This window comes from Panthera tigris, chromosome A1 (assembly GCF_018350195.1).
Source record: "Panthera tigris isolate Pti1 chromosome A1, P.tigris_Pti1_mat1.1, whole genome shotgun sequence".
In the NCBI taxonomy this organism is placed as follows: domain Eukaryota; kingdom Metazoa; phylum Chordata; class Mammalia; order Carnivora; family Felidae; genus Panthera; species Panthera tigris.
The window spans coordinates 120,602,150-120,746,328 of record NC_056660.1 but is presented as its reverse complement, the minus strand read 5'-3'; the positions used below and the strand labels follow the sequence as shown (position 1 = coordinate 120,746,328).

General features: G+C 40.3%; 2 protein-coding genes and 1 long non-coding RNA gene across 7 annotated transcripts in view; all 3 read left to right on the top strand.

Moving 5' to 3' along the window:
• Positions 1–10,043, top strand: part of GRXCR2 (glutaredoxin and cysteine rich domain containing 2) — a 12,826-nt gene extending 2,783 nt beyond the window's left edge. The window contains exons 2-3 of the mRNA XM_007079969.2: positions 4,074–4,301; positions 9,615–10,043. Of these exons, the coding sequence (XP_007080031.2) occupies positions 4,074–4,301; positions 9,615–9,797 (411 nt within the window). The 3' untranslated portion in view covers positions 9,798–10,043. The remainder of the gene's footprint in view (positions 1–4,073; positions 4,302–9,614) is intronic.
• Positions 10,044–35,253: 25,210 nt separating this feature from the next.
• PRELID2 (PRELI domain containing 2) lies at positions 35,254–100,904 on the top strand. Of its 5 annotated transcripts, XM_042986400.1 has the most exons (10): positions 35,344–35,409; positions 40,260–40,329; positions 41,673–41,764; positions 41,998–42,067; positions 48,947–49,004; positions 51,320–51,393; positions 54,026–54,186; positions 69,464–69,569; positions 95,078–95,147; positions 98,948–100,904. In XM_042986400.1, exons 5-9 carry the CDS (start codon positions 48,959–48,961, stop codon positions 95,135–95,137), a joined length of 447 nt encoding a protein of 148 aa, XP_042842334.1. In that variant the 5' UTR covers positions 35,344–35,409; positions 40,260–40,329; positions 41,673–41,764; positions 41,998–42,067; positions 48,947–48,958; the 3' UTR covers positions 95,138–95,147; positions 98,948–100,904. The 5 variants fall into 5 exon arrangements, with proteins under 5 accessions (XP_042842324.1, XP_042842338.1, XP_042842347.1 ...); XM_042986404.1 differs by lacking the exon at positions 40,260–40,329 and having other exon boundaries at positions 35,325–35,409; XM_042986413.1 differs by lacking the exon at positions 41,998–42,067 and having other exon boundaries at positions 35,343–35,409.
• Positions 100,905–128,651: 27,747 nt separating this feature from the next.
• The window catches only part of LOC122238637, a 69,173-nt gene continuing 53,645 nt past the window's right edge, over positions 128,652–144,179 (top strand). The window contains exon 1 of the long non-coding RNA XR_006217655.1: positions 128,652–129,065. This is a non-coding gene — a long non-coding RNA (uncharacterized LOC122238637). The remainder of the gene's footprint in view (positions 129,066–144,179) is intronic.

Here is a 144,179-nt window from a genome sequence, read left to right as displayed (position 1 = left end):
GAATAGACAAATAAAATGTGATATATACACACAGGCGAATATTATTCAGCCTTAAAAAGGAGGGCCGTTCTGACACATGCTACAACATGGATGAAACTTCAAGACCTTGTGCTAAGGGAAAGAAACTAGTCATAAAAAGATAATTATATGATTCCACCTGTATGAGGTGCCTAGGGCAATCAGATTTATAGAGACAGAAAGTAGAGCAGTGGTTGCCAGAGGCTGGGGGAGGGGCGAGGTGAGCGTTTAATGGGCATAGAGTTTCAGTTTGGGAAGATGAAAAAGCTCTGGAGATGGTTGGTGGTAGTGGTTACACAACAGTGTGAATGTACCAATGCCACTGACCTGTCTGTCCACTTAGAAATGGTTCAAGTGGTAAATCTTATGTAATATATTTTACCACAGTAAAAATAATAATTAAGAAACAGGGGCTCTGATGTCTGTTAGACCTGGGCTTTTTGTCCACTCTGCCTACTTACTGTGGGAGCTTAAGCAAACCACTTAGTCTTGCCAAGCTTTAATGTTATCGTCTATGAGATGAGAGTAATAAAAATACCTATTTATGGGGCACCTGGGTGGCTCAGTCAGCTAAGCATCCAACTCTTGGTTATGGCTCAGGTCATAATCTCATGGTTCGTGAGTTCAAGCTCCGCACTGGGCTCGGTGCTAACAGTGCAGAACCTGCTTGGGATTCTCTCTGTCTCTGTCTCTGTCTCTGTCTCTCTGTCTCTGCCCATCGCTCGCTTGCATGCACATACTCTCTTTCAAAATAAATAAATAAACTTTAAAAAAAGTATCTACTTATGAAGATTGTTGTGGTGATTAAAAAAAGTTTGTATGTAAGAAATACTTAGCATTATGCCTGAAACATTGGATGTGCTTAGCTAATGTTCCCTACCATTGTGATAATGACCAGGTTCCTATCAAAGAAATACTGAGTCTTTGTAAAAAGTTTTATGGGATAGAGAAAGAGAAAGTGGTTATAAACAACTAAATATTTTAAAGAATTGAAACCAACTGAAGTTTTATAAGGTTCCTTTAAAAAAAAAATGGAAGGGAAAGGAAGGGAAATGGCATTTACTAAACATATACTCTGTATATATTATGTAATTTCATCTTCACAGTAATTCATTGAGAAAGATTCTTACAAATTGGAGAAACAGTGCACAGGAGTTTAGTAACTTGCAAATCTTGCACAGAAGAATTCGCCTCAGGCCTGCCTGCCTCCAAAGCCCACTGCATTTCTAGGACCCAGGAAGGTGTTCCCGCATTTAAACGCAGAGCCACAGAAAGGTTTCGTGGTGTCTGAAGAGCAGTCTGCAGGCACATTGCCACTGTCAAGGGCATTTATGAAGCTCAGTCCCGTAAGTTGCCGTTCTGGGCACTATGGAAGGAAACAAAAAAATTCCTGGCTTCCTCATGGCCCTCTGTAATGGAAGAGTGGGTGTTTTCTCACGGGCAATTGGGCGTAACCAGATAACGTGAACTTTAGTTACACCCGGAGCGTTTCCTTAGACACAAGGAAGAACTTGGCTGTCAGGGTGACTGAAACTTAAATACACCTTAAAGGTGATTTGGGACCCTCCTTCTTTGGAGTACATTAAAAATAAATTTACAATCTTTGGTGTCTCACATATTGACCAGGTTAGAGGCAGGAGGTTGGACCCTATGACCACAGACTTTTTTTTCAACATGCTATGAGTTTCACCCCAAGAAAACCATTTCTATGTGTGAAAAAAAGTTCCCTAGTAATTGAACCTCTTTGGCTATTAGTGGAAGTGGAAATGGAACCTTCCAGAAGTGCCACCATCTTTATCTTCTGATGTTCAGAAACTGATAGTCCAGAGTGTGAAACAGGAGCCCAGTGAGCATCAAACAATAGGAAATGGAAGCTGCCACACGATCCCTTGAAGAGAAGGAGAGAAAACAGGCCCAAGTAGGAAGCTTGTGGCTTCATAAATAATGATTGAAAACTCTGCGGGTGTTTCAAGGAAGGGGGCCTGAGTACTGAAGTCCTGTTTAAGCCAGGTTGTGACTGAATGCGTTAGGGTTGTAAAGAGGAGACTGCTTAATTGTGGCATCTAAGTAGATTTGGTTTCTCCCGTTGTATAAGGGCGGGGCAGAGGATTTCACGTTGGGGTATTTAGCTGTGTAGCATGATTGTGTGTGGACTGCCAATGGACAGTTTTTCATACTAGCAATGTTAGGGGTGCCTGGGTGGCTCAGGGTGGTTCGTTGAGCGTCTGACTTTGGCTCAGGTCATGATCTCACAGTCCGTGGGTTCGAGCCCCGCGTCGGGCTCTGTGTTGACAGCTCAGAGCCTGGAGCTTGCTTCAGGTTCTGTGTCTCCCTCTCTCTCTGCTCCTCCCCGCTCATGCTCTATCTCTCTCTCAAAAATAAACGTTAAAAAAAAAATAGTAGCAATGTTAACAATGCCCACCAGTATATAGTATTTTTAGCTTTTGGAAACCCTGTCTTATATACTCTTCATTGCACCCCTACCCCTAGAAATTGATATAATTAGCCTCAGGGATGGGAGTCCAAATCTTTAACCACAGGGACATTGCCCAATCAGCACAGAAGCCAGCAGAATATTGGGGCAGGGTCCTGAAACGTGGACTTCTGAGCAACAACCACTACATTACTGGGTTTAGGGGATGTGAGAGGTTCCCTGAAGAGAGCTGTGGGTAACAGGAGGGCGCTCAGGAGTCTCAGGACAGCACCTGCTTACCACCCAGTATCAAAGTATTCTTCTGTTTTGATAATAACTTTGTCTGTGGTGAAGCCCATCAGTGAACCCCATCAGTTAGATGTCACCCCATTTGCGGAGGAGCAAACTGCTGTTCTGAGAGGTCACGTGATTCTCTTAAATCTCACAGTTGGTGAACAGCGGAATTGAGATCTGGTGTTGTTTCCCTCCAAGCTATCCTAGCTCTGGGAGGCAATATGTGTTCTTAGTTAATAATCCCTAAACATTTACTTCCCATGCTTCCTTACTGCATTGTTGTAGTAGTGTCTCAATTATTCCTCAGCAAATTGTCAAGTAAGACATGATAAATCTATACAAAAGAACGTGAGCTATTGATAATGATGCCACAAGGTCCCTGGGTGGCTCAGTTGGTTAGGCATCTGACTCTTGATCTCAGCACAGGTCTTGATCTCAGGGTTATGAGTTCAAGCCCTGCATTGAGCTCTGCGCTGGGCCTGAAGCCTACTTAAAAAAAAAAAATGCTATAGAAGTATATTTTTTGACATTAAAAGATTTTTGTATCGTACAATTAATAAAAACATTACATATATGTAAGATGATTGCACATATATAAGATCATTATATATTATGTATTTACATAAGATCATCATATACATAACAATCTTACAGGTTTTTTGGGGAGAAGATGCTTGTGAATAGTGCAGGGTAGGTGTTGAGAATATGGACTTTCGAGTTAAACACACTGGGGTTCGAATCCCAGCCACAGACCCTGACTAACTGTAACCTTGGGAGGCTCTTTACCTCACTGTGATTCAGTCTCCTCATCGGTAAGATGTAGAAATCATAGCATCCGCCTCAAGGGATGCTTGAGGGGAAAGTGAGGTAATGCTTGTAAACGCTTATCGTGGTGCCCGACACAAAATAAATGCTATCCACTATAATCAAATAATGATAATCAGTAAATTTTATCTATTATTATTTATGCATAACAATTTTGGAGAGCTGTTTATTTTTTTAAGCCCTCTTTTGTATTTATTAAACTCTTTCTGTGTGCATCCCTGCATCAGCTACTGCTGTATGTAGTGGGAATAGAAGTTCTGGCTCCCACCCTGCAGTCCCGGTTTTACAGTTAGTTCAGCTTTGCTTGGTTACCATCAACAGGGGGAAGGAATCTGGGTTTTAAGGATTTTAGAGAGAGTGAACAAACCAGGGAGTGAATCGTAGCTTTGGAGTCTGTTGGAATCATAAATGCTAGATGGTTACAAGGTCCTTCTCTCCTGTTGCCTGGGATGTTGAACAGTTTCTGCAGCCCTGTATATGGTGATCGGTGTTAAATCTCCATGCTTATTCTCCATTTCTCAAGTCCCCATCTATTATAGATTTTGGAAAGATAATCATCTACACGAACAACCTGAAAATCATCCGAACCCCAATGGACAAGAGAGACTTCATGAGGAAAATGCTCCAGAAGGAAGAGGAGGCCGAGGAGGAGTCTCTGATGAGCAAAGAAGAAATCTGTGGAGACAGCGGCCTGAATGATGGGCATTTGCCAGACACGGAAAGCACATTCCCCCATAACCAGTACCCACAGGTGTGTCAGAATGGTTCGCTGTCCTACTTGGAGCTGGCCCTACAGCAGTGGTCTCCACATGGTTTTGATCTTTGCACTACTTCAGAAAAAACTTGAATGTAAATACTTAAGATGTCTAACTGTTAAAGATGTTCAAGAATTTTAACTTTATTATTATATTTTAATGGTAAGTGATTAGCAAAACAGTTATGTATATATTTCAAATATGCACAGTTTTTTTTTTTTTGATGACTTCTTTTGAGATCCAATTAGGTATTAATTGTTTTCACTCTGCAATGTGGCAAAGAACAGCTTGTTCCAGAGATGGAAAAAATCAGCTCTGTTCTTTTTCTTAATGGGTTTGCTTGTGTTTGTCTTACTGGTTTATCCTCAATCCAGTTTCCTTGAAGAGATCTTATGAAGACATGTGTCCAGTTTTGTAGAGATTAGTTTAGTTGAAATTAAGCCATATTGTCTCTAAGTCTTCTAGACCAGGGACAAGAGAACTTCAGTATGTTGCAAAATGCTCAAAGCGAATGAGTGAGCTGGGACACCATTGTCACTTTGCACGCAGTGAGGTCACTTTACGTCATGTTTACTCTAGGGTCCCCTGGGTACCATGTTTGGTCACTGCCTGACCTAGTGAAGGTGCCAGTGTCAACTAGTTTATTAAAAATTAGTATAACGGTTTATTTTGAAGATATTATTGATGCTTAATTTCTTGCCTTTTTAAGATAAAAAGTAAATATAAACAGTTAGGATTTTTTTTTCTTCCCACACGCCTCAGAGGTGTGCCCTCTTCACCTTGGAAACTGTTGCTTAGACATGCTCAGATGAGGGGGTAGAGTGATGATATTCATTAGTTCACAGTGTGGGGTTGGGAGTGGGAAAAGCAAGTTTGATGGTTTTAAGCTAAGGGAGTAAAAGCTTGGATAGCAGCAGAAATGAATTTTCTCTCTCTTCAGATTCCATCTCTTGGGAGCTGAAGCTTTCTGTGGGACTTAATCTCACCTCCCATGAGTTGGTGTGACGCAGTGAGCCGGCGGCTTCCTCGTACTTGAGTGATATCCCCACCTTGGCAAGGTTTAGAGGATGGGAATGAGAAAGTCATGACCAGACTCTAGCAAAAGACTCTTACTAAAGTTCTGCTCACAATGACTCATGTCTCTTTCCCACCTGATCTCACACTAGATAAGATATATTTGAAATGAAATATGATCATGTCACCCCTTCATCACTCTCTTTCCCCACCCCAAACTTTAAGTGACATCTCATCCTTTGGAATGAAACCAAACCTTCTGACTTGTTGTAGAAAACGTTGTATAGCCTGGACCCTCCCGGCCTGTTTATTCTCCTCTTACACATCTCTCCTCATTCTCTCTGTCCCAGACACACTGCCCATCCAGCTACCATTCATATGTTCTTTGCCCTTTCCTAGCAGAGGCAACTTCCCTCTGCTTAGAATGTTCTCCAGATTCCCCACCCCCTTCCCCTTAGCATCTGAAAGTGGAGACATCACTTCCTCAGAGGATAGACCCCTCAGAGTACCTCGCACCCCTCCTCGGTTGCAGTCTTCAATTTCTCTGTGTAGTTATTTGGTTAACGTTTGCTATCACACACTAGAGTTTTGTCTTGCATGAGGGCTGGGGCCATGTTTATGTTGGGTTTGGTATAGTAGTTCCAGTGGCACAAAAATAAGAATGAAAATAGAGGTTGGCACAGAGTAGGCGCACAGTGCATATTAGTTAAATATTTGTGGAAAGAATATTGGAATTTGGGACCAGAGTGTCAGCTGGTAAGGAAGTATTGTCCTTCTGCCTTCTCTTGCCTTTTAGCACTATTCAGAACCCAGCTTAGCAGCAGGCAGACTACTAAACATTGTGATCCGAAGCATTACCTCCCCACTTTAAAATTCATTAATTCTATTCTTTTTCAAGCCGTTTTGTAATTTGTAGGAGCATATATTTTCAGAAAGGAGCCAGAAATGATAAAATGCAGGTCACGCCGCTGGCCTGAAAAAAAAAAAAAAAAAAAGCAACAACAGCCCTGACATGACAATTATCTGTAAATTCAATTTGGAGAGATCCATGTTTTCTGGCTGTAATACCACAAACTAGGACAGAGGCGTGCAGCAGAGAGTTGCCGTGAAAGGTTATTCTTCACTTGCCTGTCTTTTAAACTCTGTTTTAAATTGCTATTTGTTTGCCAAATCCCTCATGCAATAAATGCCCAGCCAGGTTTTATTTTAAAAAAGAGGGTCAGAGAACATCAAGGTGCCCCTTCTGACCAGGAGACCCTTTGTTGTGTTATATGGAGCAGGGAAGCAGTGGGAACCTTGATGAAAGAGCAAGGCAAGGGTAACGGCCAGGCCATGCTGACCATCTGTATTCACCGTAAAAGAAAAGGAGAGCAATAATTGAATTGAGCCACAGTGAAATATGGAAGGGGAAAAATCTGGCCGTATGTTCGGTGGATTTGAGACCATAACTCATCTGGACTTCTTTATGCCTTATGCGCTCTTGCCTTTGAAATAGGCAACAACAATGACAACAACTGTCATTTATTGAGGGCCTGTGATAGCCAACCACCATGCCCACTGCTTTCTATGCATTAGTCTACTTCATTCTCACAAGGACTCTGTGAGGTAGTGATTGTTAGCAGTCCCACTCTTTAGCTGGGGAAACTAAGGCACAGAGAAGTTAAGTAACTTGCCAGAGGTTATCAGAGCCAGTGGTCAAACCCTGGACCACCTGACTACCAGTCCTATCATCTTAACCACTCTGCTGAGCAGTCTTCAGATTGGTGCTCCTTAGCATCATCAGGGCTACCACAAGCCTTTGAGTCTGCAGTGTGAAAGCTGAGGCCCCTTTCCTTGGCCATGGAGCTAGTAAGAGGTGGTTTGGATAGGTCTGTCGGTTCCAGGACCTAAACTGTGCAGTACAACTATGTTCTAAGCCATCTTACTGATTATTTTCTGAGAGGAGATTAAAAATGCTGAGAATGGAAGACAGAAGCTTATATCCCTCTTGCCTTGAATAGAGGTTCAGTAGCCCTTGATTTAATCATTAAATGATTAAATGACATGCTGAGAGCAAGTGGTTGGAAAGAGGGTGGTAACCCAGGGTAAGAATGGAAATTCCAGGGAGCCTTCTAATAGCACCTCATACAACCACGTGACATTAGATAAAATTTGATCGATGATTTTTTTTTGTTCTCCGCAACAGGTGCACCAGGTCATTTCATGAATCTTTTCATAGCTGAACCTGACATTGTATGCAAATTAATTTTTGGATGACATGTATAGCATTTTGGTAGGAATTTACTATACTTCCTTTGGCAGCACTGACAACATTAAAATCTCACTGGGATCAAGTCCAAAACAAAAACATGTGGATTTAGCAGAAAAACGGACTGTGACCATTTCCTTAATGAATATTTTGGCAAAAACACTTATTTTGAATACTCTGAATACTTTAAGGGTAGAAAACAGGTTTCTCCATTGTTGATGTATTCAAATATGGCCACAATCAATAAAATATTAACCGAAGGGTACGTTTAGGCTTTTGTCGGTTGGATGATCACTTCCATTCCCTAAATCTAGAATGAATAAAATGTGGTATCTTCTTAGGCACTTTGTAGCACAATGGAACTATTTTCAGAACTCATGCCGCCCTTTTCAAGATTATTTTTATTCTTAAATTATAAAAGAAAGCTGTGTTAGCTGGGTTGAGCCACCCAGTGGATTCCGCCATCTTGTTAGGTCCTAGGATTTAAGAATCAGAAGGGTTCTCCAGACATCATCGTTTTGTTTGTTCATCTGGCAAACATGTGAATGGCACGTGTTGTGCCAGGCACTGCACTAGAAGTCTTGGAGGTGATGGTGACAGGGACTAGCACAGAGAGCTTCATGTCTGGTCAGCAGGAACTTTCAGTAGAAGATGAGGCCTGCCATGCTTGGGGCAGGACAGGTGGGACAGGACTCCTGGCCCAGAGGTGTGGGGAGGCAAGGCTTCCTGGATAAGTGCTGCTAAGCCAACATCTGAAAACAAATAATTGTTGTCTGGTTTGGGGAGAGCCACCCACAAGACTAGAGGCAGGGCTCCACCCTAAATTCATGCCAGAGTTGGTGTGTATCTGGACTAGCATTGCGGTTGTGGGTGGTGAAAACTGGATGGATCTGAGAGATGATTTGCAAGTGAAATAGACAGGACTTGGTGCTGGATCCACCTGGTATTGATTTGGTACCGCCCCTTATTTCTTGGGAGGTTCATGGTCTATGCACAGTCCGCACAGGAATGCAAAGGTTGCTAGTTTCCTTGAGGTGTCTTAGGGAGGGAACATGACGTAGACAAGGGGCATATTCTGCAGGACGGGAGTCGAGCACTAGTAAGTCAAGACTCACTAGCAGGGCTTAGAAGTGAATTAACTTTTGTGGAAAACCTATAATATGCCAGGTGAAAATTGTGGTTTTTTTCACACTCTCATTTAATATTCCAGCTGCTCCGAGAGGTCAGCATTACTACTCCCATTTCGCAGGGAAAGAAAAACAAAGATGTAGAGAGGTCAAGGGAACTTTCCAAGGTGCATGATTGCTCTCTCAGGCCTTATCACAGGTATCAAAGAAAATAAAGTACTGCAGGAATTCAGAGCTCAGCTTCGAAGGATTGTAACATCGATTCATTCATCCACTCAGGCTCTCGGCCAGTCACACAAAAACAGTATCTCTTGAACGCCTGCTGCTGGACAGGTTCAGCGAGGGGCTGTGTATGGAGTCAGTAAGAGCATGAACTCTGGTGCTCAGTCATCTGGAATTAAAACCTGCCTCCTCTCCTCCAAGGCTGTGTGACCACTGGCAAATAACCGAACTTCTCAGCATCTCAATTTTCACATCTGCAGCAAGGATGATAATATTTGCACCACCTCACTGGGGTGTTGTACGGATTAACGTAAAGAAAGCTCTTAGAACAGCACCTCGCACCACCTAGGCACACTGCAGCTGTTCACTATTAGTATTTGGCAATGTGGATAAGTAGGTCCTTGTCCTGACGGAGCACACAGAAATGACACGTCAGATGGTGACAAGGGCAGTGAAGGACGTAAAGCTGCAAAGTGCAAGGCATCGTAGCAGGGGATGGTGTCTCAGAGATTCCATCAGGGAGATCCTCTCTGATAAAATTGCAGTGAGAATTGTGTGCCTCTGGTCAGTTCCCTCTTTGGCATTTGTGGGAAGCATTTTCTGCTCTCGTTCTGCCTCTGCCTTTCTGGCAGCCCAGTGCTATTTCAACGTGTATTTGAACAGTGGTCTCTAACTGAATGCTGCCCTGTCTCTTGCAGGAAGGGGAGCTTCCCGAGGACAACTGTTTTCACTGCCGAGGGTCGGGCAGTGCCACCTGCTCTCTGTGCCACGGCAGCAAGTTCTCCATGCTGGCCAACAGATTTAAGGAGTCCTATCGGGCCCTGCGGTGCCCTGCCTGCAATGAGAACGGCCTGCAGCCTTGCCAGATTTGCAATCAATAGCCTGTGGCTTTGTATGTCCGCTGTTATCGCATCCTTCCTGAAGTTACTGCTTATAAACCCCCTCCTTCTCTTCCCTCTCCCAGCAAGGAAGCCACAGTGGCTACCACCACTTCCACCACTGGCAAAACTCAATTACTTGATGACATTTCGTGAGGCTGGTAACATCTCCATGTGGTTCTAAGTGGCAGAGGCATTTTCGAATTAGAGTCGGCTTTGAAACGGGTTCTAAAATTATCCTTCCAGGAACGTGTGCGTGTATCTTACTTGGCTTAGCTCGGTTTTTTCCTTACACTAGTGAGCAAATAAATGCACATTACAGGCAGCAGGTTGAAGTCATTTTCTGGTTGGGAATTATTTTGCACAATTATGCCATGAGAAAGGGATAAAAAAGTAAGAGTAAAAAAGGCAGGTTTCTGATTAACTGAATTTCTGTTGCATATAATGCATTTCAAATCATCATTGGTCAGATTTAATTTTTAATTAAGCAGAAGAGGAGAGGGATGCCCGATGCAGAATGTACCAGCAGGCCACTGAAAACAAAGCAACATGTATGTGCTTCGTGCTGAAGATGGGCAAGCTGAGAAGGCCTTTCCTTCAAAGTCCTGAGTCTCTCCTGTGTGATGTGCTTGGGTGATATTCACGCAGGCAGTGAGCAGTGCTGCTTCTTAAGACCAGATGAGATAAGACACTCCTACATATGCCTCTAAACTGCTGAGGCTATAAGCCAAGTCAGAACTACTTAGGATAAATTTGGTGCTTAAGTACGTGTGTGTGACATGACTTCTTCCAACCCCTGAATTATCAGCAAATAAATACATGTATTTTAAGTCTAGGATATAGCCACAACCTCTTCAAAAAAGACTGGATATTTTTATAGTTATCTATTAGAAACCTCTAAAAAAAAAAACCAAGGATGATTTTTAAGAATTCTCATTCTACCGTCGGTGAATACACATACTAAAGGTAATTCTTTCCTCTTAAAGTTGGTTACAAAATTAGAAAGATGCTTTTGTTAATGTACTTTTGTGGCTCTAACCCCCACACCCTTCACCACTTGAGAATAACCCTGTAAAATCTGTTGTTTTGAGACACATGGCTTTTCTATGATGATTTTGATTTTCATTACCTGATTTTTTTTTTCAACATTTGTTTGTTATTCTCTAATATTCAGCTATTAAAATAATTCAATGAACGCTTTTCAGGAGACATAAATACTTCTAATAGAAAGATTAAAATATTTTTTGAAGCCATGATAAATTTTGCCTGTCCTCTCTTCCCCGGAATGATAGAACTATTCCTAAGAGACTTTCTTTGCCTCTGCACTAAACTGCTTCCTGAGTTGGTTTATGGTTTCTCACAGCTTTTGACTCTTCTATTTTTCCAGACTACTAGAGGAAGGAATGATAACAAGAGGCCTTTAAGTGCGTTCTTCTCTTTTTTGACAGGAACATTTGACAACGGCTGTTTTGAGCCCTGCGTGCCTGATGTACATTGTTGCCCAGATGGGCACCATCGCTTCGGTAGGGCACAGCGCTTACACTTTCAGTGGAGGAGGCAGATCTATCAACAGATAATCACAGCGTAGCATGACAAGTTCTGGGGTAGGGGAATTGCTAGGAGGATTTGAAGCACATGGAAGGTACATCTGATGTAGCCTGAGTGGGGTTAGAGAGGCTTCCCAGGGGAGGAGGTATAGCAATGGTGGTTTCTTTTCCTTCCTTCATGCTTTTTAGAGCCTTTAATCCTTTTCAGCCCATAATAAACGCATCCACTAATGATTACGTTTGTTTATTCAGTGAACAAGAATTTATCGTGCACTGGGAATATATCATTAAACAAAACAGACAAAATCCTAGCCCCCATGGAGCTTACATTTTGGTGGGGAGGTATTGAGACCTAAAAACATATAAATTTGACATAAAATATCTATATTTAAAGACAACTAAAAATTATGCAACAGAATAAAAAAATACAATTACGTATGCACGTATATAATGTATAAGGTGTTAGAAAAGGATAAATGCTTTGATGAAAAATAAAACAATATGGGGTGTCAAGAGTTAGGAGGGTTTGCAATTTTAAATTAGTTTTCAGGGAAGCATCACTGAGAAAGTTTCTTTTAAATAAAGGCCTCAGGGCATGAGGTGAACGTGTCTGGGGGTAAGGTTATTCCAGGCAGAGGAAACAGCAAGTGCGAGGCTTGTAGGCAGGAGAGCAGCAAAGAAACCAGTGTGGCTGCAGTGCAGTGAGCAAGATGACAAGTGTCAGGGAATGAGGTCAGAAAGGAAGGCGCATGTGTGTTGGCCTGAGGGGGCACCTTCCCTCAAAGCTCTTGTAAAAACCTGGGTTTCAGGGAGTGAACTGGCGCTCTGCATGGGGCATGTTTTCTGTCAACCTCACCAACTCTCCTTCCACATGCTCCTCTCACTGCTGGGGCAGGACAGCCACAACCTACACTTCCCAGAAATCTTGCCTGCTGGCTCCCTGTTAAGTCCTGCCAACGGGTGGAAGACGGGCGGAAGGAAAGTCTTCCCTCTTTTTCTTTTGGGGATCCTGACAGCCGTTCCCACGAGGCAGCTGTGTTAACAGCAACAGCAGCTGGGAATGCTGGCCCAGGAAGCCCGGCTCCAACTGCAGTCACTTTGGTGGCTCTGATTGGAGGTTCAGTGTTACACCATTTTCCCCTCAGCCTAAGGGGAGTGAGTAGTGGCTTGCTGCAGTTAGTAATCTTTGTAATCAATTCCCTATAATCTGTATCTATATGATATATACATCTATCTATATATCTATATCTATATCTATATCTATATCTATATCTTTATCTATATCTATATCTATACTTGATACTCTGAAATATCTAGAGTGGTTTCTGGTTTCCTGATTGAATGCCAACTGATAAAAATATTTTGAGCAGAGGAGGGTCACAGTCTGATTTGTATTTTCACCAGCTTCTCTGGCTGCTGTGTTGTGAGAAGACACCATGGGGCAAATGTGGAAGTAGGAACCCAGTTGGGAGACCCCTGCAGTGATCCTGGGGACAGTTAATGGTGGCCGGGGTCAGTGTGGTATTAGCGGAGGTGGTGGCAGTGGTTGGATTGTGGATATATTTTGAAGGTAGAGCCATAGAGTCTGTCCTCTGAACCCAGAAATACTGCTTATGACCAACTGCATGCAAACCCTTTCTGAGTTCTTACCTACCAGGGGAGAGAAGTTTGAACTAAAATACCACTTTTTGATTTGTGATGTACAAACATTGACAGTGGTTTGGGCAGTGTCCTGGTTAAGTTTAGTGTCATGAGTATGGGTGGCCAACTAGCGCTCCTAAGACTAGAAGAATTCCTTCAGAGCTAGACAAAAATAGGAAGGTTAAAAAATATCCTAATAGATTAAGAAGATGTGGGGTGTGTGTGTGTGTGTGTGTGTGTGTGTGTGTGTGTGTGTGTGTGTGTTGGAATATTATTCGGCAATGAAAAAGAATGAAATCTTGCCATTTGCAACAATGTGGATGGAACTAGAGTGTATTATGCTAAGTGAAATAAGCCAGAGAAAGATAAAAATGCGATTTCACTCATATGTGGAATTTAAGGTACAAAACAGATGAACATAGGGGAAGGGAAGGAAAAATAAGGTAAAAACAGAGGGAGGCAAACCATAAGAGACTCTTAAATACAGAGAACAAACTGAGGGTTGCTGGAGGGGAGGAGGCTGGGGGAGGGGTAGGGATAATGGTGAAGGGCACTTTTTGGGATGAGCACTGGGTGTTGTATGTAATTGATGCGTCGCTGAGTTCTACTCCTGAAACCAATACTACACTACACTGTATGTTAACTAATTTGAATTAAAAAAATCCTAGTGATGCTATAATGAAAATAATGCTATGTGTGTTGAAAGCTCCAACATTTTTGACTATGTCAGCTATACTTCAATTTAAACATTTTTTAAAATTACTACGTGTTTTCAAAAGATAGAATATCTACCAATTCCTTTGTCCATTGAGCAGTTTCCCACTGGATTTTGACTATGTTCCAAATATTTATACTAGGTCCTCAGGATTCCAAGATGAACATACTCTTCGTGTTTATCATCAATGAAATCATAGTCTTGGGCCTCCAGTAGGCATAATAAATGAATTTGGTTGTATATCTCTGGAGGACACTGCCGCTTACCCTTTGCTAGTTACTCCAGTGACTCACTTCCTCTGAATAGGAGGACTTAATAGGAGACTTATTACAGAATTTATTTATTTATGTACTTATTTAAACAATCGCATATCAGCTGTACCACGTGCAGGACACTGTTCTAAGCACTTGAGACTCATTCCCTGGGTTGCCCTAAACCCTTGAATTAATTCTGCGTATTGGTCACGTTAGCCCCACACATGCTGTTCCTTTCCCCGACACATCCACCCAGGCCATAAACATGCAAGCCCCTTCAGTGATCTTCACAAACATCTTGCCTTCCTAGGCTTTCGTGAAAGTAACACCCTGTAGGGAAAATGGGCGTGGTAACTAGGGGCCTGAGAAGGTAGTACTGTAACAACTCTGCTTCAACTCTGCTGAACTTAGCAAGACTTGTTTCCCTGGTGTGCTGGCCCCTTACAACCATCCTGCTGGTTCCTCCTTTCATTTATGCCTGTCCATCCCTGTGTACCCTCTGTTCTTGCTCTGTGAAACAGAATAACTTATCTTTATGGCCCCTTTTCTCAAATGTGGCTTAGCCTCAAGGCCTATCTCCTCCTTTGCACACAAAGATCTGCAGGGCCAGGTTTCCTTTCATAAACCCCACCCCTTCTAGGCAGACACCTGTGCTTTGCAGTGGCTCCTGTCTGCCCCTGCCTGTCATCCTGTGGGGTGAGGAGGGTTGAACCCATCTGCCTTAGACCTGTGCCATTAGAATAACTCTACTTTTTTCCGTTTTTATTTTGGCTTCCAGGTAAGATCACTTTTTTAAAATAAGTTTATTCATTTATTTTGAAGGGGGGGGTGGGTAGGTGGGCAGAGAGAGAGGGAGAGAGAATCCCAAGCAGACTCCTTGCTGACAGTGCAGAGCCCGATGCAGGGCTTGATCTCACAAACCATGATACCACGATCTGAGCCGAAAGCAAGAGTCAGACGCTCAGTCGACGGAGCCACCCCAGGGTCCTCTGAAAATATTTTTTGAAGTCCACGTTAAGCATTAACTGTGTGAACCATATTTGACCTTTCCAAATTAAACTGGCCAAAGATACCAATTAAACTTAAGTTTATGAGAAAGACGACGTTGTTCTTTCTGAGTCTTCCACAGTTATGACTCACTCTGCCAATACATTCATTTAGACTGGTGCCAGTGACATTTATAGAAAGTTTCTATGGTTCACTGGAGCTTCGTCTGAGTGAATTTAATGATAAAGGTAAATTTGAAAGAAATGTTCACAGTTGTTTTTATCACCTGGCCTAATTAGTTGCATCTCATTTTCTAATTAAACACAGTAATTACAGAGAGTTCACATTCATGCAATTATGTGAGAGAAATGGAATTCTGTCACTGTTGGAATTATGGCATATAATTACTGCCTGTGTTAAACAACATGTAAAACCTAGAGAAGAAAAGACCTGGAAACATAAAACAATATAACTTCCTCATTGTCTGGTGGTCGAGGTGTGGGGGGCAGGTGGTAAGAATGGGGCAGCTAAATCGGGCCTTGACAAAACTAGAGTTAGCATTTATCTTCTTTAACGGTATGAGACTTCTTTCTCTTTATGCAGTCCTTCAGTATCACTTCTATCCAGCTGCCAAGTACTTCTTCCCCTGTTAATGATTATTTCTCAAAAGATTGGGGGCATTAGTTCATACTAAGATGTGGATGGCTAACAGATTATTGACCATGTCTGCTTTCTATGTTCAAAGTGTTATATTATTGAACGATTCCTGTGAGTAAGGCCATGTGAAAAAACAGGGAGCCAGAAGATGAAACAGACATGGTACCTTTTCTTAGGAACATTATAGTCTCACAGAGAACCAGAGATTTAAATGAATATTTGCAAAATAAAATGATAGATATTATAGAAGGGGAAGAGAATAGAAAATAGCTAACTCTCCTTTAGTTGTTGGCCTCCTTCATTCAGCTATGAACTCCTTAAGGGCAGAAAGTGTGCCTCACCCATCATTATATCCCCTGCACCTACCATAGGGCCTGCTATATAGAAGGTGTTCAATAAATAAATAAATATTTGGTGATCTGGTGTTTGCAGAAACATGACATTTGGTTACGCATACAGTGTATTGTATGTCTTGTGGGCCAATGTCTAAGAAAAATTCCTCAGAGAGACAGCTTCTAAAATGATTCCCAGTGACCCCCACCTTTTGGTATTCCTGGCTTTGTGCAGTCCTCTTGAATGTGAACCGGACTTTGGGACTTGCTTCTCACAATGGGGTATGGCAAAAACGATGGGATGTCTCCTCTGAGATTAGGTTTTAAAAAAACTATGATTCTTTCTTTGGCTTTCCTTGCTTGCTGACTTGCTGAAATCAGCTGCCACGGTGGAAGCTGCCTTATGCAGAGGTCCACATGGCCTGGCAATAGCCAGGGAAGAACTGAGCCCCTCAGTCCAGTGACCCTCTGGGAACCGAATCCTGCCAACACCTACATGAGTGAGCTTGGAAGGTGCTCCTTCTCTAGTTGAGCTGAGCCTTGGGGTAGATGACATCTTAATTCCAGCCTTGTGAGAGACCTGGAGCTGGAACCAGGCAGCTAAGCCCTGAGCTGTGAGATGATCAACTGTGAACAAATAAATATTGTCTTAAACCAGGAAGTTTGGGGACCACTTGTAACCCAGGGATAGAAAGCTAACACAAGGTGACATGACAGATCCTTTTATCTCCAAAGGGTATTCCCGTGGAGAGAAGTATAATCATTTATACTTTGTTTTATGCTCAGTTTATGAAGTTCATGAATCCAATACCCACAACTGAAAACCAATGTTTCTTGAGGCCTTTAAACATTGATGACAAATTTATTAATCATATAATTTTAAACATTTTAAACCGACTGCAATTATATATTCAGAATGGCTGATCCTTTTAAACACTTCAAAACCTTCATTCACAAACATGTAAAACAAAAATCACAGAATTTATTGCCATAATTTCACTTAAATCTACTCTAAAAGCATCAATATCATGGGTTTAATGCCCATCTTATTTCTGTTCTTGTTTTTCTCTGCTAGTTTTGATATTCCATGAGGGCTATGGCATTATTATTTTTACTCCTTTTCTTGGGTCACAAAATTCTTAGTAGATCTCAAAGAAAGATTATGTTATCAGAACAGCCTAGATTGTAGAACTTGGTTTATTGACTGATTAATTCTTGGTCAGACTTGTTTGTTTCTCCCAAGGTGATTCTAACCCAAACCACCTTTTTATAGTAAGCTTTTCTGCAGATAAATGATACCTGTTATGTCAGAGAGACTATTTCAGGCCTTATCTTATGCCTGAGGTTTAATTTTGCAACCTAGTATCTATCTCTGAAATTGTTTTTTAATTATCACTTGGCCATTGTGATATAACTGATTATCCTGTCATAATCAAAAATTCATTTTATCTCTTAGCATTAAAAACTTATACCTCCCTTATTAGCATTGAGATTTAATCTCTTAAGAGCTGAAAGATTGACTACACTCTGTGTAGTTAGTGTCCCTTTGTAGGTCATCTGGCTAATACATTATATTGATCAATATAACGTATTAGTGGAGCCCTCTTGCTGTTTGGCTATTGTGGGTCCCCACCCAAGCCAAAGGGTCCTTCCTGTTCTTGGCATCTGCTTTTTCTGGGACTATTTGGCTTACAGTTTCCAATGTTTATTTTCCTTAAACAGATAAAGATAGGCATATGACTGTGTTTTATAAACATAAGATTACTAGAAGAAATGTCAAACCCTTCTGATTATTAAAATCAACAAAATTTTTTGTGGCTTATTAATTCACCATTTTCTATCACAGTGACCTTTTGGGCAGACTTCATATTAGCTTTTCTATTTTGAGTCATTTCCAATTCATGGCCTTTCTCATGCCTCATGTTGGTCAACCTGATGTTGGTCATGGTGGTGATGATGATGGTGAAAGTGCTTTTGATGCTCAGATTGTAACTTCATCTTAAGCGACAGGAACAGATTTTTTTTTTTTTAATGGGCAAGACTATAGTCTTGGGGTATACATTTGGGTGATAAAACCATAAAAATACAAATAAGTCATTATTATAAAAGAATGGAAAGGAAGTGTGATCAGAATGAGGCGCATGGAAGGAGCTTGTGGGATGAGTGGCAAAGGTCTATTTTTTGACCTGGGCATACATTTGATGTGTGTGTGTGTGTGTGTGTGTGTGTGTGTGTGTGTGATCAGTGCTTTATTCTTACAATAAAAATTTTATTTAAAAGAAATGTCAGCTTATAATCAGTCCTTCATGTTGGCTTCTTTATCCTTTATACAATGTTCCTGACATTTTTGAAAACATTCTTGCTTTTTGGTAACAAGAGGATGTTGGATAAATGTTCTTAATTTTTTCTCTTTCCTAAATCATGGTATCACCTAGCTTCCAGGGGTTTGTGTTTCTTTTGAATAGGTGATAATTCTGAACAATAGGAGCTGGGCTCTTGGGGTGCACTTGAGAATGTGTGGTAAGCAAGAATGCATTGATGTTGCTTCTGGGCCACTGACACCTGAAAACATACTTATTAAGGTTGTTATTTTACACTGATATTTCCAACTTAACTTTTTCTTATATAAGATTTCATCAGCCTTTCTCCTACATTGACAGTCTTTTTGGTATGATGAACCTCCTCGGAGCAAGGCACGCCTTACATCACATTTTTCTTTTCGGTATAGTAATTTCCAAACTTCTGTTATTCATATAATCTATAATTTTTTTGTATATTTGCCAAATTCACAATTTTGTACCACCTGTATTACTGTTTTTTAAACATTTTTGTTTAATCAGCATTAAAATGGCCCCCTTAAAAGAATTAGATTCATATTAAGCAGTAATATCTGTGGCATCATAGGGTTTAATTAACATGTGTTTTTCCAGTATCCATTAAGGTGGATACATAGATGTTGGCATTTAAAGGGACTCAATAAACATCATTTTCCCTCACTCATTTTTAGTACCACCTGAAAGATAAGATAAAAAATCAGGAAAATGGAGCTCAAAATATCAGGTTCATTGCTAGTCAAAAGCTGCACTGGTGAATGTTGCTTAGATGCTGCACAATTATGGGCTCCCTGAGAGTGGGCCTTAGGTTTGGGCAGACATACCCACCTTCAAGCCTTCCCACCAGTGTAGCCCTGTTACCTCACAGCCAAGGACTGCATAGAAGTTGTCTTCCCTGAAGGCAACAGATTCAGAAAGGATGGAGAAGGAAAGACTGAGCTACGACTTAGTTTTTCCTCTAAACTCACCAATAGGGCAAGAGAGAGTAAGGGAACAGAAAGGGGCCAGTAACATTAAGGTAAGGGAAAGAAATCACAACACCAGGAGAAATAACTATTAGTATACATATTTGTCCATGTAAACGCATCTAAGTACACCTTTGGGGAAATCCTGCTTGTGAATAGTGTTACGATAAAAGTGTTTTCCTTAGTCAAGTCAGGAACACTTATCTCTTTCAAATATTTTGATGTGGTAGCTTCCTGTGATCAGGATTCTTAAAATGTCAGTGCTTAAAGAAAAAATGTAAAGGCAGGCTAACTCCCCCTTCCTTTTATGGAGATGAAGAAGTGAAGGTCTGAGAAGGAAAAGGACTTGTTCAATGCCACATCCTACTTAACTGACTTAATCCCAGAAATGGGGTCTAAATCTCAGCGCATTTATTTTTTTATGCTGCCCCTCGGCCTTTGAAACATAAAATCAAAATGAGAAAGCAATGGGTTTAGGCAGAGAAAAAATTTTCCCTATCCTTCTCTAGCTCTAAATTATATTTTCAATCTCTCCATTCTTTTCCATGTTCCATGCCATAGCCATAGTCCAATCAACACTACCCCTGGCCTGGATCACCACAATAACCTCAAAACAAGCCTTTCCCGTTTCAGGGGCATATCCTCAATGCAGTGGGTAAAGATGGCCCAAACCAAAGCGCCTAGATGGGGCTTTGCTGCTGTGATTGGCCTCGGGAGGTTATGTGCTCATCTCCATATGAGTCGCTTATGCTGATTGGCTTAGCTTAGGTCTTGGCCCCACCCAACAGCGAGGGGCAGCAGGAACACCTCCAAAGTACCACCGCAGTGAATGTGGGAAGGGTGTGCAAGTCCAGAAAGGCTCAGACTGTGGTTTTAGAAGAATGTCAACTGATGCTGGGTAATAAAATAATGAAAGATACCTACTGCTCTTTTCTTTCAGGTCTCATGTTTAATATCACTTCCTCAGAGGGGCTTCCTTTGGCACACAGGCAAACTGAACGAGATACTCCATCTACCTCTCAGCACCCCCTTTACTTTTCTTTCAAGGCAAAATATGTCATTTTCTATTTATTTGCGTGATGACTGGCATTACATTGCTTTCTCCTACCAGAAGGTAAGCTCCTTGAGGTCAGCAAGGATATTTGTTTTGTTGCATAATGTTTCTTGAGTATCTAGAGAACTGCCTAGTATGTGGTGGGTTCCCCAAAAATTGCTTAGTGAAAGAATTAACAGCAAATACTACACACATTTGGATATTTATTGATTTTAAGATAAAAACATGGAGGAGAGTATTAGAGGTTTTGGCTCAAAGATGCATGGGCTGATATGTCTAGGTTAACGAGTAGATACATTTTAGTAAGACAGTGCAGTTAACAGATTGGACTAATGGAATGGGTTATCAAATGCTTCTACAGTAACCTTTAGACTGCAGCAAAATGAAAAAACAAGCTTCCAAGAATCTACAAATCAACATAACATATTTAGGTGTTATAAACAAAGCAGGCAAATCTATATTTTTCACTCCCTCATCCTGTCTAGAGGATGAAAAACAATCCTGTTTTTTTTTTTAATGTTTTATTTATTTTTGAGAGAGAGTGTGAGTGGGGGAGGGGCAGAGAGCGAGGGGGACAGAGGATCAGAAGTGGGCTCTTCCCTGACAGCAGGCAGCCTGATGTGGAGCTTGAGCTCAGGAACCATCAGATCATGTCCGGCGCTGAAGTCAGATGCTCAACGGACTGGACCACCCAGACACCTGGAAACACAATCCTATTATCAACTGACTTAGATAATCCTTATTGGTTGAAACACAGGGACTTTAAAATGGTATTTTTATTCGTCATTGGTTATTTAAATACAGAGAAATTTCCTCTTAAACAAGTAAGCTTTTTAATATGTATCTGAGTAAATATGTTGTGTCTCAGCTTCTTCGCCTGTAAACTGTGGATAGTAACAGTACCTGATTATTGTGGTAAGGATTAAATAAGTTCATATATGCAAATGACTCCAAGTAATTATACAAAGAACAGTTACTGGCACAGATTAGGTAACCAAGAAATGTTACCTATTATGAAAAGCTTGTGTTAGTACCTATTTCCTTTACTGTTGTATTTGAAGAGAATATTCTTTCCCAGAGAATTTATGTATACATTATCTTATCTGAGTTCCAGGAGAGATTCAGCATTTAGTGTTTGTAGGGTGCCAGAGATACAAAGAAATATTAGACCCCGTCCCATCTTTGAGAAATTTACAATCTATGGCTTGAGTATTTTATCCTATAGCTTGAGGTATATCCTATACCTCTTTAGGGGAGCTTTTTCAATTCAGACTGTTAGCTTTTTACCAGTTAGGATTCTTTAGGTTACAAGTAACAGAATCCAACTCAAACTGGTTTTGAGCTACAAAGCAAATTTCTTAGCTCAAGTATGGGGCAATGAAAATAGTGTGGTATTTAGGGGTGATCTGTGGCTCCACAGTGCTCACTGAAGACTCAAATTTTCTCATCTGTTGGATTCTGTTGGATGATGTCAAACCAGGGTTATCTGCCCATAGGATATTTGCTAACCATGGCTAGAGACATTTCCTTGTTCATATCCAAGAGAGGGGGAGCTAATTAACAGAAGGCCCCAGTAAATCTCTCCTCAGTGTCTCATTAGTCCAGACTGGGCTGTATACCCATTCTATTGCCAATCACTGGCAATGGAGATCACTCCTAGACCAATAATAACTTCTGCACTTGGGGGTGGGACAAAATCTTGAAGGAAAACAGCATTCTATTTTGAAGACAGAAGGGCAGAATGAATGCAGAATAAACAATGAACAATTTCCAGTCGTTTGATGGGAGAACCATATCTTTTCTTTATGTTCCAATAAGTTCTGTGCCAGGTGCTAAATACTAGTGGAAATAATGGGTAAATAGACTTGTCAAGGGATTATTTATTCACCTTATGTAATCCTCTAAAGTCCTAGAAATGCTTGTCCCCAGAACTAGCATGACCAATTTTTTTTTCTTGTTTAATTGCCTTCTCTCTTAGCTACATGACCATGAACTGCATCTATTCCCAGGAACGCCAGTGGGCAAGTCTGGATTGGCCCTTTCTTCTGGAGTCCCCTCATTGATTAATTATAAACTATGATATTCATCATTCATTCCCAGGTCATGGGGCTGCTTTTGGCTGGTTGGTATCATATGTCCTGTTAGATGAGTCAGTCCTTTAAGATTTGTGCCCAGAGAAACTGGCATTTAAGCTTCCTCTTTATTCCAGCTCTAAAGTTAGGGAAGCAGCTGTTGATGGACTAACTAGTATCTTAGGAGGACTAAGAACGATCTCCCCATCCTTAACAGTTGTTCACTCATTTGTCTCAAGGAGACTCTGAGAGCATATTTGGAATGGTATTTTATACAGAAACTGCTGGTTGGCCTACCTGGTCACCATACATAATACAACGATAATAACTATAGTAGAAGAACAAGTCTGTTATGCCTGGTCACATGTAAGGATAATGTTAGGGTGCATGTGACTTTGTTACATCCCTGGAATTAACTTAAAACAATTTTTTTCTTGATGTTTATTTATTTTTGAGAGAGAGAGACAGACAGAGCATGAGCAGGGGAGGGGCAGAGAGAGAGGGAGACACAGAATCTGAAGCAGGCTCCAGGCTCTGAGCTGTCAGCACAGAGCCAGATGTGGGGCTCAAATTCACAAACTGCAGGTTCATGACCTGAGCCGAAGTTGGATGCTCAACCAACTGAGCCACCCAGGCACCCCTGGAGTTAACTCTTAACTTGTATGATCAGTAACTGTTTTATCTCATCTCTTAGGGGTAGACTTGGGGTGAGCAGGTATACACAACCACTGCATAATATCATCCACAATTGTCAATTAAGCTATTTGGAAGCTAAAGGAAAATCAGGAACCCCTTTATTTACTCTGAGACATCACCTACCGTACCACGTAAGAAACACTCTTATTGGAGAGATTAGCCTGCTCAGTGAGCAAAGATGGGAGGCACTTGCTTGATGACTTGGGTTAATCTTGGATGTAACTATTTTCAGAAAAGAATATTCTTTTCCATCAAGGACAGAATTATTCAAAGTTCTTACATGAATCATCTATTTCAAGGAGTGAGTTCTTCAATATCTATGTTTACCTCTTGGATTTTATTTTCTCATGCTTTCATAAGTCACCAATGCCTCTTTTGGTTGCCTTATTCTTTTTTTTTGGAAACATCGCTGCCTTTAATGTGCACACTCTTGTGTGTTCTGACTTCACATTAGTCTAGTTTTCTTCAGCGACTTTGCAGATTAAAAATTTGAGGAGACTTGAGCAGCACTTCCTTGGGATGAGTAATTAACCTCTCCAAGTTTCAGTTCATTCATCTTAAACTGTAGATAATAGTGATATGGATGCGGTGGTAGTGCTGCCCCCTGTTCCTCTCTTCAGAGTCTTTGCCTCCTACCCCATCCCAAAGCTGTGCTCCTTGCTGGAAATTGTCCTCCACTGCAAGGGAACTGCCTCACCCAGCAGCCTTACCTCAGTGGGGGCCGCCCAGCGCCAGGGGGTTCTATATGATTGACTGAGGCCTCAGTTGGAACCAGATTTTGGAGCACACTATCTCTTGGCCCAATCCTGCATTCTTCACTTCAGAAGCAACCCCAGTCCTCTTGTATGTAAATTCTTGCCTCAAAGTCTGTTTCCAGGGAACCCAATCTAAGACCAATGCTACTTCTTCAGACTGTTCCAAGATTGCATATATAAAGTCCTTTGGGAAGCAGTGTCTTTGGAGTGGGGAACGGACTTCATATTTGATAGCTGTCACTATTCTTGGCCGGTACGGCATTGCCTGAGAACATTCTCGTTTCTTTCTGATCTCATCAATCAGATAGTACTTTGAGAAAAATAATGTAATAACTAGCTCAAGGCAAAGTGACATTGTGTTAAGTTTGGTATATATCCCCCAACTCATTCTTCCTTTGCCCTGGGGCCCTTCAGGGCTGCTTCCTTCCCCACCACTTCTCCTAGCTTCCTTTCATTCAAACACAAAATTCAACCAAGTAAATCTGAAGATCTAATTCACTTTATTCAGCAAGTTGTGAATCAAGCAGCATCTCATCTAGCAAGTTAGAGGGGAGTCCCGAGGAGTTGTATAAAATGGAAGGTTGGGGGGTGGGACCAGGAAGTTAAAGCAAAACTAACTAACCAACTAACTAGGCCTGGTCACTTTCCCTTAGGAGAAGAGCAGCCTCTGGTCTTAAGCAAATCCTCTCATCTTCCTTTGGGGAATGGAGAAGGCCCAAGTGCTTATTCCTGGTGCTAATCGGAACATTCCTGACTGACGAGTTAAAATTTACATTTCCCAGGGAGGTTGAAAGGCAATGGGGTTAAGTAGTAAGCCCCAGTTTGGTTACTTGGCCTAAATGATGCCATTTTTGGGCTTGTGGTTTTCTCTTTAACACCCTCTACCCATTCTAACCCTCATGTACCTTATGGTGCATACCTTCTTCTTCCCTCTGAGAAATTTGTGGGAAGGGAGAAGATTTGGTAAACTTACTCACATTGAGGTGTCATGTGTTACCACTTAGCTGCCTAAGTTATACTTCACCTGACATTCTTTCTGTGTGCCTCTGGTTTTATGATTTTTATTCTCTGTATTATGATCAGAACTGTCCTTCAGTAATTTCTGGTCTTTCGTCTGGCAAGAGATCAGTCTTTTAAAATTAGTCTTCCCAGACAAGAAATATCTTAAATAGACTCTTTTAAAATGAATGCCATTAATTGCTACTGCTATGACAAAGAAAATTTCCCCTTTTGTACTAACATTGTAAGGTGAATTGGCCTTAAAGGATGCAATTTTGCCAAACAAACAAAATGAATAAAATTCTTATTGGATTTCTAAACAATGAAGATGAAAAGGATGAAAACAGAGAATTGAAAATATAAATGTGTTAGGCAGCTCACCTTTCAAAGTCTCAGAAGCTGGGTGGATTTGGAGATGGAAAACAACCTGACAATAAAGCGTTCGTTTTTCTTTTCTTTTTTTCTTCTGGCATATGAACTCATAACGGCTAAATTTGTCTTCCACATCAGATTAGTCAGGAGTCTCCATTAAAAGTGACAGAAACCTCAACTCACATTAAGGTAAGCACGAAAGGAGATTGACCGGAAGGATCCTAGAGAAGCTGAGAAAACTCAAGAAGGAGCTGCAGGAAACAGGGCAGCTGGTGGTGCTCAGGCCAGAACTGGAGATTGGGCGCCCCCAGACTTAGTCTTCATCTTTCATCTCTGCCTGTTTGTGTCTGGTGATGTGGGGTCAAGTAGATGTCCAAGTCGTGACTCCCAGGACCTGTGAATGGGACCTCATTTGGGAAGAGGATTTTCGCAGATGATCAAGCTGAGATAATATGTTAGTTCTGTAGGGCTGCCATAACAAAGTACCCCAGACTGGGTGACTTCCACTTCCACAATTTATTTTCAAAATGTTTTGATGGCTCATCGTCTAGGATCAGGGTGTCGACAGGCTTCAAATGGCCCTTCAAAATGGTCCTCTCTTTTTACCCAGTAACTACCCTCCTAGGACTCTATTTTTAAAAAGCAATAAAACATGCTGATACAAATTTACATAAAAGATTTTCGTGACATCAGTAGTTATAAAAAATAATATAAAAAACATAATTTAAAATGATGGTTCCTTCATATAATATGTGATTATATAATCATATAATATGATTAATATCATTAAAATCACATTTTTGAAGGTAATGTTCTCCATTTGTTAGAGAACATGAAAGAGGGATACAAAATCATATATATTAGTTCTCCCAATGTTAGCAAAAAGCGGGGAAGTGTGTTTCTTCTGAGGCCTCTCTCCTTGGCTGACATATGGGGGTGTCTTTTCCCTCTGTCTTCACATGGTCTTCCCTCTGTTCAGGTCTATGTCCTGATCTCCTCTTGTTTTAATAAGGACCCTCATCATAATGGATTAGGGCCCACCTGTATATCCTCATTTTACCTTAACTATCTATTTAAAGGCCTTATCTCCAAATACAGTCCCATTGTGAGCTACTGGGCTTAGGGCTTAACATATCAATTTTGAGAGGAGCATATTTCAACTCTTAACAGATGAGGTCATTAGGGTGGGTCTTAATCCAATGATTGGTATCCTTATAAAAAATGGAAATCTGGACACAGGGACAGACAAGCATAGAGTGCAGATGATGTGAAGCCATAGGCAGCACACCGTCCACACGTAAAGGGATGCTGGGGGCTCTCAGGAGCCAGACAAGAGGCTTAAACAGATTGTCTCCCTCAGCCCTCAGAAGGAACCGACTCTGCCAACGCTTTGATTTCAGACTTGCAGCCTCCAGAGCTGGGAGACAGTACACCTCTGTGTAAGCCTCCCAGTTCATGGTACTTTGTGTTGGCAGTCCTGGGAAATGAATACATCTGGCTTAATTTCCTTTTGTAGTCAGGTGGGCTTTCTCCATGGTGGTGTGCAGGATAGCACTGACACATCATCCTTGGCCCCTCTCTCACATCCCACTTCTGGTCTTTCAGCACACTTTGCATCTCTACCTTCACAAAGGATCCAGAATCTGAAAACTCCCTCAGTACCTCCATGATCAGTCATCACCGCTTATACACGTTACAACGATGGCCTCCTAACTGGTTTCTTTCTCCCGCTTGCCTCCCCAAGGTCACTGCTTCATAATGACTAGCCAGAATGGTTCTGGGAAAACAGAGTTCTGTTCATGTCACTGCCCAGTTCAAAGTTCTCAATGTCTCATGCAGAGAAAGTTCACAATGTCTCATGCATTGTGAACTTCTTCACAATGGCTTACAAGACTCTGTGTGACCTTGTTGCTGATCCTTGTTGCTCTTCTGACCCTATCTTCCAGGACTCTGCTCCGGCCACACTGGCCTCTTCCCAGTTCTCCAGCACACCAGGTGAAGGACTGCTATCTCAGGGTCTGTTAACTGGCCAGTCCGCTGCCTGGAATGACTGTCCCCCAAATAAGAGCATGACTTGCTCTCTCTCTTCTTTCAACTCTTCTACTTAAATGTCAGTTTGCCAGGGAGTTCTACCCCGCTGCCCCACCCCCACTTATCATCCTTCTTCTCTACCTTATTTTTTCTCTTTGGTACCCATATTTACCTGCTTAATACTAGATATTTTACATATTTCTCTCTCTCGCATTGGAATGTGATAGACCTTCTAAGTGTTCGGTAACATGTAGGATGCTGTGATGACCTAGTAGCTCCTTGCCCTGAAACATTTCCTCTCCGTCTGATTAGAGTTTATCAACTTTTTTTAAAAGTTCATTTTATTTAGTTATTTTGAGGTGGGGGGGGCAGAGAGAGAGAGAGAGAGAGAGAGAGAGAGAGAGAGAATAATAAGCAGGCTCTGTGCTCTCAGTGCAGAGCCTGACCTGGGGCTCAAACCCATGAATGGTGACATCATGACCTGAGCTGAAAACAAGAGTCGGATGCTCAACCAACTGAGCCACCCAGATGCCCCTAAAGTTCTTGAACTTCTTGAAACTGTCTGATCACTGTCATCTTGAAGTGAGGGAAGAGAAGTCTGGCTCAGTGATGCCACAGGTATTACTTTACCCTGAAACGATGAACTTGTTCTGAGATTTTTGCCTTGTTCTCTGTGCAAATTCCTGCTTTGTACCCTGGTTCTGGTAACTGGTTCTGTTGCCTGTCCTGAGTCTCTAGTTCACATATGAAATCTCAGGGAAGTAAAAGGGAATTTAGAAATTATCTTGGTCCTCTTGGTCACTTTGTTGAGGTGCAGCTACAGGAAGGAACTTGCTCAAGGTCATATTCTCTGTTAAGTATTCATGAATTTATTGAACATATACTATGTGCTAGATATTTTGCTAGGCACTTGTGAGATAATAGAAAATATTAGTGTCTGCTTCCCCTCCCCCTCCACCCACTCCTTGCTCTCCCCTCCACTCTTTTCCTGTCACAGAGTTCCTAAAATCCCTTGTAATGTCCTAGATGGTAAAAGTACTAGGAGTATCTTTTGTTCTAATAATTGTTTAAAACATTTTTTATTATATATTATATATTTTTTATAACAAATTTTTTTTTCATGTTTATTTATTTTTGAGAGAGAGAAAGAGAGGCAGAGCATGAGCAGGGGAGTGGCAGAGAGAGAGACACACACAGAATCAAAGTAGGCTCCAGGCTCTGTGCTGTCAGCACAGAGCTCGACGCAGGGCTTGAACTCATGAACTGAGAGATCGTGACCTGAGCCGAAGTTGGACGCTTAACTGACTGAGCCACCCAGGTGCCCCAACTAATACTTGGTTTTTGACCCTGGTTCCTGACACCAGGCTTCTAAACTTTTGAAATTTTCTGGGCGGTAGGAGTGTCTTTTGTTCTAGTGAAGTGACCTTGGGTGTGCTCCTGGATGGGGTTGGTCACCAGAAACCCAAGTCATGATTAGAAGCTCAGAATATCCAGCCCCATACCCCATTCTCCAGAGAGGGGAGAGGATTAGGAGTTAATGATCAGTCATGCCTACATGATGCCCCCACAAAATTCCCAAAAGTATGGGTTTTGGAGAGTTTCTGGGTTGGCGAACACATGGAGGTACTGGAGGGTGGTACACCTGGAAGCTCTGTGTTCCTTCCCACCTACCTTGTCCTATGCGTCTCTCCCACCTGCGTGCTCATCTGTGTCCTTTATCATATACTCTTATAATAAACTGGTCAACAGCTGGTGAACTGTTTCCCTGACTCCTGTGAACTGTTCTAGCGGTACATCAATGTACATCCATGCAGCAGTACATCCATGACATCCATGTAGCAGTACATCCATGACAAAGAGGTCATGGGAACCCGTGACTTACAGCCCATCGGTCAGAAGCACAGGTAACAACCTGAACTTGTTATTGGCACCTGAAGTGGTATGGGGGGCAGGTAGTCTTGTAGGACGGAGCCCTTAACCTGTGGGATCTGGCACTGTCTCCAGATAGATAGTATCAGAATTGAGTTCAGTTGAACAAACCCCCAGCTGGTGTCACAGAATTGCGTGGTGTGGGGGAACCCTACGTGCCTGGTGTCAGAAGCGTTGTGAGTGTGGTAGTAGTGTGAGAATAAAGGAGGCACACAGGAGGAGGACAGAGGTTTTCCGCCTCAGCACTAGATAGGGAAGAGTGAGTAACACACAGTTCCTTCTAGGCTGGAGACCCTCATAGTTCAGTGGAGAATTTCTGTAAACAGACAATTATAAGATTGGATAAAAAAGATCAGTGATGGAGAGATGGTCAAGATGGTCAGAAGAGGACAGTGAACCAGCATCAAGAGGGTGAGAAAAGCAAAGAGGGGACAGGGTGAGGAGAGAGGGTCAGGGCTGAAGCGTCTGTCCACTTAAAACTTCACGTCATTTGTAAAGAGCCGGTCATCCGCCCCTTCCCTCAAAGTGTGGTGCGTGTCCACCAGGTTCAAACCTCTGTGCCTTGCCTTGAAGATACAACCATGAGTTTGGTATCTCAAAAACCAAAGGAGGAACTTGGGAGGTTTGCAAATTTCCAAACTCCAGTCTCTGACTAGGTAAAAGCCACCCAGTTTCAAAGCAATGGGAATTCGTTTTATAGTTCCTTCTCTCTTCCTTGGGGACATAGCAAGTGACGCTGTCATTGTGCAAACTGGCTGGGACTCTGAGGCACGAGATTACATGGCAGTAGCCTCCCTTGTCAAGCGTGGCCTGCATTTCCACGTTCAGAGCACCCTGATGTCCTTGGAGTGGGCAGGTGGCCTTTGTTCTTGCACAAGTCACTCAGACAACCAGCCCAGTTAAAGGCAACAGGTGCTCAGTCCTTTAATCTTTCAGGACACAGGCTTGGCCTTTTGTGATCAGCTAATCAGGAGTTGGCAAGCAACTGCCCAAGGATACCTTCTGGAAGAAAGCAGCTGTCAGAGTGGAGTCGGAGGCTAGTTGGATTGGGTGCATGGCCCAGCCTCTCAGGAGGCTTCTGTTTCACACCCAGTCTGGCAGTAGAGGCAGGTAAGGGTTACCATAAACTCCACAAGTAAATTATCTCTCTGTTGTGGGCCCCGGTAGTCCCCCAGGGAGACTGGTATTTGTTTTTTCTATAAGAAGGGGTTCGTGATATAGTAGCGTTGCTTTCTACATAACATTCAATAGTTTTGTTTTTTTTTAATATTTTCTGGGGTGCCTGGGTGGCTCAGTCGGTTGAACGTCCAACTCGGGCTCAGGTCATGATCTCGCAGTTTGTGGGTTTGAGCCCCACGTCAGGCTCTGTGCTGGCGGCTCAGAGCCTGGAGCCTGCTTCGGATTCTGTGTCTCCTTCTCTCTCTGCCCCTCCCCCACTCACACTCTGTCTCTCTCTCCTTCAAAAGTAAATAAACATTAAATAAAAAAATTAAAAAAAATATATATATATATTTAAAGATTATTTATCTTGAGAGAGCATGCAAAAAACTTGAGCATGAGTGGGGGAGGGGCAGAGGGAGAGCAAGAGAGAATCCCAAGCAGGCTCCACCCTCAGCATGGACCCTGACACGGGTCAGAACTCCAGATCTGTGAGATCATAACCTGAGCTGAAATCAAGAGTCGGATGCTTAACCGATGAAGCCACCCAGGTACCGCCATACATTCAACTTTTAAGGGCTTTGACATCTAACCCTCCACCCCACGCCTGATAAGTAATTCAAGGAGACATTACTCTGAGGTTTAGTAAGGTGGGGGATTAAGAATTGACTAGTGAATTTAGCAATTTTGCCACTGGTGACCTTGCCAACAGTAGTTTCAGTGAACTGGAAAGGTCCCAAATTGATTGGAATGGGTTCAAGAGATTATAGGCAACTCTTCTGAAGAGCAAAAACAGACCAGAGAATTGGGATAGATCAAGAGGATGGTATGGGGTTAAGAGTGGATTTTTTAAAAAATGGAAGAAATCACAATGTATGTATGTGTGCTGGTTGGAATGGTCCAGTAGAGGCAAAAGTGATGATGTGAGAAAGAGGGGGGCGGGTATGGCTAGAGAGATGTCCTTGAACAAGAAAGAGGGCGAGAACTTTTTAGTGATGCGGTACAGCTGTGTAGGTCAAGTTTTCCTTGACCCTCTCAGGGTCCCTGGCTGAGTCTGAAAACCTGACACAGACAGATTAGCAGGAGAAAAGCATACACATTGATTTACTATAAGTTTTAGGGGACATGGGCACCTTCATACAGAAATGAAGACCTGTAGAAATGGTTATACCTGAGGGTTTTGCACAAGGTTTGATGAAGAGGGAGCAGGACTGTAGAAATATCATTGGACAAAGGGTATAAAGTAAGTGTAGTCACTGTGGCGAAACTTGGCAAGGCCTGTTTGTGTGCATTCTTCTGGGTAGCACTCCCGTCCTGGAGAGAAGGATGCTACTTTCCTTCTGGTATACAAAGGACATTTCTCACAAGAGGATCTTATGATGTGCTTCGGGAGAGAAGGCGAGGGGAATGTCAGAGAACTTCCTGCTCCTGCCGTTTCCCCAAACTCCTTCAGCTTAAGATACTCAATATGCCAAACTGCCGTATTTTGGGCTACTGTGCTCTGAATCCTACTAGCTGGATCTTAAGCACAGATATTATTAAATACTAAATTATATAAATTTACAATTAAATGAACTATATTTAAAAAGGTAATAGGTATTCCAAACCCAGCCCTTCCAAATTTCATTACAGTCACCATTAACTTTATTTATTTATTTATTTATTTATTTATTTATTTATTTATTTAAATGTTTATTTATTTTGAGAGAGAGAGAGAGAGAGAGAGCATGAGGGCGGGGCCAGAGAGAGAGAGGGAGAGAGAGGATCTTAAGCAGGCTACACACCCAGCATGGAGCCCAACACGGGGCTCAATCTCATGACCCTGGGATCATGACTTGAGCTGAAATCAAGTCGGTTGCTTACCTGTCTGAACCACCTAGGGGCCCCTCACCATGATCTTTAAAGAAGGATTTTTTTGAGTATAGTTGACACAGTGTTACATTAGTGCCATGTGTACAACATAGTGATTTAACTTCTCCATACCTTGCGTTATGCTCATCACAAGTGTAGCTATCATTTGCTACCATACATTATTGTTACAATATCATTGACTATATTCCCTGTGCTGTACCTTTTATTACCGTGACTTACTCATTCCTTAACTGGAAGCCTATATCTCCCATTCCCCTTCACCCATTTTGCCCATCCCATCCCCACCCACCCACCCCCACTTTGCTCTGGCAACCATCAATTGGTTCTTTGTATTTATAGGTCTGATTCTGCTTTTTTAATTTGTTTATTAATTTTTGTTTAGATTCCACAATGAGTGCAATTATATAATTGTCTTTCTCAGTCTGACTTATTTCACTTAGCATAATACTCTGTAGGTCCATCCATGTTGTCTCAAATGCCACAATCTCATTTTTTTTTTTTTATGGTTGCATGATATCCCTGTGTGTGTGTGTGTGTGTGTGTGTGTGTGTGTGTACACGGCACATCTTCCTTATCCATTTGTCTATTGGTGCACGCTTAGGTTGCCTCCTTATATTGGCCATTATAAATAATGCTGCAATAAACATAGAGTGCATATATCTTTCTGAGTTAGTGTTTTCATTTTGTTTAAATACCCAATAGTGGAATTATTGGATCATTTGGTATTTCTTTTTAATGTATGTTTATTTATTTATTTGAGAGAGAGAGAAAGACAGAGGGTGAGCAAGGGGAGGGGCAGAGAGAGAGGGAGACAGAATTCAAAGCAGGCTCCAGGCTCTGAGCTGACAGCACAGAGCCCAACACGGGGCTCGAACCCACAGACTGCGAGGTCATGACCTGAGCGGAAGTCGGGTGCTCAACTGACTGAGCCACCCAGGCCCCCCAATATGGTATTTCTACTTTTAATTTTTTGAGGAACCTCCACACTGCTTTCCACATTCCCACCAACAGTGTATGTGCCATGCTGTTTTGATTACTATAGCTTTGTAGTAGATCTCGAAATCTGGAATTGTGATACCTCCAGGCTTGTTCTTATTTATCACGTTTGCATTGGCTCCATTAACTATGTTCTTGCAGTTATGTCTACTACATGTGGATTGTGGAAATGCCACCACTAGTGCCTTCCTGCACTTGTCTTCCTAACCCCACGTTTTGTGACATCACATTGGTAGTTTGAAGTTGGCCGTGATGGGAGTATTTACACAGCAGAAACTGCAATTGTTAGCAGTCATGGCCTTGTCTGGGTTGTTTTTTAATGTTTATTTATTTTTTTGAAAGACAGAGAGAAAGAGAGAGAGAGAGGGAGAGAGAGAGAAAGAGTGATCGGGGGAGAGGCAGAGAGAGTGAGTGAGTCACAGAATCCAAAACAGGCTTCAGGCTCTGAGGTGTCAGCACAGAGTCCAATGCAGGGCAAGACAACAAGATCATGACCTGAGATGACTGACGACCTGAGACGACTGTAGACTGAGCCACCCAGGGGTCTCTGGTGTTGTTTTTTTTTTTAAAGGAGAGCTGTTGGTTAACCATTTGCTAGCCCACTGCTGGATTCAGTGGTCAAGTGGAGAAACTGGCCCTAAACTAAGTGCGGGCAGTTCACACACAAGAATAGGAGAGAGAGGCACCTGGATGGGCCCAGTCAGTTAAGAGTCGGACTCTTGATCTCAGCTCAGGTCTTTTTTTTTTTTTTTTTTTTGTCAGCTCAGGTCTTGATCTCAGGGTCATGAGTTCAAGCCCTGTGTTTTTGCTGGGAGTGGAGCCTACTTGAAACAAAACAAAAAGTAGGAGAGAAGGCAGGGCATTTGGACAGGTGGGTAGATAGATGTGGTAGAGGCAGGTTTCTGATTTACTAAGTGAAAAAGGAAGCAAGGTAGTCGCCTGAGAATAAGGTTGGGAAGTGTTGGGGGTTTGAGGTGAGAAGACTGTGGGACAGTTAGTGGATTAGAGAAATGGAGGTTTTTTTTTTTTTTGTTTTGTTTTTTTGTCCACCATTAAAAGGCCCCTGGAGGTTAGTGGTTATGAATTTAAAAGGAGGCCTGTTATATTGGGTGTAGATTTGCCTCCAGTCTCTTGCAGGGGTGGGAGTGAAGCTGTGAGTAATGGAGAGCTGGATTTACCCAAGTGTAAGATTTGTAACACCAGTATGACTGTGCGTGTAGGTGGCCAGCGAGATTATAAATTTGTAAATGTCAGAGTCACCACCTCAGAGACCTTCCTCATTCATGCTAGCTAACATCGGGCCCCAGTCCCATAACCTTAATCCCTTATCCTGTCTATTTTCCTATTTTGTTCATTGGATGTTACATAGCCGGGCTCACTCATCCCACCTGACAGCAGGGCCCATGCCTGCCACAGTGCTTGGCGCGGAGTAGCTTTCCAGGAATATGTTGACTAACTTATTGAGTAAGTGTATTCACTTGCTCGTTCTTGCAAAATCTGTACAGGTCAGTGAAAAGCGGTCATATTCTTTTCGTGCGTCTTTGTAGCAACAAAGGCTTCATGGTGTTTCAACTTTAAGGAGCATAGGAATTTCCTTACAGCGCCGGACGGACGTGCCAAGCCACCATTATTTCCCGAACACTCCCTGGGGATACGGGCAATTTTTACCGAATTTGAGACCCAATTTACAGCTTTTGAGGCGGCTGCCGGGATCGTGTGAGTCACGCAGTCGCTGACCTTTGTCACACCAGACTCAGCAACACGGAGGGGGGTTAGATTACAAGCCAATCTCAGAGGGCGGGTGGTTGTTTCCGTATTTACGATCCTTTTCTTAGGGCTGCTGAGTGCGAGGCTCAGGGGCGGGACGGCACCGGAGCTCCGGGCCAGGCCGCGCGGCGCGGAGAGGTGGGGTCACGGGCCCTGCAGGCAGGGCGGGCCGCTTCAGGTGCGCGCGGGCCCCAAGCCGCCGCAGCTGCTCCCCCCTCCCCGCCGCCCACACACCTCGGGGCGGAAGGGGGCGGGGCGCGATCGCCTGTCCGTTTCTCCGGGGGGGGGACAATAAAGTTTCGAAAGTTTGAAAAGGCAGGGAAAAAAAAAAAAAAAACCCTCGCCCCTTCGGCGGGGCGGGTGTGGACGCCTGCGGCCCGGGGCGAGCCCGGCGCCCGGCGCGCGGGGATGGGGGTCACGGTGGACGTGCGCCAGGTGTACAAGTACCCCTTCGAGCAGGTGGTCGCCAGCTTCCTCCGAAAGGTACCCGCCCACTCCGGCCCGGACGCGCGGCACCCGGGAGCCCTGGCCCAGCCGTCCGCGGTCGGGGCGCCCGGCCCTGTCCGGGCCCCCGCCCCGACCCCCCGCGGGAGTCTCCCCCACCCCTCCCCTTCTCGCGCTCCAGCTGCGGGGTTCGCCTCGGGATATGCAGGGCGGGGGTGGGAGTGGATTTCCTCGAGGGCTTCCCTTCGTGGTGCGCGGCGCCACGTTCACACCCTGTCCCGGAGTGGCAGGGAACGCAAGTTCTGGAGCCTGCTTGAGGCCGCACAGGACTTGTGGATCTTTCTAGTACCTCATGGACCCCTTAAAAGCTAGTGGGGACCGTGGAAGCCATCACCCTAGGTTTCCCAGCATTGTGGCTCTATCATCACAGTGGAGGTGGCTGTGGGAGACTTGGGGCAGATTGCTTACCCTCTCTGTGCCTTGGTTTTGTGATCTGTGAAATGGGGACATAATAGTACTAAGTGAAAGGGTTAGTTGCGAGGACTCAAGTGAGATAATTCATGGAAAGTCACTGATGGAAGGCCTCTAAAGTGTTGTAGTTGTTTGTGCCGCTCTAACTCCACCCCAGTCTCGGTGTTCAGTGGCCCTCTTTTCTCAGGGCTCCTCCGAGGACTGTGCTCATGGTAATAGAAGGGGAAATTTCGTTGAGAAATTGAAAGCACCCAGGCCAGGGAGCTGGGACTCCTGGACTCTTGTCTGTCTCTGCCTTTAGTTCCTTCACTTGGTCAAGCGTCTCTTCTCTTCAGACGCACTTTCTGCTTCTAAGAGTGTTGTATCAGAAGATATTTTAGGTTCCCCTTCAGCTTTCATGTTCTTAGACAAGGTTTGCCAGACTTGTAACTTGCCTTGGGTAGCAGCCACCAAGCAGTGCACTCCTTATACAACCCACAAGCCATCAAAGGGAGATAAGGGGAGAGGAAGTTAAATTTTTTTTAATTAATGTTTGTTTATTTTTGAGAGAGTGCGCGTGCGCGAGCAGGACAGCGGGGGGTGGGGGGGGGTGGCTTTGTGCAGATAAAGAATCTGAAGCAGGCTCCAGGCTCTGAGCTTTCAGCACAGAGCTCAACCCTGGGCTTGGATTCATGAATGACAAGATCATGACCTGAGCTGAAGTCAGTCGCTCAATGGAGTGAGCCACCCAGGCTCCCGAGGAAGTTAATTTTTTAAGTGATAAGACCTGACCTTCACATGAGGAGGTGATACAGTTTGGGACCCAAGCCGAGGATTGTAGGACTCTGGGTAACATGGTGTTGCCTTAGAAGTCTTTTTTGGGGGAGAATGTCAGCTTGTTGATAGATCTTCAGTATCTAGAATAGTGCCTAACAGCTAGTAGGTGCTCACTAAAAATCGGATAACTGATGAATGACTAAATGAATGAAAGCTTGAATTGTGGATCTAGTGTAGACTTTGCCTTAGGCCACACTTCTGGGCCCAAAAGAGAAACAGCCAACTCTCCCTTAAAAAAAAAAAAAAAAAAAATTTTTTTTATGTTTATTTACTTTTGAGAGAGAGGGAGACACAGAATCTCAAACAGGCTCCAGGCTCCGAGGTGTCAGCACAGAGCCTGAAGTGGGGCTCAAACCCACAAACTGTGAGATCATGACCTGAACCAAAGTCAGACACTCAACCGACTGAGCCACCCAGGCACCCCAACAACTCTCCATTTTTTCTTAGGAAGTTGGGAGTGTGGATTCTTTAATGCCACTGCTCCCTTGGAATGCCTTCTGGATTGCACTCCTCAGGAGCTGATCTTTGCCTTGTCAGACCTGGAAGGGCACTTGATCCAGATCAAAATCATTGACTATCTTCTCCAGCATTGGATAGTTACTGCTGCACATCTCTTTTTCTCTCATTAGACTCATGCCTGCAGAAGCACATAGCACAATGACATGCTCTCTTTTAGAGAGTATTGTTCATGTGGTCATGCTTCTGGGCTAAAAGCTTTTCTTCTGTATACTGGGCTCGGTGCTAGGACACAACAGATAGACCCTCTTTTCATGGGGCTGATGGTGTCTAGTAAGTGAGGCTGACGTTAATAAATGGCCAACAGATGAATACATACTTAAAATTGATGATATGTATTTACAGAGAAAGTTTATGTTACTGGGACCAAATATAGCGGGGAAGGCCTGCTAAGGTCCCGCATGGTGGCCATGAGGAAAGGCTTTGTCAAACAAATGGCCTGTGTGAAATGATGGCTGATGTGTGAGTAGGACTTTCTCAGGCAAGAAGAGAGGGGGACGAAGTGCTTTCATACATTATCGTATTTCCCTCTTCCAGCAGCTGCAAGCAGTTAGGACTGACTTCCATTTCATTACGTAGAAAACCTGAGATTCAGAGGATTTGAGAATCTTTTCCAAGTTCCCATGGCCAGCAGCTGGGAGAGCCAAGATTTCAGCACATCTGAATCCTAAGTCTACACCCCTAGTCCCCCAGGCTGTGCTGCCTTCCACATAATAGGCATTCCGATGACTAGTGAGGGGATAAAATGTTCCAGAATCATCTTTGCTGTGCTCTTTATCCAATTTCAGTTTTCTTTTGTCTATTCTCAGGACTTATTTTATCTTGGTGGACCCGTTGTGCCTGATGTAGGGGTATAGCTTTGATGTGTGGTACAGTGAGAGAATATAGTGTCTCAGGTTTCTGTTGCTGTGTAACAAATCACCCCTGTGATGCAGTGGATTAAAGCAGTGGTAGACCTTTCATTCTCATAATTCTGTTGACTGGGCTCAGCTGGGTGGTTTTTGTGTGCCAGTGTCTTATAGCTGAAGTCACTTAGCTGCATTCAGTTACAGTGTGGAAGATTTCTTGTAAAAAACTTGGCAAAGTGCCTGGCACATAGTAAATAAGGACTGAGGAGGATATTTTGGAAGGTAGGGTTTCAGGGAAAGGAGAACATTTTCAGAAAAGACCTAGCAGTGGAATGATATAAGCACTGCAGATGATACTACACTTCCATTCTTTCTTTTTTTTTTATTTTTAAAAAATATTTATTTATTTTTGAGAGAGAGAGAGAGAGTGCGAGCAGGGGAGGGTCAGAGAGAGAGGGAGACACAGAATCTAAGGCAGGCTCCAGGCTCTGAGTTGTCAACACAGAGCTCAGTGCAGGGCTTGAACTCATGGACTGTGAGATCATGACCTGAGCCGAAGTCAGACGCTCAACCGGCTCAGCCACTCCTGAGCCCCATACACTTCCATTCTATATTCACAAAGCACTCCTTCAGAGAGTGCCTTAGAGATCCCTGGAAGGGGCTATGTGAGTCACTAAATTATGAGATGTCAATAAATCCGTTTGCTGTGAGAATTTTTGCCTTACATTACTTGAAGCCATGAACTGGAAGTCAGTAGATGGATGGCCATCATTGTGCCTTCCCCTTTAAAAGCAGTTTTTGGGTGGCCTAGGGACACAGTTTTCACCAGTCTGTATCAGGCTCTAGTGCAAATTAAGAAGAGGTATCATCTAAAGGCAGTCAGAGAAACATAAATATATGACTTCACTCATAGGTGGAATTTAAGAAACACAACAATGAACACAGAGGAAGGGAAGGAAAAATAAGAGAAAAAGAGAGGGAGGCACACCGCAAGATACTCTTAATTACAGAGAACAAACTGAGTGTTGCTGGAGGGGTGTGGGGTGGGGGGATGGTCTAAATGGGTGATGGGCATTAAGGAGGGCACTTGTTGGGATGAGCACTGGGTGTCATATGTAAGTGATGAATCACTAAATTAGACTCCTGAAACCATTATTACACTCTACGTTAACTAACTTGGATTTAGATAAAATCGAAAAAAAAGAAAGAAAGAAAGAGGCACCATCTTAGTGGTCGACCCCATGAGCTCCCAGTAAATGGGGCTAGTGGAAAGTAAATGGGGGCATTTATGCAAATTAGCAAGAATGGCTGTTACCCAATCAGGCTCTTGGGGTAACCGTAGAAATTGAGTAGGGCTGAGTGGGGGTTCCTGGCAAAGCTTTATTGGGTTGGCTCTAGCAGAAGGGAGACAGCCCAGGGTCTGTAGGCTGGGTTCCCAAGGAGAGGTCTGGGAGGGTTTTAAGGAGGCCTAGGCTGAAAAGGGTGATGTCCAAATGTGTAGGGGTGGGTTTTTCTTTTGTTCTGTTTTTTTTTTTTTTCGGGGGGGGGGGCTCGTGCAGTTAAAGGTCAATGCTTCTTGCTTCTTCTTGAGTTGCGTGTCTAATTAGCGTGTTAAGTTCCTATCCCTGGGTGATTTTTAGTATTATAATAAGGGGAAAACTCAGTGGAAATTCATCACTGGGTCTATCTTGGCTCAGGTGGTTGGGTTTTCACAGGGGAGTGTCCATTCCTTTTGGTGCTGGAAAGTTAGCACAGTGTCTGAACTGGATCAGACTCGCTGAAAACTGGGTCATGGGCTTGTTTGGAGCTTGGGGCTTCTGGCATTTGGCCTTAGTTTCTGATGGCAAGCAGCACCTGCAGACATTGCTAGAAGACTGGGTTATTGTGGCTTCTTAGCCATTTCCTGGGTGTGGGGGCCCAAGTCTGGTGCCTGTTCTGTCTCAGCACTCCTTCCTCTAGGTGGCTGTAGCCCTGTGCCCACCGGCCTGCTAGATTGGAAGACCTTGTGCAGTGAGCAACATGCACAACTCTATACAGCAAACCTGCTGTCTTAATTTCCTATCTGTGAAACAGCAATGCCATGTACCTTACCACCTATCTCCTAGGAGTGTTGTGAGGATCAAATGTGTAACAGTCTGACAAGCGTTAGCTTTTTACAAGTGTAAGATAGTAAGAATGATCTTTTTGGCTAAACATACTTTTATATTTCTTTTAGTCTGTATGTATTTTTTTTCAAAGGAAGATACTTGGCAGAAGGGACAATCATATGAGGATCTCTGGGAAGCATTTAATCTGATTTTTCACAATGGTATGTTTGAAGCTGCTTCAGCACTGAGAATGTTCTATTTTAAATAGAGTCTACTGATCTACGTCTTTTGGTATGTTAGGACTTGCCTTCCAAGTTATAATATACTACTATTTTTAAAACCTGAGGAATGTTTGCTCTTCTTACACCTGCCTGTTGGATACCACAGGCAAAATATTAGCTACATGCTTTCAAAGCTAAGTGGTACCTTGAAAACAAACACCGCAGAGTACTCTTTGTTCATAGAATATAGTGTTTCCCAATGAACTCTTATGTAGGTATGCTATGAAACCCAAAATGGTTTATTTATCAGATGCTAAACTGTAGTTTCAATGAGGTATATTGTCAGTGTGCCTGATAGTGTATTTAGGTTCCTTTTTTGTATGATCTCTTACCTTTCTAGGTCTTATCACTTATACCTGTTTCCTTTTCTTTATTTAAAACCAGCTACAAAGAGAACACAAAGTTGCATGGATGAGTGTAGCAGTCTAGAAGCTCACTCATCTCTAACAAGCTCACGCCAGTCTGTTTACTGAGCTTGGGTTCACCAGCTAGATTCAAACACTTGTTCAGTTTTGTGTATTTGAAACTTAAAGTTATTAAAAAGGACCCAGAGGGCCTTTGTGTTGACTGGATTTTCTTGTTTATTCTCAAATAAGGCCAGAGACATTAAGAGTTTTTTGTACTATAGAGTTGTTCAGGTTAATTTTCTTTCTGTGCTGTAGGCCAAAGAATCATTGTGAATAGAGTGTGAGGTTCATGGGCTTACACTCTACCATTTATTCCTCATGCATCACAAGTACCCAAAGAGATCCTGGAACATAGTAGGTGCTCACCAAATCCTTGCTGAGTGGATAAGGAAATGCACTATTCAGGAATTTGGCCCTATGTGATTTCACACTGAAGTTGTTGTGGGTCTCAGTAACATGTCCTTACTTAGGGTATTGTAATAAAATGGACAGATCAAAATAATTTCTTTGCTTCAACACAGCGGCCTCGGGTTTTATTTATTCTCGCCAGGAGCCTGATGTGCTGAACAAATGGTTTGAGTGTTTACCCTTACACTCATAAAGGCGATTTATGAATGGCTATTTCCATTTAGAGTAGAAAGTTGATTGGGCAATTAATAATGTTTCCATTTCTGATCCTATCTTTTCTCACTTGCAAATCTGACACTTAGTTGTGTAGAACATCTCTTCCTGCAGAGCTCCTGAAATACTTGGGGTAAACCCATATTTCCAAAATCCATGTTTTGATGAATGATAAGCCTCGTTTAACATAATGGTTATCTTTTTACTTACGCTGTAATAGTCTTTCTTTTATCTTCCTATCCTCAATTCTCCTAGAAGAAGATTAGGTACGACACGAAGCAGAATGGTGCAAACGGGAAGAGTACGGGCTCTGACATCAGCCGGGGGGACCGAGTGCTTCTAGCTGTGTGAGTTTGGGCAAGTCAGCTCTTTTTCTATGCCTCGGTTTCCTCATCTCCAGAGTAAGATAATAGTCACTGTGTTCTGGAATTGTTGGGGGAAATTAAGAGGATAACGCACATAGTTGCATGCATTGGCACACAGTAGGTGCTTTTGAAGTACAGTACTTGTTAAAAATCTTGAGAGTAATACTAACAATAATAATTTCTTACATTTATTCCATGAACCTGAAAATAAAAAGCTGAGAGGAGTAGTCTGCAGAAACCTTTACCAACTTGGAGTAATAAAGAGAAGAAAGAACAGGAATAAAGGTGCACATTTGAATTCTGACTTGTTTTTTAAATGTTATTTAAATCATAAACTGTACTTGGAAACTTATCTATTGGTGGTTGTGGCTTAATAAGTTTATAAAAGGTAGGATGATTCTTAACTGTTAAAGTACTGGTAGTAAAACTTTTCCTAGGTCTACTAATGGACACTTACAGTAAGTTTGTGCATCTTTTTGCCTCTAGGAGATGAGATAAATAAAACATGGCCCCAGCCCTCAAGGGGACAGAGGAAATACATTAATTTTTGTGATAAATGCTTTCTCAGGGGCATGTTACAGATATAGAGTGTGAGGAAAGGATCCTATCTTTTTAAATAATATTTTATTTTTAAGTAATCTCGACACCCACCATGGGGTCGAACTCACAACCCTGAGATCACACACTCCACTGACTGAGCCAACCAGGCACCCCATTTTTAATTATTAATCTATGAGAGCTTTTAGAGTGCTTAGAAAGACTTTGTTGCCTTTTCAAAAATGTCAGTACTCTCTAGTACTTTCCGGACTCAATGCCTTCCCTAATGCTAGTAGGGAGGGATTGTCAGGAGTTCTTGTCACATGGACTCTGAATTGGGAAAGCATGAGCTTTGAAGTTTTATTCTAGGAAAAGAAATATCTTTTAATGATTTTTATTTTATTTATTTATTAAAAAAATTTTTTTTATGTTTATTTTTGAGAGAGACAGAGTGTGAGTCGGAGAGGGGCAGAGAGAGAGAGGAGACACAGAATGCGAAGCAAGCTCCAGGCTCTGAGCTGTCAGCACAGAGCCCGATGTGGGGCTCGAGCCAAAGTCGGATGCTCAGCCGACTGAGCCAGGTGCCCCTGTTCTAATGATTCTTTTTTTTTTTTTTTTTAGTTTTTTTTTAACGTTTTTTTATTTTTGAGACAGAGACAGAGCATGAATAGGGAAGGGTCAGCGAGAGAAGGAGACACAGAATCTGCAACAGGCTCCAGACTCTGAGCTGTCAGCACAGAGCCTGACGCGGGGCTCGAACTCACGGACCGCGAGCTCATGACCTGAGCCAAAGTCGGACGCTCAACCGACTGAGCCACCCAGGTGCCCCTCTAATGACTATTAAATCATCACCGACATATATTTAGTTTGCAGATGGATACTAGGAGTATGCTTTAATACCACACCACAGTAAATTGCAAGATAAGCACTGAAGTCCTGAAACTGAGTTTTAAAAAATGTAGCCTTTCATTCTTCATCAGCAAGAAACTGCTACTGTTTATTGAGAACCTGCATGATGCCAGGTGTTACACTTTACATAAAATTGTTCCCTTTAATTTCTGTGACAACTCTCTGAGATGGATTTTTCCCCCTATTTTCACAGATGGAGAAACTAAGGCAGGCTGAGATTAAAGCATTTTGCCCAAGACTCTCACAGATGGGTTTCAGACTGAAGTCTCTGGGGTTTTAAAACTCAATTGTTTCCAACAGTCTGTATTTTCATTTTAACTTTGTTTTTTATTTCTTAAGTTTTCATTTAGAAATACAGTTGACCCTAAACAACATGATGTTTAGGGACACTGGCCCCCACACAGTTGAAAATCTGCATCTATGTGACTTTAGACCCCCCCCCCTCAAATTTAACTACTAGTAGCCTGCTGTTGACTGTAAACCTTATAGATGAAATGAACAGTCAATTAACACATATCTTGTATGTTATATATATATATTATATACTGTATTTTGATGGTTGGAGAGCTAGAGAAAAAAATGTTGAGAAAGGCATAAGAAGAGAAAATGCATTTATAGCACTGTCCTGATTGGAAAAAAAACCCACATGGAAGTGGCCCCACACTGTACAAACCCCTGTTGTTCAAGGCTCAACTGTAATTTGACTTAAAAAATGTTGCAAAACAAAGAATTCCAGGGTAGCCTTTACCCAGCTTCCCCAAACCACTGTATAGTTTTTAAAGCCAGGGAATTAGCATCGATAAAATGTTAACTGATCTACAGACTTTATTCAGATTTGGCAGTAGTCAACTAATAGCATTTTTTCCAGTCTAGGAGTCAGTCCAGGATCCCACATTGCATTTAGTTGTCCTGTCTTAGTCTCCCCCAGTGTGGGACAGATCCTCTATTTTTTTAAATTTCCGGACCGACCCTGGCACTTTTGGAAGAGTACTGGTTGGTTATTTTGTAGACTTTTTATCTTTAAATGCATCTGGTTTATGTATGCATTTGATGTTGAGATACGAGGCTTTTCCTTTGTGTCACAATTATAAGCTATTTCTGTCAAAGAAACTTCACTGTGTCATTGCCAATTATTAGGACATTTTTGAATGAAGAAAGGTGATGTGACGTCGTTGGCCCAGGCAGAACGGCCTTGCGTGTCCTCTGGTGGTCCATCGCCCCGGCTCCAGAGACGGCAGCATCATGGGCTGTGTGTCTGCTTGTCCTTTGTTCTTTCTGCTTCATCATCCCATTGTCCTGAAAGGCCCATGCACAAGCATTCAGAAATTTATTGACTTAAAAATGTTTTGTCCTTGAACATTGAAATTTTGACTAATCGATGATTCATTTGATCTTTGTATAAAATCAACTTTGCTTTCCTCTAAGATAGACTATTGCATGTAGGTCATAAAGGAAACTTGGCACAGTCCCTGGTGATGTTTTTGTTTAACTAAAATGCCACATCTCTTTTCTGCAGCTCCCCTGCTTTGCATGTGGATGTTTGGAAGCAGCCTGAGGAGCAAAGATTCTCATAATGCTTATGAAACAGAAATGTTAACATACAGACTTATTTTAGGTCCTCTTGGCCTTTGTAGGACTAATACAGCTCTGTCGCTGAGTTGCTTCCTTGTGCTCTCTTGGATGCCATTTAGAAGTTGGTACACAATGGCTCCTTTGGAGGTCATTGACTCTTTTTTGGGAGGGGGTATTATAAAAGGCAGGCATTAACTTCTGAGCCTTTGGAAAGTTGGTATTTTAAAAAGTCCTTACTCTTAACAGTAGGCTTTATGAAAGCTTGTATAATTTTCCCTTGTAAGTAAGAAAGGTAAATAACCATATCGTCATGAAACTCTTCCCACAAATATAGTGACTGTTAATTCCTGTAACTGGATGGACTCCATTTTTTGGCCTCTCACTTTTCATAGCTCTGTGTTTGTCTTAATGTGTATTTTCTTTTTTTACCCAGTATTTTGCAGTTTTTGGCCTCTAACCTTTTATTTATTTACTTATTTAGGCCTCTTACCCATTGCTGTGTAAAAAGTATTGAAAGCAAGGTATATGACAATGTAGAAGAGTCTCCATTTTACCCTTGTTAGACTGTGGTATTTGCAATAGATTTGTATCTCAGGAAAAGGAAAAGGAGTTAGTTTACACATTTGGTAAAGAAAGTAAACTCATGAGTAAGTTCAAAATGAAGTGAAGTATACCTTGGAAGATCCCTTAAGTCAGCCAGAATATATGGCACATGTGGTGACTGTACACAGCCCCCCGTGTGGTAATTATTTTTGTGCCACTGCAGCTTATGATCCACTGAGCCAGGTTCAGAGATGGCACGCATTTTGGGCAGATACCTGGGTGTTCACACCACTTTGCTTCCATGAGAGTCCCTAGCGTGGAGTGGGGATTGGAAAATCCGTGTGACCCTGTTTATGCCATTGCGCTTTTCATGCAGGGGCTTCTTATCTTAATAGTTGTTGATTGGTTTACTCGCTTCGGGAAGTACTAACTGAGATAATACATATGGCAGCCTCTAATACAGGCGTGGGCATAGTAGAACAGTGCATACTCAGTAAGTCTTTGATGGTCTTAATCCTGACCTAGCTTGATCCGTTCCAGTGTCACACCGCATTGGAAAAAATGTCCAGAGAAACCTGTCCACTGCTTCCTGCCTTCCCGAATTGGCATTCCTGTTGATGACCGTCTTTGAGAGCGTTCCCTCTCTCAACCCCTTGTGAACCGGAGTTCAGAAAAATGTTCGTGAATTAAATCATGAATATTCAAGTTACCACAAGGTGGCGTCAGATCATTTCAAGTAATGCCAGATAGGGGGAGCCTCAACATAATAAATCTTTCATTTTAAAAAAGTTAAAATATATGCCTTTCACATCAGGGCATTTAGTTATTGTAAACAAACCTCTCATTTCTTTTCCCATTCAGGATCTCTTGTGTTTGGCTAATAAAACCTTCATTTTACTTGTTATTTACAAGCATTGTCTGTTGAGTGACCCTTAAGTATTTTATAATGACACCTTTCCACAATTTCTCATCTCCCTATTATCCCTTAGTTTGATTTAGTTTCTCCTGATATGTTTATTTTTTTCTTGTTTGTTTCCCCAACTAACATGTAAACTCTGAAGAGGCTGCAATTTTATTTCATTACTATATCCTCAGTGCCTAGAACAGTGCCTGGCATGGTAGGTACTCAAAACCTCTTAAATGAAGAATTTTCACTATTGTTTCAGTCAATGCTCTTTGGCTTAATAAGAAAATCTTAGAATTATGTTAAAGTGTGAAGTTTCTGAGTTCATATTCTTTGGGAATTTTACTGATAATTTAGTGAAGTAATTAGAACTTGAAAGCTTTTATCAGTCTCCTCCTCTGGTGGTTACATTTCAGATCTCCTCCATAATTTAGTAATCTTCCTACAACTTACAGTGTATTTGTAATATTCATTCAGGGTGTATTGATGAATGCAAAACGAACAAACTAGGACTAGTCAAGGAAATACTTTCAGACTTTCATTTTATCTTGGCACAAAAGTTTCTATTCACACACACAAACACACAATTCAAGGGATCTGTGTGAGGCTCAGACACCTTCCTTGCTTGAGGGGTGCTCTGTAAGTGAGGCCCCTTGCAAGGAACAGAATAGCTAAACTTGACCCTACCTAGTGGACACTATCTGAAAGTTAAACTTCAAGAAAGCAGTGGCCATAATTTTGAGCCTTTTTTTTCTGGAGCAAAAATGAATGAATGAATGAATGAATACTTAAAAATCAGTTTTTTTGATTACTCATCAAGATTGCAGTTGCCAGGATGGGCATGATGAAGTGTCAAGGCTACTGAGGGCTGACCAGAGAGAACTGATCATCTGTTCTCTTCATAGATAATTCTCCAAACAAAATAAGGTTTATTTTCTAAATTGGCCCCCTAGGGAGCGAGGTTCATCTTCCTAATCATTCATTCATTCAGCAAAAATTTATTGAGTGCCTACTATATGTCATACACTGTGCTAGTGGTAGAGTTACAGGAGTGACTGAAATAGATCATATTCCTGTTCTCATAGAGCCTCTGTTCTCATCCAGTGTCTTTTGGGGCCACAGGTATCTTTAATAATGTAGGTAATGGACCCTTTTCTCTGAAATCAATCAGTCAGCCAACTCCCCCCCCTCCCCCCCCCCCCCCCCCCCCCCCCCCCACACGTGTGCATGCAGGTACCTGTGTGAGATATGGGAGACCCACACCCTGGGTAACATATACCATTTCCTGGGGTTCCAGAGACTTGAAGCTCATCAAGTGGAAGGCCCCTCTTTTCCTGCTCTTCAGCCTTTTCACTGCTCTCCTTCCCTTTCCGCACTTATTGATGTCTTGGATAAGACTTCCTGTCATTTTTTTTGCAGGTTTGATCACATGATGAAGCAGTGTAAGTCTTTGGGCAAAGAGCCCAAGGAGTGCTCTGCAGGCTTGGACCAGGGGCCCCCTTGTCTTATGGGGAAGTCCTTTCACCCCTGAAGTCTTTCTCTTTGCACCTGAGCAATAGAAAGGGTTGGATTTGAGTAATTCTGAGGTCATTCAAGGGTAGGTTAGGTAGGCAGGTTTAGAAGGCAATAGAAAATATCTGTGGGTAGATTATAATCTCAGTGCTAACTAGCTGGGTGATTTTGAGCAGATTATTTAGTTTATCCGGGCCTTATTTTTCACATGTGAAAGGGAAATAGCAGCATTTACCTCATGGTATTGTTTTGAGAATTAAAATGAAATAATGTATGTAAACTGCCTGTGACAAAAATGATAGCTTTTTCCAGCCTTCTTTTATCCAAATTGTCTTTCTGGGGAATTAATAGATAAATGATCATTGAGCACCTGGAGTAGACTACTTCTGATTATTTTCCTCTGATGCTAAACCAGCTGCCAGGCAGTGGTACCCAATCATAGTGGAAGGTTCACTGTGTATTAGGCCTGGTTTAATTTCACGCCTCTCCCACTAACTAGCTGGGTGACCCTAAACTCTAACCTTTATCCAGTTTCCATTTCTGGCAGATGAAGTAATGATAACATATGACCCAGCCACAGCAGAGAAGCTGTTTTGGGATTTAAACAAGGTTATGTAGGGGCACCTGGGTGGCTCAGTCAGTTGAGCATCCAACTCTTGATTTTGGCTCAGGTCACAATCTCATGGTTTGTGAGATCGAGCCCCACGGCAGGCTCCATGCTGACAGCATGGAGCCTGCTGGGGATTCTCTCTTTCTCTCTCTCTCTCTCTCTGCACCCATCCCCCCACCAACCCCCCTCTCGAAATAAATAAACTTAAAAAAATAAACAAGAACGTGTAAGTGAGTAAAGCATGTAGCACAGTGCCTGCTACAAAGGACACTCTTCATTTAGGCCAGGCTGGTTCCATACTAATAGTAATACTTATTAATTAGATTAACATAACCCTTCCTTCTCTGCCCAGGGCTGTGTTGGATCTAAAGGTTTCCCCTGGATTTATACAAGTTCAATTCATGATAGCTTCTTACTTATCTAGGCCGAAGTAGTACAATGAAGGGCCTTGATTGAAAACTGGCCTTAGAGTTGCTTGGAAAATATTTACCGTTCCTGCAAATAACTGTGGTTACTGTGAGGTAATTCATTTTGGTGAAGGATGAATGGTAATTCTTCTTTATGTGTTTTCATTTAGTATCCCAACCCCATGGATAAAAATGTCATCTCTGTAATAACTGTGGAGGAAAAAAGAGGTAAGTTCTCTGAATATACCTCACTTCAGTGATGATCATTAAGTAATAGTGATGTTTGTCAAGGTGTGTGTGTGTGTAGCCTGTTTTTCTTTTTTTAAGTTTATTTTTTATTTTGAGAGAGAGACAGAGTGAATGGGAGAAGGGCAGAGAGAGGGAGAGAGAGGGAATCCTAAGCAGTCTCCACACTGTCAGCGCAGATCTGGATGTGGGGCTTGAACTCACAAACTGTGAGATCATGACCTGAGCTGAGATCAAGAGTCAGACGCTTAACTGAGTGAGCCACCCCGGCGCCCCAGCCTATTACCTTTTAAACAGATATCAGAACAGGTGTATTTCTGTATTTGAGGTGACAGAGAAGAGTACCCAGCATTTAAAGCAGCAGTAGAAGCCTTGTTTAATATGCTTTTGTCACTCAATTAATGACTGATGACAATAGTAACAGCCAACATTTCTGAGCATTTAATATGTGCCAGGCACTCTTATTAACTCCTTTAATCTGCAGAATAATGTTTGGGATATGTATTACTATTACTGCCTTTTAGTGTATGAAGAGATCAAGGTACTGAGAGGTTAAATAAATTGCCCAAGGTCACATGACTATATCCCTATAATATATTCATGTATCATTGTATATACGACAAAACATTTGTGATTAGTAGCATGTATGTAAGATGTGATTGTAAAGTGATTATATTATAGAATATGATTCCATATTGACCAGCGCAGGGGTGGGCAAGCTATGCTTGTTCTGCTTGAATTTGTGAATAAAGTTTTATTGACATACAGCCGTGCCCACTTGTTTACATATCTTCTATGGCTTCTTCTTGGCGACAAGAGCAGAGTTAAGTTGTTGCAACAAGACTGTTCATACCATAAAGCATAAAATATTTACCATTTGGCCTTTTACAGGAAAGGTTTATTCACCCCTAGACTAGAGCGTAGGAGTCTCCACTGCTCTCTGTCATTTGTATTTCCCTGGAATAATTTTTCACTTTCATTGCCTGGACTTGAGAACTGGGCCACATAGGAAGTTCTGGTGAGGCACATAATCAGTGTGTAAACATTTGGAGACACCCAGGCCCACTTCTGACACGCTCTTGAGCCTTCTGAGAAAATGTGTGAGATGCCACTGTTTGTTACGTGACTCTGAAGTCTTCTCTGTGCTTGGTAAACACAAAAACTGTCTTTTGTTTGTGAAGGTATTTTTTTTGTGTCCATACTCTATTAATAGATTTTAAAAAACATTTTTTTCATGTGTCTGCACTCAGTGTGAGAGAAACTTGTGATGGGGCATCAGAGAAATCTGGTTTCAAGCCTTGATTTTGTTACTCCCTGCATGACCTAACTTCTTCGAGGCTCTGTTTCTTCGCTTATTAAATGGGAAAATAATATTAATCCTGCTTTAGGTTGTTATGAAGATCAAATGAAAGAACAATATGTGTATTCCAAAGTGGTATAGGAACATTAATTATGATTTCTACCATTGACGGGAGCATCGTTGCCTGCAGGAGTGGCTAATCCATTTTAAGTGGGTGTGCTGCAAACATTGGATAAGCTGGCTGAAGGAAGGCCAGTGGGCAGGAGACAAACCCACTCCTCACCCTGTCAGTGGCTTCTGGGCAGTCTGGATGTTTGCACTGTCCGGGCTATTATAGCCAGGGATTTGAGAAACCCTGCAGGAGCTTGGCTGAGTCACAGTAATTTACAGGCCAAAAGACAATACTTCAGAGTTTATTTTTTTCTATGACTTGGACTCCCCTTTTCTTAATTCACATTTATTGTGTGCTTTTTACATTTTTGGAAACTCTGTTCCAAAACAGAGTAGTGCCAGTCACAGGGAATCTGTTTCTTTATAAGTGAAGACTATGGCTAATATAATTAATTGTAGGTTTACATTGTGTACCTAGAAATCTGTGCTTGAAAACATGTTTGGTGCAGAATGTGGCAGAATCAGATTCTCCATATTCTTGTGAAAACATCTGTATTGGACTTGAGCAGAAGTCTCATTGGCCCTTGTCATTGGAGTGTTGACATTGATAATCCAGAGCAGTGAACAGTTTGTGATTCCTTCTCTCTGACTTTAGAGCATGCAGAGTGAGTAGCTGCCTCACCCTTATTCCTTGATTACAGATAAGTGTATTTGGAATGATTTGGCCCAGAAAAGTGGTCAGGGATACTGAGTTTTGAGTTAAACATTTTTCTCTAGGAATTCTACATAGAGAAAACTGACATCAAAATGAAAAGTTTTGTTGACATTAGGATAGGAGTACATATCCTTAAAACATTTTTTGAGTGTAAAAATTTTCTGTTTCTAGATGTGTCAACAGGGATCATCTATAGAAAGAGGATTGCAGTCTGTCAGAATGTGGTTCCAGAAATTTTAAGGAAGGTAAATTCATTTTAAAATTTAATCAGATTTGGTGTGACACTGGGTGATTTTCACACAGTCCTGGAAAGAGATGGCATTTTCTGATGTCCAGGCGTGTTAGAACTTTCCCAGTTGGACCTCACAGCTCCTCAGAGGAAGAAAGCACTCTCATACCTAACCTCAGTTTTGGCAGATGCCACGGGAGATAGTTTTTTTTTCCCCCTCCTGTTTCTGCTTCTCTTTTGTGGAGGGCTCTTAGTGGACATAGAGATGGTCTACAATTATTTTATTTTATTTTATTTTTTATTTTTTTTTCAATATATGAAATTTATTGTCAAATTGGTTTCCATACAACACCCAGTGCTCATCCCAACAGGTGCCCTCCTCACTACCCATCACCCACCCTCCCCTCCCTCACACCCCCATCAACCCTCAGTTTGTTCTCAGTTTTTAAGAGTCTCTTATGCTTTGGCTGTCTCCCACTCTAACCTCTTTTTTTTTTTTTTTCCTTCCCCTCCCCCATGGGTTTCTGTTAAGTTTCTCAGGATCCACATAAGAGTGAAACCATATGGTATCTGTCTTTCTCTGTATGGCTTATTTCACTTAGCATCACACTCTCCAGTTCCATCCACGTTGCTACAAAGGGCCATATTTCATTCTTTCTCATTGCCATGTAGTACTCCATTGTGTATATAAACCACAATTTCTTTATCCATTCATCAGTTGGTGGACATTTAGGCTCTTTCCATAATTTGGCTATTGTTGAGAGTGCTGCTATAAACATTGGGGTCCAAGTGCCCCTATGCATCAGTACTCCTGTATCCCTTGGGTAAATTCCTAGCATTGCTACTGCTGGGTCATAGGGTAGGTCTATTTTTAATTTTTTGAGGAACCTCCACACTGTTTTCCAGAGGGTCTACAATTATTTTAAAGATGTCTTGGACATTTTGCAGGAAGTGACCATGTTTTCTCATCTGTCTGTGGTTAGATAAGACTCTTAGATAAGAATGATCAGAAGTAAACAGATGGTAAATATTTAGTCTCATCTTCAGCAAGGAAGATAAAAGCTTCAGATTCTATGTCACTGTCAGAGAATACAGTTATTTCAGGGACTATAATCTTCTCAGTGCTCTCTGTAAGTCTTTTTGTGTGTATTTCTGTAAAGTAATGGTGGTGATGTTGAAATCTTCATGATAGCAAGTTGTTTTCTCTCTTTGAAATCCTTAAGCACTCTGGTGATTGTTGGCAAAGGTAAGCGGGAATTTTTAATAACATTGCTTGAATCATGGAGGGATTATTGACAAGAGTCCTTTTTAACGTTTATTTATTTTTGAGACAGAGAGAGACAGCATGTGAACAGGGGAGGGGCAGAGAGAGAGGGAGACAGAGAATCCGAAACAGGCTCCAGGCTCTGAGCTGTCAGCACAGAGCCCGACGCGGGGCTCGAACTCACAAACCGCGAGATCATGACCTGAGCCGAAGTCAGACACTTAACCGACCGAGCCACCCAGGAGCCCCGACAAGAGTCCTTTTTGAGTCATTAGGAAATAAGAGGAGAACATCTTTTTTTTTTTTTTTTTTTTTAATGTTTATTTATTTTTGACACAGAGAGAGACAGAGCATGAACAGGGGAGGGGCAGAGAGAGAGGGAAACACAGAATCTGAAACAAGCTCCAGGCTCTGAGCTGTCAGCACAGAGCCCGATGCTGGGCTCGAACTCACGGACCGCAAGATCATGACCTGAGCCGAAGTCGGACGCTTAACCGACCAAGCCACCCAGGCGCCCCAAGAGGAGAACGTCTTGATGTGCACTTCTTAAAATGTCTCAGATCATTATTTCTACCCAGAAGTGATTCCTTTGGTGATGTAGAAGCCAGTTAGCTTGCAGATGATATTGCTGTGCTTGTTTGCTGTATTAGAAAGAGTGATGGCTTCTATCACTTCCTTATCCTGGATTAAGATTCTGTCATATTCTTTGGAGGAAAGAAGGCTGATACGACAGTAAAAAAGAACTTTATTTTCCAGATGCTAAAATGTGTTGCAGTGAATACAACAAATTATGACTGGCTTTTTCTACAGGGTTTATACCCTGCCTTTGCCCTATATACACCCTTTGAATCTATTATTTAAAAAGACATTCAACTTTGTCTTGTATCTCAATTCTTAAATAATTTAAGGACACCTCTGACTTGTACAGTGCTGCCTTTGTAGTTTCCCATGTCTCCTCCACCTCAGAAAACATACATTTCAAGGTATTGGACAGAGTTTAAAATGAAGAAAATATTTTATCTGATATTGTCTTGCATGTGAGCCCATAAGTGGGCCCAATTAGTGTCCATCAATTTAAGAAGGCCATAACCAGCCCTGGAGGAGACACGAAGGAGGATGATAATTTGCTTAGTGTTTAGCAGTTAGGGAAATCAGGCCAGAGACTATACAGCTCGCATAAATCCTGGGACATTTGCATGTCCTCACCAGCATTTAGTAAGGTCATGGTATGTTTGATTATCAAGAAGTCACAGCCATTGGTGAGCCATCATTTGTATATCAGGATCACTTGTCCTCTTAATTATCCAAGACTAAAAGCAACTCTGGACTCCGTCCTTCTGTAGCCTTCCTCATTTGAGAAAGCCACCCACTCTCTGTTGGACAGGTGAGCATTTTAAAGGTACCTAGTATCCAGTTGGAAGAGGAATCGTGGCTCAATCCTCAGGAAAGAAACATGGCTATACGGAGTCACTGTCTTACATGGACACAGTATGCATCCATGAAGGAAGAGTCTGTCTTCCGGGAAAGTGTGGAAAATCCAAACTGGTAAGACCCCCTGTGTGTGTGTGTGTGTGTGTGTGTGTGTGTGTGTGTGTGTGCGCGTGCGCGTGTGTGTGTGTGTGTATTGGGTGCAGGGATGCACATATGAGCTCATACATTAAAAAGTTTTGATTGCATACTTACAACCTCTGTTTACAACTACATAAGTTACACATTATTAATCTGTAACCACACAAGTAGTTAATAAGTAGATTTCTCTATGGGGGAAAATAGCAGCATTCAACTCCTTGCCTTTTTTTTCCCTCTATAATTTATTTTTTATAATTTACTTCCAATTAGTTAGCACATGGTGCAACAATGATTTCAGGAGAATATTCCTTAAGCCCTTTACCCATTAGCCATCCCCCCTCCCACAACCCCTCCAGTAACCCTCTGTTCTCTATATTTAAAAGTCTCTTATGTTTTGTCCCCGTCCATGTTTTTATTTTTGCTTCCCTTCCCTTATGTTCATCTGTTTTGTATCTTCAAGTCCTCATAGGAGTAAAGCCATATGATATTTGTCTTTCTCTGACTAATTTTGCTTAGCATAATACCCTTTAGTTCCATCCACATAGTTGCAAATGGCAAGATTTCATTCTTTTTGATTGCTGAGTAATACTCCATTGTGTGTGTGTGTGTGTGTGTGTGTGTGTGTGTGTGTGTGTATATATATATATATATATATATATATATATATATATATATATATATATATCACATCTTAACCATTCATCCATCGATGGACATTTGGGCTCTTTCCATACTTTGGCTGTTGTTGATAGTGTTGTTATAAACATGGGGGTGCATGTGTCCCTTCAAAACAGTACACTGTATCCCTTGGATAAATGCCTAGTAGTGCATTTGCTGGGTCATGGGGTAGTTTTATTTTTAACTTTTTGAGGAACCTCCATGCTGTTTTCTAGAGTGGTTGCACCAGCTTGTATTCCCACCAGCAGTGCAAAAGAGATTCTCTTTCTCCGCATCCTTGCCAACATCTGTTGTTGCCTGAGTTGTTAATGTTAGCCATTCTGACAGGTGTCAGGTGGTACCTCATTGTGGTTTTCATTTGTATTTCCCAGATGATGAGTGATGTTGAGCACTTTTTCACATGTCATTTGGCCATCTGGATGTCTTCTTTGGAGAAGTGTCTATTCATGTCTTTTGCCCATTTCTTCACTAGATGATTTGTTTTTTGGGTGTTGAGTTTGATAAATTCTTTATAGATTTTGGATACTAACCCTTTATCTGATATGTCATTTGCAAATATCTTCTCCCATTCTGTCGATTGCCTTTTAGTTTTGCTGATTGTTTCCTTTGCTGTGCAGAAGCTTTTTATTTTGATGAGGTCCCAATACTTCATTTTTGTCAACTCCTTTCTGATCACCCTGTTCAGTCTTGGGGCCTGTTTGCTCTCTCCAGAGGCAGCGAGTGTTATCAGTGTACTAAGTATTCTTCCAGACTTTTAAGAGATACCATTAGGTACTACATGTATATTCACAGAGCCTGTATAGCCTGGTTTTGTATGTCTTTTTTTGCATAGTTGCTTTCATTCCGTGTCAGCCATTGTACACTAATCTTTTTTGCTTAACAGAACTTTATCCATTTAATATATATAAAACCTAGCTTATTCCATTGTACTGTTGCATGGTATTCAATCCTGTGATTGTTCTACATCTGTTTAAATATTTTTTTTGATAGAGGTTCAGATGGTTTCCAGTTTGTCTTTATTATAGATAGTATAGTATTTGTGAAGTATGTGATCCCTTATTTGTCCTATATGTGAAAGTTGTTAGGTTTATTGAGTGTGTTATTTACATACAATAATTTTATTGTTCTAAATGTACATTTCAAAGAGTTTTGACACAGTTGTGGAACCAGGGCCACCATCAAGCTATAGAACCTTTAAGGAGGATTTTAAAAAGCTATATGCCAAGACTATTCCATGAGGAAAGAATATTCTCCTCAAAAATTGGTGCTGTCACAACTGGATAGCCATAAACGAAAGCATTAAGTTGGATTTCTGTCTCACAAAAAATACAAAGTTAATTGAAAATGGATCAAAGACCTAAATGAGAGTTAAGGCTATAAAACTTTTAGGAGAAAACATAGGCAAAAATGTTTATGATCTTGGATTAGGTAGTGATCTCTTAGATGTGACCCCACAGTCCAAGCAACAAAAGACAAAATAGGTGAAATTGACATCAAAATTAAAAACTTTTGTGCTTCAAAGGACTGTCAAGAAGGTCAAAAGACACTCCAGAGAATGGGAGAGGATACTTGTAAACCATATATCCGGTAATATATATATCCATAATACATGAGAGTGTATACTTATTGTGATGAGCACTGAGTAACATATAGAATTGTTGAATCATATTGTACACCTGAAACTAATCTAACACTGTATGTTAATTATACTTGAATCTTAAAAAAGTCTAACTAAAACATGGGCAAAAACTTTGAGTAGATACTCCTCCAGAAATGTAGGTTGATGGTCAACAGGTGCATCAAAAGATGCTCAACATCGTTATTCATCCAGAAGTGCAAATCAAAATCACAATGAGATACCACTTCAAGTGTGGCTTGATGGCTAGGATGGCTGTAATAAAGAAGATACATGGTAACAAGTGTTGGAAAGGGTGGGGAGAAAGCCGAACCCCACACAGCACTGATAGGGATGTGAGTGGTACAGCTGTTATGGAAACCAGTTTTTCAGTGCCTCAGAAAAGAAACAGAGTTACCACTTGACCCAGCAATTCTGTACAATATTGAAAACATACGTGTTTTGTGAAAACACAAAAACTTATACAGGAGTGTTTCTAGCACCGTTATTCATAATAGGCAGAATGTGGAAACCAAATGTCCATCACTTGATGAATATATAACCAATTGTGGTATACTTATACATGGAATATTATTCAGCCATAAAAATGAAAGAAATTCTGACCCATGCTATAACTTGGGTGAAGCTTGAAAACATTATGCTAAGTGGAAGAAGCCAGTTACAAAAGGCTACATATCGTAGGAATCATTTTATTTGAAATTTTCAGAATTGGTAAATCCACAAGGATGGAAAATAGATTAATGGTTGCCATGGGCAACGAGGAAAAGAGTGGGCAGTGACTACTAATGGGTATGGAGTTTCTTTTTGAGGTGATGAGAATATTCCAGAACTAGTGTTGATGGTTGATGGGTTGCATGACTTTGAATAAACCAAAAACAATGAGTTGTACACTTTAAAAGGGTGAAGTTTATGGTGAGAGGTCATTTCCCTATAGCCAAAAGTTAACACACCTTTAAAATTTTTTTTGTCAATAATGGGTGAGAAATAATTTCTTTGAGATAGGTTTAAAAACAAAAGCAAAATATAACACGCACCAGGTGTTAATAGTGATTATTGCTGTGAGCTCTGATTTCAGAGGATAATTTACTGTTTTTTGTTATTCTGTATGATTTGAAGTTTTTGTTCACTTGTCATTTTAATGGAAATAGTAAGACTCTCAAGTTCAAATAACTAGAACTCCCAAATCTCACATCCATTCTGCAGCCCCATCACTTGTGCAAATCATTACCATTCCTCATAATTTTGGTCCTTGAGTGATAATTCTGAAATCCTCCAGCCCCACACTGAATGAGTGTGAATGCCACATCTTATTAGCATCTGGGGTGGGTTTGCCTGGAACTACCCCGTAGTTTGTTTTCCTCAGCCTTCCCCAAGGCAAGAGCTTCACATAAACATAGATGTTTGGGATTAAGTATAAAAGCTGTGGCCAGAGAATAGAGGAGTTTTTTTGTTTTTTGTTTTTTTGTTCATGGGAGTAGTAAAAGGACAGAATTGTCTGATTTTATGTAGAAAACAAAAGTCTTTCATCCGTCTTGTTTTAGTCTCTATTTTCTCAAATATCCAGGCTATTGGCTACTCTGATCTGAACCTTTATCAATGATTCATAAACTGATAATTGGCTCCAAGAATCCAAGGAAAACATTCTTCAGACTTCTTTCCTTTGTGTCTTTTTTAAAAATTATTTTTAAATGCTCTGATCCTAGAAAATGGGATACGTACATCTTGTTAAAAATACTAAACAGTTTTGGGGAAAAAAGTTTTATTACCTAACAATAGTGTCTGCTTACATAATTTTTTTGGTTCATTCCTAATTGGCATTTATTTTAATTAATTAATTAATTAATTAATTAATTTATGTATTTATTTGTTTATTTTTAAGTTATTTATTTTGAAAGAGATGGAGAGAGAGAGAGAATTTCAAGCAGTCTCTGTGCTTTTGGTGCAGAGCCTGCTGTGGAGCTTGATCCCACAAACCATGAGATCACGACCTGAGCTGAAATCAAGACTCTGATGCTTAACTGACTCAGCCACCTAGCCAGCCCCCTCATTGGCATTTAGATTGTTTCTCAGTATTTTTGTTGTTACAAATAATGCTGTGATGAAGTCCCTATAATTACCTGTTTCTGTACTTATTCAATAACCTTTTAAGGTAGATAGAACAAAATTGGATTTCTGGGCCAAATGTTATATTTTGATACATATTATCAGATTGCTACATAAAAAAGGTTGACCAATTACACTTTTTTCTTCTTTCTTTGTTGTGTTCTTGTCCTGTCCCAAACACTCTCTTTTACATTTTTGAGACAGTAGGCCAATCTTTATTGATACCTACTGTGTCAAGGTCAAAGCTAGATCCTTCCCCTGCAGTGTTTTAAAGCTCAGGTTAAAGAACTTACCCACGATGAAAGTAAGTTGCCACCAAGGTGTGAGTCCAGGTATCATGGATCCCACCTCAAGCAAAGTGAGGAGGTAGGAATATGGATGTTTATAAAGGATTGATTTATATCAAACTGTAGAGTGCTTTGGATCCCAGGTTATGCAGAAGGGATCTTGTCCATTCAGTAACCAGCAGCCACATGAAGGTTTCTGAGCAGGAGATGATGTGTTGATAGTTGTGATCTAGACTCTAGGATACTTGTTTTCTTAGCTCTTGACATGGATTTAAGCAAGGGATTTTAGGCAGACTTTCTAAATGAGTGGGTAGTCTTGGGGGGGGGGACATCAAAGAAAGAAGGACACGTTATTACTTTCTTTCCCATTCTTTGCCATGGAATGTGAGAAGAATGGCTAGCCACTATTCCCAGAAAATGAAATATGGGCAATTTTTTTTTCAATTTTTTTTTTTAAGGTCAAGAAGCCTTGATCAATGTTTCCTCAGATAGATCCACTTTTGGCTTCCCGCTGATGTCTCTGCAGTTTGTGGCACCTTCTTGGGCAAGAGCTACATTGTGATTTCATGTTTCTTCAAGCACACCAGCTCTGGCGCTGTGAGCTCCTCACTGGGAGAGGCATGCTTTCCGCTTGCATAAACCTTACATTTGAAGATAAACTTATTAATTTCTTACTATTTTGTGTTTGGTCCTATTTTCAAAAATATATCTATTCAGTAGTTTCTGATTCTTTACCTTCTAATTGATTTTTACAGTACTATGTGGAAATGTAATGGATACACATTTGATTTGGCTTTAATGATGGACATTTACTTTATCCAAGCAATTCTAAAAATTGTCACCTTGTCACCTTGTAAAAGTATTTTTTTGGGCTTTGCTCTTTATGAGTTCGGGGGTAAGTCATAACTTTTCTGTTATCTTGAAACAAGGTATTAGTTCTGATCATCAGTGGAGACTCACTCTGTTGATGATGTTGCCAAGCTGGGTTTGTTTTTGCTTTAGATGAACCAGACCATTCTCTCATGCTCAGCGTTGAGTATGTTAGTGGCCCGTATCTTTACCCATCTAGCTTTTGCTTATTCACTGATGCTTATAATATAAACCTTATTTCTGAGATTTAAAATGGGCAGTCTAGGAGAGTGTGGGCTAATAACATTGGATATATCCAACACACATTTATGAAATATCAAAGAAGTTCTTCCTGGAATGTAGTAAAAGGAACAAAAATGCCCAAATCAGACTTTACACCCAGATTAAATTAATGGGATGAGCAGCTGTTTTTAGTTCATAAAATTTTCATTATAATTGAAGTTACACACATGAATATTCTTCATTCTAATAAGATGTAAAACATTTTGTACTTTTTATTTTCAATTTCTGCGTTAGAACATCTGAAGTCTTGAGTGTTCATCTGGTGAATCACAAATAGTGTAAGTTGCATGTTTTGAGGGGCTTGATTGTTGGGCATTTTGTGTGTGTGTGTGTGTGTGTGTGTGTGTGTGTGTATCCATTTTTTCCTTGCTTTTTTTTTTTTTTTTTCCTAGTAGCAGATTTGACAGTTTGGTGATTTCTGTGTGTTGGGCACCAGCCTTTTTGGTTGGCCTTCAAACTTGCTTTCACTGAAGTATTAAAATATTCTGGCTTTGTTAACTTTACTTAGGAATTATTTCTAAGCTCCATTCCTAACAGTAAAGGGCTTGAGGGTATAGTTATCAAATAGCCTGGATAAATACCACCATATTCATCCCAAAACATGACTCCCTTTGCTCATATTGGCCTTAATTTCCAGAGCACCAGTGGGTGATCAGACAATTACCAGAATGCACTGCCAGTTGCAGAAACTGAGCAACAGGGCCTTTTCTGTGTAAATATGACATCTGGGCAGGAATCTGATTTTTGGCTCAGTAACACTGCCCTGGAAAAGGTACTCATGTGCTTTTTATATTTGTGTTTACATAGTTGGAGTCTTCTCTGCCTCCCTATCCTGGTGTATACTGAGGATACCCTCCCCATCCTGTGTATACTAGGATCCTGAGGACACTGTAGGTCAGTGCTCAGCTGCTTGCAGACAGTGCTCTGTGTTATTTGTTCACTGAATGGCAGGTCTTGCTTCTTATGGGCTGAAATGGGGATGAGGGAAGTGAAAAGGGATGGAATTGTCAGGAGGGGCAAGTGCAAAGTGGGAACGTCCAATATGATTTGGTAGGGATTCAATGTAAAGGAAATCTTGAACTGTTAATAGGAGACCTTGCTTCTGATTTTTGCTGCTTGATCACTTGTATATACAGTTTGACTTTGGGAAAAGGGACAAAGCTGGCCTGAACTCCCTCATAATGTGAAGATTTAATAAGACAATAAAGGGGAATGCTCTATACTTGGAGGGTATAAGGCAGTAGACAATGAAAGTTGTTGGAACTAATGGTGAGTAAATGCTGTTTTCAAAGGGAGGGGGCCCCTTAAAGGTACTAACTTTGAAAAGCAGACTAAGCTGTTTTATTGAAATAGAGGTGATGATTGAATCGGAAACAAGGATGTTGGGCTAGAGGGAGCATCCGATGCCATTTATGAGTAAGAACTTTTGAAATACCTTAGTCGGTGCCTTTTGACTTTTTATTCTCATCCTCCTTGCCCTTTGGTTTGGGCTGTGTATCAGTGCAGGATTCAGGGGGAAGGTTAAACATGTAGATTCATTGTGTTGGCTCTAGTTGTGTAGGCCTGGGGCTGTCTCTTGGGAATCAATGGTTCTTAAGTTCTTCAGGTGAATCTGTTGTGCACTTAGATTTGGGAGCCCCTGGTAATTAGTATCCTGCAAACATACTGCTGAAACCTGTCAGTGTTGTATAGCATGACCAGTTGATAATCTGGCCCTTCAGCAAACAGGTAAACACTTTTTACCAGAAACACCCTCTTGGAAAGTTCAACAAAATTCAGTTGAGGGCCTTCTTGAATTTATGCAAGGAAGGTGTTGTTAGTGGAAGGAAGGGAGGAAGAAGGGAGACTTCAGTGACTCTGATTAGTGTCAAAATTGTGTTGCATTGTTTCCTCTTTTGGATCAGAGGTGCTGATTAGATTTTCTTTCTTGCAGCACTTACATCTGTAGTAAATAAATAGGTTGAGTATTAAAAATGACAGTATTTTATCACATGCATGGATATACGGCAGAACAACCTAAAGGTCTTAAGACAGCACACCAGGAATCTGATGCCCATCTGCTTGGTCTCAGGATGTGCCTCCTACATCGGGTTGAGAACTGACACCTGGGAGCTTGGTTGTTGTCTTTCCAATCAAGGGTAATAGTGGTAGCTAGGCAAGGAGATGGAGAATAAAAAAGCCAGGCTGAGGTCAGTTTCCTGGTCTGCATTCAAACAGCTATATTTTGAGACCTTTTCTGTGCAGGAGGTGGAGGCAGCTCCATTCTATGTGCCTGACCTCAAGAGGGTTGGAGAATTGGGAGGAATTTAGGGGATAATTTATGGGGTAATATCCCTCTGCTCTAGGATGACTCAACAGACTCTTGTCTGAAGGTAGGAAAACCTGGCCCCTCATACAGGTCTAGTTTGGGTGAGTCTTTCTCCAGGTGTCCTTTATTATCATACGTTAAAATAATCTTTCTTGTTTGTTTTCTACACGTATTTCCTGCTCATTGTACGACAGTTGCAAAATACATGTAAGAAAAAACAGATTATGTTCATGCCCTCTTCAGGTGTGTGCTTTTCTAGTAGTTGGCGGCTCCAAAGGGAGCCAGTATTCTGACCTCCATCCTTATAGCTTAATGCTGCCTGTTGTTGGTCTTCATGTGGAATGGACTCCATACTCTGTTGTATCAGTTTTCTTTTGCTAAATCTTGTGTCTGGGAGCCTCATCCAGGTGTATCAGTACTTTTTTTCCCAGTGTTGGGTAGCATACTGTAGTTGCTACAGTTTATTTACTCATTCTGCAGAAAAATCACTTTTGCAAACATGGAATCCTATTGTACATAGTATTCTGACTTTTACATTAATTTAACATTACATTTGGGACTGTCTTTCCTTATTAAATGTGTCATTTTAAAATGACTTTCTATGGTTGTTTAGATGTATTCGTTGGATAAAATTATTCTAGTGTGTTTCATTAAATGTCTGTGCTGGGCATTTGCATTATTTCTCGTTATTTGCTCTTATAAATAATGATGTGAGGAATATCTTTATAGGCTGCTCTAAGCCCTCAACTAAGATTATTTGCTTAGGACATGTTTTTAGAAGTAGATATATGAGTCTAAGGGTTTGTATGTGTTTGAGGCATTTATTAGGTTAGGTATTGCTAAGCTGAAGCATGCATTTCTAAGCATCTCAGAAAACTCCCCAAGGGCATGGCAGTTGGCAGTGTTGTATAGACCTACTTTGGAATTGGGATCAAGAATGGCTACGCAAAAAAAAAAAAAAAAAAAAAAAAGAATGGCTACGCAATTTGCAAGGCCCAGTGCAAAACGAAAATTCAGGGTTCCTTGTTTTAAATGTTTGAGAACTTCAAAACCAGTGGCATCAGATCATTTAACTAAGTGGGTAGCCCTTCTGAGAGGTGAGCATGGTGCGACTGATGTGTCCTTGAAGTCAGCACCAAATGGGATGCACTGGGAGGCCTGATATCCCAAGATAAGACTCTGATTGGACAGGTTCACAAACTGTTACAGATTTTGAAACTTTGCCCACCACTCAGGATGCCAGTAAGCTTGCACTGAATAGACATTTTTCTAGGTAGTAGGATTGTGGGGATAGGGGATCTGAGGTTAACCGTGTGGATTTAAATAGTGGTTCTGTCACTTATTTTTATGAGACTTTACAAATTTGCATCTTTGGACCTCAGTTTTTTTTTTATCTGTAATATGGGGTTGTATTACCTCATAAGATTGTTGTGAGAATTAACTGAAATGTGTGTATATAAAGGACTTAATACAGTGCTTTACCACAGTAGGCTATTAACAAGTGTAACCTATTATAATTGGTTATCAATTCTTAAACACTGTGCTTTAAGAGAGTGAGCCTCCCTGACCTAAAATAAGTACCTCCACTAGGCTATCGGGCTCCTGAGATTCCACCATTTGATTATTCCTTAGCATTATAGTATTCCCTGCTGCAGCTCACTGTTAATAATGAGGACTGTTGCTAATAACCCATTCCCAGGAGGCGTTAGAGCAGCTTGGCGGGGTGGGGGGCTCTAGGAGTGGGGGTTAGAGAGGCTAGTGGGGTGTTTGGTTTCACATGGCTGGTGTGCAGAGTGTATGTGTGATGTGTGATAGCAGGGTGGGGAGGAGGTTGGTGAGTAGAGAGGGCTCTGGAGCCCGAAGGGCTTTGGATGCCAGAATGGGAGGGAGAGATTCATTTCCAAGTGGTTTAGGGTGATTGAGTGTCACCTAGAAGTTAATGAGGTACGAAGGTTTGGGGATTGACCATACCTGGAATTTGTGCTGTGAGCATTTAACTTCTCAGACACTGTTTTTGTCTTTGTGTAAATGGTAATAATAATGATGGTAGTATTAAATGGCATTAGTAGTTGTAGGAGTAGTCATAGTAGTGGGGTTAGTATTATTAACTAACATTTATTGAATGGTTACCCATATCACCTCGAGTGCTTGACACATAAGACCTTATTCACCTTTGGAACAACCTGTGTCATAGGTGTCATTAATCCCATTTTACTGAGGAGACTGCACATCACAGAGCATCAGGGACTTGCCTATTAGGCAGGTTAGAGATGAGATGTGAATCCAGGTAATCTGACTTCAGGAGCTCCACCCTTAATCTCTGTTGTCTTTTTCTGTGTGTGTGTGTGTGTGTGTGTGTGTGTGTGTGTGTGTGTGTGTGTGTGTAGGCTGACAACTGCTTAGCACTTGAGATCTCTGTAAATTGAATGGGTTCTCTGCAGAAGCATTATGGCATAAATGGGCTTGGTCAGATGGGGTGGGGCAGACTACGTGTTCTGGCTTGGTGGATTTCATGTATTCTCTGTGTGACTGCTAGACCCAGGGGCTTAGCAGGGGCAAGAGCAGGCAACCTGACCTGCACACCCTGCCTTTCTTTTGGGCTACCCCTCTGTGGTTACAGGAGAATTCCAAAATCACCATGATTAGAACTGAGATGTCATCACAACAGGAATATCTGTGGGAACTTTTTTTCCCCCTCGAAGACACTTTAATTAAATTCCCATCATGAAAACAATTAGGCAAGATTTGCCATACCTAACCAGTCAATAACTCAAGGACAGGATCTCATTAAGAGCTTTCGCTTTCCCGGAAACTGCCATTTTGAGGATTCAGAGCTGGTGACTGCGTGCTCTGGGAATTAATTTATCCATATTTCCTCTGAGCTTTTCTTTTTAATTTTCCCAAATCCAGAAGGAAACACATTTTTAAATGACCTAAAAGTAGGAGACTGATTGTACACACCGCCATTCACTTTCACAAAGGTGTTCCTAAGTTTGAGGTGTTCTTTCCCTGTCATGATTGCATTGTCTTCTGTGTTGATTTACGCCTGCCTGTGGACAAAGCAATAGATGTGGCCTGGATACAGGCACCGCGTGAGTGAGTGAGCCTCCTCTTTTAACATAATTTTCCAGATACTGTGGTGTCTTATCTCTTAGCCAGGTGAGGGCTGCCCCTTACTGATGTCAGCAGGTAGAAATCTTGAGATACTTGATTCAATTTCCCTGACAAAAGTATTGAGATGAACTATAAATTGGCCCATTTTTTTTGCTTCCTTCTCTTCTGCACCCATTTTCCTTCTGTCCATGCTTTTGTTCCTAATGCGCTATTGATTTTCCACCAGGGGCTAGCCATTGAAGTTGCCATTGAGGCAATAAAAAATGTACAAATACAACTATCTAGAAAAACCGTTGACATCATCTAGTAAAGACAGACCCAGAAATTCAGCTGTTAGGTAGTCTAGAGGCACTTGTGTACATATGTACCTGGATGCATTATAAAATGTTCATCTTCAGTAGAATGGACAAATAATTGCGAGTATTTTCAAACAGCGGAACACTATGCAGCCATGAAAATGAACAAACGACAGCTACATGCAATAATATGGATGAATCTCAACTGAGCATGCAGGGTTTATTGTCTGTGACTTAGTGAACAGTCAGTGACTAGATCAGCATGTGTTTAGGAAACTGGCTTTGGGCAGTGTGGATTATAGAGAGTCCACACTGGAGACAGGGATCCCCCTGAGAGGCAGTTGTGGTCCTGGAAAGAGAAAATTGCTATGCTAACCCCTGGCATTCCCAGTAGCAGGGGAGAGAATGACACGGACTGTTGAGAGACGTTAGAAGAAAAGTAAGTACAGTCTGGTGACTGATTAAATGCTTGGGTTGATTAGAAAGGGAGTTTACTTCCAAGTCGCTGAGGCCTCTAATATCATAGACTAGGAGGATGATGGTGTCTTTAACGGATGTAGGAGCAGGCCTGGGGTTTTGAAGCAATGGATACTGAATCTACATGCAACCAAGCTATATGATCTTGAACAAGTTATTTATCTTCTCTTTACACAATTTCCTCACATATAAAAGACAGAAAATGTTTTAAGAGTAACAACCTCAGGGACGCCTGGGTGGCTCAGTCGGTTAAGCATCCAACTTGGGCTCAGGTCTTGATCTCATGGTTTGTGGGTTTCAGCCCCGTGTTGGGCTCTGTAATGACAGCTCAAAGCCTGGAACCTGCTTCGGATTCTGTGTCTCTCTCACTCTCTGCCCCTCCCCCGCTCACACTCTGTCTCTCAAAAAATAAAATAAACATTAAAAAATTAAAAAAAAGTAACAACCTCAGAAGATAATATAGTGTCTGATACATAATACACTCTAGTATATGGTTTTTGAAGAGTGAAAGTGACCCCGGATATATAGCATCACGTGATGCAATCCTTTCTTTAGACATAACAGAGATAAAAGATAGATGTAGGAAAACTTGAATCATCTTTATGTCTCTTGAGTGAAACAAACACTACAAGTTTGGGGGCAGTAGAAAATCTTAGAACAAAAGGCACAAAAACCAGAGGTTATATAGTGTTGGAAAGGGAAAGCCAAGGAGGTGACTTAATGAGATTTTAAGTGAATGGTAAGTCAGAAGTTAGCATGTACTTTTGCTGAGAATTGTTCTTGGGAGCACAGAGCCTTTAAAAGAATAACTTTTTGTTTATATATAAATGATTTTCAAGTCCTTACTATTTGGGTGATTGCCAAGTAATATATATTATAGAAAATTAGTAAAAAGAACATAAGGAGATAACACCCATGATTCTAATGTCCAGAGATTCTTTTCATATTTCAGCTCTGTCCATTCATCTTTCTATTCGTCCATCTTTTTTTCTTTCTCCTTCTGCTTCTTTTTAAAGAGCTGAAATTAATCTGTATATTGTTGTATAACCTGCTGTGTTTTGCACAGGAGCTTTAAAGAAGGCTTATCTAGCATGAGGGGTTTAGGGTAGCTATGTGTAGTAGGAAGAAAATGTCTGATGTGCTTTGTCAATGAATTATTGAGGGAAAGTGCAACATTTCCTTCTCTGGCAGTCTTAAAATATACTAGGATAAACTCTCATTTCAGTGATGGTAGGGCATGACCCTGCTTTACTGCCCTGTTATTCTTTGATATGTGGGCAAACCATGAGAGTGCTTTTCTGCACACTTCCATCTCCCAAAAGTAGCAGAAAGAAATACTGGTTAGAATATGATGTAAGAGAGACTTTTATTAATCCCTCACCTACACTTGCCTTGAGGACTGAAGAGTTTATCTCTCCCAAGAGTGTAAGACTGCTCAACTTTTCATTTTTAAATATTAAAATCACTGTAAAATTCTACTCTGACTAATCTAGAATAAAGACAGGAAAGATTAGTGTCACTAGGATGTAGTTTTACATGAACAAATCATTTTAAATAGGCTTAAATCTAAGAGGTGGAGGCTGCTTTGCCTAGACAGACTATTTGCCTAGACTGTTTATGTCACATTGGCTAGGATAGCTGTGTGTGTGTGTGTGTGTGTGTGTGTGTGTGTGTGTGTGTGTGTGTGTGTGTGAGGGAGGGAGGGGGGGGAGAGAGAGAGAGAGAGAAAGAGGAATCTGAAGGCTTCTTTTTACTGATTGCACGATTTGCATGTAGGGGCTACCGCTACTAGAGAATTAGACAGAAGGTCTAATAAGAGTTATGATAACTTTGATGTGTGGCTCTTCTTGACTTTGTACTCACCTGCAAACTCTTAACTAGTTCTAGTGTTCTCCCAAAGGCAAGTTGGTCCATAGATTGGTAAGGTGGAACATCCTTGGGGGAGTGAGGGCCTGGGGGTAATTCTGCCATCTTTCTGATGTCACTCTTAAGTGTTCTCTGTTTTATGAAATAGAGATAATTTAATATTGGTAGAACTCTAAATAGCAGAGTGGCACACCTTATCTCAGCCCCCCTCCCCTCCAATCAAGGCTTAAAGAAGTCATCCCAGGCTTCTAACTTTCTAGTCTCTGTGTCTACCGTCTGTCTCCCTCCCTCTGTAGTAATAGTGGCTAAAATTTAATGAAGGCTTGTTGTGTCTGAGGAACAGTTCATATTTACTTCTCAAGATAGTTGTGAATGGAAGATACTATGAATATTCCTGTTTTTACATATGAGAAACTGAGTTAAGAGAGTCTTAGTAATCTAACCAAAGTCCTACATCTGATAATTATCTCAGACTCAATTTTAAAAGGCCATTTTGCAGCATGAAATGAATATATATATTCATAATAATATATACATATATTTTAATTGGAATTAGTTAAGTTTATTGTGAGTCAAGAACAACATTTTATTTATGTATTAAAAATATTTTTTTTAAATGTGTATTTATTTCTGAGAGAGAGGGAGAGACAGAGCATGAACAGGGGAGGAGCAGAGAGATAGGGAGACAGAGTCAAAAGCAGGCTCCAGGCTCTGAGCTGTCAGCACAGAGCCCAATGTGGGGCTTGAACTCACAAGCCGTGAGATCATGACCAGAACTGAAGTCGGATGCTTAACCGACTGAGCCATCCAGGCTCCCCAAGAAGAACAACATTTTAAAGATAGAGTACAGATCTCCTGACTATCACAATTTTACATGGGATTATGTAGTCTTAGCTATGACTAGACATCCTATATTCTGCAGTAGTTACACTTAGAATAATGAAGCTATATATATTTTCTTTTTTCTCTTGGCTTAATTGGCATATAACATAGTGTAAGGTGTACAACATAATTTTATATATGTATGTATTGCAAAATGATTACCATAATACACACCCATCACCTCTCACACAATTATTTTTGTGTGTGATGAGAAAATTAAAATTTACTCTTTTAGCAACATGAAATATTCTTAACTTGAATAAAACAATTGCTTATATAAACTGTAAATCTCTTTTTAACAAAACTTTTGTTGTAACAGGCAGTTATTGAATTATTATGGATATTGTTTTGTGTTGACTTTAAATGGTAATGCTTTGGGAAATCTCTATAGTTTAAATATCCAAATGTAGAATGACATCAATGATTTTTTTTTTTTTTTTTTTTTTTTTTACAGGACAGAGTTCATTCAGAGAGGCAGAATTTCAATTACAGGGGCTGGCTTTCTCAACTGCATTTTGGAGACTTTTGCCAGCACATTCTTAAGACAGGGAGCCCAGAGGGTAAGCTTGTTTTTACTTTGAACCAATATTTATTTTAAGAAATCATGAAGATTCCCGTTGGGTTATTGAATAAGGCTCCTGAGCAGACACGATGAGAAAAAAATACAGTTTATAAACAAACAAATAAAAAATAAACAAATAGATGCAAAAATAAGTATCTTTGCTAATTATTGCATACATCCAAATCCAAGTAAAACTTAAATGCCATTTGTGACCCATTAAATTAAAACTATGCCAGTAAAGAATATGTAATAATATGGAGAACTAAGAGATATAATCAGAATGAGTAATTACATTTTCAGTATATTCAGTATGATGACACCCATTTAGTGAAAAAGATAATAGCTAGTATTTATTGAGCACTTATTATGAACTACTCACTGTAAAAAGAATTTTTATTTATTATTTAATACAAACCTTTGAAGTAGCTATTTTTGTTGTTCTGTTATTATGGATGAAGAAGATACAGAGACCTTGAGTTCCTGGTTGTTACTTCTTGTGTTTTTCAAATTCTGTGGGAGTTTAGGGTTCCATGAAGGTGATTTAGAGACCACCTTAGAGTCTAAGGTTGATACCCTGTTTTAAATAGAGCTATTCTTGGGGCACCTGGGTGGCTCAGTTGGTTGTGCATCCGACTTTGGCTCATGTCATGATCTTGTGGTTTGTGAGTTCAAGCCCCGCGTTGGGTTCTGTGCTGATAGCTGGGAGCCTGGAGCCTGCTTCGGATTCTGTGTCTCCCTCTCTCTCTGACCCTCCCCTGGTTGTGCTCTGTCTCTCTCTGTCTCTCAAAAATGAATAAATGTAAAAATAAAATAAAATAAATAAATAGAGCTATTCTATTTTTAATCTGTCTTATATAGAGAAATTTATATGTCTCATTTTCTTGCCTTCACAGCATTATTTTCAAAACGTCTTTAGGGTAAAGTCTATTCCTTATGCATTATGATATGCTTATTACAGGTGTTCTGAAGTATTGAGAAATTATTTAATTTTTATTAACTTGTTTTATATATAATATTGTACTTTTAAATTGTTGTTGTTGTTATTGTGATAAGGGGCATAATCACTTACTTCCTGGATTTACTCAGGACATATGCTATGCATATGTTACCTTGTTTTGTCTTGTAGAATAATAGGTTTAATGGCTGGTCTGAAGGAATATTGTTGTGGCTCCAGGATTATCTGGGTAACAAACCTTTGTTCTCGCTTTGCAGATCTAGGTTCAAGAATGAGCCTGGACCATGATGTGTTAGTCTGGGAGGCTGAGGATGATGAACGAGTGTTTGATACTGTACTGTACTCCATAAACATACTGTCAAGATTAATGGTGTATTCCTGTCTCAGAAATGCACATATCCAGACTGGCCCAGCCTGTTGAAGCTGGGCTTGAAGTGGATAGCTGGGCTTCTAGAAGGTCTGATATGACCTTACTCACACATGATTGGAAGTTTTTCTGCTATATTGCAAAGTATGCCTGTGTAAAAACCCACATGTTGTACAAAATTGCACCGTGAAATTAATGGGTCTGATGATAGAAATAATTTCACTGCCATATCCCTGAGTATCATACACTCTTTTGATCAAGATTGAGAAAAATTTTCCGTAAAGAATTAGATAGTAAATACGTTAGGCTTTGTGGGCCAAGAAGCAAACTGGAGATATTATGCTGGGGCTTTATAGCAAGAGAGAAACAAGTTTCCACAAATTTTTTTTATTTACAAAATTAAAAATATAATTATATTTGAATTTTTTTTGTAATATAGTTCTTCTGATCAGAAAAATGGGATTCCATTTTGTGGGAGAACATAACGTTTAGCTAAATTGTCATTCAGAGTTAGTGTTCCCTACCATCAAATTGCAAATGTTCATTTGTGAAAACCATTCTTGTGGATCACACAAACACTGGTGGTGGACTGGATCTGGCCTGTGGGCTATATAGTTTGCCAACCCCTGCTTTAGATAAATAAATAGTCTTTGATTAATTCAGATGGGTTTATGTTCGACCTGTCCATCAATCTGAACCTTGTAATGACTTTTAACCATACAGTGGTTGTGGATATTCTGATCCTGTGCGATGCATAAAGTGAACATTATTAGTCCCATTTTATTGATGAGAAATGTCTTGGAAGAGTTAAGTGCACCTAATATGTGGGTGGCTGCTTGTCTGCCTTTTTCTTACACGTATACGTGGAGCACCTGCTTTTTGCTAGGCTCTGTGGTAAACATGGGCTTTTAAATGGATTTACTCAAGGTCATAAGGAGAGCAAAAGGTGGAGTCTGAACTCACATCCCCATGTTTTACAAGTCTTACCCTTGCCACTTTACTCTGCAAGATTTTTCAGATAAACAAAGCAGATGGTTTGCCCACTCAGCACCTTTGCTGTGTATCAGATGCATTTGTGTGGTAGTCTTACTTTCTCTGTAGTTATTAGGACTCTTTGGTTATAAGTAATAGAAACTACTTTAGGCTAGCTCATTCATTGTAAGGGTACAAGGGCCGTGAGGCGGGCAGGCTTCAGAATGGTCTGCCCTGGGACTGAGAGATGCCAGGAACCCAGATACTATTCCTTCTTCAGCACTTGTCTATAAGAGTATGCATCTGTTGTATTCTCTTTCTTATCATGTGGGCCTCTACAGTCCAGGTGTACATCTTGTATAGAGTTTTGGCCAACCAAGAGACTGTCTGCTTATTTCATTCATTTTCAAATTCTTTGGAAGGGACTCTTGTGGGCATTTCATAGGTCAAGCGTAGCCAGGAGGGTAGACGTCAGGTTTTACGAATATGGCTCATCCCAGGTCGTGACTGGATTGGGTGGGAAGTCATGTCCCAGGGAAAAGGGTGGTGGGATGGGTAAATACTCCCAAGGGTTTCTGGTGTGATATCACAGTAGATTGTATGTTCTTGATGGCAGAGAGGGAGTTTTATGAATCTTAATTCCAATTCCCCTCAACCCATCATAGCTTGGGCAGCAGTCCTACATTCATGTGGAAATGGGTAGAAAGGAGATAGAATGCACAGCTATATCTCATTTGGTTTCTGATGAGTATTATCTGGAAATCATCAAGTGGATTTAAATTTTTTAAGTTTATTTATTTACTTTGAAAGAGACCTGGGCAGGGGTAGAGACAGAAAGAGAGAGAGACAGAGAGAGAGAATCCCAAGCAAGCTCCACACTTCCAGCTCAAAGCCCGATGCAGGGTTTGAACTCAAGAACCGTGAGATTATGACCCAAGCTGAAATCTAGAGTCAGATGCTTAACCAGCTGAGCCACGAGGCACCTGAAGTGACTTTAAATTTTTAAAGTGAGAAACCCAAGTAATTCCTGCATATTCTTGCTTTTGCTCAGAAGTAAGAATATATTTTTCCTGTGAGGTTTTGCCTTTTCTGGCTTTCCTCTTTTTTTTTTTTTTTTTTTTTTTTAAGAGGCTTAATGAGTTAGCTTTTCAATCTTAGAAGCCACTTGTGCTAAATGGTCTTTTACCTTTTAGCCAAGTGGGGATGTTTTCGGGTATCAGCCTGACTTCCTGATAAACCTTCACAGTTGAGCCTGAATAAATGGCTTCTGTGGAAGTCATCCTGAGAGTGTTTTAGGTGAGTTTATTTAGGACTTTATTCTTGAGACTGTTTAGTGATGGTAAAGGTGGGATCTGATATCTATTTTTTTCTAGAAAAAGCAAAATGAGACACTCGCAAATTAAGTATCTTTGTGTTTGTAAATTAAAAGCTGGCCCTAGATATGAACCCCCGAGGTGAGGTCACTTGTATTTCTGTGCCTCTGGTGGCTTGTGCAATTATTTTTCTGTCCTCCTTTCACTACTTTGAGGTGACATACAATTTGGGGGCCCTTCTAACACAAATGCTGACTTTTCATATACTGCTCGGACTTCCCTTTTCTCTGAGAATGGAAGTATGTGGGCAGGAGAATGGAGATTACCCCCTGGTAGCCAAGTCAAGAGCTATGCTTTTGAAATAGAAGCTGTTCTGAACTTATAGCCCACTAAAGCTCATCTCTGTAATGTGGCACAAATCACTTTATTCCCCTGATCCTGTATGTACTTGTCAACAAGATGGAAACTTTAATGCATTCCCGAACATAGGTATGAAAACTATGTTTGAAAGCTTTCAGCAGATTGAAGAACACAGGTCAAATATATGTAAGGTGTTATTTTTGTTTTCAAGAATTAAAAAACAAACCTACTCACATACTTCTTTTCATACTTTCTTTTTATGGTTGCATGTTTGTTTGTTTTCCAAACCCATATGAACACCCAATAGATTTTAAACTCAGAAGTGTAGTTCACAAACAGTTTGAGTATCACCTGTGTGCCAGGCATTGGGTAAGGTGCTGGAGACACAAGCAGGAATGAAACAATTCATAAGAGTGGAGGCTGTGCCTTATACAGCTTTACTTCACAGATTCTAGCTCAGGGTGGAAGGCCTGACAGGCAATGAATAAACATCTGCTGATGGTGAGAATTATTGAACCCCATGTGGGGGTCAGTGCTCAGCACTATGATCATTGTTGGGAAGGATTTTCAAATAACAACTGGTACTTACAAGAGCTTACTTGATGCCATGCCCTACGCATGGCACACATTACCTTAATTTTCTAAACAAGTTTATGACATAGGAACTCTTCTTCCTCTTTCATTCACGGGGAAACTGAGGTCCCAAATGACAAAGCAGTTTTCTCAAGGTGACAGCATTAGTGGGTGATGAACTTGGGATTTGAACCCAAACCTCTCTGACTCCAGAGTGTACTGTTAATGAATACCACACTGCCACATCCACTCACTCTGCCCTCAAGCAGCCACTTGTGTGGGGCCAGATGTGGTGTGCTCGATAGAGCCAGAGCAAGGAGTTGTGGGGTTTACAGTAAGGATGGAGGAATGCAGAAGCACGGAACTCAGTTGCCATGGAAGGACTTGGCATGGACTACAGGGACGAGGGGCCATGATGCTGGTTGTTGAAAAGGTCTTGAATGGCTCTGTTCAGAGCTGCCAGCCTCTGGTTTTATCCAGATTCCACCTGGCCTAAATTCGGGACTTCCATGCAGGTTTGAGGGTGTGTTTAGCTGGTGTTTCTGCCATTTTTACTATAATGATATATCCTTTTTTTCTGTTTTAATATGGACTATGGATTTGTTTTTGTGCTATTTGTTTTGAAAATATCTTTATATTACAAAAGAAAATTTCAGTGGCATTTTTCACAGAAATAGAATAAACAGCCCTAAAATCTCTATGGTATCAGAGAAGACCCCAAATAGCCTTTCTTCTTGAGAAAGGAGCTGAAGGCATTGTGCTCCCTGATTTCAAACTATATTACAAAGCTGTAGTCATCAAAACATTATGGTATTGCCTAAAAACAGACACAGACCAAAGGGGAAGAATAGAGAGCCCAGAAATAAACCCATGTATATATGGTCAACTAATTTACAACAGAGAAACCATGAAGACAGTCTCTTCAACAAATAGTGTTGGGAATACTGGACAACTGCATGCAAAAGAATGAAACTGGACCACTTTATTATATCATACACAAAACAAAATAGCAACAAAAACCCAAACAAATGTTCAATAAAATGGGCAGAGGAATTGAATAGACATTTTTCCAAAGAATACATATAGATGGCTAACAGATGCACAAGAAAATGTTGAACATCACAAATCATCAGGGAAATATAAATCAAAATCACAATGAGATACCACTTCACACCTGTTAGAATGACTTGTATCAATAAACAAGAAATAATAAGTGTTGGTGAGAATGTGGAAAAAAAGGAACCCTCATGGAAAAAAAGGGCATGTAAGTTGGTGCAGCCTCTATGGGAAACAGTATGGAGGTTCCTTAAAAAATTAAAAATAGAACCACCGTATGATCCAGCAATTCCACTTCTGGGTATTTATCCAAGGAAAATGAGAACACTAATTCAAAAAGATAGGTGTACCCCCACGTAAATAACGCATTGTTTACATTAGGCAAGATATGGAAATGACCTAAATATCCACTGATGGATGAACAGATAAAAAAGATGTAAAAGATGTGGCGTGCGCGCGCGTGCACACACACACACACACACACACACACACACACACAGAAATGTCACTCAGCCATAAAAAAGAATGAAATTTTGCCGTTTGTTAACACCATGGTTAGATCTTGAGGGTATCATGGTAAGGAAAATAAGTCAGATAGAGAAATACAAATACATATGAGCTCACTGATCTGTAGAATCTAAAACAAAAACAAAAGCCAGGTTCATAGATACAGAGAATAAATTAGTGGTTGCCAAAGGCAGTTATAAAATAAAGATGTGGCGATATAAAGTACAGCATGGTGACTGTAGTTATTACTACTGTATTGCACATTTGCAAGTTACTAAGAGAGTAAATCTTAAAAGTTCCCATCACAAGAAAAATGAATTCTGCAACTATGTGTGGTGCTGATGTTAAATAGACTTACTGTGGTAATCATTTCACAATATATCCAAATACTGATTCATTATGTGGTACACCTGAGACTAATATAATGTATGCCAGTTATACCTCAAGAAAAGGTACACGTGAAGATGATGTTGGGAATGGTTTGGCTGGCAACATAGAAAAGATGCAGTGGAAAATGTCATCCATCAGTTGGAAAGGTCAGGGAATTATGGATTCTCAGAATGAAAAGTCCTTCCCTTCCTGAGCTGCTGATCAAATCCAGATTCAAGTGCTGCACACAAGACTTGCTGGCTCAGACTCTTGGGGGCACAACAGAGAAGAGGCTCTTGAGTACACGTGTTGGTCTGCAAGTTTGGGAAGCAGGGTGTTACAGAAAAGGAAGCATGAGTTTTTAAGATGTTATTTGACTCGCCAAAATCGTGACTCAAGAAGGTAGAGGTAGACCTACAGAAAAGATCTCCTGATTCCCACCCCAGGATTAAAAACTACATTAAAACCTTTTTATTGTAGCAAAGTATATGTTACCTAAAATTTACCATTTTAACTATATGTAAGTCTACAGTCTGACATCATTAAGTGCATTCAGTGTTGTACAACCATCAGTACCATCCAATTCCAGAACTTTTTCATCTTCCTAAGTAATAATTCTGCAGCCATTAAATAGTAACTCCCCATTCCTCTCTCCTCCTAGTTCCTGGCAACCACCATTTTATTTTTTGTCTCTGTGAATTTGACTACTTTAGGTACTTCATGGAAGTGGAATTGTACCATATTTGTGTTTTTCTGTCTGGCTTGTTTCACTTAACATAATGGTTGCAGGGTTTATCAATGTTGTAGCTGGGTAGTATTCCATTGAGTATGTATACCACATCTTGTTTATTCATCCATCAGTGCACGCCTGTTGTCTTCCACCTTTTGGCCATTGTGAATAATGCTGCCATGAATAGGGGTATATAAATATCTGTTCAAGTCTCTGCTCTCAATTCTTTTTCTGGATTGTATGGTAATTCTGTGTTTAAATTTTTGAGGAACTGCTTAAAAGTTTGTTTTTGAGATAGCTCTCTCTCTTTTTCCATGGCAGCAATGGACTGTACTATTACTGTGTATTTTTTTCACGTCTGCCCAGAAGAGTGGTGCTATATATACTATACTCTTGGCTGGTGACACTAGTGAGTGTGCCATATGGTGCTTTCCTCAGTCCGAGAGACACTCAGTTGTCTCCTGACTCTGCCTTCATCTCTGTCTGTCTGCTGTAATCTCATGTTCTGGTGGACAGTTTTGATCCATGATGGGTTGGATGGGTTGGAAGCGTTGAAAAGTTGGAGGTGTTGAAAAGTGTTGAAAAGTGCCAAGGACAAGCGTCCTGGATAGCAAGTACATATGTTAATTTGCCTTGAGGTAAGCAAGCACATTCAAAAAACATATCAAGGAAACAGAAAGATCTGAAGGAAAATAGGGTTTGGGGGAAGTCTGAGACACATGCAAGGCTTCGTACATATTTCTGCAGCCTAGGGAAATGGCCAGTGACTGAAGCAGAGCTGAGAGGGGCTCAGGCCAGTCAAGCCCCACCTCAGGGATCCTAAGAGAAGGAAACAGGACAGAGATCAGGCTATTCTGTGGGGCAGGTATGGCTCTGCAGGTGCTCTCCAATTCTGGAAAGGGAGACTTTGCAAGAGTCTTGGTTTTCAACCTTTTCTTCATTATCATCCACCCACTCCCAGTGACTCTTTTAAGACTTTTTTTCTATTTGTCCCCCTCCCCATGCAATACTAATACCATGGCTATACTGATTATCTCTTTGTAGACTGTATTATGCTATTGCTTTATACATAAAAAGTGTAAGATATTTTTCACTCCCCAAAACAAAATGTCACCTTGTGTTGTTAGGGTTCCCATTGAGAAAACATGGTTCCTACTGCCCTGAGTATCACTATCTCCGTCTCTCCAAATTAAAACAATCACCAGTCCTCTGGCCCCCAACCCCTAAAATTCCAAGCAAAAATCGAAAGAACTTTTTGGTGAACTCCCACGTGGTTCTTGCAGATTTCACATTTTACTCTTCTGGGAGAGGCTTAGGAGACAAAATGGGTGGTAACGCTCTTGTCATGCAAGTGTTCTTTTTTTAGCCCAGTTGTCTTCCCACTTGGAGACGACCATAAATGCTGTGGACATGCAGAGCTCTCATTATGCACTTGCATAGAGGTTTTTTGTTTTTTTTTAGGTTTGTGAAATACATTTTCAGTGTGTAATAAAATAATGTGTTATCTTAGCCACTCTCCTGGCAAGGCCCCATTATTAGTCCCATGATTATTCCTGTGTTGATTGGGAGGCTGAAGCAGAGAGAGACTGAATTCAACAGCGTGTGAAATATTTGTCACTGAAACAATGTGGGCAAGTCAAACAGTTTGAACATCGCTTTAGAGAAGGTCTGGCCTACACATGCTATAGCTAAAGATATCTGAACATGCTGTTTCCTTAGGGTGTTTATAAAAATCCATTTTAATAGTGGAAGATAATTCTCTGCGACAGAAGATAGTATTCTTGTGTATATATTGGTATATACAAATGTGTGTGTGTGTGTGTATATATCTCCAAACACACAGCCACTGTACACAACACACACACACACACACACACACACACATACATACACACTCTGAGACACTGTATATGTAGTCCAAATGGGCATTTGAAAAACCTGGTTACTGTCTGGTTGCACCATTTTTGCAAACTGTATTAGTTACCTATGGCTGTATAACAGATTACCCCAGCACTCCACAGCTTACAGCACACATTTACTGTGTCTCAATTTCTATGGGTCAGGAGTCTGGGCATGCCTTAGTTGGATCCTCTGATTCAGGGTCCCACAAGGATGTAGTCAGTGTCTCGGCTGGGGCTGGGATCTCATCAGAAGGCTCTAGGGGGAAAATTCAGTTTCAGGTATATTCACATGGTTGCTGCCATGCCTCCCTGGTAGGGAGCCTCCTGGCTAGTAGGATTCTGCCAGCCTCCCTGGGTTCCTCGACATGCGGGGCTCTCACAACATGGCAGCAAGCAAGAGAAGGGGCAGGAGAGTGCTAGCAAAACAAAAGCCATGGTTTTTGTTACCCGATCATAGAAGTGACATCTATTTATTTCTGTATTGCGTTCATTAGGAGCAGGTCACGAGATGTAGCCTGCAGTCAAGGGAAGGGGATACACAAGGGCATAAATACCAAGAGGCAGGGATCACTGGGAGCAATGTGAGACCTGCCTACCACACCGACCTCATGTGATGGGTATGCCAAGTTGCATGCACAACTGTTGAATTCTTTTTGGTGGTATTGGGAACTGATAATTAGAAGTTGGTAAGGGTTAGCTGCACCCGTACAACTTCACTCCCAGCTTATAAAAAAGTTCTGCAATGCATACAGACGTTTAATTAATCGTTTATTTATAAGTAGGCACAAAATAGATGACTTGTTTTATAAGTTTGATTAAGTCTCTGTCCTTTTGGGCGCTCCGACCACGAATTGCATAAATAGATGGCTCCCTGAAAACAGAACTGACTCTATTCCAAACGCAAGATTCGGCTGTTCTAAAGATAACATCAGGCGGCCAAGTCTTCTGACCCAGTGGATGGGCATAGGACCATGTATACATAAACTTTGGGTGCCATCCCTAAAGTTGGCTGGTGAAGGGCTTGCTGGATAGAATCTTAGCTCTTCATTGTGCAAGGAGTATATCTCTGGAATGTTGAGCTAATCCCTGTATGTTAGGTTCCACTAATTAAATTAATGAGAGTCCATTTCTCACATCCACTAGGAAGCCACTAATTTTACCGGTGAAAATGCACAATTTATGCCAATTATTAAAGCCTCTGATGTTTCCAAGGATAACGGTAACTGACATTTCTGGAAAGTGAGTTTGCTGATTAGAATGCTCACAGCCAACCCCTGGAGCCTGAAGCTTGCATTAGGGCGACTGACTGTACCTGATGTATAATGTGAACTAACACATGTACCATAATATTATATTGCATGTACCAAAATATTTTGAAGCAAATAGATAACCTGATAGTCATAAACCAAATGTCAACTCCTGAACCTAGTATGCTTTGTCTTTAGAAAGATTATTCAGTGTGAGACAAGATTTCAGCTGTGTGTTTAACACAAAGATTGAATATGAAGCTTTAGAGAAGCGGCCTTTGGTCCATCATCTGGTTTTTTCATTTCCTGGATGTCACATATCACATCTTGGATCGTCAATTTTCTCATCTCTGAAATGGAGAGATAATAGTTGTCTTTCACAGGGTTATTTTAAAGATTAAGTGAGGGCACATATATGAAACATGGCTGACATAGAGAAACTCCAAGAATTGTTAGCATTAAGAGAAGTTGTCTGATAAAAAAGATATTTTTTTAAGTAAATACCCTCTTAAATACTCATCTGAACAAAAATTTTAGATTGCGGCAGTATAGGTCAAGTTTGTGTTGTCTTAAAAATTATTTTTTGCCATTTTTTAAATCCATTATTTTAACATTCAGTGTCTCCATATTCACCATTTTGATTTAGTTCTTTCCATTTGTGTTCGTGTATGTTTGCTTATGTATGCATGTATGTATGGTATTTTTTGAAAGACACACTGGGATTATTTTGTTTATTTGGCCCAACTTTTTCATTTATGGGCATATTGTTAACATTTTCCTTGAAAACATGAGTTTTGATGCCTTTGTAATATTCCATTGGCATAAATTCCCTTATTGTTGGTTTCTGGTTTTTTTTCCACTATTATAGATATTATTGTGGTAAATCCATGAATACAAATACTTGTATTTCTCATCACTTCCGGGGTTAAAGAGTGTGCACATTTTTAAGACCTTTGACGCAAATTGCTAAATTTCCTTACGAAAGAGTTTTGCCACTTTGCAGCTTCCACCGCAAGCCAACTCTGGGTATTATCAGAGATCTTGCTGTGTAACATGACGTAACCTCTTAGAATTTCCATTTGTCATTAGGGAAGCAGGGTTAATTATTCTACCCTCCTAGGATTTTTATGAAGAAGAAATGAAATTGTTAGCTCCAGACTTCTGGTTCCTGCTCCAAAGACATTGAAAATTAATGCTTCTGTCATTAACTAATTGTTTGACCTCAGTCTTCCTCCAAGTGTTTTAATTGTGTTACCTTGAACTAGTTGCCCTTAGCCACCCAGTTTCTCAACTGTGAAATGAATGTCTGGTGGACACACATGCATGGTAGTCCCAACCTTAAAAGAGTGGACTTTTCAAAACCCAGTAATTCTAAGATCGAGGAAGACAGCAAATACAACTGTCATTCAAAAGAATAAATAAAAGTCACAAATATGACAGGTGAACATCAGTGTAATTAATAATCTGCTGACTGTATGTTGGAGGTTTGCATTTCCTTCTGGGCTTATGTTGGAGACTTGTATTTCTTTCTGGGTTTTGTCCATCTTTCAAGATTTTTTCCATTACTTGAACAACTTGAAAGAACTTCTGTCCTTAGTTCCAGAGGGTTTACTTCCTAGCTCTCAATTTGCCTCTGTTGGCAATACTCTTCAGTGCTCAAGTAGATTTATTTACTCGCTATTTATTCATTAGATGCTGGTGATTAGTTAAGTAATAATAACTGCCCTCTTCCTCCATATCTCCTCTCCATCAGCTCGCCTTGTCGTGCCGTCTCAGAGTTTTAGTCCTAAGAAATGTAGCCTTTGCAGTGAAAACATCTCAGGGAAAATGAGTATTCTGTGACTGATAACAGTTTTGGTCCTTCTCCTGAATTTAAAACAATGCCATTACCTTGACTGTGAGACTTAGGAATCTAAAATATCTCTGTGGCTCATTTGAATTCATCAGGGTTGTAATAGACTGCTCAGTGGTAAAGCTTTTGGGAATCCCTGAGATCAGCCAGCTGCAACTGTGGGGCGTTGCCTTTTGTAAACAAGATGAAACCTGGGAAGTTAAACTCTTACCAGAAATGGCAGAAAGTGGCTTCTTGAGCTTGAGATGTGTCACTGTCATTATAGTGATTGGAAGTCATGTCTCCACACAGTGTGCAGCACTGTGCCAAGAATCAGGAAATCTGGGTGGTGGCCCTGCCTTGGCCGCACCCTACTGGCCACATTGCGTGGACTGGTTGCTCTGAACGTCACTGTCATTTTTTTGTAAGTCAGGGCTAAGAGGGTCAGTTTCCATTTTGACGCAGTATGATGTTTTTTGTTGTTGTTTGTTCGTTTGAACCCTCACTTCTTTCCCCCAATGTGTAAATAACAAGATTTAAATGTTGTTTCTGACAGAATTTAAGCCTGCATAAAAATTCAGGAGTTTAAGCTGAGCGGGTATCCAGGAACATCAGAAATAATTCATAGTGGATGGTCAAGGTTTGGGGAAGGGCAATAAAATATTTAAAAATAATAAACAGGTTTTTATAAAATAAATACTAGTTAGCAAGAGGAGATGGTAAGCATGTGGTAGGGATGTTATAGTTCCATTTTATAGTCCTATTCAGATGAACTAAATAAACTGCATATTGCAAGGATTTGTAGGTATTGTAGGGGGTCTTCAAGATATTGGTGCCCAATAATAGATATGTTGGCTTATTTTTAATCCATGCTTTCTGAAAACACAGACTTTTCTGGAAGCCTTGGAGAAAACCAGTATAATACAGTATTAATAGTGTTTATACTCTTTTTAATAGTATTAATAGTATTATACTATTAATAGTATACAGTATTAATAGTATTTATAATCTATTGATTGTTTACCACGATCCAAGTACTGCACTGTTTTATGAGCAGTGGTTTCTCCCAATGACTCAGAGAGAGAGAGAGAGAGCGACAGAGAGAGAGACAGAGAGGGAGATAATGTTATTCCCACGTCTCCATTTTACAGATGAAGAAGTGGAGGCACAGAGGTTACTTTCACAGGCTCATCAGCCAGCATGTGGCAGAGCTAGAATTCCAGGTGGTGACTTCAGAGCCCATCCTCTTAACTGCTGTACTCTTTGGCTTCCTGAGCTGGAGGGCAGAATCCTTTCCCCCAAAGAGCCTGGGTGAGGAGACCAGCCAAATACTTGGCTGGTCTCCATTGACTGTGGGGTATGACCTTGAAGTCAGATGACCTTGAAGTCAACACTTGTCTGAACATAGAGAACAAGTAGTCTCCATAAGCTTAATGTGATGCTTGCTTTCCTAATGCTGCTTTACTCTCACACCCAACCAGGAATCTTTGGAGATTTGGGAGCCATGTTCTCCCCACTGTTCTGGATAGAATTTCCAACCAACCTGTTACTTTTCTGAGCTCGCTCACACACTCTGTTGTGCTAAATTCAAAAGCAAAGACAATGAGAAAATAGGTATTTGTGGCCATCATAAATCTTCGCATACCTCGTATAAACCTAAGGCAGGCACAGAATTGAAAACTGAAACAGCTCTGGCCAGGTGGCATTGAAATACTGCAAACATTGGGGCTGTGTCTGCTGACTGTGGATTCAGTGCCTTTGAGGCACACATCTTTGGTGGATACAATCTGTTGTAGGATGGGACTTGAATTCAGTTGGGTTCTCTGTGCTTCGTTAAGGCTCTTAGTTTGACCAACAAGGCCAGGAAAATGTCACTGAGGCATCTTAGATCAGGAGTTAATACAGAATTCTGGGCAGAGCAACTTGAATTGGAAAGGTAATTTAATTTCTTAAAGGTACATCCAATAAGCCCTGCAGCATACTAATTAAATGCTCTGTGAGCTTTCTCAGATGTCCAGTCGTTCTCCTTGATCATGTTCCCCCTCTGTTGGTGGTGATTTCTTATTCTGCCTCCCCACTCTGTGGGAGAATTTCATCTCTTGCTGAGTGACCCCTTTGGTTTTGCCGACGCTTTGTGGGACTTGTAGCAGGCAGTGCTCTGGCAGGTGATGGGAAGAAGGCTGGGGTGCCTGGCTGGGAAGGAGGAAAAATCCTGTGTCTTGTGACCCACGTATGTCAGAGTGATACTTCTTTGTCACTTTCAATTTCTTTGGAATCCCACTTGCTGCCTGAAGTTCGACCCCTTATTGTGTGGCTTTCTTCCTTAGATTCTAGCTAAACTGTTTTTCTATTTTTCTCTGAATTTCCTTAGTAAAGGAAAATGGTGGGTTTTTGAGAGTTAATTAACTCCTTTCATATTGACAGCCCGTTTAAGAAGAATTTCTCAATCAGTGGCCTTTGCTGGGGAAGTAGCTTTTGTTCACTTTTCAAGATATTAACATTTTTGAAAGCTTACTGCTTTTTCTATTCTCTTCACTTCTTGACATGTTTGAATATTTCATAATTTCAATAATTTCATTTTCTCACAAAAAATGGCCACACTCTTCCCCAAAAGACTCTTTCAGTCTGTAAACAACAACAACAAAAAATTAAGGTTTTATTTAAAATGTTTTTGAATAGGTGCTACCTGCACATAAATATTTTGTATATTTTCAGAGGAGCCATTTGTGTTTTTTTGTCCTGGCTCTCTTCAAAAGCAGCAGACTACCTTGTACCAATCAGCTGTGTGACCTTGAGTAATCCACTTAATTTTCTGAGTCTCATTTTTCTCATCTGTAAAATGAGGGCAATATTGGAACCTACTTCATCAAGTACTTGTGAGAAGCAAATGAGTTATATGCGTAAAATGCTTAGGACGAGATTTTGCACACAGTAAATGATCAGTTGGTGTTATTTAAAAAGAAAAATTCAAGGAAGTTATAGCAAAAACTTATTTTTCCCATTAAGGCTACAGGCAAATGTTTAATAGTTATAATAAGCCTGTCTTGGGAGTTACCCAGACCCGAATTTAAATCTCAGGGCCCTCCTGCCTCCTGTGTGTACAGATTGAGCCTCTGGTTGAAATGTGAGTGGTAGTACCAACCTTCTTAGCGTGCAAGTAAAAGGAAATAATGTAAAGAAGTGCTTAAATATCTTGGCACATGTTAAATACTCCAGAAATGATAACTGTTATCTTACCGTTATAGCTCAAATTGGCATGTTCTGGTTAGTCTTTTACATGCAGATTTTAAGCAGTCATAATTACAGTGTAAGTACACTTTAATGTTTTGCTCTTTTCAAGTAATATTATATCACAAATGCCTGCCGCCGCAACTCTATAAACCTCAAAGCCAACATTTTAATGACTGCGTAATATTTTCTTTAGTTCTTGTATAATAATTGATTTTACTCTTTCTTTAGGATTGAGCACTAAAGTCATTTACAAGCTTACCATTATAAGTGAAACCACGTGCAACATCTTTATACTTAGAATTTTTTGTATTTTGTATCATTACCTTAGAAAAGATTCCCTGAAGTACAGTGCTCAGCATGTGGCTGTTTTCATGATTCTTTGTTTCCCTTAGTGAGTAATAGGCTTCTGTGTGGTTCACTGTTTTATCCTCAATACCTAGCACGTAGTCCATGCTCACTAAATATTTACTCAATTAGTGAACGCGTGTACATATTTCTCAATGTGCTAAGACTTCTTTATGTTTGCATTCTATTTTATTTTAAAATGGTCTTACAAGAGGCGCCTGGGTGGCTCAGTCGGTTAAGCGGCCGACTTCGGCTCAGGTCATGATCTCGCGGTCCATGAGTTCGAGCCCTGCGTCGGGCTCTGTGCTGACAGCTCAGAGCCTGGAGCCTGTTTCGGATTCTGTGTCTCCCTTTCTCTCTGACCCTCCCGCATTCATGCTCTGTCTCTGTCTGTCTCAAAAATAAATAAATGTTAAAAAAAAAAATTTAAAATGGTCTTACAAGCAACTAAACTTTTTAGCCATTGGGGTAATAGGAAAGGTAACAGTAACAGGTCATATTTGTTGAGCCCTCTCTGTGCTCCAGGCATTATTCTCAGTACGTTACATGTGTTGTCTCCTTCAATTTGCTCAACAGTGCTGTGCAGTAAGTGCTGTTATGACCCTTTTCTAGGTGAGGACACAGAGAGGTGTGAGTTGATGTGCCCCAAATCACACAAGTGGTGAGTGGTAGAACGTGTATTCAAACCAGGAAGTCAGACCCTTGGTTTCTGTACTAGGAGACTAGGCTCCTGATTTACTTTGCCAGCCACTTACCCCTTTCACATTTCAGCCAGTCTAACAGATTATTTGCCAGGGAGCCTGAGTTTGTTGGCCAAATTCCAAGGGAAGTGTGAATCAGGTGTCCCTGAGCCTTGAGGATTTTCTGTCAGTCTCAGAATAAGAGCCAGAATTGCCCACAAGGGCTTGTTATTTCAAAGGAGTCCTGCTTTTGCAGTTTACCAAGTGAAGGATATGTGAATGTTTTTTTGTTTTTGTTTTTGTTTTTTTTTTTTAATAAACCTTAGCTGTTTTTTTCATTGAAGGGGAGAATTTTATTAGATTGTTAAACATCAGGGCAGCTGGTAGATTTAGAACATTGTCTATGTGGGAGTTATTAATGCATGAAGGAATATCTGGGACCAAGCTATCAATTTATCAATTTTCCCCCCTATCAATTTACTATGTGGGTTGGGGATTTTAAAGAACATTTGCGTCTATAAGCACTAAAAGGTATTTTTTCCCCCTTTGTAAATGATTGACTCTGAAAAACAACAGGTAGTTTAGACTATTATTTGCATGTAGTGATTTTATTTTTTAGTCATTTACATGTAGCTTTTATTCTGGTTGTTTGTGTTAATTTACAATATTAAATGCTTAGAATTTTTCAAAAGGTGTCCCTTCTTATACTTGCCATGAACTTCATGTTTCTGCTATTCCACAGGTAATGTGAAGGATGGGGAGTGAAAGTGAGCCCTCCTATTTATATAGCTAATGTTCAATACAGCCCTCTGGCTCCAAGCAGTACCCTCATGCCTCGTTCACCCTTCCCAGGTTCTGTCCCCTCCAAAATGGCTAAAGACTTTATGTGGGAAGTAACAGCCTCACTAATCTGCATTGGTTAAAACCAAGGAGTTCTAACTGGCAGATACTGGGTTCAGCAGAAATGTTTCTTCTGCACACACTTGTCCTCCAGCCTCTTGGTAGTGTGTGAGAGAGCTTCACTTGGTATCCACAGAAAACAAATGCATTTGGAGATGTGGTGAGGTGCTTTTATCCTTAGGGAAGTTTTAAGAATTACTTGTAGTTCGGTCTCATCCCATCTCCCCTAAATAGGTAAAATTAAAATGACCCAGATGTAGATAGAAATAACGTTGGGATGGCAGGAAGGACTATGCCTAAAGCCACATGTCATTTTTTTGGTGGTTTGAGAAGAAAACTCTACCAATCTACCTTTTTAAGGAGGTAGTTTAGTGAGGGCTCAGTCACAAAAACCTGGGTACGAATCTGGATTCTGCACTTACATAGCTGGGTACCATTGGTCAAGTTTCTTAGCCTCTCTGCCTCTCATTTTCTTTGTGTCACTGACTCATAGGTTGAAAGGATTAAATGAGACCAGGCAAACAGTGTGCTCAGTGCACCCTAGTAGGGCCTTAGCCTTTCAGTGAGCATTCCTTTCCTTCCTTTCCTGTGATTTGGATTCTAGTTCTCTGTGTATTGCTGACCACCCTGTGACCTAGGGAAAGCTTGTTTACCCTGATGGGCTCTGTGTCCTCGAACAATATTAGTAACTTTTAGAGGTGATGGGAAGAGAAAGTAAAATGTGCTTTGAGAAATCCGGAAAGGCACGAGGTGAGCCCTTGCTGACATTTCCTCTGGGTCACTGACCGTCCACTGAATGGGGAAGGGGGGTGGTGCCTGGTTGTGGGAGTCCCATTGTGAGGGTCCCCTAGTCTGACTTGGGTCCACATAGAAATCAGTAGCCGCTTTCCAGGCCACGGGGAGAGTGGGTGGGAGTGCCTGACAAAAGGCAGTCATTTGTCCCTAGCTTTCTATGTTGCCTCACCGAATCCTCAGAGCAGTCCTGCAGGGAAGCGTGCTTGCTCATTTCCCTCACTGGGGAAGCATATAGGCCCAGAAACAAACTCACTGAAGCAGATAATCATTGTGGAAAGAGTTGGAGAATTCCAGGTTTAAATTCCAGGTTGGTCACTTACTCAATCTGTCACCCTGAGCAACTCCCTCTCCTCTGAGGTCCAATTCCCTTACCAGGAGCTGGTGAGAGTGAAAGTATCTTACCTGGGAGCACCTTTGGGAGGATTAAGTGAAGTAATGTAGGTGAAGCCCCTGGCAGCTAGTTAGCCCCTTAACCTCAGTGTTGTTGAGATTTGGCATGATAGGTTTTTGACTGAAATAGGGCTTTCAAAACTTATATGTGAAGACCCAGGAGACCGGCCTTACATGTAAGGAAAATTGGTGATGTATAGAAATTGATGTGGGTGAAGAGAAGGGGAGAGACAAAAAGTAAAAGGAGAATTATCTGAGCATCTATTGGATTTATTTATTCTGTTAGAGACAACAAGCATGCTGGCAATCATTTTCTCTCTCAGGATAGGGAAGAAACAAGGCAAAATTATGACTGAGCTGAAATTTGATGAATAGTGAAAAAAGTGCTGATAAAGGGAATTGATAGGAACCTTGCTGTGTTTGAGTTGGTTAGTTAGGAGTATAAGAGTTGGTCCTGGACCCCTCTAGTACCACATGCTGAGGCAGTTTCGCCTCCATGGAATGGAAGTAGAAAGCTTCCCAGCAGTGGAGGTTTCTAAACAGGTAACAGAATTTCGTTTGTCAGAAATGTCATGGATGGCACGTGGCACTAGGTAGGAGGCTGGTCTCTTGATTGGTTAGTAGTGAAGAAGCCATATTTTGTATGAAGTCCAAATCAGGAAAAATAAAACTATATATAGGTCATGTTTAAAAACTAAAAATGAAGATAGGCTAAGGAGTTACGTTGGAGGGGTGGGGAAGGAACTTTGTAAAATAGGAAAACACCAATGACTAAATGCCTTTTAGCTAATAAAGTACTCATGCCAGGTCAGCGTTTAGTTGAAAACCGGCAGTATAGCAGTGACTTGGTAACCTTTCATCCTGATATTTGATGCCAGGACACCTGTCTGAGTCAGATAGGACACCTTCAGTTCTTTGCTAAGAGTTTCCTTTCTGGACTAGATAATATAATGTCATTTCCAATTTTTAGGTTTTATTATTTGGGGCTATATTCTTTTCCTTTACCAACTGTGAGATTAAATACTCTCTTTCAGGGGAGAGGAAGTTTTATTATGTGAAGCAGAGACATCTGAATTATTGTATCAGTTAGTGTCCTGCAGTTACACCTAAAGATTTTGGGTTGCTTATCAAAATAAAAATGAATCTTATGTAAGAGTTTATTAGCTACGATGGAAAAATTGTATTGAAGTCATACATGCAATCAGATATTCCTACTTGAAAAACACTGTATTTGAAATAATTTGTAGAGGTGATTAAATATTGATTCATATATTAAGAATCATGCCATTTAGTTTGTGAGCAGGACTAAAATATCTGATTTATTTATCACGCTTTCTGAACATAGTCAATAGGGAAGGCAAGAACAAACCTTGCTGTGTACCCAACATTAGAATAGGTGTTTTCATACATGCAGTCTCATTTATGCCGTCCACCCATGTCAAGATATCCTGGACCCTGGACTCTCAATCCTGATTGCTTTGGGTTAAATTGAGACTCTTTGCTTCTTAGTTATTGTGTGATTTTGGTCTGGATGTTTAATTTTTCTGAGCTTCAGATCTCATATGGGAAAAAAAAAAAGATGATGATCCTCTAAGGGAGATAGAATAAACAAAGCCAATGGCAGTAAAGCACTCAGCGCAGTGCTTGGCATTCAGTATTTGCCAATAATGTCGACTATTATTATTGTTTGATGTTACCCCAGTTTTATAGATGAGGAAGTTCTATATATAAAAGAATTAAACAACATCAGATTAAAAGATGCTTTATTAGGCAAAAGATGTCTTCCTGGAGAAGCTCTGAGCAGTGTTTCTCTTACCTTTTGATGAGAAAACTGGATTCAGATTCCTCCCTTTCCTTTTTTCATAGATGATGCCACTGGTCAGGTGTCTCCTGGAGCCTACTTTCTACTGGGGGAAGGGAGGGTGGCAGACAGTACAAACTATTTTTTTTAATTTTTATTTATTTTTGAGAGAGAATGAGAGACAGAGCATGAGCAGGGTAGGGGCAGAGAGAGAGGGAGACACAGAATCCGAAGCAGGCTCCAGGCTCTGAGCTGTCAGCACAAAGCCCAATGCAGGGCTTGAACTCACAAACCACGATTTCATGACCTGAGCCGAAGCCGGACGCTTAACCGACTGAGCCACCCAGGCGCCCCAAAAGTACGAAATATTTTTAAAAGCATGATAATTTTTTATAGTGATGAATGCTATAAAGACAGTAGGACCAAGTTGTGATCCACACTGTGGCCAGGCTGACCTAGGGCAGTCAGGGTTGTCTCTGAGGAGGTGCTGGGTGAGTTGAGAGCTCTGGCCGCTGGAAGATCTGGGGATGTTCCTGCCAGAGGGAAGTGCCTGGAAGAGAGATGAAGTGAGCTTGTTGCATGAACCGAAAGCAGACCTGTGTATCTGCAGGGCAGTGAGCTGAGTTGGAAAGCCTTGCAACCATGATAGTGAGTGTGGATTTATTATAAGAGCAATGGGACATGACTGAAGGTTTGAATAGGGTTCTACACAAAGTAAATGAAGAGATTCAAAGAAAGTTTGATGTAAATCAATTGAATGAAAAAAAAAAAGAATAAAAAAAGGGAAGTAAACTTTATATAAATCTTTTTATCAAAGAGTGAGTTTTATAATGCAAATTTCAGCATTTGACTTTGCACTTTCTAAACCCCTCTTGGCTAATCCAGATTCTTCAGAAACCGTTTTAAGTACCACATTTCCTGGTCAGTTATTTTCACATCATTCTCCCCTGCCCCCGCTCCCCCCCCCGCCTTTTTTTTTTTCCATACTTTCATTCTTTCCTTGTTCTGTTCTTTCATCTTCTCTGGCAGCCCTTGTTATTCTGGCCTTTTCCACTGCACTTTCAAGAATGCTAACTACTAGGCAGATTACACGGTCATTGTAACATTCAGATTCATCAGCTTGGCATTCAAAAGTAATCAGTTTATCCATCTTATAATCATCAACATCAAGTACCTTTTTTTTCAATTAAAAGAAATTTTTTTTTAAATTTGAGAGACAGAGAGCGAGGAGGGGCAGGGCAGAGAGAGGGAATGAGAGACAGAGACACAGAATCTGAAGCAGGCTCCAGTCCCTGAGCTACCAGCACAGAGCCTGATGTGGGGCTTGAACTCACAAGCAATGAGATCATGACCTGAGCCATCCAGGTGCCCCAACATCAGGTACCTTTTGTGAGCCAAATTCTGCACCCATCTTTTATCATGGTGATAATTAAGTGAGCAATTCTTGTTTTAAGAGCTCCCCACAGATGTGTCTTTTGAGAACTGCTTTAGAACTTTATAATTTTTATGAAGCCTAATATTACTCTCTTTGGGACCTCCTAGGTAAATCAGAGCTTCCTCAGGAGGTATCAGTTAGATAACAAAATACATATATTGTCTGGATCTAGCCGCCTTTAGTTCCAATTTATTCTGGTTCCTCTTCAGACAAGCTTTTTGTTTTCCTCAATAATCAGCTATTTCTCAGAGACTCTTAGAGTGGGGGATCTGGGAAGTGTTTTGAATCTGTGGGATTCTGGGAGGCCTTTATGGGGGTACAAGGATGCACTTGGACAGCCCAGTGCTGGTATTAGGGAAATGGGACTGTGAGGGCTCACTCACTCATCTGTACATTGGCAAATAGCAAAAGATAGCCTTGTAATAGAGAGAAAAAAAAATCTCAGAGGGGAAAGGAATAATAAAATCATGCTGGTTTATGGTTTGTCAGTCCAAAAAGCTTTTAAGCCATCTCTATAAAGGTGGATTCACTTAATGTTTGTTCTGCATTTCAGGCATCATTGTGTGGTAAGTGGGGTAAATTTAGCCTCTTTAAGCCTGATCTCCTAGGGGTTGAGTTTTAAGCATTGGAACTTTATTTGAAAGGGCTCTTATCGATTGGGCTTTTATTTGGTACCTCCTTACTAAAGAGAGGTACTAAATAATGGTTCGGCCTCCCTGTTAGGTTTTTTTTTTTTTTTTTAATTCACTTTATAGGTCTCTCTCTCTGCCCCTGTTCTCCACCTTCTATTTCTAACTGTTCTGCTTAAAAAGACTAAAGTGGTATGAGAGAGGGGAAAAAAGGGAAAGAAAAATCAACTGTCACATTGTGAACATAATTGATTCAATAAATAACGTCTTACAATTCCCAAGGCAAACCTCAAAGTCTTCACTTATGTCAATTAGTGTTAAGCTCAGTAAGTGGTGGCGTTCTTAATTTAGACGGATGGGGAGAGTTCACCAGTGCTCTCTTCCGAAGGAGGGACTGTGCTTTTCTGGTTTTAAAAACACACCACCAGATATATGGGCCCACTCTGCAAAAAGAAGGTTGAAACGGAATTATTGTGGCCGTTTTTATTCTTCCTGAAAATGGAGGGAAGGCATTTAATTATTGTTTAGGGTTTTGTTGAAACAAACAAATGGAAATAAGGGAAGTAAGATCTACTAGACTGTATGCTCCATACAGGGGTTTTGTCTTGTTGGTTCACTATTTAATCTGTGGTGTACACAGTAGGTGCGTAATATTTGTTGAGTGAATCTGTTGATGATTGAATGAGAGTAGAATGAGTGCAATTCAGATCTTAGGGTAAGAATTCAATTACATTTTATTCCACTGGTGGTTTCATTCCCCCCCTCCCTCCCCACCCGCTCCTTCATTTCTTCTCTAATTCTTTGCGGGACTGCAGGGTGTACTGTATCTTCCAAAATGATTAAGGAGGACTATTCCATCCATCCCCAGACTGGCAGAGTTGGAAGGGATCTTGGAGGTGATGTCAGGCTGCCATTTACAAGTTCTAGTAGATGAATCAGTTGTGCTTCAGAACCACAACTGGACATTCTGATTGTGTGGGTCTCAGCAGGGCTTGGGAATCTGTATGTGCCTCTGAGTTTCTCTACCAGTTCCTGTTCAGTCCCTGTTCGGCCTTGCTGTCCCCTGAGCTGTCCGATATCAGTTACTGCTTGGTAAAAGTGATGCACCTGAGGTACCCAGAAGAATTCCCGGCAGGACCGTGACCAGGACCCGCCTCTCTCCACCCTGATAGCAGTGCTCCTGGTCTTGGAGCTTGCTGCTTTAGTTCACCCCTCTCCGTGCTCCTCAGCATTCAATCTGCATCCTTTGGTGCTTTTTTCTTGCAGGACAGTGGCAGTGTTTGTGGCGATGGCTAGCCACAATATAAAGGACCATCTGAAACCTCAAGGAAACGTTACATTTTGTTTTGTGTACTTTGGTACTCAGTATATTTTATGGTCTTCTCTAGAGGCTCCCTTCTTGCTGTGGTGCAGAATAAATCCCTGGTAGGAAGCCCCTGTCTTTCTCTTGTGGCTCACTCAGTGTTTTTCGGGACCTGCCTGATCATGAGAATCACCTGGGTGCTTGTTAAAGGTACAGAACTCTGGGGCCTGCTTGAGTCCTATTAAGTCAGAGTCTTCTGTGAGGGGCCTGGGGACCTGTGTTTGATTGATTGAACGATTGATTGATTGATTGATTAACGTTTATTTATTTTTGAGACAGAAAGAGACAGAGCATGAACGGGGGGGGGGGGGGGGGAAGGTCAGAGAGAGAGAGGGAGACACAGAATCTGAAACAGGCTCCAGGCTCTGAGCAGTCAGCACAGAGCCCAACGCGGGGCTCGAACTCACGGACCGCGATATCATGACCTGAGCCGAAGTTGGACCTTTAACTGACTGAGCCACCCAGGCGCCCCTGGGGACCTGTGTTTTAGGTTAGCTTGGGTCATTAGTGTTCCCTGTAAGCTCCTTTCCAATCCCTGAGAACAGTGACTTCCATTCCACCAGGTCCAGCTCTGACTTCCTTAAAAACTTCGTTCATAATTACACCATCACCCTGTCTTTCTATCTGAAGATTTATCCTCTCGTCTGCACAACTTGGTCTTGAAGGAGAAAGGAGGGAATATGTGCTTTCCTCTTTCCTCCAGAGTAGATTTTGACTGGCTGGTGGGTGACAGGTCGGCATGTGCAGTCACAGAGTGAGCACGTGGGAAGTGTCAGGGGAGCCTCTGAAGCCCGAATAGAGTGCCTGTGTTCTTGCCCTGCTTTATTGCTCAACAGATGTATGACTTTGGGAAAATTGCTTAAACCTCTTGGAGTTACTGCTTCTTCATCTGTAAAATGGAAGTAAGAATTGTACTTGTTCTGGGGTTTTGTGTGTATTAAATAAGGCATCCGAGGCCAGCTCTCCAGACACAGACTCTGAGACAGAGACTTTTGTGCAGAGGGTTACTGGACAGGGCCTTCAGAAACAACTCTACCAGGGGAATAGGGGAGACAGAATTCTGCAGGAGGTGAATGTGAACCATGGTAATGTTGCAGTGAAGGTCTCAGCTGATCCCATGGGGACTTCTAGACATGGAGTGCCCTTCACTGGTTTCTGGAGTTAAGGGAAGAGAGCTGGGCCTTTAGACCCCTATGTTCACCAGTCGTTGTATGTGGGTTGCTCCTGGAGAGGGGACGTGACCTGAGTTTAGGCACCTCCCTTTGGCTGAGGGCTCTGTGCCCTTAGCAGCCTACAGTGCTGGCGGGTGGGGAAGGGGAGCCGAGAGGCTGGAAGGGTGCCCATGGTGCCACTGCCCAGGATGGTGCTCGTGGAAACCTGAGCAGCCAGCATAGCACATTTATAAATGCTCAATAAACACTAATTATTACCATTATTATTTCAGTTCTGGCAATGTCACTTAGCAGCTGGACCTGTGTTTTGAGAAGTTACTTGTGTTCTCTTGGACTGCTTTCTTATGTTTAAAATGGAGATTCTAAACTCTCCTGTGCCCACTTCCCTTGAGTAGTTCTGAGCACATGTAGAGAAAATGTATGTGAACTTGGTGAGAAAAATACTATAAAAATGTAAGGTATGACCATGAGCCTACTTTTCTGGAATGAGTATATGGCCATGACTTGGATTCCTTGGAGGGAAAGGGCTGTGATAAATGTAAAAGTGCTTGTTGCATTTTGATTTTGCTTTCTTCTCTCTCTAGGGAATTAGAATAATGGAGATGCTGCTAAAGGAACAGTGCGGTGCCCCCTTAGCTGAATAAAGAATCCGCAGTGAGTACCAAAAACAAAATCAGAATTCTTTCCTCCAGCCATGTTTTCAGGCTCTTGAGCCCTGTATTATGTGTCAGCCTCCCTGGGCTGTTCATGCTGTACATTTCCCAGTTATATGCAGAGGATCCTGTCTCACAGGTGTTTCGTTTTCTGTTCAGTACCTTCATTTACTTAGTTCTTTGATTTTCAGAGCAGTTTTGTACCTCGTGCTGGGTTACAACGGCATTCAAATTGTTGAAACCACTCAGCACAATCCAGCGTGATTACGATCTGCAAGGTGCCATAGATTTGTAGATTTCGGTGCAGGATTAACTGAACCTTAATTTTATTGTTCTGGGGACAATGGAAGGAGAGGGTTAAAGCTGTCTTTGAAGTAGGAAGGAAAACAAGGAAGGGGCATGTTTTGATTGGCCAGTGAAATAAATGTATTTTGTTAGTCATGTATATACTTCCTCTGGTTGGCAGTGGCTGCCTGAAATGCTATCGAGAAGGATTCTGACATTTTGAGCATAATATCAGGCTCTGGGTAAGGGTGCCTGAGTGATTAGCAATGTTGGCCACGGGCAGAGGATGGGAAAAAGCGCTAGTGCTAGAGCTCATACCGTCTCTAGTGTAAGACAAATGCTGTAGGGTTCACAGGTGGCAGGGGGAGTTTAGACTTGCTTAATTTTTTTTTCTTAAGTTTTTATTGTCTGCATGAAGAAGGGTGTCCATAGTGGAAAGGACAGACCAGAGTTATTTAAGAGAGAACCAGAGCCTAAAATAAATGAGTGTAATGGATTTGCATCTTCCCAAATTTATTGGACTTAAATTTTTAACATGTGAGAGAAGGTAAAGCCATTGAGTAAAGCAAACGCTCTCTTGGGTAATTCATCATTACCTCAAATTTCCCTTATGTTGGCTTAAAATTGTAGGACACATAGTTTTGTATAAGCAACCTTGGACTCTAATTGTGATCTAGAATAAAGTTTGAGAACAATTAACCAAAGAAAAAACAAAATGAACATTTATGTACAAGTACTTCAGCACTGAGTGCATGCTGGCAGATCTATGAATAGATTTATTCATTACTGGGGAGGCTAAATAAGATAATTCCATTTAGCACAAGCATGGCACATGGCAGGTGCTCAAAAAATGTTGAAATGGGATCTAAATATGGTCTGTTCCTAAATCCACTCTGCTCTTTGAGAACATTTTTATGAAGCATTTTTGTGAGGCTCACAAAGCACCTGGGCGCAGATCCCTTCTTATCCTGGAGGGTGGGATCTAAAGTCAGCTCCAAGTGAAATGAAAGACTGGGAGGGGACTCCACTTACAACTATATGCTGGTTTCCAAACTTCAGGTTAATGATTTTGGAACATCACTGAACCTCAGAATCCTCTGGAGGATTTGTTAAGCGTAGATCGGTGGGCCCCACTCTCAGTTTCTGTGTAAGTAGGTCTGGGGTCGGGTCCTAAGATTTGTGTTTCTAACAGGTTTCCAGGTGATGCTGCTGTTCTTGGTCCAGGGACCACACTTTGAGAACGATTGCTCTAAATGAGGTCTCATCTCTGAATGAAGACAGATTAAATATAAGGGCACCGAGGAAGCTAATAGCTGGGGTTTTGAAATTGTTGTCATGCAGTCTATTGACTTTAGATTAATCAGAGGAATGATCTTCTTGTGTGGTTTTTCCCTGATTTTAGGGTCTCGGTGCTTGTTTAACTGCTTTTTTTTTTCCCCCTGCTTAAATGTGGACAAGCTCCACAGTGGTGTAAAGACAACTGAAAAGAACAGAGATGAGACTCACACCAACTTGTGTTTTTGATTTAAAATGCTGTTAGTGAAATGAGCAGATTAAACAAGCTTACTTGTTGTCACAAATACGCATGTTCTTGTGGGTTTGCTTGTTTTGTTTTTACTGTGGTTGAAAGCTGATCAGGGCTCTTTATTGTTTCTAGTAACAACTCGCTCTTCTCTTTCAAGTGAAGTGTCTGTGAAGGACAGTTGCATTCAGGGCATTTAATGCAACAGAGCGTTTGAAGGATTTACCTAATTCAGACTGTTGTAATTCATGACCGGGTGTCTCAGGGCGGTAAATGGAAAAGTAAGGGGAATATACTTTTACCACATGAATTTACAGTTACTGCAAATTAGAGCTTGTGGCTGAGGCTTTAAAGCTTTTTTTTTTTTCAATGTCCACTTCATTGAAGTATTATGCATGTACAATTAAATTGACCAATCCCAAGTGTACATTTTGGTGAGTTTTGACAAATAGGTGTAGTTACGTAAGCATCACAAAAATCGTAACATACAACACTTTATGGCTTTGTGGTGCTGCTGTGTTTTTGCCAGTTTGTTGCTTCCCTTTTTTTCTTGACTATTACAAAGTTTTGGCAAGCTTGAAATGTGCCTGTTTTAATGGGACTTCTTCTGTTTTCAAAAGTGGCTCTATGGAAAATGGGAGAATGGTTGTGGGTTGGGGGAACTACTGTTTTTTTGAGCAATAAAATGCCACATTAAACGGAAGGGAGGCAGGTATCAGGGCTAAGGCTGTAGAAGAAGGGTCAGTCAGTTGTTGCCCTCAGGCCAAACCCAACCTGCTCTCTGCTTTTGTAAATAAAGTTTTATTGGCACACAGCTATGTCCCTGGCTTTGTTATGGCTGCGACGGCAGAGTGAATAGCTGTGACAGAGAGCTCTTCTCCAGCAAAACTTAAAATATTTATTGTCCTTTAAGAAAAAGCTTTCTGTCCTGTAGGTTGTGAGCGTGCCCTCTCCTAAATTAAGACCAGGGAACCTGGTAGTGGTTGTTTAGCCTTTTTTACATTGCATTTGATCACATCTTACCTATATTCCAAAGTTAATAGTTTATTTTGTCTGTATTAGCTTTAACATCACCACTCGGCTGATTTTATTTTAAGGCATAAAAAAGCACTGAAATGATCACAACAGTGAAGTTAAAATATCAGTAGCAGTGATCATTAAAATTGCTCATGAAGTTCCAGTGCACGTGCATAATGGAGTAGAAATGTAAGCATTTTGTGTAGCAGATAAGGTAGCAGCACTGTGATGTGGCAGTGGTGTAGGTGCTGGGTACAGTCAGTGTACTCAGTTTGCCAGTTGGGGAATTTTGCAGTTCTTAAAAACAACAACAACAACATTCCACGGGGTTTGCATGAATGCGCATAGGGAGATATTATTTATTATTTTTATATCCTACCACATTTCAAATTTGCATGATTTAAATTCACATAGAATGTGGCCACCTTGGATATGGTGCCCAGTCCTAAAGATACTCCCCAGAACTCTCTGGCCGTGTATCCACGTGGGCATTTGAAAATTAGAAAGCTTAGAAGGTGATTTTATCATGAACCAAAATGGAGGCACATACATCTCAGTAACCAATATGCTTGTAGAGTTGCTGCTGACACATCCGTTTGATAGATTTTTGATTTTCTGTCATTTTTGAATAAAACAAATAGCCCTGACATCTGTTTGTTCTTGCCGCTGGGGAGACACGGCTCGGTGAGGTTTGATCACATAGCAGAGTTCCTTCACGCTGGAAAGATTAAGACCTCTGTTTTAGCTATATCTTAACTCCCCTTTGAACCAGCTCCTCTGGGTAGCTGGACTTTATAAAATAAGGTGCTGGCTTTGTTCAAAGATCATTAGGAGGCAGAAATGCAGTTTCTTCCAGAATTATCCACAGTGATGGAATTCAAGTGACCCTTAAGAGTTGCTTTAGAAAAGAGGCAAATAAGTATTGATTGGGGAGACCTGTTTATTAGGTGATAAAGCCAACTTGCTTTCTCTTGCAGGGGACCTGTGTTGTCCTAATTTGCTCAAGAATCACTTCTTGGCCCCAACACATCACTGATGCAGTTTTTGAAATCCAACTTTAAGGATACACTGTTGGCAGCTTCAAGAAGAGGAGACCCTCCTTCCAGGACATGAAATGATACACTCCCCTGGGAGCCTGCCTCAGATAGTGGCACTCATGGACATGAGACCTGCTAGCTGGGTTTTTATGGCACAGTCTCTTTATGATTTACAAATAAAGGGAAAAAAAAAACCATAGAAGGTGACGTCTGCCCTTCTTCAGGATGTCCTGCTGACTGCCTGGTGACAGTGTCAGGGAAGCCAAGGACAGGCTGGAGGCCTGGCGAGTGGTGCTGGTGCCCATATGTTATCAGCCTCATTGCTCTTGGGATTCATGAGAAGATTCTGGGATGGATAAAGGAGTTAAACCTGATGCCTGATGCATGAGTGTCCTATAACAGAAAGGAATATACCAGGCCAGTGTTGAAGCTAAGCTACACTTAGAGTAATGTTTGGTTCTCAGAAATTGAGAGCATTTAATGTCTACCCATAAGTACTACTTAACTGTCACCAGTATGGCTTTTATAATGTAACCTGTCCACAGTATGATTTGGTCTCCTGAAAGAACATGGGTTGGAGAGCGGGAAGGCAGGGGATGACTTTGGCATTATGTGATATGGAGCGCAGCATGAACCTCTCTGTGTTTCGCTGGCAAGTGGGGCTACCTGGGCACAGGTGTTCTGTGTAGTGATGACTAGACAAGGAAGGGAGTTTAGTATGAAAAGCACAGGTTTGGGAATTTGACAGAATAAGTGTTACCACCCACTAGCTCAATGATTGATCATCTACATAATTTTCAATTTTTCCAAAGCTCCTTCTTTTTCATTGCACAACGAGGTTATAGAATTAACTTTGTGAGGTGGTCAGATCGATTTGGGATTGTGTATATAGAGTGCCTAGTATGCTACCTGTTGCATCGTAGAAGTCTAGTACCTAGATGCCATTACTATGTGAAACCATTTTGAAAATGTACTTTTCAAATGTAACATGAGGTAGTATTACTGTTTGAAAATTAGGTGACAGTAGTTTGCATTTACCGTGATTGGAAGCCAAAATATAAGTGCACACTACCTAATAGGAAGCTTGAAGAGAGGCAGTAATTTGGAATTCATCTGCTTAAGATAAAAATTGGGCCATTACTGGAAAGTCTTGGGGAAATTGTTCTTTTTTTTTAATATTTGAAAATTCTTCCACTTAGTGCAGTGATGAATATCAAAGCAATTTTATTTTTTATACAAGCCTGCCACTGTGAGCTTCTTCTTACTGTATTTGAGCTGTTTGTGCTGCGCGAGTTCTGTCTCTTAGGATAATCTCTCCTCATTTTCTTAGTGTCTCATTCTTCAGGTGTGTTGGAGAGAAAATGAATGGTAGAAACCAGAACAAAACTTTGACTTCTTTTTCCAGTTTGTCAGTGGCATTTGGTAGGCTTTTGGAATAATAGCCCATTTCGAAAAATAAGAGGCGATGTAAATGATCACAGAGGTGAGAGGTTAGAAATCCGTATGACACTGAAATAAACTTAATGCATCCTACCCAACAACCTACATCCTCTGAAGCAGGAGTTCTCAGCTTTTGGTGTTCATTAGAATCACCTAGGGAATGTTATGCTTTTTTGCTGATGAGGGTACATCCTAGAGCAATAAATACATCAGAATCTTGGAGATTCTGGGTGGAACCCAGGCATCCATCCATACTTTTTAAAGCTCCGTAGGTGGTTCCCATTGGTAACTAGGGATGCGAACACTAGACTGAATTCTTGGTGATTTTCAGACATTATCTGATTTCTTTCTTAACACCTCTGAGGTAGGAAAGGATATTTGTAGCAAGAATTTTTGTTAGAAATACAAAGAGTGGGGTGCCTGGGTAGCTCAGTCAATTAAGTGTCTGACTTTTGGTTTCAGCTCAGGTGATGGTTCATGAGTTTGAGCCCCGCATCAGGCTCCACACTAACAGTGCAGAGCCTGCTTGGGATTCAATCTCTCTCTCTCTCTCTCTCTCTCTCTCTCTCTCTCTGCCCCTCCCTGCATTCTCTCAAAATAAGTAAATAAACTTAAAAAAGAAATTGAAAGAGTGAAGCAGAAAGAGGACGAATTTTTGCTAATTCCTTAAAACCAGGGTGGCCAGTGCAAATGGCTTTGGGGACCTGGCAGGTGATCTGATGAGTCAGGCAGGCTGGTGGCGCCTTGGGAGACCCTGGGGACACATGTCTGTTTAAAGGTGGACAGCTGCTGCCCAGCTCTCACACACTGTTGCCATGTGGCTGTTTTTTCTAGTTAACTCTAATTTCCTGTTTTATAGGAAAAGACAGACTTTTTTTTAAAGAAAAGAATTCTCCCAATTTTTACATGCTGGCAGTAATTCAGAATTGTTTAAAACATTGTGCTGGCCAAACCAAACATGTTTTCCAGTAGTTTCCGGCCTCTGCCTCAAGAGTGTCAAGGCCCAGCCTAAACATCCCAGTCAGTTTTTAATTGATTTGCATTTCCCCACTCTGGATGGAAGCTACATTCTGTCTCTTCTCCAAGACTGCTTTGATATGTATTTTCCTCCCATTCCCAAGAAATCCTCTGGAGTTGCTTCAGACACTTATCCTCTCTCAGTATTTTTTCTTTTTAAGCCTTCTGCAGGCATCCATTACTTCAAGCTTCACATATATGTGTTAGAATTATTATGCTCTTTTTAACATTAATTAGAGCTTGTTAGAGTTTATTTTTATAATATGTCAGAATCCTTTTCCTGTGAGAAAACATTTAGAAATGTCAAAATCAGGAGTACTGCCTTCCTGGGCATATTAGGAACATGTGGGAAGGGGTTAATTCACAGACCAGGCCAGTCTCCTCCTGACCTGGTGTGGCTGGGCCTAAATCTCGAGGCAATGATTTTGTCCAGTGATTCCCACACTTCTCCTTGAATCAGAAATCCTCGGGGGAGGTGTGCTAAATGCAGGTTCCCAGGCCTTCCGCCAAAGATTCTGATTCATGAAATCTCATTTGGGACCTAGGGGATCTGCCTTTTAAAGCAAGTTCACCAGGAGATTCAGCTGCGCTGTTCCACAGACCATATTTTGAGAAACACTGATTTCGGGACAGCGTTTTTGCCCTCCGTGTCTCCTATCATGCAAAAAGGTTTTACAATCATTTGGTCCCACTGATCAATACAGTTGACCATTCAGGACAAAACATAAAGTTCTTATGCTGAGATGGACTGACTTTAGCTATCCTTATGTGATTAAGGTGCTTTTACCATGAAGGGTCTTTTATGGTTTCAGTCATATGTGGATAAAAAAAAGGTGCTCTATTCTTTTTATATAAATTGCTTTGTGTATTTTATAAGCAGTGTATATGTAGTAATGTTCTTTTTGTCAGACATTGTAGGGTGCATGGTATAGACAAGTCGAGGTTATTCTTTTAAGTTGCACGTCTTTTTTTGTATTTTAATCATTTACACTGTAACACTTAATTTAGTATATATTTCCCTGCTTTTGCAAACAATCTACTAAAAATAATGAAAAAAATTAAGGTCATCACTTATGTTTTTCACTCTTTCAGGTCCTATTTGGGTTTGTTAAAGCCCCTACCGTGAATGATTCTGCTCTTTGAGATCTGCAGTGGTTTTTGCAGGGTGTGTTTTCACTCACTGTTACCTGTTACCTTTCTCTCTGCCATTACTCTCACCTGCCTCTAGGAACCCACATCTCCTTCTTTATGGGGCTGGGAAATTATATCATTGCATACTCTATGTCCAGTAACAGTAAACAGAACCTAAACGAGGCTCTGAGAGACTTTTTTCTGAGGACATGCTGCCTTGACTTGGTGATGTTATTTTACTGTAACTTCCTGATTCTCAACTTCACTTGTCAAATCTTTGACCTCAAGGTAAGTGAGATGTTGCCACACATGCTTTCTTTTGATCTAGAAGTCATTGTCTCCGTCAATTGTGTAAGTGTTTTTATATGTACAGTTGTATAATGTGAAACATAAGTTAAATTCAAATGAACATTTCTCAGGCCCCTTTTTTGTGAGGTATGAAGTATTTTTGATTCAGTGTTATTGTGATTTAGAGCTATAAATGAGTAGTATAGCTCTGAAATTCAGTCCTGTAGACATTCTGAAATAAAGTTTGTTATGACTCATACTTATGCATGAATTTTACTTTCTTGGGGGGGGTGGTGTCACTTGACTCAGCAGAGCTCGTGTGTATCATTGGTAGTGATGATCCTAGTCCTTTGCAACAGCCCCAGATGAGGCTGTTATACCAATCGTATGATGTCAGCTCCCCGCTTCCCCCAAGGTAAGCCATTAAACTTTCTCCCAGCAATAAACAGAGGCCACTTTTATTGGGTGATCTCAGCAGGCTTTGGGCTAATGGAGCCAAGGTCCGGGGTTGACAGGAGAACTGAAGCACAAACAGCAACATGAGGTCACGTGATCCCCCAGAGGGAGGGGGCACAGCAGCTCCTTGTCAACTTGTGAGGCTCAGCTCTCTTTTCTGTACTTTGTTTCCATGAGATCCTTTCACTTGTCTGCTTTTTACCTGGGTGTATTTGAGTGGCTTTCTGTGCCTTGTTTCTAAAATGCTTTGTCCAAGCCCTATTGATGTCTTTCTTTTATTAGAGCCTGGGTGCCTTAAGGAGTAGACTCCTTAGTTCAACCAGCATTTATTGAACACCTATTATTATGTTCAAGAAAAAAGCAGGATTTATCTTGTTCTGACTCAATCGAGGGGTTTCTAGGAGGCTTGCATCTTCATTATAGAGACATATGGCAGCAGTGGGTAATGATGGTAAGACTGGACACACGTACCTGCTGAGTAAATCAAACAATGATTGCTTATTTAAAGGATACACACACACACGCGCGCGCGCACACACACACACACACACACACACACACACACACAAAATCAGCCCAGGGCACGCAGTGCGGAGATCAGCACATAAATGTTTAGCTTGGTGGCCCTGAAGCCTCACCAGCATATTGCATGGTTGTGGATGATCCTGTGTGAATTAGTGAGGGGCACATCATAAGAAATGAAGATATTTTTTGGAAGATAACCAGTTTTCTGTAGGAGCAGCCTTACAAAGAGAAGGGCGGAGCTGCCCTGCATGAGCCCGTCTCCTCATCTGAGCCACATAGAAACTTCACATTTCATAATGATTGCTGGATAGAGGATATTCAGGCATAAATATCTTTTACCTTCAGAATGTTCTGACTATTACAGCCTGACCCAAGCACATTTCTGAATTCAGGGCTGCAGGATCAGCGTAGTGTTTTCCTGATATCTGGGTGGGGCCTGCAAACCCCAAAACCTTCACGCAATCATTGGACAGACTGAGGCAGGTAGAGAGGTGGAATCCTAAGAATGACAAACCCAATGTGATGGGGGCTTGGAATAGAAATTATATTAACCGAGTGGAACAATTTATAGAAATTTAAAATGTGATAGTTAAATTTTTACATGCAGTATTTCTTACACACCTTGACTGCCAATCAGAACCCTCTGGGTAGCTTTAAGACATACTGATGCTTGGGTCTCAGCCCCAGAGTTTCAAGACTGTAGCCCTGGCATCAGGATTGTGTAAAGCTCCCCAGCTGATCCTGAAGCCATGGATGGAAATTCCTACCATCGTCAGAACTAATGTCTGTTTTTCCCTGAGTGGGAGCCCTTAAGAAGCTAGCAGGAGGAGGGATGGTAATATGAGACCTCTCCCTTCTAGTGATTTGCCTCTAGGACTTCAGAAAACTACTTTACTGTCCAAGAAAAAAGAGCCCCAATGTCTCTTAAATGCTAGTAGGGGAAAAGTGAACCTAAAAATACTCTGCTATGTGTAGTTTGCTTTGTTGTGACCAAAAGTTTGAATTGCATTTGTTGGAACAGAATCCAATGCGGAGAAAGGATCCCATAATAACTCCAGACCCTTGCTTGTCTTCAAAGGGTTAACCTGAGTGACTGCACTTCCGGACCTTAAGATGTAGCTCTCCAAGCTATGGACAGGCGTGCTGTGCAGGAGGCGGCAGAGACAAAATAGCAGCCACCATCCTGTTAAATTAAACTCCGTGGAGCTATTCTCCAGCATTCTCGGAGAAGGTTAGAGCCGTTTCATGCCTGCCATCTGTTAGGCTGCTGATGGAATCATTACTTCTTTGTGTTGGTGCCAGGATGAACTTTTAGATCCGATGACGAAGGAGAAAATGCTAACCGTTCAGTTGTATGCTTTTGTTTTCTTATTTTGAGTTTAGATGGTCCCCTAAATTCACAAGTCCATCACTTGTGCCAACAATTGAAATTCCCTCATTGCCAATTTTTTTTTAGAGGTATAGGGGGAATTACTTTCTGGGCTGAAGCTCCTCTGTTATTTGTATTTGTTTAAAGATGTAGTCATTAATCTCATCAAAAGCAAAGTAAAACAAAATTTTCCCTGGTCCCCAGGATAGGAGGGGACCCAGAAAGCACCCAGAAAGGATTAAATGGATGAAATACCCTAGCGTCTAGTCATTGTCACTGGAAACAGGATATAGGGCAAGGAGAGGGAGAGAAAAAGGGGAAAAGCCTATCAGGGTTATATCTGCCACTGAGTAGATCAGGGTGAGTGTGAGGAAAACTCGGTTGTCTGATATTTTCTTTCACAAATGACATTTTGGAGAATTAGAGAATATGGCTTGGAAGTTTAGAGCCTCAATTCATGTGTTGCTTCCCCCCCACCCCCAGTACATATTCATAGATACAGAAAAAAAATTTTTCATGCAACTTTCTCCTGGTACCTTGGTGATTGGATCTAAAGACTTTGGAAAACTTGAGTCCCATCTGAGGCACTAGATGGCTCCAATTTTTAAATACAGTTTTAAATCGGATTAAACAATGCATCAGCTTCCATTTGGAACTTTTCCAGTATGGAGAGTCATCTCTTTCTATGTGTGAAGTCAGAAGCTAGCGTTATAACTATTTCCTTAGGTGTTAATTGTTCTGTCAAGTGCTATGAGAACCATTTCTTCCTGGAAAAAATAAGTGCTAACGATGTTTTTGGGCCTTAATAGGGCAAGGATTTTACAGAGAATTGGGGAAAAGCAGAGTGTCAGCCAGGCATTTATTCCCCGCCTTCCCCCCCCCCATCTGCCTCTGAAACTTCTTCCTGGGGATTGTCACCTGCGATTTTCTAAACAGGGTATTTGTACCCTTGGGAATATTAACCATCTCTACGAGGGATGTATGAAGCCACAAGGCAGATGGACAGAATGCTCCTCTTAGAGCCTTCCTTTTGCTCAAAGATTTGTGGGAAACATTGTTTTTATATTAAAACAAACATAGAACCATATAACTTTGTGGAATGTAAAATTAGAATGGATCCTTAAGTAGAAAAGAAGACTTAACGTCCTTTTGCTTGGAGCACTGCTTAGTATGCTGCCTACTACATAGCAGGTGTTATATTAGGTTGAATCTAATGGAAATACCGAAGAGTAGCAATTACTCGTGCTTCAGCCTGCTACAAGCGCCTGCAATTAATACATCCCCAGTGTTCCAGGGCTGTCTTCTGCTAGTGACAGTCACATTCCTCTCTGGAAACGTTGGCGAAGCCCTGATGCAGGCCACTCCAATCCCTGGGACTCCCACAATTCCCATGTCCCTTAGAGTCGGCCTGGAATCCCAGCAGCATGGCCCTTGCCTGCCAATATCTTGTGATACAAAATGGGGTAAATCTCCTGTAAACTTGAGCCAGCCTTGCCATCAGGGGCATCATGGATTATTTAGAGGGCCGAGTTAACATACAGCTCTTAGTTGTTGGGGAGGTACATAAGTATGAAGAGTACTTTTTAAGTATTAAAGTTTAAATTATTTTTCTCTCATTTGTTGGGAGGTGGTCATGTTTCCTCTTTTGTTAAGAGAAAACAGTAGTCAGGCAAATGTTGTTTGTCAATATGTTTTTGACATACCGTTTTTCCCTAAATGGAGGCAGTTCAGATACACCTATATAAACGCTGCTTTTCTAACCAGTCTGTCTACAGTGTTTACTTAAGTCAGGGTGTTCGTTAAAATCCTTGAGAAGGGTTATAATTAGTCTTGATGGGGTCAGATAACAAACACAAGAAAAAATTAATGAAGCAGTGTTTTGATTCTCAATTCTTGTAATTATAGTGGTGCGGCTGGTTCTCCTATAGTGAAGCTTTTACCATTTCCAATAATAAATGTCTTTTCGGGTTGTATTGTCTCAGATATGTTTTAACTGTCATCTAGATGGAAATTGCATGGCAGTTGCCAGCAGGAATAACCTTTACTTTATTTACAAAAATACATATATATTTCTATTGAGAATATCGACGATGGTCGTACCTCAACTTCTTTGTTGAAAGAACATGTCCTGGTCAGATCTGAATTTCCCTTCACAAAAGTAAAATATGACTATATTTCGGGTAATAGCTTAAGTTGAAAATACCAGAAATTTGAGCATTGATTCAATGCTCAATTACATCCTAGAAACCTAAATTTGAGTCCTGGTTCTATTATGTCCTAGACATGTCCATAAATTCTCAAAGCTTTGTTCTGTTCATATGGGAAGGAGTAATAATGGGGATATTTTTTTAGGGTTGTTGAAAGGGTTAAGTGAGCTCAAGACATGTAAAAACTGTTGGAACCATGCCTGGTATGTGGTAAATGCTCAGCAGTCTCTGGAAGAGATTGTGTTAAGTTGGTGTTCTTTAAATGTTTGGTAGAATTCTCTAGTGAAACCATCTAGGCCTTAAGATTTCTGTTTGAAGGAGATTTTTTAAGTTATTTAAATTTAAGTTAGTTAACATACAGTGTAGTCTTGGTTTCAGGAGTAGATCTTAGTGATTCATCTCTTATGTCTGACACCCAGTACTTGTCCCAACAAGTGCCCTCCTTAATGCCCTTCACCCATCTGGCCCATCTCCCCACCTAGCTCCCTACACCAACCCTCAGTTTGTTCTCTGTATTTAAGAGTCTCTTACAGTTTGCCTCCCTCTCTGTTTTTATCTTATTTTTCTTTCCTTGCCCTATGTTCATCTGTATTGTTTCTTAAATTCCACATATGAGTGAAATCATAGGATATTTGTCTTATTCTGACTGACTTACTTCATTTACAGGTGTAGTATTTCTTTCACAGTTTGAGTGCATCAGGGGCTCTTGGGTGGCTCAGTCGGTTAAGTGTCCGACTTCAGGTCAGGTCATGATCTCACAGTTTGTGGATTCGAGCCCTGCATCAGGCTCTGTGCTGACAGCTCAGAGCCTGGAGCCTGCTTTGGGTTCTGTGTCTCCCTCTCTTTCTGCCCCTCCCTGTCTCTCTGTCTCTCAAAAATAAATAAACATTAAAAAATTTTTAAATAGTTGGAGAGCATCAAATGCTCTATTTCATTTTGGGTGAGGGTGGTAGTTTGTGTTTTTGAGGAATTGGTCCATTTTATCCAAATTGTCAAATTTACATGTGTAGGGCTGTTCATAGTATTTTCATATTAACCTTTTGATGGTCTCCTTGGTCTTTAATGACATGCTGTTTTATTCCTGATATTGGTAATTTGTGTCTTTTCTTTTTTGTCAGTTGCTAGGTGTTAGTTTTATTCATATTTTAAGAGAATTAGCTCTTCATTTCATTGATTTGCTCTATTGCTTTTCTGGTGTGTTTTGTGGATTTCTGCTTTTTATTATTTTTGTTTTCATTTGCTTGGGGTTTTTTTTTTTTTCTCTTCTTTTTCTAGGTCTTCAAATGGGAGCTTAGATTATTGTTTTGAGACTTTTTCATTTTTCTAATGTATATATTTAGTGCTATAAATTTCCCTCCTAGCACCGCTTTAACTGTGTCTCACAAAATTGGATTTTATTCCATGTAATATTTTAAAATTTATTTTTAAAATTAATTTTATTATGTGTATATATATATATATATATATATATATATAGAGAGAGAGAGAGAGAGAGAGAGAGAGAGAGAGAGAGAGAGAGAGAGACAGGATGTATGAGCAGGGGAGAGTGGCAGAGGGGGAGAGAGAGAGAATCTCAAGCAGGTTCCATGCTCAGCACGGAGCCTGACACAGAGCTCTATCCCATGACCCTGGGATCATGACCTGACCTGAAATCAAGAGTCAGACACTCAACCAACTGAGCCACCTAGGTGCCCAGTGTATTTTTAAAATATCCCTTGAAACTTTCTCTTTGATCCATGGATTATTTAGAAGCTTGTTGTTTAATTTCCAATTGTTTGGAGATTTTCCAGCTGTCTTTCTGCTATTGATTTCAGTTTGATTTCACTCTGGTTGGAGAATACACCTGTATAATTTCATGGTGAGGTTTGTTTTCTGGCCCAGGATATGTGTTCTATCTTGGTATATGTTTCATGGGCACTTGAAAAAGAGTGGATCTTCTACTGTTGGGTGTAGCATTTTATAAATGTTGATTGGATCCTATTGATTGATGGTGGTGTCAAATTCTTCTGTGTACTATCTGATGTTCTGTCTTGTGTTATAAATTGTTGAGAGAAGGATGTTGAGGTCTCCAACTACAATTGTAGATTTGTCTATTTCTTCTTTTATTTCTTTTGATTGTTTCTTCGTATACTTTTCAGCTCTTCTGTTAAGTACATGCACATTTAGGTTTGAGATATCTTCTTTTTGGTTTAACCCTTTTATCATTATATAATATCCCTCTCTGTCCCTGGTAATTTTCATTGCCCTGAAGTCTCCATTAGCTGGAGTTCCTTTAATAGGAATTCCTATTTCTTTTTATTAATATTTGTATGATGTATCTTTTTAAATTTTTCTTTTAATCTGCCTGTATGATTACATTTGAAGTGAGTTTTCTTGCATACAGTTTGGTCATGTTTTTTAAAGCATTCTGTTGATCTCTGACTTTTAATTAATGATTTAGACTATTTAAATTTAATGTAATTATTAATATATTAGGGCTTCCGTCTTCCATTTTATTTTTAGATCTCTGTTTTTTTTCTTCCTTTGGGTTTTTTGAACACATTTTAGAATTCTTGTATGGTTTGTTCATATATAGTACTTTTCAGCAAATCTCTTTGTATACCTTTTTTTAGTGGTTGTTCTAGGTTTCGTACATGCATATATACATCTTATCACAGTCTCTTGGTGTCATCATTTTACCAGTTGAATGAAGTGTTGAAACCTTACCTCCCTTTATATTCCTGCCTCTTCATGTTTATAATTAATTGCCTTAAATATTACTTCTACATTTAGCTGGAACCATATCAGTGTTTTAATTTTTTGCTTAACCATCAAACATAATTTAAAAGATCCAATAGGAGAAGAATGGTTTACTGTATGTGCCCATATTTTGTTTATTGTGTTCTTTTTTCCTTCCCATTATTCTGAAATTTCTTCTTTTATCATTGTTTTTCTCTTTAGAGAACATATTGTAGCCATTTTCTTTTTAAGGATAGAATTTCTGGAAACCAAGTTTTTTAGGTTTTAATTAGCTGAAAGTGTCTTGATTTCCCCTTAATTCCTTAAGGATATTTTCATAGGATAGATAGGATAGATAGGTTGATGTTCTTTTCTTCTAGCACTTGAAAAATGTGCCACTTCCTGTGGCCTCCATGGCTTCTGATGGGAGAAATCCACTATTTTTTTCCCAATAAGTGTGGTGTCATTTCCCTCTGACTGATTTTTTTTTCTTTTTGTGTTTAATTTTCTAAAGTTTGGCTATGTTGTGTTTTGATGTGGATTTCTTTGGGTTTAACCTGTTGGGTGTTTGCTCAACTTCTTCAACCTGTCAATTTATGTCTTTTGCCAAATTTGGAAAGTTTTCAGTCATTTCAGTACTCTTTTTAGTACTTCCCAGCCTCTTTCTCTTCTCCTCTGAAACTGTAATGACATGAATGTTAGATGTTTTGTTATTGTCACATAAGTCCCTGAATCTGTTTATTTTTATTTCTTCATTCTATTTTTTCTCTGTTGTTCACATTGAGTAATTTCTGTTACTCTTTCAGTTTACATTTTTTTTTGATCCCCTCCATTATCCTTTTGAGCTCATTCTTGGAGTTTTTTACTTTGATTATTATGTTTCACAGTTCTGAAATTTCTAACTGGTCTTCTGTCTAGTCTTACTTTCTTAGACTATTTTGTTATTTGTGTCAAACATGTTTGTAGTTGTTCAATGAAACACTTTTATGATTGCTTAAAAACATTTTCCAGGTCATTTTAATGTCTCTTTCATCTTGGTGTTGGTATCTTGATTATCTTTTGCTTTTGTTTTGAGATCTTTCTGGTTTGTGATATGATGAATTATTTTTTTATCGAAGTCTGAGCATTTGGGGTATTATGAGATGCTGGATCTTGTTTAGACAGTGTCCTTTAACTGGCTTATTGTGATGCTAGTCCAGTAGGGGAAAGGGTGGGTACTGCCTTATTAATTGCCACATAAGGGTAAAAATTCTACATTGACATCTGAGGATGGAGAGACCTTCCCTGTTACAGTTTGGTGGGTTTGGGGATTCTCACTCTCCACTAGTCCCCACTGGTACCTCCCTGGCTAAGAGGGGTAGGAGTACCTCATCACCACTACCCATCTGGTATCCAGTGATACCATGGTATTGATGAATATCCAAACTCTCCACTAGGTCTCCCCTGATACCACTTTCGTCTCAGAGAAGGAGGGAAGTAACTTCTTCCTGCCAGGTGGAGGTAGAAGTCCAGACCCCTCAAGTAGTTTCTACTGAGGGGATGAGGGAGTATTTGTTACCACTTGATGGGAATGAAAGTCCCAGCTCTCTACTTAGTCTTCTCTGACACCATCCTAGCAGAGGATTTCGGAACCCCTGTTAAAGCCAGTAAGAGTAGAAGTCTAGGCTCCTCATTTGACCTTTGCTGGCATGTGTTGGGGTAGCAGCCATAGTATTTTCTGTAGCATGGTGTACAGTGATTATCTTCTGAATGTTTTCTATCTTGCTAGGTGGCCCCTTTCCTGGTCCTCTGCTTAGAGACAGAAGGATATGGTTGTTGTTATTGTTTTGTCTCTGTGCCTGATGGCATTTCTAGGTTGCTGGCTTCTCCAGAACTCAGTCTTCCATATGTGAGGCAAAAAGAAAATCCAGGAAACTCATTGCAGTGTTGTTCTTTGGGTCTCGAGTTTCCTAGATGGATTCCTTCTTTGTCCTACTTTTCTTAGTCTTCTTATTTTGTTTCTTACATAATGCTCAGGAGTTTTAGTTGTACTACCACTGATTTTTGATAAGTCCAATGTCTTTGGGCTCCTTCCTCTACTTAAGTTCATCTTTCTTTTATGTCTTAGCTCAAGTGTCACTTATGAGAAACTCTCTCTCCTCTCACTCTACATACTGGTCTAGGTTTCCCATTGCACTCTTGCATAGCACGTTGCACTTCTCCTTGCAATAACTTTGTTCAGTGTCTGTCTCCTCCATTTGATTGTAAACTTTTTTTAATTTTTATTAAAAAAGTTTTTTTTTGTTTATTTTTGAGAGAGAGACAGTGCAAGTGGGAGGGGCAGAGAGAAAGGGAGACACAGAATCTGAAGCAGGCTCCAAGTTGTGAGCTGTCAGCACAGAGCCCGACATAAGGGCTTGAACTCATGTGGACTGGAAATCATGACCACGAGATCATGACCTGAGCCAAAGTCATACGATTAACTGAGCCACCCAGGCACCCCATGATTGTAAATTTCTTCCTTTTTTTTAACGTTTATTTATTTTGAGAGAGAGAGAGAGAGAGACAGCGAGCAAGCTGGAGCAGAGAGAGAATCCTAAGCAAGCTCTATGTTGTCAGCACAGAGCTGGATGTGGGGCTCGAACTTACCGTGAGACCGTGACGTGAGCCAAAATGAAGTGTCACATGCTTAACCAACTGAAACATCCGGTGCCCCTTGGCTGTAAACTTCTTGAGGGCAGGAGTTGGTCCCATCTTGAATAAGTGAGCAACATTGTCATTTGCAAAATGAGGGAGTTGGAATGGTAAACTTAAAGACGCTCCATCTCTAATTTCTTTTCCTTCTCTTTCCCTCATTCACTCTCATTTCTCTCTCTCCATCCCCCAAATAATTTCCAAAATAGAATTATATAGAAATCTTCTCTTTCTGTGCCTTGTCAACATTGAGTTTTATCATGACAGAGAAAATAAATTTGGGTTATAAAGAATAATGACATCTTATTATGGTTTTATTTTGTACTTATTTGAATAGCAGGAAAGTTTATTTATCCTGTTAATAAATATTGAATATTCACTATATCCCAAGCTCTGTGGGAGGCTGTGGAGATAGAACAGTTTACTAAACAAAGTCCAAGTTCTCATAGAGCTCACAGTTGAAAGGTTTTTTTTTTTAATATTATTACGATCATTTGCATGTTTTTTGTGAATTGTGTCTCCGCATCAGTTGTTTACCCACTTACCATCCTCTCCTTTCCAGTGCTTATTAAACAAATATTTTGCTCAGGAATATGAAAGATATAAAATTAAGACAATCCTTTTCATAAATCACTTAGCATCTATTCTGACTTACCAGTTCATGCATTCAAAGAAAAATATTTTTCTCAAAAAAGCAGTCTGGGCAGCACAGTCATCACTATATTGTTTATACTTTAAAGAATGTGGGTAAAACTTAAAAAAAAATAAAGGCCAAAGTGCTTGTGATTTTGGCGTATTGATTTTATAATGTGTCTGTGGCCTGACTACATAACAACAATTAATACCGTATATTGCAAGGGGGAATTGAGCAGTTGGATTTAATGAAACCATTTTAACAAGAACCAGTTGGAGTGTTAGGTTGTCATTGCAAAGGAACCTGCCTAGAGTTTAACTTGTCATCTTGTTTTATTATTTTATTTTATTTCTTAACTTATTTATTTAAATTCAAGTTCGTTAACATACAGCACAGTATTGGTTTCAGGAGTGGAACCCAGTGATTCATCACTTACCTACAACACCCAATGCTCATTGCAACGAGTGTCCTCCTGAATGCCCATTACCCCCTTAGCCCATCAGCCCTCCAGCAACCCTCAGTTTGTTCTCCGTATTCAGAAGCCCTTATGGTTTGCTTCCCTCTCTGTTTTTATCTAATTTTTCCTTCCCTTCCCCTATGTCCAACTGTTTGGTTCTTGTTTTATTTTAAAATGATACTTAATTTGCATTTCCCAGACATCAGAGGCCGTGATGAGAGGTCCTGTGTGACAAGCCTGTAACATCAGCAGGGTTTTAAAACCCAGCATTAGTCTTAGGACCTAAAATTCTACTCACTACAGAGGGAGCTCTAAGTAGACTGCTTTCCTAGCATGACATAGTTGGTTATATTGATCTTAATCTCCCTTATCTGTAGGGGATGTTTTGGTTTATTTATTAAGTGATCACATATCCACTATCTCAGTCCATGAAGCAACCCTGTGAAGAGGGTAGAAGGCGATTTACACATGAAGAATCAAAGGCTCACAGTGGGTTAAGTGACACAGCCAGTAAGTGGCTGAACTGTAGTCATTGTGCGGCCACATATTTATCAAACCTCAAATGAAATTTCATAGTAATGCCGTGTAATGCTAGATCCATCAAAGAGAGTTGTCTGTATGTCTCTTGATTTATATTTCCTGGTTACGAAGGATATTACTTATACCATGTCACGTCATTGTCATCCTATCTTATTTGCCTTATTTCCCTGAGGTGGAATAATAAACTCTATTGTGACTTACTTGATATGTTTCTGAGTATACGTGTAAAACGTGTCTTGTGAAAAGTTCTTAACTCACTTGCTTTCAAGTGACCCTGTTTGATTATTCCCTTTCTTGCTATGATCTTGACTACTTTGGTGATAGAGCTAGAATTGGTTAGACTAATTGCGATTTTTTCATCTATAACATGAGGTGTTTGTGTTAGCATCTGGAAAGTATAGAAACTCAGGCTGGGAAGGGACCTTAAAAAACTTTGAATTTAAGCTTCCTCATTGGTGAAAAATAATTGAAATTAGTGTATATTTATAGAATTGTTGTAAAATGATTAGTACAGTGCCTGGCATCTAGTGACCTCTTCAAAAAGGGCCAATAAAATAGGTGTTCTCTCTGAGAATTAACAGCTTGGTTGGCTGTTAATTAATGAATGCTCCCCGTTTTCCAAAAAAACATGCTGATTGATGCCCCAATCACCCTGAATAACCACTGCTAGCATACCTCACTCATGTTTGTAGACTTCTGGTCTCCAATGTTGAATTACATGTTTTGCAAGGGTTGCTTGCATCCTAAATCAGTTTGTGTTCATTATAATTATTTAATTAACTGTTATGTAAACTCTGTATTAGTTTCCTATTGCTGCTTTAATAAATAGGACAAACCTGGTGGCTTAAAACAATACAAATTTATTACCTTACTAAGTGTCAGCCTGAAATGGGTTTCCCTGGACTGAAATCAAGATGCTGCCTTCCTTCCCGAGGCTCTAAGGGAGAATCTATTCCCTTCCTTTCTCAGCTTTGAGATGCCACCAATATTCCTTACCTTGTGGCTGGCTCCTTTCTCCATCTTAAGCCAGTAGTGTAGCATTCTCAAATTACTGTCCGACTCTCCACCTCTGTCTTTCACAAGGACCTCTATGATTACATTGGGCTTACCAGCATAACCTCTCCATTTCAAGATCATTAATTTAATCATACCCCACAGTCCTTTTTTTCCTGTAAAGTAACATATTCATTGAGTCTGAGGATTAAACTATGGGCATTTTGGGGGGACCATTATTTTGCTAACCACCACAACCTTTAACATTTGAGAGAAGAAAGAGGATGTTTTTATGAAATCCAGTTTCTTGCTTTGGAAAGAAAGACTCATTAAGTTAACAGTGAAAAAAATTGCTTTTGAATTAGATGTGGGTTAGATGGCTCTAACATTTTGGCCAAATCATGAAAGTCAAGAAGGATTCCACACTTAGATTTCTCGTGGAAGTGTCTGTATGTTCTTGCTCCATTTAGAGAAACACACCAGAAACCAGAAAATTCTTTATGGTTTTGATTTTTTGGAAGAAATATAATACAGAAATCTAGTCAGTACACTCATTCACAAAGAAAAGTCCTTGGCTCCACACCAGAAGACTGGTAAAGGCAAATATGTGTATTTTCATTTATTATAAATTGAAATAAAATATTGTAAATGTAGGAGTACTATTTTTTTATGTTTTCTCACTTTAAGATGAAATTTGTCACTTTCTTGGTTAACTAGCCAACTGCCAATCCCAACTCCGTCAGATAAAAACTGTCTATTATTTAACCAAACTACATTCTACTCCCATCCCTCTGTTCTGGTATTTTTCACCCTGGCTCAGAGATTCTTGACATTTTGGTGGAATCTTGCACCTCTTTGAGAACTTGATGAAAGCTAAGTCTGACCCAGAAGAATACCCATACAGATCATGTTTTCTTTCTTTTTTGTATCTTGGGTACAAAGAGTTGAGTTATTATACTTATTAGTTCTTGATCCAATTATCAGTTTGTGCAGATCCATCTTCTTCTTTTTATTCTATTTTATTTCATTTCATGTTATTTTATTTTCACTTTGACCTCCCATCCCCGTCTCCACCTCCACCCCTGGAGATACACCGAGCTATGTATTATTGAAAGATAAATAGTATTGTGTTGCAATACTATGTTTCACATACAATTTTAGGTGAATTTGTGTGTCTTCTGAAAGCTACTCTTGGACACTAGGAGGTTTATAGGTCAAGAACCTTCTCTTTAATCTGCACTATTCAACACTGTAGTCACTAGCCTCGTGTGACTGTTTTAATTCAAATTTAAGATGATATAAAATTGAAAAGTAGATTTCTCAGTCACACTAGCCACATTTGAAGTGCTCGGTAGCCATCTGTGGCTAGTGGTTGCTTACTGTCTAGCACAGCATAGCACAGCATAGATCATGCCTGCTATCACAGAAAATTCTAATGGACAACACTTCCCCAAGTTATCTGTATAAGAAGTCTCCCAGATCTAAGGATTATTTTAGTTGGAAACATTTTTTCTAACTGGCATGCCTTTGTGCTTGTGTGGAATAACATTCCACAAAACTGAGAGAGTCCTCAATAGAGCAGATGGGGAGAGAGTCAGGGCATGAAAATTCTAAGTATTGGTTCTCGATCCAACAAATTGAAGGACTTCAAATCTGCCCCCACCCACTTGCTCTCTGAGGAATTCTACAGTGAAACACACTTAACCCTTGAGGTCATAATTATAATCCCTCACTTTTATATATAACATTTTGTAATTTGAAAACCTATTGATTTACACCTGCCTTTGGTGATAGTGTTATTATTTTAACCATTGGTTGTTCATGAAATGTCCAGACTGGCATTAAGTTATGAAAATATAGGAGGTGATGTACAAGAGGTTTTTACTTTCCTCATTGAACCCCCTTTCAATCTACATTAAGAGATCATTCAGGGGCTTCTAGTTTCTGTGATCTCCTTCTCTCTTTGCTATTCCTCACGGTTCTGGTTCCCTTCTGGAATCAGGGACATGGAATCCTCTACTCTGGTCCCTGCTGAAAGGTGAAAAGTAGACCCTTATGACCTTGGTCTCCTTTTATAGAAGGACACTTGGATATTTAGATTCTTCAGAATGGAAAAAATAAACTCTTTGCTAGTTTTGACAGTTTCTTACTGCATAATTTTAATAGGAGTGAGGAGTTCAAGGAAAAAAATAAGGCAAGGAAGAGGGAAATGACTCACTGTAGTATAGCTTCATTTTCTGACAAAGACACTGAAGCTAAAAATGGGTCAATGTCATGCCTAAGATTATTCAGCTAGTGAGTCTCTTCTCCACATTCTATGCTCTTTCCTAAGTCATGCTGACAACTTGGGATAAAGAACTCCACAGTTCCCAGACCACTTTGATGTTTGACTGTGTCTGATACATAGGACTCATTGAATTCCAGTCAGTATGCATCTTAGTCACCGTGAATCTTATGAAATGAGAGGCACTGTGGCTGAGAACAGTAGTTGATGTGAACATTTGCCATGATCAATAGATGTGATTGATGAGTCAATGAATGGGCCCTTATGTTCAAAACTAAATGTCCCAGGAACTCTGATAGTCCCCAGATTTATAGAAGATAATTTCCCCTATGGAACTTGAATTTACTTTATATGTATTAGTACATTTGCTACAGCAGAGAACAACAAAGTTGCAGTGTGATAGGAAATGATGTGGCTGTTGGGCACTTAACTTGGTTCATTCTTAGATAAGAAATTTGCTTTGGTACTTTCTCCAGCCATCTTCATCCTCCATGCATGATTCAAATTCATGCCTCAGTAAAATCACAAATGGTTACTTGTCATGAATCTTTATGTCTCTCTTGACTTGTCAAAACAACCTTAAACATGGTATTTTGACAGTGTGCTAGTGTTAGTACAGCTCATTGAATAGTACCTGTTCTCTACCTTTTGTGCATATGGTAGGATTGAATTTTTCTTTGATTTGCTGAAATTGGGCATGAGCAAGTGAAACAGTTTGGCTAGTGGAAGCTACCGGGAGAGCCATGAGTCACTTCCATACAGAAGCCTTAAGAGCCAGTGTGCAATGTGTGTGGGTGGAGCAAGCTCCCACTGTCTGGGAGAAAGCCTGAATCTGAAAAGTTGATAGATACATGGTAGGATAGGAAGCTGCCAGGGTGCAAAGCTACAGTTGCTGCAAACATCAGGATGAAGGAATATGCTGAGGAACAACTGACACATAATCAACATAATGTGTACCCACCATATTTGACTTATCCATGCTTGGGCACCATGGGGGCTCTGATTCCCTGGTCCTCAATACATTCTTTCGTTGGACATACTGGTATATATCTACTTGTTCTCTCTCGCTCCCTCCCTCCCTCGCTCTTTTTCTCTTTGTCTCACCTTTCCATGCCTCCATCATCAGGAGTGGAGCTACTGGTGGATGTTGACTAGACTGCCTTAACATCCCCCTCAGCTTTACTGAGATTTGGAAAAGCTTTTTCCTGATTGTAGGCCCCTGACTTTTCCTTTCTCAGTATATTTTCTTTAGATAACTTACATTTGTATTGTAAAGATTCCACAACCCAGAAATGTGTTTCTCAAGGACCTGTGAAATGTAATCAAGGAAAGAGATCGTCCCTATTTGAGTGTCTGTGGGAGGGTAAGAGCCTAACTCTTGAAAAGTAACAATTATTGAACACAGAAGTCCTAATCACATGAACCAACCTCACTGTGAATGTCCTCCAGTACTTTCCTGTTAGCTCACCCCAGCATTTAAACATTCTACTGCCTTTTGTCTCAGCAGAATTGAATTTAGTCTCTCTCCTAAGTTGCAATAGTCTTAAATAAGTCTTCCTTAACATTTTTAACAAGTGTCCAGTGAAGTTTTTCTTTAAAAATGCATATGTATTTAATTTGATTAAGTAGTGCCAGATTGTTATATAGAATGGCTATACTGGTTTATATTTCCATATATATATATATATATATATATATCTGTTAGCAAACCAGAAGGTTCTTACATCCCCATGTTTCTACCAACCCTTAGACATGTTTAGAATTTTAATGTTTGTAAATTGATAAGCCTAAGTAATATCTCATTTTTTTAAATTTGCATTTCTCAAACTACCAATGATTCTGAGCACTTTCTTTTATATGCTTGATAGATTTTTGGAGTTCCCACCTCCACAAATTCTCTGTTCATGGTTTTTGTCTTTTATTCCATTGGGATTACTGTTTGTTCTTGCTCCTTTGCAGGAATTCCTTTTATATTCAGTTATGGCCTTGTCAATTTTAGACCTTCCAAATAACTTCTCCCATGTTTTCAGCCACTGGTGGATGTTGTCACTTGTTAAACAGAAATGCACATTTAAAAAACTGTTTATTTTGAACTTCAAACTCAAAGAAGAGTTGCAAAACTAATATATAAGAACTCTAATATATTATTTATTCAGGCTCACTAATTTTAACATTTTATTCCATTTACTGAATTTTCTCTCTTTCTCCCTTACTCTCTCGCCCACCCTGTCTCTGTCTCTCGCCACACAGACACACACACACAGACACACACACACACACACACACACACATCCATAATTTATATTTTTAAATAAGTATTTGTGAATAAATGGCAAACATTCTATTTCTTTACTCCTTATTATTTCAGTGTGTGCTTCCTAAGAACAGGATCAAGCTATAACCAGAGTACAAGCATGAAATAAGAAAATTTAACATTGATTCAATATCATCTAATCCTCTATACAAGTTTGGATTTTGCCATTTGTCTTGATCATTGAATTTTATAGTTATTTTCTCCCTCCAATCCAGGATTCTACCGGTCACATCTCTGCTATTTCCTTCCTTTCTTTCTGTCCCTCAGGATTCTTTATTTTTCATACTCTTAACATTTTATTCTGTAGATTGTTCCTAAATTTGTGTTTGTGTGATATTTCCTCATGATGATAGATTTTTTCTTTTTTTTTTTGCAGAAATACTAAAATGGTGATATTGCATTCTGAGGGCATCACGTCAGGAGGCATATGATGTCAATTTCTAATATCATTGAAGGCGTTAACTTTGGTCACTTAACTAACATGAGTCAGCCATTTTTTTCTTTGTAACTAGCTACTTTTATGTAGACACTTTGTGTCCATGGCAAAATAAGGGAATGTAAATGTATTTTCATTTTGCATTTGTCCCATCTATATGGGCTGAACTGAACTCACTTCATATTAGCTCATAGAGATCTTTTTTTAGTTCTTTATTATAAACCACCCTATTGTGTGTACGCATCATAATTTATTCTGTCTCCTACGTATAGACATTTAAGTCATTGCCAATATTTTGCATTTACAAATAACGTTCCAGTGGATAATCTAATGTATGTGTATTTTTTTTTACTGTTGGAGGTGTATCTTCAGGGTAGATTCCTAGAACTGGGATTGCTAAATGAAAAGGAAATGCATATGTAATTTTGTTAGAGATTGCCAAATTCCCCACTGCAAGGGTTATATCATCTACATTCCCACTAGCAATGAAAGAAGGGTTCTACAATCTTGCCAGCAAATATGTTGCCAAGCTTTTAAATTTTTTGCCAACCTGAGAGAAGAGAAATGGTACCTCAGTGTAATTTTATTTGCTTTTCTCTTATTATAAGTAAAATTGAAATGGTTTCATGTGACTGAGGACCATGTACATCTTTTTTATGATTTGCTTGTGCCTTTAAATCATTGTTCTATTGAGGTTTTGGTCATTTTTCCTCTTTAAGAGTTTTTTTTTAAGAGTTTTTAAGTACATTAAAGAGAATACATTTTTATCTGTGATATATTGTGAGGAAAATATTCTTCCTCAACTTGTCATTTGTCAGTTAATTTGGCTGTTTTTTTCCATAAAAAACGTTAATTTTATGTAGTCAAATTTATCTTTAAAAATTTTTTTCAACTGGATTTTAAGTCTTAGTTAGAAACTTTTCTTATACTCATGTTATAGATAAATTCAACTATGTTTTCATCCAGTACTTATATGGTTTTATTTTGTACCTTTATATTTGCATAAGTACATTTTACATTTTATATTCCTGGATCTATTTGGAGTTCATTTTTACATATGTTGTGAGGAATACATTTAATTGTATTGTTTTCTAAAAGACTATCCAGTTGTCTCAGTACCATTTTTTAAAAAGTTCGTCTTTGTCCCCAGGGGTTTGAGAGACACCTTTATCATATGTAAGATTTCCATAGCTGCTTGAGCCCCTGTCTGGGCCTTGTGTTCTATTGCACCAGTCTTTGTGCTTGCTTATGTGCCAGAACCACCACATGGTTTCAATTACAGAATCTTTATTGACTGTTTTAATATCTGGTATGGATAGTCCCTTTTCATAGCTGTGCAATAGTTAGCTATTCATGTCTGTTTACTTTTCCTTATGAACTTCTGTTGCAACTTATCTAGCTTCATAAAAAAACCTTCTTAGTATTGTAATTGCTATTGCCTTAAATTACAAATTAGTAGATGTAGGGAGCAGTCAGCTTTTTATAATGCTGAGCTATCGTCTCCATGAATAAGAGCTGCGTCTCCGATTCTTCAAATCTGATTTTGGGTCTTTCAGTAGTGTTTTTAAGGTTTTCTTTTTTCTTTCCTTTTTTTTAAGTTTATGTATTTATTTTGGAGAGAGAGAGAGAGAGAGAGAGAGAGAGAGAGAGAGAGAGAGAATGAATGAGAGAGAATGAGAGGGACTCCCAAGCAGGCTCCACACTGACAGCACAGAGCCCCACGTGGGGATTCATCTCACAAACCATGAGCTCATGACCTGAGTCAAAATCAAGAGTGGGACACTTAACCAACTGAGCCACCTGGGTGCCCCAGGTTTTTCCTCTACGGGTTGTACTAGTTATCTCTTGCTGCATAACAAATTACCTCTAAACTTAGCAGCTCAAAGTGATAATAACCATTTATTACCTCACACATTTTCCATGGGTCAGGAGTGACCGAACTGGGTGATTCCGGCTTGAAGATCTCTCATGAAATAGTTGTCAGGATTGTGGCTGAGGCTGTGGAGAGCTGAGGCTAAGCTTATGTTTCTAAGATGGCTTGCTCACGTGGCTGGCAAGTTGATGCTGGCTGTTGGGAGGTCATGGTTTTGAGTGTCCTCAAAACATGGCAACTGGCTTTCACTGGACAGATGATCCAAGAGAGAGAACAAGGTGGAAACTACAATCATTTTTTTTTTTTTTTTAGCTTAGCATTGGGTGTCATACAACATCATTTCTGTGATTTGTGTAATTGAGTACACAGATTTGCATTGATCTTCAGGGTGGGAGAAGTCTATACAAAGAAGTGAATATATGGAAAAGGGGAACATTGGGATCATTTTGGAGGTACACATCTGGCACATATCTATAGTGTTTTTACATTAAGATGCAGTTTTGGAATCATGGTGTGTGTGTGTGTGTGTGTGTGTGTGTGTTTATTGGGAATGAGTATTGAATTTTTAAAAAGTTTTCAGCATTTATGCAGATCATAATGTGATTTTTCTCCTTAGATTTATGGTATTTTTTGGTAATAGATTTCCTATATTGATAGTATCTTGCATGCCTAGAACAAATCCTGCTTGGTTATTGCATATTGTTTTCAGTGTGGTGATTAATTCTGTTTGCTAATAAGTATTGAATATTTTTGCATTAATAGTCACAAATTGTATTAGTTGGTAATTTTATTTTTAAAAATCTGGACTATGTCATATTTAGTTATCAGTGTTATATTTGCCTCGTAAAATGATTTCAAAAGTCCTTTATTTTCTATGATTTGGGTACAAGTTTTGTTATATTGGGACTATTTAGTTATTGACAGTTTGGTAAAACTTCATTGTGAAACCTTCTGGGCCAGATGGTTTTTTTGTACAGTATAGCCTTGATAATTTCTCTCTTTTTATCTATGAAAATAAGCCCATTTAAGCTTTCTAAATGTACTTGAGGAATTTTGGTACACTGTATTTCTTTAGCAATTATTTATTTGATAGAAGTTTTCAAATTTATTTGCATAGAGATATGAAAGTAATTTCATGATTTTAAAGTTTTGTTTTAATGGCCGTTTCTTACTATTTCTTTGTATATTTGTGCTTTCGTGCCTTTTTTCTTAATTAGGTGAACTAATGATATGCCTACTTTATTAATACTCTTCAAAGAACAAGGATTTTGATTTATTAATTAGATTTCTTGTATTTCTCTACTATATTAATTTTCACTTTTATCTCTTATTTTGTTCTTTTTTTTTAAATTTATTTTTTATTTTTTTTAATTTTTGAAGGAGAGAGAGACCGAGCGTGAGCAGAGGTTGGAGCAGAGACAGAGGGAGACATGGAATCCGAAACAGGCTCCAGGCTCTGAACTGTCAGCACAGAGCCCGATGCGGGGCTCAAACTCACAAACTGTGAGATCATGACCTGAGCCAAAGTCGGACGCTTAGCCGACTGAGCCACCCAGGCGCCCTTCTTATTTTGTTCTTTATGCTTCATTTTGTTGAACTTGATTGTTCTTTTAAAAAACATTTTCTGGAAGTAACCCTCACAATATTGTGGGCCCTCTTGCCATGACTTTATTCCCCTGAAGTTTAAAAAAATATACTTTTAGTTTGCAACTTAATTCATTAATTTTTATTATTTTATTTTTATTGATATAAGTGTATATTACTTTTTTCTGATTATTGCTTGAATGTATTCCATAGATTTTGATTTTTTTCCTGATTACTGTTTGAATATATTCCACAGATTCTGATATGCAGTATTTTCATTATCATTACATTTTGGAAAATTTGAAATTTGGGGTTGTATTTCCCTTTTCCCTTAAGATTTGTTTAAAAGAAAAATTTTAATTCTCAGGTGAAAGAGTTTTCTTATTTAAAAAAAAATTTTTTTAATGTTTATTTAGTTTTGAGAGACAGAGAGACAGAGCATGAGTGGGGGAGGGCAGAGAGAGAGGCTGGCACAGAATCTGAAGCCGGCTCTGGGCTCTGAGCTGTCAGCACAGAGCCGGATGCAGAGCTTGAATCCATGAACCATGAGATCATGACCCGAGCCAAAGTCACACGCATAACTGACTGAGCCACCCAGGTGCCCCATCTTATTTTTAAATACTGTTATTAATTCCTTATTGCATGATAATTATACAGTGTTGTTTATATTATTTCTTCTCCATGTGACTTACTGATGCTTTCTTTGTGACCTAGCAGTTGATTCATTTTGTAAATGTTCCAGGTAGGCTTGAGGGGAAAATGTAATTTTCTCTTTTCGGGGTTTAATGTTTGATATGTTTCCATAAGATCTGTTTTACTGGGAATGTTATTTAAGTCTTATATAGCTTCATTAATTTTTTGTCCCCTTGACCTGTTTTATGATGAGAGTAGTTTACTCAGGTACATTATTGGTGTGCTTTTGTTTATTTATTTCTACTTGCTTCTCCTTGTAGTTTCTGCTTTATAAAGATGGTTGCTGTGTTATTTGGTATATAGATATTTCTAGATGTTATATCTCCCTTTTGAATTACAGCTTTTAGTATTAACAGAGGTCCTTTGGTTTCATTAATTTGTCTTTGGCTTGCACTCTACTTTGATATCAGCATGGCAAACAGTGTTTTCTTATTGATTTCCTTTGCCTGTTATGTCTGTATTTATCCCTTTGCATTTAGCCCTTCTGATTCACTGTTTCTCAGGTGTAACTTTTGTATGCATCACAGATTTGATATTTCTTTGTGAGTCATTTTTATTTTGAAAGATGAATTAAGCCAATTCACATTTGTTGATATGCTTGTTATATTCTCTATTCTATCATTTTATTTCAATTATAATTACCATATGATTTTATCATATTTTCTGTTTCTCTACCTTACATGTTTGCTTTGCTTTTTAATATTTAGTTTCTTTTGCTATTAGGAGTAGGTATTTCAGTGATAACCTTTTTACTTAAACACCTTTTTTTAAAAAGATTATTTATTTATTTATTTTGAGAGAGAGATAGAGAGAATAAGCAGGGGAGGGGCAGAGAGAGGAGACAGAGGACTGAAGCAGGCTCTGTGCTAGGCTCAAACTCTCAAGAGTGAGATTTTGACCTGAGCTAAAGTTGGATGCCTAACTGACTGAGCCACTTACATGCCCCTTAAACACCTTTTTAATGCCCTTCTCCACTGTCTTCTTAACTTTCATTACCTGATTTGTCAGTTTCTTTTTTTTTTTTTTAAGATTTTATTTTTTAAGTAATCTCTACACGCGACATGGGGCTTGAAATCACAACCCCAAGATCAAGACTCCCACACTCTTTTGATTGAGCCAGCCAGGTACCCCAGATTTATCAGCTTCTAATGTATCCTTTGACTCCTCCCTTTTATCTGCACAACAAATGTTTCCAAGCTGTGGTCCACTGAGGCCTCTGAAACCCTTTCAGGGAGTTTGTGAGTCAAGCCATTTTCATAATAATACTGAGACATCATTTTGCTTTTCCATTCACATTTTCTCATGAATTCATATGAAAATTTTCCAGAGGCTGCCTGATATGTGATGATGTTATCACTGTGATGGCTAATGAAATGTGGGAAACACTATGACAATCCAGCTATCTTAAGCCACACCTAAGAGGGATTTTCAAAAATGTAGATGATGCCACTTTTGTCACTATATTTTTTTTGGAAAAGTATCATTTTTCTAAAAATGTTATTTATGTTACCATGTGATAGATTTATTCTAGTTATTTTTAAATTTTTTTTAATGTTTATTTATTTTTGAGAGAGAGAGAGACAGATCGTGAGTGGGGAAGGGGCAGAGAGAGATGGAGACACGGAATCCAAAACAGGCTCCAGGCTCCAAGCTGTCAGCACAGAGCCCAACACGGGGCTCGAACTCACAAACCATGAGATCATGACCTGAGCTGAAGCCAGATGTTCAACCGACTGAGCCACCCAGGCACCCCTCTTGTTATTTTTAAGTAAATAATCCCTCAGGTTTAATTGCTAATATGGAAAATATTGATATCTACAATTTAATAAACAAAACCTTCTGAAGTTCTCAAAAATTTGAGAAGTGTAAAGGATTTCAGAGATCAAAAAATTTGAGAACTGCTTCTATGCAACATCAATGAATTGATTCTGTTTTTTACATGCCTTCTCCATTCTCTTTCACCTCTCATTTACTCATATTTCCTTCATCAGAATCTATAGCATTTTATATTATTCTACTCTTGCCTCTATTTTTTAAACCTTACATCTAAAACTAGATGTATTAAATCCTGTTACTCCTTTTGCCTAAATTTCCTCAGTCATAACTTGGATGAAATGCATCCCTTGGCAGTTTCTTCAAGAACTCATTGCTACAGTATTTCCCAAGTTCTTACATGTGTAAAGATTTTTTTTTAAGTTACTTTTTGTTTATGGCCTTGATATTGAAGAACAGCTTAGCTGGATATAAAATCCTTGGTTCACATGTTTCCCCCTTGAGTTTCTTGCAAATGTTGCTTGGTTCCTGCCTTGTTTTGTATGTGGCTCTTGGGAAGTCAGATTCTAGCTGAATTTTCTTGCTATTTTAAAATTTAAAATTTCTAGTACTTTTGCCTGACTAGAGACCTGAGTTTTTTTGTTTTGTTTTGTTTCATTTTGTTTTAAATTTCTCTCAGGTCTCATTTCTGAGGGTTGATCATTCTGGGTAAATTTTCCCAGGTGCCTGGTGGGCCTGTTTAGTATGTGGATTTCAATTTTCTAAAATTTCTCAAAACTTTTCATGGATTATATTTTAAAATATTAATTTTATTCCATTGTTTTGTTTTAATGTGTAATTGGATCTCCTTTGCTTATCTTCCATTTAAACTACCCTCTTTTTGATCTTTTTAAAATGTTTTTATCTTATGGTTATTATCTTGGTTGTTTTTCCATTTCCTTTCCTTTTATTAAATGTTCATCCAATTATAAACTTCCTAGGACAACTTGCAGTTTTCTTTTTTATTTTGAGATGAGTTTTTTTCTTTTTATTCTATTTCATTTCATCAGCTTTTACTTTATTCTTCCTGTTTTATGTCCATCTGGTTCCTTAGATTTTGATAATCTGATTCAGGTGTTTTTCATATTCTCCAATGATTGCTTGAAAATACTGGATTTGGTTTGGAGTATTGTGCTATATAGTTTCTTTTGCTTTGCTGTTGTTTTGAGGGCGGTGTGGGAGAATGTTCACCAGTTTCAATGTCTCAATTTTAAATTTCAGTTTTATTTTTTCAAATTTGTATAAATGTAGACTGTCTTGGAGTCTCTATTTTGTGGATCGGATTGGCAATTTGGGAAGATTGCAAGTTGTTTATTTTGGGAACTTCCTCTTATGTTTGTGAAGTGAAATGCAGCATCTTTAATGAATATCTTTTTTTTTTCAATATATGAAGTTTATTGTCAAATTGGTTTCCATACAACACCCAGTGCTCATCCCAAAAGGTGCCCTCCTCAATACCCATCACCCACCCTCCCCTCCCTCCCACCACCATCAACCCTCAGTTTGTTCTCAGTTTTCAAGAGTCTCTTATGCTTTGGCTCTCTCCCACTCTAACCTCTTTTTTTTTTTTTTTTTCCTACCCCTCCCCCATCGTCTTCTGTTAAGTTTCTCAGGATCCACATAAGAGTGAAAACATACGGTAGCTGTCTTTCTCTGTATGGCTTATTTCACTTAGCATAACACTCTCCAGTTGCATCCACGTTGCTACAAAGGGCCATATTTCCTTCTTTCTCATTGCCACGTAGTATTCCATTGTGTATATAAACCACAATTTCTTTATCCATTTATCAGTTGATGGACTTTTAGGCTCTTTCCACAATTTGGCTATTGTTGAGAGTGCTGCTATAAACATTGGGGTACAAGTGCCCCTATGCATCAGTAATGGATATCTTTCTATCTATTGATGATCTTTCTGTCTGTCTACCTGTCTGTATCTATCATAGCAGGAGAGTTGCTGGGTATTTCCCAATTTAAAAATTTGTTTTTGTTTTGTAGGATACCAAATTTCCTTCACAAGCTTGCTTTTTTCCTCACTATCCCAGACTGTAACGTGTTTCTTTTCCCTTGAGATGTTGTATCTTCCTGAGGTTGCTATCTGGGCTCCTGCACACCTTTACATCTCTTTTCTGTAGTCATTCTTTTGTTGTTGTTGTTGTTAATTTTTATTTAAGTAATCTCTACACCAAACGTGGGGCTTGAACTCAAAACCCTGAGATCAAGAGTCGCATGTTTTTCTGACTGAGCCAGCCAGTTGTGACAAAAATTTGTGACAAATGACTTCTTCTTACCGAGTTTTGTCACAATTAGTATGGACTTTCTCTTTCCAGAGGTGATTTTAATCAATCTTAGGCAACTACACCCCTGTTGGAGGAGAACTTCAAGAGGATATGACCTTTGGTTCACCTTTGGGCTGGAACCCAGGCAATCAGAGGTTCCTCCCTTCCTCCCACCTCTTCCACAGCTGAAGCGGTTTTCCAGGGCACAGCGTTGAGAGAGCAGTGAGCTCTTGAGAACATCTGCTGAATCCAATTAAGGCCTCTATATAAACTCTTAAGATGGGGGAGGTGCGTGTGGATGATTTCTAGTTTTGCAGTGTTTGTGAGAAGCTGCGTAGGTAAGTTATCTTGTTTGTTAAATTTTCTACCTACCCATGACAAGTGGCCTGTACCTGCCTCTTTCTTCGGTTTCTCCTTGCCCTCCATGTACAAGGCCAGTATCCCCTTCTCTCTCCCCAGTTTTCTTGGGCTTCTCTCACTCTCCACAAATGCTTGCTGGGGGAGCTAGTGCTCTTAGTCTGGTAGTTAGGCTGAAGTGTTGGGTTTTCTGTGGTTTTATTTGTTTTTCCAGTTAATCTGTGTAGCTTGTTTGAAAAAATTGTAGAGTGATTCTTATTTAGGTGTTACGCTTATCTTGGGCCCACCCAGAAACAGAAATTCTTAAATGTGACCGAACTGGATCAATCACCTTTCCCCTCCTTTCCCTCATAGTATATGCTTTTTGTTTTTTTTTTTTTTTTTAAGTTTACTTTATCTCTACACCCAACATAGTGTTTGAACTCGGGACCCAAAGATCAAGAGCCACATTCTCTACCGACTCAGCCAGTCAGGTTCCCCATATATGCTTTTGTTACTTTATTTTGTTTATGAAGTCCAACAAACTTTTTTCAGTTAACACTATAGTTTTGTTGCCTTTATATCTCAAACCTATCAATAGTCTCGCCTTTTATATAGCGTTATGACGTTTTTATAGTTTGATTTTTCTCCATGTAGTGAACAAATTTTCCCATTACCTTCCCTTAAACAATTCTTTTCTTACTTACTTGCATTTTGTCACATACGAGGTATTCATATACACATAAGTGTTTCTAAGATATTTACTCTGCTCCATTAGTTTATTTTATTATTATGGCTTTAGAGTGTGTCTTAGCATGTGCTTGCCAGCTTTTTAGTTTTTGTTTTAAAGTTGACTGAGCCACATATAGACCTATACGTTTTTGTTCGATGTAAATTTTGAAGTAAATACTATCTCAAAATGTTGAAGTTGAAAGTTGGAAATTGACAGATTAGTGATGGAAAATTTTCCATGTAAAAAACTGTCGGAACTTCCATGTATTCTGAACATCTTTAATGACCTTCATTAGACTTTAAAATTGTTTTCTAGAGGGGTATTGAGGTTTTACTGCTTAGCCTAATTCCTAAGTTACCTTCTATTTTTGTTGCGTATCTTATATTCTCGAATTGGTCATTATTGATGTTGACTAATACTATTGATCTTTGTAGGTCAATCATGTATCAGCAGAATTGTTAAGCTCTCATTTATTATAATAGTTTGTCTCTAGATTATGTTGGTTCTTCTAAGTAGAAAGCCTCCACTTTATCTACTTTGTCATTTTGTACTTTTGGGTGAGGTAAAAGTAGGAAAATAAAGCTTTATTTAGTGTGATTATTTGAGAGCTGTCAGAACCTGTGTGTGGATATTTAAAAAAAACTTTAAGTATATTTATTGTGAGAGAGAGAGAAGGAGCATGTGTGTGCAAGCAGGGAAGAGGCAGATAGAAAAAGAAAGAATCCCAAGATAATGCCCTGAGCTGAAATGAAGAGTTGGGACACTTAACTGACTGAACCACCCAGGCACCTTGTATATGTGGATACTTAAAAAAAAAAAAGTTATTTTGGGGAAAGTATAAGTCGGGGAGGGGCATGGAGAGGGAGGCACAGGATCTGAAGCTGGCTCTGACCTGACAGGCTTACAGTGGTGACCCTGATATGGGGCTCAAACTCAGGAACCATGACATCATTACCTGAACTGGAGTCTGACGCTCAACTAACTGAGCCATCCAGGTGTCCCTGTGTGGATATTTTTAATGTAGTAGTCTGTTAAAACCATGGAGAAAATACTCGGTCTCTGAAGCCAAATGATCAAGGGAGGAGAAACATGACCCTTAAATCCTCTTATTTGTATAATTTCTCTTCATTTTAATAGCCGGGTGGGCTGACAAAAATCCGTGCTTATTTTAGTTATTTGACTTGAATTTTAAAATTTTTGTTATTTATTACACAGTGGATTATTGTAAATTAAAGAAGTAATCAAAACATTTTGTGAATTATTCCCAGCCTATGATTCAAATGACCTAGAACTACAGGGGGAGACACTGAGATTTCCTCTTCCTGCCTCCACTTCCTTCCTCTTCAATGAACCATGTTCTGTGCATCCTTTTATCCCTTTTCTTTATATTTAAATCCATATGTATGTGTTACACCACTGCTTCATTTACTTCTTAAATCTATTCTTCCTCGTAATACAACCCACATAACAGTGGCTTTTAGTGTGTTCACAAATTGAGCCATGTCTGGCAACCATGAATAACATTTCCATCATTGTGAATTTGTGTTGTTTGAATATTTCATTGTAAATGGAATTAAGCAATATGTGGTCTTCCTTTACTTCACTGCACATGACTTTTTAAAATAAGTATTAGTGGGATCCTTCTTCTTTCTCTTAAATGTTCTTATTTTTTATATTTTTCTTAGATGTTTCAAACCTATCTTACATGTTTCTGAGTAATTATTTTTAAAAACAATAAAATCTATACAGACCAGATGCATCATCTTTGATTCATGCATTCTGTTATTGATGGATATATGTTGTAGCTGGTCATTCTTGACAAAAATCTCTTACTGAAATTGGTTGATAAATGCACTGTGCATATGTAAGGCCTAGTCTAGAGGGGGAATCTACAAAATGGAAATAATACTGCCTTCCTTTCAGTTACTGTGCAGGTAAGACAATACCCATGCTTTGAACTATGCCTGGCAAATAAACTCCAAAATGTTAGCTATCATTAATATTACAAAAATACGCAGTGGCCTAGAAAATATTTAGAATAGTAAGTATGAAAAGCAACCCAGTAAAACAGTATACAACCTTTGGTGATAATTTTGTGAAAGCTACATATGCTTGTGAATAAAAAGTGAAAGGAAATAATTTGTGTGTGAACAGAACCGATTTGCTATGATGATGGTATTACGGGTTGCCTTTTCATATTTTCAAAGTGTCTTTAATGTTACATCTGTATAGCATTAAAAAGAAATGCAGAGAGGGAAGAATTCTTGCCCTTCAAGATGAGAAAGAGGTTCCCAAGCACCCTGAGGTTGGGGTCCCTACCCAAATCAATGTGTCTACTAAAGGGATGAGTCAAGACCATCCATTCATTCATTAAATACATATCAATAGAGAGCCCATCATGTGTGATGCAGTGTGAGAGAGAGAAACTGTGTGAACAATGGGGAAGATCTTGGGTTTTGCATTTTAATATCTTAGTCTCAGACTTAAGCCAACAAATGAGTAAACCAGGAAAGTGTTCCTGGGGAGGAACATTTCAGAAGAGTGATGAGCTTCACTTGAAGTCTGCAAAGCAGGAACCAGCTTCATGCGTGTGAAGTAGAGGGGGAAAAGGCCAGTGATGGTACATAATGGTGGGGGAAATGGGAGCAGAAGGAGGTCTGACAGGAAAACAGGCATCAGATCATGTAGGACTTTGTAAGCTAGGGCAGGAAGTTTGAATTTGCTTCTAAGTGTGATGGGAAGTCCTGAAAGGTTTTAAGTAGGAAAGAGTGACTTGGTTGAGTCTCTGTTTTTAAAAAACAAAAAAAAAACAAAAAAAAAACAAAAAAAAAACAACTTTGGGGGTGCCTGGGTGGCTCAGTTGGTTGAATGTCCGACTTCGGCTCAGGCCATAATCTGATGGTTCATGGGTTCAAGCCCCGCATGGGGCTCCGTGCTGACCCCTTGGAGCTTGGAGCCTGCTACCGATTCTGTGTCTCCCTCATTCTCTTCTCCTCCCCTCTTTGCACTCTGTCTCTTTGCACTCTGTGCTTTTAACTGGCTGCTCTGTGGGAAATGGATTTTAGGGAGATCAGTAAGGGGGGGATGAAAATGGGCAAGAAATGATGGCTCAGGTTAGGTTAGGGGTAATGGAGAAGGAGAGAAAGTGTTGTTGGGATTCTTGGCAAGATAGTTTCGTCTACCATTGAATTGATTGTGGGACATAAAGGGGAAAAAAACCCCAAAGATAACTTGGAGATTTTTTTTTTTTTGGTTGAGTAATTGAGTGGGTATTAGATCTGTATAGCATTAAAAAGAAATGCAGAAAGAACTCTTGCCCTTCAAGATGAGGGCAATCTAGTAGTTCTTATTAGATTACCAGCCAGAAGTGACAAGTAGAGATTCGATGATGAGTATGGATTGCCAGGAGAGATCTAGAAGACCTTAAAATAGATGTGGTATTTAAAGCCAGGGGTTTGGGCAGGCTTTCCTAGAGAGAATATGTAGATAAAGAGGAAAAAGAGTCCCAGTCTTGGACTTTGAGTGATAAAGGTATGATGTCTGATTTCACATGGATCCAGGAGCTTTCCCTGCACCAATCTCCCCAAAATCAGAAATTCCATAAGTAGAAAATGATTCTTAGGTTCCCATTAAAGTCTAACGACCTGGGAGAGATGTTACAGGAAGCCATATGATTATACTTGGCAATGACTGTGGCTCTGTGCGTTAGGAGGTATTAGGAAAAAGGAGTGAGGACAGCCCTAAGTCCATGAGGAAGCAGCACTAAGCACTCAAATTCATTGTGGGCAGAATGAGGTTAGAGAGGGCATTGGTGGGCCAGTAAAAAGCACACACAAAAAATGGAGACTCAAGGTCTAAAATCAGACCTCTGACAAACAGGGTTTTCTCTGTATGGTCTTGGAGTCAGCTCAGGAGCTGTCAGCTGTCCTTATTCCTTGGGATCAAGGGATGGGGAAGCTTTTTCTTTCACTTGCCCTGGCAGAGAGCATGGCATCTCCAAACTTGTGTGGTGGTTTTCTGGACATACCTGGCAGCAGCTGTAGACCATGTCCTTGATGCCAGTATGGGGAATTTTCCACAAAAGCACACAAGGATTTGTCCCACCCGACTGAGAAGGCTGTTTTTCTGGATGGATCTCTATTTATGCATGAGGGAACTTGGCACTGGCGAAGCGGTAGCTTATTTCTCTTTTTTGTTTGGTTTTATTTTGTGCTTCAGAAATAGAACAGATTAAGCATTACTTGCTTTTGAAGGCTCCAGCTCTCCCTACAGCATGACTTTAAATTCTGTTCTCCCCAGGCGAGAACGTGGAAAAACATCTCCGCTAGCTTTGGTTAAAAGCAATGCAAATGCAGGGCATACTTGGGAGGGATTTTTTTAGTTTAATTTATATGTCTTTGAAAATACGTCTTCCTACAAAAAAATAAAGGCTTGTTGTAAAGAAAATGAAGCAAATGAGACCAATATGAAGAAGAAAGAAAAAATGAACTTGGATGATAATTAAAATGATGAACTAAAACTATGCTAGAACTGGAAGGACCTTTCAAGATAATGGAACTAAACTCGAACTATTCTGTGAAGGGTGAAACTGGGGCCCAGGGAAGGGAAGGGGCTTGCTCAAGGTTCCCCAGCTAACAGTAAGAGTTAAGATCCTTTTCTTTCTTGATGCATCTTGTTTTATTGTATCAGGGGTTTCCAACCTTTTGTGGACTTGGAAGTGAAGAGACTCTTGAAGGCAAATATTCATTACAAGCCAGGTACATACCACAGGGCATGGTCTGGATGGAAGGGAGCTGGTGGGGAGCTGCTGCTACAAGCCCGCCCTAGCCACCCATGACCCCCAGAATTGTTTGCAGACACCCCTATGGAATGCCTTGGATTTCCTGGAACCATGCTGGATATATTTAATAATCCTGTATTGGCTAACAGTTGACTGAATGTTTGCTATGTGCCAGGTCCCTTTTGAGGTGAAAGGAATAAAACCTGGAACAGAACAAAGATGTATAGAGTGCATGCTGTCTGTATTCTGCTGGTCTCCAATGGCCTTTTCCACCCCGTCCGTGCATTTTGGGTTATCCCTTACTGGAATCTGACAACACCTGATAAAAACCATCCTGAAAGTCCTATTTTTTTTTTCTGACTTGATTTGAGTATAGTTCGGTCTTTCCTTGTTTTGAAAAGATGGACATTTCTCAGTGTTGAGTCAGAGCCTCCATTGCTTTTTAGCTGACTGAGGGCTTAGCAGTTGCCCTGAGACTAATTTCTGTCTGCACTTTTATTACAGATGAGGAACGTGATGATTCCAAAGCTGCCATTTCAGCATTTTTTGGGCAAACCTCCTAAGGATGCTACACATCCTTAATTAAAAGAGGTTAAATAAATGTAATTTCTGACAGACAACATTATGGATCCCACATCTCTTGTGCCCTAATGTAGCCTATTAAAAGCTTGAATGTATAAAATAGAAATGACTCTGTTTCTGACATCAGTTGTAAGCTCCATTCCTAAAGGTCCCCTGAGCCATCTTCCATGTTGACGCTGTGGTTCTCCACCTCCTTTGAGCTCCCCACATGAATGCAGGAAGGGCAGATTGAGAGGTGTTGGGGTCCTTGGGGTCCAATCCTGGCCCTCCCCCTAATGGGCTGTGGATTGTGGACAAGGTATTTCCTTGAGTCTCAGGTTCCTCACCTATATATTAGTATAGTGGGTATGAAACTGGGATCATTGTGTGATTAAAAGAAACATAATCCTATTCAAGTGGCACAATGCTTGGCCCACAGGCACTTAGTACAGGTTGTTTCCTTCCTTCTAATCTGAAGAATCAGTTTCTTAGGGCATTGAATTTATTGGCCCATGACTCACCTGGTGGTTTTCAAAATGCAGATTCTGAATCCGCAGGTGTGAGGGTGGGGCCTGAAACTTTGCATTTGGAATAGGCCCTAGGACATGAAGGTTGAGTGACTTTACAGTAGATCTTTGTTTTTTTAATCAAATAAAAATTTTTAAGTTTATTTTGAGAGGGAGTGATAGAGTGAGCAAGTGGGGCAGAGAGAATCCCTCAGGCTTTGCACTGTCCATACGGAGCCTGATGAGGGCTTCGAACTCACAAACTGCAACTTGATGACCTGAACCGAAACCAAGAGTCGATGATTAACTGACTGAGCCACCTAGGTGCCTCTACAATGTTTGTTTTTAAATACAATATATTAGTATATTACACTCGAGAAAAAAACTTTGCAGAATATGCCCCCAAATAATAGCCATTATTAACTCATTGGTGTTTAAGGGCATTTTTTTAACTGTTCTAGAATAAAGATACCACATTTTTTGTAAATTTAAAGGCTCATAACTTTGAGTTAAAAATCACATTTTTTAAAACTGGCCTATTATAATATGAAACATCTGCAGATTTTACTTGATATCAAGTAAGAGAAGACTGGTTTTGTTTAATGTTTTGTTTCCTGGCATCAACTATCCCTATTGGCATTCAGAAAAGTGACTCATTTATTCACTTAAATATTTTAAGTATCAACTATGTGAGAATACACAAAAGGTCTTGCGGTCATTTATTTTACCTTCTGCATTGGTTGGGGCGGGGGGTGGGGGTGGGGTAGGAACCAAAACATAATATACAAGTAAAATTCCACCAAGAGTTACTGAGCACTGTGTATATGCTCGGTCCCAGGCTGTGAGCTAGGGATGCTGAACTTGACCAAGTATAAAACCTTATAGTCACAATACTAATTTGGCCCTTAACAGGTGAATTCTCTTGACCCCCTGCTCTTAACCATGATGCCATCTGAAAAACTAATTTGCAAATTTGAGGAAAATTGTCCTAATTGCGTTCTTTTTAAATAAGAAAAGACTCTTGGGGGATTAAGCCCCCCAGACTCTTGGGGGACTCAGTGGATTAAGCCTGGACACTTGGTTTTAGCTCAGGCCATGATCTCACAGTTCTCTCTCTCTCCCCCTCTCCCCCTCTCCCCCTCTCCCCCTCTCCCCCTCTCCCCCTCTCCCCCCTCTCCCCCTCTCCCCCCTCTCCCCCTCTCCCCCTCTCCCCCTCTCCCCCTCTCCCCCTCTCCCCCTCTCCCCCTCACCCTTTGTCTCTCTCGAAATAAATAAGCTTAAAAAATTAAAGTCTCTGGAGTCTGCCACTCTAACCACTTAAATTCACAGTGAGTTGGGACATGCACACTGTGCCTTTAAGGATTTAATACATTTAATGCTTGAGAGGAATCAAAAGAAGACATTTTGTGACATTTGAAGTTGCTTCGATTTCAGCTGCCAGTTATCTGACACTCCAAAATAAAAATGACTAAAAATTTGCAGCCTACTTTACTTCTAAGTTCACATAGGAGAACCTGTGATTCTCCTGATGCCCCTTACATGCAAAGATGGTTTTAGAGATGTTGGGGTTTGCAAAGCAATGAAAAATGAGAAATTCGGGTCTTTGGGTTTTATTAACAAAAATAGCATCCATGCCTCTTTGCAAGCTCAAACATAGAAATCTCCATTTTAAGTCTAAAGGAAGTCTCAGTTTCGATTACAATCCACAAGAACTCAAGTATTTGCTCATTGAAGAAATCTTGACTCAAAACCTACTACATGCCTGGCATTGCTATTGCTTTCAGAACGGTTACATTCCAGATGTCAGCAATCTATTTAGTATTACTCCTCACCAGTGATAGTTTCCTTTTGTCATCTCTATATCCAACGTGGAGCTCAAACTCATGACCCTGAGATGATGAATCATGTGCTCATCTGACTGAGTCAGCCAGGGGCCCCAAATTTTTCACTTTGAAGTGAGATCAAACAAGTATGTCCCTATTATCTTGGAGTTTTGTAGGGTACTGAATACAGAATTCAAGCACAGATATAAAAAATTCTACCATTAAAATTATTCAGAATGTGCGTAGAAGCCTATAGAGAATAACGGGATCTCTCCTTCCATTTGAAGACGGAGAAATCTTAATTTTTTTTAATGTTTATTTATTTTTGACAGAGCGTGAGCGGGGGAAGGGCAGAGAGAGAGGGAGACACAGAATCCAAAGCAGGCTTCAGGCTCTGAGCTGTCAGCACAGAGCCTGATGCAGGGCTCAAACACACGAACCGTGAGATCATTACATGAGCAAAAGTCAGACGCTCAACCGACTGAGCCACCCAGGTGCCCCTGAAGATGGAGAAATATTCTTGGGGGAGGTAGCATCTGTGGTGAGAACAAGAGCAGAGCAAAGGTAGGTAAATTATTCATACCCAACATTAACACCCCGAAAGTCTATGAATTTGGGTAAACTGGGAACAGGATGGAGTATTTAACATACCTAAGTTGGATGTTATATTATTTCTCTACACATACACACTTACCAATAGCCCAGCTGAGCCTGGAAAAATAGCCAACATAGCAACTGGCCCAGAAAATGGCAAATATGGGATCAAACTCAGGCTGGCTCAGTGGCCAAAGTTTTTCATGGTCTCATCACAGGCATCCCTTCCCAGATCCTCAACCCTAAGGAAACAGGGCAGTTTTTGAAACCCTTCCTACCTCCCATTTTAGTTGCTGGGACACTGTCTTTAAAAAATAATTATTATTTTGACAGAGAAAGGGAGAGAGAGTATCCCAAGCAGACTTCACACTATCAGCCCAGAGCCACACATGGGGCTCAAACTAATAAACTGTGAGATAATGACCTGAGCCAAATCAATAATTGGTTGCTTAACTGACTGAGCCACTCAGGTGCCCCCACATCTGTCTTTTAAACTAAGCTCAGCCCCATACTCTCCACACCTCTGGAAACTCGGTCACCCCACCCTCATTCACACAGTTGCTTCATGAACTCTCCCTTACTTCACGTGGTCCAGCCAGAATTCATCAGGATGCTTTCCGTGGCTTAAGTTAAAAGGGGGCCGGGCTGGAGAAACAGCCCCGTAGCATAATATAAGGATAGGATGGATAAGACTACGCCGTTCTTGGAAGACGAAAGAAACCTTTCCAACACAGTCCCACCTTTATCAGACTTACATTTGTGCCCCATTGGCCAGAACTGAGCTATATATGTTCTTCTAAGCCAAATACTCACATGAAGAAAGGGATGGTCTCAATGACGCTATTCAAGACATTCCCTACATTCCAGAGCACCCAAGGAAACTGCAGCTAAATTTCAAAGGAGAGTTCTTGGGCTCGAATCCAACATTCACTAGAAAAATTTGTAAAAGTAGAGCTTAAGGACACAAGTAACTTAATAGATTGATAAATTATTTCCCTGTATTTCAAGAGACATCAAATACTGTAAAATGAGCCAATCACTCATCTTTGAACCCTGACAAAAATGTACACTAACCACGCAACCACGAAGCTAGGTCCTAATTGTGGGCAATATTTACCGTTTCTTTACTTTCCACAAGGCACCTGCTGGCCATCAAGTAGCAAATGGGTTAAGAGCCAGTGTTTATGTTGTACTTTTTATGTTACAAGCTCTAAGTGTTTTATTTATACTTAATTGTATTTTGCAACCCGTTGTGATGTAGGTTCTAGTATTACCTCATTATACAGATGAGGGAACTGAGGCACCAGCAAATTAAATAACTTGGTGGAAGTCCTATAGCTAGTGACTAGTAATACTGGGATTTGAACCAAGGCAGTCAGGCTCCCTCATCCATGTTATTAACCTCAATTTTTGCTGCCTCCAAATATTGCTTATGACTGGGTTATTTTTTTCTCCTCTCATATCACTAAATCAAGAACATCTTCCCAATGGTTCTGCATTCTCTTACAATATTATTTGGAAAGGCTAAATAGTGTTTGAGTACTTGAGCACTCTAATTTTTTTATTTAAAAGAAAAGTTAGAGGGCACCTGGGTCGCTCAGTCAGTTAAATGTGGTTTTGGCTTGGGCCGTTATCTCACGGTTTCAGGCTCTGCGCTGACAGCATGGGGCCTGCTTAGGGTTCTCTCTCTCTCTCTCTCTCTCTCTCTCTCTCTCTCTCTCTCTTTCTCACCCTCTCCCTTCCGCTCCCCCTCCTCCACTAGTACTGCCTCAAAATATAAAAAACTTGAAAAATATTTTTTAAAAAATGTTAGGAATTATACTATTTTTTTCTACTATGAACAATTCTACAATAAAGCAACTGGAGGGCAAATCTTTTCACACCTGTATGATGGTTTACTTTAATTTCTCAACCTGGTATCTAAAGTTCAACTTGAGTATATATGGTAATTTAAGGAATTTACGGGGATCAGGTTTTTAAATTTTTTTTTTTTTTTAACATTAACTTATTTTTGAGAGACAGAGCATGACCAGGGGAGGGGCAGAGAGAGAGGGAGACACAGACTCTGAAGCAGGCTCCAGGCTCTGAGCTGTCGGCACAGAGCCTGATGTGGGGTTCAACTCACAAACCTCAAGTTCATGACCTGAGCCGAAGTGGGACGCTTAACTGAGTGACCCACCCAGGCGCCCCTATGGGGAACAGTTTTGAAACATAGACTTTTTTACACATCTGGAGTAGTAGGCAGCTGCCTCGTGAATGTCTTCAAGTGAGGTCTGCCTGTATTTTCTTGTATTCAGTGGTTGCTTCTCATGAAAATAGGGTTGGTAACCAACCACATACAAGTGAAAATGTGTTCCTACATGGAGGCATTCTGTAACTATGGGACGAGCCCTAAATGATAATGGAGAATTCAGAATAAAAATTGAGGTAAAGACTGAGCAAGTCAAGTAAACCATATCTGTATACTTAACACTACATGCAGACTGAAGTGCCTTTCAGTCCAAACAGAAGATTTTGCTTTATGGAGACATAGAGCTAATTAATCTATGTCAAATTGTTTTTTAAATCCTTGTCTTCCGGATAATTCAAACTCACTGTTGCAGGAATTAATCTATCTCTCCTTAGCCATTTGTAACTGTTGACCTGACAAGCATTTACTTTTTTTTTTTTTTTTTTTTTGGTAGTATAAAGTGTTGATGGTGCAAAATTAACATCATTAGACAAAATGCCATGCTTAGGGTGAAAACACTGAACATTTTTACCTCCTGAAGTGTCAGCCCAAACTCCTGTGATTGATGCATGGTGCAAGTACTCCCCTTGCTGATACTAAAAAACATACAGCATATGGGCCTGAGGTCTCGGGGTGTGTGTGCGCATGTATGTCTATATTTGCTTGTATGTATACATACAAGCTTGCGGAACTGGCTGGACAGGAAAACGTAGAAAGTTTTATCCGAACAACTAAAGCCTTCAAAAATATTCAAGTGCAGTTGTAAAATTTATTCAGTAATCGAACAAGCATTTATTGAGCACGTTGTGTCTGTACTATAGTAAATGCTGGAATACAAGGGTAAAAGACAACCTCCTAGATTTCATGGTATTCTGGAAACATTAGCCAGATAAAGAAGTAATTGGAGACCATGTGATATTTGTCACGAATGATAATAAATGCAGGGAATGGCATTATCCTGCATCAGGGAAGAAGTTTAGAGCAAATAGCACAGGGGAGGGCTCACTGGTGTTCGGCTTTGACGAATGTCTTCATCAGGTAGCCAGGGTGGGACCTGGTATCCTAGACAGAGAGGAAAATGTTTAAAGACACAGAGTTAGAGAACAGCATGAACTATTGAAGAAATTTCAATCCCCAGAGTGGCTGGAGTCCAGGGAAGCTGAAGTCCTACACAGGCAGCCTATATTCTGGTCATCCTTGGGCTCCAGAAATGGACAGCTGACTATATGCAACAATAGGCCACCTTGGTGTGAAGCTTTTAGCACCCTGGGAGAAACTGATGAGTCAGAGATAATTTCTGAAGCTGCTTGGAATTCTGTTAGGATTGATTGACTTGGGATTAGTCCTGGCTCTACTGACCACTTTTCTGAGCATGGATATTCACAGAAGGACATTTGTCATAGTCTCTTTATTCGTCACCAGCTGTGCACGGTTCTGCACTAGCTACCGTGCAGTGTGGGGTACATAGTAGGTACATGCTACATGTTTGTTGACTGGAATATTGGATGGTTGTAAAGATGAGAGCTTGTACTTTAAGGAACCTCAAGTCTTCTTGGAGAAATGAATTGTAAACATGCAAAAGATTCAGAATGCAACATAGGAGTAACTGTTATCTATAAAAGAGATAAAAAAGATGAGTATAAAATCCAAAAGAAAAGCCATGCTTCATTATTATGCACAGAGATACCATGTAGCTCCCTAAAATGGGTAAGAACACTGTATTCTGTATGTAGAATATGGTGCACAGCTCAGTAATAAGTCCTCAAATAGGACATGAATGAACTACAGTTATCAGCATTGTCAAGCCAGATAGAGCATTGTCTCTGCAATTACTTTCTTACAATAAATGTGTGAGCATAAGATTACTGGGTCAAGGGTACTGAGCACTTTTAGACATTAATCCATATTGCAATGTGATTTCCAAAATAGCTATACCAATTTACACAGTCATATACAGTACCCAAATGCACATGATTTATCATAACTTTGTTAGAATTGGTTATTGTCATTTTTAAGATTATTTTTTAAGGGGCAGCTTAAGATGAGATAGTTCTCCTTGTAACTTGCAGTTCTTTGCTTACTAGTGAATTTAAACAATTTTCATTTTGTTTAATAGTGGTGTATTCTACTGTACGAAGACATTTACCCGCTGGTGCTGTGATCCAAAAGGAGGACAGGAAAAGGTTTTCTGCAAATGGAGAAAGAGCGCAGAGACAGATGGAAGGCAATGGTGTTACATTAGTATGTTTTTGATTTTACTATTTTTTGGTAGTAAATGAAAGGAAACCTCACTTCAAAATATATATACATATATATATATATGGTTTACCTTAACTGAAAATTCCAGATAGTACATTTGGCTTCAGTTGTAGTTCAGGACTCCAGTAATGTCACCAGGACACACTTGTGGGTTCTGGGCTTTGCATTTTGTTGTGACAGACCCATACTCAAATACGCTTTCCACCTGTGGTTGCTATGTAGCTGCAGCAGTTTGCAAACATCACATGGCCGGGAGAATGTGTCATTCTGACTGGCTCAGGTCTGTGTCACGTGCTCCTCTGCTAGGCTAACCTGGTATTTCACCCTAAGAGCTAAGGTGAGAGAAGAGGTGGAATGCCCACAGGGGAAACTAGAAGTAAGGGGAATGGGAGTTAACTTACTCCACCTGTATGTGGCTTCTCACTCAGCCTGATTAAACTGAACCCTTCCAGTATGTGAAAGTAGGGCTGCCATGATTCTTCCAACATCCAGATTCCTCCCTTGTATATTAGCTTGCCAGGATGAGTTCCATTTCCTTCTTTTGCTTCCCTTTCCTTGGAAACGGAAGGTTGCAGATCTTGGAGGTAGTGGTCAGTAAGCTCTTGTCTCTCAGCAGCAGGTGTCTATGTTGCTCAGCTTTGTGATACCGGGGTTGGGAGTCTGCTGACCGCATTCCTCACATGGCTTCTTGGGAGGCTCTACTGGTCAGGGAGGGGAGTCAAGAAGGTGTGAAGCTGGAGGAGGAAGAAGGGCCTTGCTCTCACCTGTTGATGGAATGCAGCAAACTTCCTCACCTTCCCAGTGATAGTTCTAGGAGCAGCAGTTGGCTCCAGTAGTTGGTCTAACCCTGAGCAGCCTGTCTCAGGGCGCCATCTCAGAAACTTGTGCACCTGCCAACCAGCCTTTTTTGGGAAGTCTAACTCCCAACTCTGCTGGATCTTCTCAACTTCCAACCATGCAGCATCCTCTTCAGAGAGTTAGGCGGGAACTCTCCAGTGCCCCTCCTCTCAGTTTACACATTTTGATAATGCCACTTTCTTGGCTTCTGCAGCCCTTGAAGCAATCACTGCTTCCTGCACTTAGGACATTGATCCCTCCATGTCTCGGTCTTTGTATTTTCCAACATTTGACTCATAATTCTTTACAGGAAGATATCTTTGTTAAAATAACTAGTGTAGTTTGTTTCCTGACTAGACCCTGACAGAAGCAGTCACAGTCCACTCACATTATCTTTTTTTTTTTTTTTTTTTTTTGAAGAATTCTTTTTTTTTTATTTTTTAATATATGAAATTTACTGTCAAATTGGTTTCCATACAACACCCAGTGCTCATCCCAAAAGGTGCCCTCCTCAATACCCATCACCCACCCTGCCCTCCCTCCCACCCCCCATCAACCCTCAGTTTGTTCTCAGTTTTTAACAGTCTCTAATGCTTTGGCTCTCTCCCACTCTAACCTCTTTTTTTTTTTTTTTTCCTTCCCCTCCCCCATGGGTTTCTGTTATGTTTCTCAGGATCCACATAAGAGTGAAACCATATGGTATCTGTCTTTCTCTGTATGGCTTATTTCACTTAGCATCACACTCTCCAGTTCCATCCATGTTGCTACAAAAGGCCATATTTCATTTTTTCTC

Coding starts and splice junctions, on each gene's coding strand:
- PRELID2 (XM_042986390.1), top strand. CDS start 35,335: ATGGGGGTCACGGTGGACGTGCGCCAGGTGTACAAGTACCCCTTCGAG. Junction 35,410..48,946: donor TCGCCAGCTTCCTCCGAAAG/GTACCCGCCCAC, acceptor GTTTTCATTTAG/TATCCCAACCCCATGGATAA. Junction 69,570..95,077: donor TAAGACAGGGAGCCCAGAGG/GTAAGCTTGTTT, acceptor TTCTCTCTCTAG/GGAATTAGAATAATGGAGAT.